This window comes from Chenopodium album, chromosome 20 (assembly GCF_948465745.1).
Source record: "Chenopodium album chromosome 20, dcCheAlbu1.1, whole genome shotgun sequence".
NCBI classification, from domain to species: domain Eukaryota; kingdom Viridiplantae; phylum Streptophyta; class Magnoliopsida; order Caryophyllales; family Amaranthaceae; genus Chenopodium; species Chenopodium album.
In genome coordinates this window covers 9,868,837-10,013,015 of record NC_137853.1, presented here as the reverse complement: position 1 = coordinate 10,013,015, position 144,179 = coordinate 9,868,837, and the positions used below count along the sequence as shown (strand labels likewise).

General features: G+C 33.3%; 7 protein-coding genes, 1 long non-coding RNA gene and 1 pseudogene across 10 annotated transcripts; 3 read left to right on the top strand and 6 right to left on the bottom strand.

Annotated features, from left to right (window-relative positions):
* The first annotated feature begins 2,653 nt into the window (after window positions 1–2,653).
* Window positions 2,654–9,139, top strand: LOC145596567 (polyadenylate-binding protein 2-like). Its single transcript, XM_081652747.1, has 6 exons — window positions 2,654–2,967; window positions 3,070–3,172; window positions 4,875–4,945; window positions 7,611–7,802; window positions 7,898–8,028; window positions 8,786–9,139. The coding sequence occupies exons 1-6, from the start codon at window positions 2,827–2,829 to the stop codon at window positions 8,829–8,831; spliced, it is 684 nt and encodes a 227-aa protein (XP_081508873.1). The 5' UTR covers window positions 2,654–2,826; the 3' UTR covers window positions 8,832–9,139.
* Window positions 9,140–9,307: 168 nt separating this feature from the next.
* Window positions 9,308–15,000, bottom strand: LOC145596566 (metacaspase-1-like). The gene is made up of 5 exons (XM_081652746.1): window positions 14,443–15,000; window positions 13,011–13,341; window positions 12,471–12,591; window positions 12,126–12,329; window positions 9,308–9,558 (listed from the first exon to the last, which is right to left on the bottom strand). Exons 1-5 carry the CDS (start codon window positions 14,813–14,815, stop codon window positions 9,499–9,501), a joined length of 1,089 nt encoding a protein of 362 aa, XP_081508872.1. The 5' UTR covers window positions 14,816–15,000; the 3' UTR covers window positions 9,308–9,498.
* Window positions 15,001–17,849: 2,849 nt separating this feature from the next.
* On the bottom strand, window positions 17,850–22,919 carry LOC145597563 (ABC transporter G family member 14-like). Its single transcript, XM_081653755.1, has 5 exons — window positions 22,693–22,919; window positions 21,744–22,515; window positions 20,924–21,106; window positions 20,020–20,207; window positions 17,850–18,757 (listed from the first exon to the last, which is right to left on the bottom strand). Exons 1-5 carry the CDS (start codon window positions 22,804–22,806, stop codon window positions 18,098–18,100), a joined length of 1,917 nt encoding a protein of 638 aa, XP_081509881.1. The 5' UTR covers window positions 22,807–22,919; the 3' UTR covers window positions 17,850–18,097.
* A 54,979-nt stretch (window positions 22,920–77,898) lies between these two features.
* LOC145597595 (outer envelope pore protein 16, chloroplastic-like) lies at window positions 77,899–81,425 on the top strand. The gene is made up of 6 exons (XM_081653794.1): window positions 77,899–78,130; window positions 78,233–78,284; window positions 79,266–79,297; window positions 79,656–79,689; window positions 79,794–79,861; window positions 81,129–81,425. The coding sequence occupies exons 1-6, from the start codon at window positions 78,035–78,037 to the stop codon at window positions 81,267–81,269; spliced, it is 423 nt and encodes a 140-aa protein (XP_081509920.1). The 5' UTR covers window positions 77,899–78,034; the 3' UTR covers window positions 81,270–81,425.
* A 796-nt stretch (window positions 81,426–82,221) lies between these two features.
* On the top strand, window positions 82,222–83,958 carry LOC145599346 (uncharacterized). The gene is made up of 2 exons (XR_014103736.1): window positions 82,222–82,363; window positions 83,604–83,958. It is a non-coding gene; the product is annotated as an uncharacterized LOC145599346 (long non-coding RNA).
* Window positions 83,959–102,420: 18,462 nt separating this feature from the next.
* Window positions 102,421–104,817, bottom strand: LOC145596495 (uncharacterized). Its single transcript, XM_081652667.1, has 4 exons — window positions 104,727–104,817; window positions 103,681–103,752; window positions 103,117–103,596; window positions 102,421–102,699 (listed from the first exon to the last, which is right to left on the bottom strand). The coding sequence occupies exons 2-4, from the start codon at window positions 103,735–103,737 to the stop codon at window positions 102,433–102,435; spliced, it is 804 nt and encodes a 267-aa protein (XP_081508793.1). The 5' UTR covers window positions 103,738–103,752; window positions 104,727–104,817; the 3' UTR covers window positions 102,421–102,432.
* A 1,336-nt stretch (window positions 104,818–106,153) lies between these two features.
* On the bottom strand, window positions 106,154–109,428 carry LOC145596769 (protein FAR1-RELATED SEQUENCE 6-like). Its single transcript, XM_081652971.1, has 3 exons — window positions 108,110–109,428; window positions 106,351–107,539; window positions 106,154–106,264 (listed from the first exon to the last, which is right to left on the bottom strand). The coding sequence occupies exons 1-3, from the start codon at window positions 109,426–109,428 to the stop codon at window positions 106,154–106,156; spliced, it is 2,619 nt and encodes an 872-aa protein (XP_081509097.1).
* Window positions 109,429–110,585: 1,157 nt separating this feature from the next.
* On the bottom strand, window positions 110,586–135,899 carry LOC145597985 (cleavage and polyadenylation specificity factor subunit 3-II-like; annotated as a pseudogene). The gene is made up of 14 exons (XR_014103469.1): window positions 135,768–135,899; window positions 135,209–135,275; window positions 134,931–135,108; window positions 134,119–134,191; window positions 133,215–133,332; window positions 131,023–131,096; window positions 129,688–129,824; window positions 126,903–126,966; window positions 124,351–124,416; window positions 123,442–123,511; window positions 121,996–122,100; window positions 120,279–120,419; window positions 119,254–119,353; window positions 110,586–111,821 (listed from the first exon to the last, which is right to left on the bottom strand). The product of XR_014103469.1 is annotated as a cleavage and polyadenylation specificity factor subunit 3-II-like (transcript).
* A 1,848-nt stretch (window positions 135,900–137,747) lies between these two features.
* Window positions 137,748–140,203, bottom strand: LOC145597960 (uncharacterized protein C24B11.05-like). 2 transcript variants are annotated; one of them, XM_081654240.1, is made up of 8 exons: window positions 140,128–140,203; window positions 139,857–139,930; window positions 139,665–139,730; window positions 139,491–139,588; window positions 139,239–139,364; window positions 138,928–139,134; window positions 138,730–138,795; window positions 137,748–138,195 (listed from the first exon to the last, which is right to left on the bottom strand). In XM_081654240.1, the coding sequence occupies exons 2-8, from the start codon at window positions 139,906–139,908 to the stop codon at window positions 138,040–138,042; spliced, it is 771 nt and encodes a 256-aa protein (XP_081510366.1). In that variant the 5' UTR covers window positions 139,909–139,930; window positions 140,128–140,203; the 3' UTR covers window positions 137,748–138,039. The 2 variants fall into 2 exon arrangements, with proteins under 2 accessions (XP_081510366.1, XP_081510365.1); XM_081654239.1 differs by having other exon boundaries at window positions 139,857–140,187.
* Between the last annotated feature and the right edge of the window lie 3,976 nt (window positions 140,204–144,179).

The following is a 144,179-nucleotide window of genomic DNA, read 5'->3' as shown; positions in this document are numbered from 1 at the left end:
AAGTACTACTCATTTTTTGTAAAAATTGTTGAAAAGCAGGGTGATTAATGAAGGTTGGATCTAAATCTTCAAAATTTCCTAAATTTTGTGCATAATTAGGAAGGTTAGGATCCATTTACAAGAGAATATATAATAACTTGAGAAGTAATTATAAATGTCGAAATTCTGTAGAAAAAATGTGTTTTTTTTACTGGATAAAAATTACTGAAAATTGAGATCTATTTATCGAGTAAAAATAAATGTAGTCGTTTCTGTTTTTTTTTTTTTTTAATTTAGATGAATCAGTCCAAATTGGCATGCAAAATTATTAACGGTAAGAAATAAGAGTTGTCAACCTTGGGGACTAACAGGGACACGTGGCTGCAAATAAGTGGTCGCTCTGACGGTCCCTGTCAGGTGAGCCATGCAACGGCTCCTTTTTACTCATTCAAGTTTTGTTATTCTTTTTTTTAATTAAACATGGAGGGCCCACTTCACTGTAGCATTTCACATTAGCCATAGCTATGGGCATTTGCCATTTTTCTCATGGTCATATATTTAATTGCCCATGAGTGTAGAGCTCCAATTCTCATTTTTTTCCCCTTAATTCTCCTCATGGGCAAAAATATGCCCATGAGTGAGAGTGCTCTTAGCACAAGTTTGGACTTTTCAGGTTTATAGATAGATTTGTTGTAATAAGCACCTATAATTGGAAATCATCACAAATTAGATGGTGCACACTAGTGCATAGTATTCAAAACAACAATCAATGTTTATTGGGGTCAAATTATACGAAGTATGTTTTTTTTTTTTTTTTTTTTTATTTATAATATGTTCTTTTGCTCTTCATGAACGAAAAGAGCATATCTCAATATGAAAAGAATATAACTCATCACTAAGAAAAGAACCAAAATTGATTAAAAAAATGAACCGGGCCGGACTTAAGTATACAAACTGGTGCCTAGAACAGCAAAATAGTATTGGGCTTCTTCGGCTTTTTTGGGCCGAGCTTAAGTATAGGTCTAAAAGTACATGTTTTGCTCCAATCGTTCTTCGTGCTCTTTTTCTTCAATCACTCCTTCCATGCCACCTTCGTTTGATCCTTAATTGTCATTTCTTGTAAAATTTTTATTAGTTAAATTAAAGATCCATTATATACGCCTTCAATTATATACAAGCCACCCCTTTGTTCTTTTTCTCTTTTCTCTCTCCACTCTCTTCAAGGGTTTTAGTTTTCTTAGCCATTTAGGCTGAAAACAGTTTAATTTCTTTAGAAATTAGACTATTTTCAACCCTTTTTCTTTAATTCAATTTAGTTCTTTGTTTTGTTTTACGTTTTGGTTTGTTTGTTTTTTTTTTTCTCTCCATTTGTGAGAGTCTATCCCAATTTTCTAGGTTTTTCTCAATTTTCTGGGATTTTGATTCTCATCCATGGATGGGAATTTTATTTTCAGGGTTCGTATAATAATTGGGAAGGTGATTTGGATTCCTATGGGTCTGGGATTTGTCATCAACTGGTCGATCAAAACATCAACGCAGATTGCGGAGGTCTCAACTTGGAAAGATGCAAAGACATTGAAAATCATTGCTCGCGTCAAGCTTGAAGCGGTGGAGTACGATCTATACCAAATATGCAAATTAGTTATGATTTTGATTGTAAAAGTTATGATATTTTTTCTAAATCCATGGTTTACAGATCTTTATTATTGTAGATATATACCGTATGGCTATGACTTAATGATATAATTACTTTTCGTTCAAAAATAAATAAAATAAAATACACCTTCAATTATCTATGGCCTCTTTTTACTCTATAATTATCCATGGCGAGTCTAAATCTTACTTCTACAATTTTTTTGACTAAAGCCCTAATGGCCACAACCTAGTCATTGGTAAATTTAAGTTCTAAAGCGGTTAAATACAAATTATTAAAAATAATTCGATATTTGCTCGGCCTTCAATAATTAAAACGACATTTTGATTAGTTAGTGATAGGCCAACAATTAGTCAACGTTCGGGGTGTTGGGTGCACCAAGCTATATTTTACGGTGTTGAGGCTAATGTTGCCTTTAATTATTTCACGGAGTATCAAAAGAATTTTATGAAAATTAAATAATAACTATTTATTTGATAACTTTGCTTTCAATACATCATTAATTATGTGGTCAAAGTTATTACATAATATATAGTGTTATAATTCTTTTGAAAAAGTAAGAAACTGGATATACATAAAATAGAATGATAAATTATTAAGCACCGAAACTTCAAATAAGAATAATAACTAGTGTGTCACCCCGGGCGTTGCCCTGGGATGTTACTTTGAGTAATTTTTTTTTTTTTTTTTTGTTATTTATTTTATTTTATTATCATTATTTTTTTATAATAAAGTGTTTGAAGTATTACTAATTTTAAATGTAATATTGAAGAGAATATAAAGTATAATATGTGTCTCTTTGTTTTTGAGTTTGGATGCAATTTTGTATTCTGCATTTAAATACATTTATGTGGAAAAATAGAACATAAATTATTGGTAATTAAGATGGTAAGGCATGTGGTGTTCACTCAAGAAGGTGACACATTGAATAGTCGTGGTGAATCATACCCTACGCTCCTAATTCAGAACTAATATCGCTAAGACATATGTGATGTGGTATATCGTAATCGGTTTTTGCCGATCTTAACCTACTACAAACCCCCCAACTCGATCGTTGAGACCCTCCATTAGTTGTAAACTTGTAATACAAATATACAATACCCTCGAAATATCTAACAACACACACAGATAGTTGAACCTCAAGAGACTTGTCTGACCTCACACAAAAATCTCAAACTCAGAGGAGAGAGAAAATGGAACAACCAGAGCTTCAGTCACCTGAGAACGACGATTATGGCGAAGAAGAAGATGTCGCTGTTTACGATGGCGAGTTTCCCGATGCTGATGTTTCTGACACCGCTGAAATCGATGCTGCTGAAGATCCTAAATCCCAGGTTTTCTTTTTAATTTCAATTTTTTTCCTATTAATTCCCTTTTTTTCTGCTGATTTTTTGCCCTAATTTGTTGTTGTTTTTTGAATTGAATTAATTGAATAGAATCTTGAAGATATGAAGAAGAGGCTTGAAGAACTTGAAGATGAAGCTGGTGCGCTTCGTGAAATGCAGGCCAAGGTTGAGCAGGAGATGGGAGTTTCTCAAGGTGATTGTTTTTTGGAGTGATTAATTTCTAATTTATTGTGGTTTTGCTTTCTTTTATTTTGTAATTTATTTGATTAATTTGGTTATAATTTAGGGTTTTTGCTGATTTTTTGCTTATTGGATTTATTAGCAATTAATATTAGGTGTTACTCTTTAGTATTGTTTTGTTGGGAAAATGATGTTTATTTTTCATTAAAACATAACCTAATTCAAAGGTACTTTTTATTGTTTGGGCATGCAGTTAAGGTACTTTTTATTGTTTGGGCATGCAGTTTATGTACAGTTTATTGAGAATATTTTTATTATGATTGAATTTATTTACTGATCGTGTATTCGTTTGAGCGAGGAATTTGAATTCAATTTAAGATTATGTTTGGTTCACAAAATAACAACTTGAACTGAATTTGTTTTCTAGGGAATTAGGGTCTTAACTTCATTTTCCGCTGTTTTGGTTCCGTGCTATAAAAGGTGGAGGGAAAAGGAAAAAGGGATGTGGAGGAAGCTAAGGGAAAGGGAGGAAAAATGTTGCATTCTTTCTTGAATAAGGGAAATTCTTTCTATCATTGAGAAAAACTGATTTCAACATATGACTTATTTTTTACTTCTTTACTAAACAAACTGAGGATAGTGGGAAAAGTTAATTTTCTCTATTAGGATCAGCCTGAAATTTCAGAGCTGAACATCCGTGGTTAACTAATACCCTCCAAAAGCCTGGTAACCACGAGATTGATGTGACATAAGTATTGCATCTAGTTACTTGCGGAGGATTTGATAAATACTTTGTATGTATTATTTATAGTTTTATGTCCCCTCTTGGCCTTTACCTTATCTGGACAATCTATATAAACCACTTCTAGAGCTATAATTTGTATTTCCTCCATCCCTTTCCGATTGCCCCATATTCCTCTTTGGGGTGCCCCTTTGAGATTGCTTAATGCCATATGATTTTCCTCCCACAAACTCAATAGTCCCCAGACTTCCCACTAACCCATGCACAATTTTTCCTTGCCTAAGACTTAATAAAACGACTTAATAAAGCTGTTAATTAAATAATTAAAAAGACTTAATAAAACAAATTTGTTCTATCAGAATCTAAAAGAAATGGAGTATTACATTATTAATTTCTGTGATAAAGCTGTTAGCTATCGCAAATATCTTGGGTATTTATGGACAGAACTGATCGTAATACTCCCTTCTTTATCCCAAGCAACAATACTATCCTAACAGTACTTACTATGGTTGATAAATTTGGTGTGGTTTTGGTGGGACTGGGAAAGGGGAAGATAAATTTGCATTTACTACCCTAACAAGTTGGCGGGTTTGTTGGCTGTGTGTAATCTTTGAATTTTCTTTGGAATATGGTGTAATGCTTGAACCTCACAATCTTATTTACATGCTAAATAATTTCTTCCATTGTCTGCTAAATTTTATAGCTCCTCAACCCTAAATCTACCATTTAATACCCCCTAATTACCCCCTAATTATTGCAAGTTTTGGAATTGAATTTGAGTTGCTTTAAGAAGCTCTTTTTTGGCATTTGTAAGATCAAATCCTCTAATACAAAGCTTTTGTAATACTTGAAAAGCAATCTATGATTTCTATTTTCTTCTATATTGACATGTTGGTGATCGTTTTTTTTTTCAATGAAATTGGTGAATGTTTTGAATCTTGTTTATTAATTAACTTTATTTTTCTATATGAAGAATCTACCAGTGCTAACCCGACTCAAGCTGAAAAGGAGGAGGTTGATGCCCGTTCAATATATGTTGGCAATGTGAGGCAATTTCTATCTTTTTGGTATCCTTAACGCTCATGCTATTGAAGATTATTTAAATTAAAAAATGTTGCTGTGTGCATGCCTTGGATAATTTTTCAATTAACTGTGTGAATTTTGTTGCATGTTTATCAAAAAATCTTTCTAGTTAAATGTTATCACAAGTATGTAGTTCTCATTGTACATAATTGCATTTAATGATAGATTGCGCTTAATCTCTCTAAGGCCATTGGGTTCTTTGAGATATGCATTCAATAGATTGCTGCTGGGATTATCTCTCCGTCACTTAAGCATCACTACATTTTTACATTTTCATTTTTTGACTCCTCCATTTGCAAATGATAGTCACATAATTGTTTAAGGATATTTAGAATATTGTTACATTTTGTAGGATAAAAATAGATTCTGGCTGGATTTCCTAACATATTTTCACGTCAGCTCTTTGATAGAAGCCCTAGAAGGTTAGGAAGAAATTTTAGGCATGAATATTTTGGTGAAATGGTAGTGGACTCTTTATTTAAGGATTGGGACAATGTGACAATGATTTAAAACATGACGTTGATAAATGATGTATGAGTGATATCCTATGATACTATGACTTGTGAGTATTATTGGTTACCATTGATGTGAAGGAGTTTGTTTTGTAAATGGGACTACTTTCCCTGTCATTTGGTTTTGAGGTTGGATACCTTGTACTGTATGGTAAGGACCATGGATTGTGTGATGGATTTTATGTGAGTCATTTATGGTTTTGGGAAATATTTTAATGTTCTTTTGTTAGCGATACATTCTGATAATCCTTCCAAATTTGGCTTTGTTGTCCAATCTTACACAGTATGTGAGACATTGCATCATTGAGGAACAGCTTATTGCTTCTTACTATTAAATTTGGTGTCTTCTCCCTTCTATCTTCCTGAAGATGTTATTTTTAATGGTTGACGTTAAAGTGCTGTTGTGGCTCTGCTGCTCTGCAGCTTTGAAGTCACTTTTTGTAACCATTAGCTCTTAAGGTAATGACCAATCATGGGGCGGATTTGGAAGAATATCTTGTTTCCATCTACAGTTTTTGCAAATTCGGTCTACTTTAGTTGTGGCATAAGTTACGATTGGTTGTGGGATGGTGGATACAACAAATGTTGTGTACTTGTTGCTGGAACTAATCCTATCTATAGAATTTGCCGGTTTGCATGTTTGATTTGGTACAGTTTGGATTGGGTAGTGTTTGAAAAGGCTAAGGTGATGAGGGTGCTGTATGTAACCTATTCACAAAACACAATTGTGAGGCGCGTTTCGTAAAATGAAAGATTCTATATGTAAAAATTGGTTGCAAAAAGTGGACTCTGATAAAATGAACGCAGCAACTGTGCTTTGCGGACATTCACTGAAAACTGTAGTAATGCCATCAACTTTTGAGGCGTGCTTTTGAACATATATTGAGTAGGATATTTGGGGTGGAAACTGTAATCTGAGTGGGTTCATGTACAGTGCTTTCTTTTCTAATAAGTAGTAACCATTTGATGCATGTGTATAGTTGTCTATAATGTGTTTGTGTTCTATCTCTGAAAACAAGTTTAAGGACTGTGATTCCAAAGGATATTATTTGTGGCAAAGCACAGAAGAGATTCAGCTTCATAAATGGAGGTCAAGTCACTTTAAAGTCATTGATGATAAAGATAATGGATAATCTGTACATAGTGCATGCAGCAAGCCAGCAACTGAAGTGGATTTGATAGGATTCAGGCTCAGTGTAGACCTGGCAATTTTGACCAATACCCTGTCCAAATTACCTGCCTTAAATTAGATCCAAAATTTTAAACTTGATAACCCAACATGGACATGATCCAAACTTTGTTCTTACCTAATAAAATTGATTCAGTGTTTGAATTTGCTGTATTTGACTAATCATATCAACTATTGGCAGTACACTGGAATGTGAACCGAATGGCTAATCACAAGAATTTGGCTGAATTGAGACTTGAGTGAGTTGACAACCCGAACAGCCGAACCAAAACTGATAAAAAAAATGACTGGATGTCATCTCTTTGAGTGAGAAAAAGATGAAAAGGTTTTTTCGTTTCTCGTGCTTTGCCGTGGATAATTGTTATTGGATTGTCCAACTACATTGTCTACATGCTAAAGTATGGGTAAACCAAAACATCTCTCCATAGAATTTTTCTTTTTTTTTAAAAAAAGAAAGAAAAAAAAAAAAAAGCTAAAAGCTTAGGTTTCTATGTTTCATATTTCAATATTTGACCATGTTGTAGGCATATAGCTTCTTGAACTAATTGCTTCTATAGCATTTTAACTGTCAGAAACTAAACCAATATATAAGCTGATCTTACTCCATCCTAGTTCTTATAAGGAGGCTCATTTAAGCATTGTTTTATGCAGTGGTTGCAGACTGCTCTTTCATAAAGAGTGGTTAGTTTAGTTAAACAATAAAAAGAGTTGAATGGCAGTTAGATAAGACATTCAGCTGCTTCAAGAAACTTTACTGTCTAAATTAACAAACTAATTTGGGAAAGTGAGTTATTCAATTGAAGTAGATAAGTTCATAATAGAAGTCCGCAATAGATATGAATCTTGTGGTTTGGTTTTTGTAATATTGATTTGTATTTCTGAATGCTTGAGGAATTTACTCTTACCTTTGTTCATTTGTGTTTAGGTTGACTATGCATGTACACCAGAGGAGGTTCAGCAGCATTTTCAATCATGCGGAACAGTGAACAGAGTGACCATTTTGACTGACAGATTTGGTCAACCTAAGGGATTTGCTTATGTAGAGTTCGTGGAAATGGAAGCTGTTCAGCATGCTGTCTTGCTGAATGAAACTGAATTGCATGGCCGTCAATTGAAGGTATCAATTGTTATATACTTATATGCTCACCATATCATTTTAGTTCTATTTGCAAATGCTGTATTGTAAAAAAACTACTTGCAATTTATGAATAGGTATCTGCTAAGAGGACAAACGTTCCTGGGATGAAACAGTTTCGAGGAAGGCGACCGAGTCCTTATGGAGGCAGAGCAAGGAGGCCATTCATGCCGGGAGCACCTGTTTTTCCTGCATATGGAGGATATGGGTAGGCTATCTTCTGTACTAGTAGTATACATGGATATTTTGTAAATATAAAAATCACCCTCCTTTTTTGGAGGCAATTGATATCTCTTATTTCTACAATCCATGACATGTTTTCCATACTAATTGACCAGATTAGCAAAATTTAAGAGATCTCAAAAGATAAATAAAGAACTTCAACTGTTCATTAGGGTATACCTTAAGAACCTAGAAGCTAAATAGAGAGATATTAAATGTTTAGAAAATGCCAGAGTTAAATGAGGTTTCAGTAGTTGAACAAATCCAATTTCATAAATTCAAGTGGGACTTAGGCTTTGTTCTCTCGAGCTTATTTTTGCTGAACATATGCTTGACTTGGCTTATTTTTTGCTGAACTTACTTAATTTTACTGTAACTTCTACAAATAAATTGAGAACAGATCCTTTAGCGCTTGTTTTCATCTATTTATCATACCCATCTTTGGTCAGCAATTTGTGAAGTTAACCCATGTGTTGCAATTGCTTATCCAATTTGTTGCAATTTGGAAATGTGAAATTTGTAAGCTTTTTTGGAAAGCTATCAGTTCAAGATTTGCCGTAGACTTTTAGTTGAACCTTTCTAAGTGTTATTAGATGCAGCATTTTATAGATTGAATGCAGTCGTTATGTTCCTTTTTTGGTGGGTTTATTTATTTATTTTTTTTCCTTACTGCTGATTTGGTTTTTTCCCCAACTAATTATTAGTTCACACTTCATTAATTTCATTACTTTTTCATTTTGTAGAAGGGCTCCTAGACTCAGGCCTCCAATGCGGTACAGGCCATATTGATAGTCAGGTGGATATTATTTGAAGTTGGAAACAAATTTATTTCATGATTTCAGAATACAAAATTTTACAGCAATCAAAGTGTCACAAACGAAGTCCTTGTAGTCATTATAAATGAAGTGATTGTAAACTATCTTGTATTTTAAGTTTTGGTTGTTAGATTGTGCTTCGATTGCCATATCCAAATTTCGTTAAATGACGCTCATGTAGTTAATCAAGGAAACCACATCAACTGTTGTTTTTAGTGATCCTGAAGGTGTATTGGCACTAGCAGGAAGTGAGAAAACCATTAAAACTGATTTTCGTGTAAACATCCCTGTTTTTTTGTTTTTTGTTTTTTGTTTTTTTTTTTTTAAATTTTATTTATTTATTTATTTTTTACTATCCCTCATTTCATAACTTGCTTCTGCTTGTAGGAGGTTGACATATCTGTCCCAAAAGCACAGAACACTTGGATCATCTTTCCTCTAACAAATACATAAGCTAATTGAGCCATTGCTGGTTATCCATTAATAATTCCAAATTTCCAATGCATTGTACATCCATTAATAATTCCACATTTCCAATGCATTGCGGAAAAAAAATTGGCTACAAATATTTTACAGCATAACATATTACAACAACATCACAGGCTATGCTTAGAAACAATGGTACAAACACTTTATACTTATCATAGTGAAAATGGCTTCCTGTATACATCAAATCCTTCATTCGACGACAACTGTGGTTCCTGCAAGAAAGTAAAAAAGATTAATACTAGAAAATCTAATCTAAAATAACACAATTCACGTAACATAGGAATAAGGACAGTACGTCGAAGAAGTTGATAGAACAAATTACTATATTAAGCAATCAACTCTAGATCCAACACAAGTCACATCAATGCAAATAACCCAGGTATGATAATCAAGTGCAGATTAATAAAAGAATCTAGAGGCCCTAATATATATGAGTACCAAAGTTCACCCATATTTTAAAGCTCTGGATTGAATTGATGATGATAGACGGCATAAACTGGATCTTCTAGAATTTGCATGAATGATATAGCCAAAGAGCTTTCTTGATTGTATCGTCAACATTGATATTATTATTTTTTTCAATGAGACAGTGATAAATATTACAGCTACAATGTGGCGACTCTAAAACTCATGAAATATGCATGCTCACCTTCAATGATTGCAGAATACAGATAACAGACCTAAGATTAACACTTGAGATAAACTCAAGAAACAGCATATACGAAGAGGGATTTTTGCCTAAAGAGTTTACTCGAGCAATTTTTGGAATTGAATAGGCTGCATTAAGAAATCCTTAGTGTTGCACTGTTGCTGAGGGCATTTGAAAGAACTAACAATACTATGTGATTTGCAATAAAAAGGACAAGATGAAAAATGCTAGATTGATCTGTAGTTTTAATGCCTTCAATTGCAAAAATAAGACTGAGATCAACAACAATCACATGAAACTGATTCTAAGGGAGAATCAAGGCAACAAGGCTTAGAAAACTACCAAGTGCCAAAGGAACAAAAAGGTGATGACTATGAATGGTTGGTGTCATCATGAATGAAAAGAGGAAAACAAGGAAAAAGGGGATGGAGGAAAAACTTCAGAAAGATAGAACTTTGGTTCCATGGCGTATTGGGATTACATCACGTCAATCCAAAGTTATACATGGAAAACCAATAAGAGCATTTTCTCATCGAATTGTAAAGTTGGAGACATGAATTCTGAATTCAGTCATAAAAATTGGTTCTTGTACTAACATGGTCTATTTAGTTTTATTTATTTATTTTTATGGTTCAAAAATTTCTACAGTGACTCAAATATACAAGTACTATTTTAAAGTATATAAGCTTTGAGCTTGCAGAAGTTTCTCTCAGTGATAAACAAAAATTGTTTATTACTGAGAGAAACTTGTCTTTTCTGTATAAGCTTTGATGGTTAGAGTAAAGATCATTATTTCTGACATTGGAGACTAGGAGTATACTATTTTTTTTTTTTTGGCAGTCACACCAATGGATGCATGCAACTTACTTTTTGGAAAACCACGATTTTTCAACAAGAACTACATAAAAGGGCATGAGAATACCTACCCTTTGCAACACAAGTAAAATTAGATCGCTCTTAAGCCAATGGATCCTAGTAGGCTGAATCTATAAGGCACAAAGATAAGAACAAACAGTTTGTTCTTGCATACTGAAATGTGAAAAAAGAGAGCAAGAAAAGGAGCAAATATGTGGGAACAAGAATTTGAAGTGGTAAATGCGATCATCATGTGTAATTTGACTGTTATTGTGACACAGCAACATGGTTCCATGTTCCTGCTTGACAACAACAATAGACATGTGATGAAACAATTGAGTGAAGGGTTGTAATTTTGCAGGAGATTTATGAGTGATTTTCGGCTCAAATCTGTGGCACAATCTGATTCCAAGAAGGGGAGGATGAATATGATGCGGTCACATTGAGCATATAATTGTACATGAAGACTAAGTATATCTCTTGAACTGTTACATTTTGTGGCTAGCTAAGCTAATGAACCGTAGTTTTACTTCGGCTTCATATGAGCCTATATTGGCAGTAATACATGTTCATAGATAAGAGGAAGGTTGGGAGGTAATATTGGATTGATTTGAAGTCCAACACCAGACTATACACGTTTGTGCAGAATTTTTTAGGATCTTGTTTTTCTGACTTTCTTCGCTTATATACGATAGTTTGAGAGAAAATCAGATCTTAAAAGGTGTTTTTTTTTTTTTTTTTTTTTTTTTTTTTTTTTTTTTTGAAAAAGAATTAGTTCTAATTTAAGTTTATTTCCTTAATGTTCTTAGGATTCCTACAGTCCTATTAGTATATTGACAAGAAGTTCACTAAAACATAATAAAATTTCTATAGGAAGCATGTTTGGCTTTCTTCTTAAGTTTCATGAGTGGGCTAATTTAACAATTTTTGCATTAGTGAAGGTATTTGTAAGTTCTGTTTCTAGAATTATAGATCACGGTAAGTATAACCTTAACCCAACCTGAATTGAAGGTGAGTGCAGCCTAAATATTAGAGGAAAATGAATTACTCTTGTCAGAAAAGTCCTAATTGGAAAATCTATTGTTTCTGAACACATTATGCTAGCAACCAAAAGGTAGTAGTATGGGGAAGCAACACAGAGAAATACTACCATAGTAAGTGAATAATAGTTTGCAAATCCTGAAACATCAGGATTTTGTTTTTTTGTTTTTTTTTTTTTTTTTTTTGGGTTGTTGTTGTTTGTTTGTATGTTTATCTTGTAAAGAAAACTAGTACCTGTCTCAATCCAGCACCACTTCCTCCAGTCAAAAGCATGGTAAGGAGAGATGTAACGACACCACCTCCAGAAGAAGTATCAGTATTGCGGATGGCAGCCCGCATAGCATTAAGCATGCTCCCATAGGTACTTGCATGTCCTCTCTCAATTGCCTGAATGAAACAGTAAGTCATAGCTCCAGTTGAAGTCACCTTTGATAATGCCTGCATACAGCACACCCAAAATTTAATAATTCCAGTCAGAAACGTTACTTTCTCACCTCCTATATGCGGTATTATAACATTAGAAACTTTGAAACAGATTAAAGTATGTGAAGACAGGAAGACATGATCAATGCTTCTTACCGAAGTATCAGCAGATGTTTGATCATCGTCACAGCCACTGAAGGAGTAAACCTCTCCACCACTAGTACCTTTCCATCTACCTGACCTAGGGCGATGGTCCTCCCATACATACTGCCCACTCCTGCCATAATTAACCTGTTAGATCAACTGCTTATACTACAATTTGCATTGGTTTTCGTTTGATGTCATAACTCATAAGGCCCCATTACCTCATATTTACCACATTGTTCGATATTTTCTTAAGAACACCACCTGTTATGTTACAGTTTATGATCTACAACCTTTTGTACTGGATAATACGAAGTACTATGTACCCCTTGCTTTAAAATATCCAATCTCTTAATATCCAGTTAATCAGGGCATAATAATTAGTATTATAATTGGTAAGAATACGAGGGTTTATTTATATGCAGCCTTGGCAAATTACTGTAATGCTTTATTGCTTTTCAAGTTGCGGGTGGATTCTCTGAAAATCGAAACAAATAGATGGTAAAACTGTAAAAATGACTTGCAAGTGGTTAACATAGCAGAAAGACTAACCCATTCATCCTGCAAAGAAATGGCAGGTCCAACATGGTGCCACTATGGCAAGCATCAATAATAGCATGGAGCTTAGCACCGGGAGGAAGAGGCTTAACAATTGTGTCATTAATTTCATCATCTACGATCATCCCTTTGGTTACAAAGTCCATGGGACAGAGGGTCTCGTCGTAGCCATCCACTTCATCTCCATTGTAGTTCCGCTGTTGTGAACCATGCCCAGAAAAGTGAAATACTAGTGAGTCACCTGCACGACATCCTGCTACAAGCCAAGCCATTGCCATTCTGATATTTTGTTTGGTAGGAATTCTGTACGGATCCCTCTCTTCTTCTGCAAAGTAGCTTTCAAAAGGGGAATTAGATTGTATGTTAGCAGCCTTAGCTTTCAAAAATATCGATTTCTCATTGGGTAAATTGTCTGATTTTTTAGCCTACTGCCTCTTAATCATGGAGAAATAAGGTGGTGGTAAATTGTGATTAAAAGTAATCAAAACGAAAAAGGTTACAGCAGGTACCAAGAATCCTAACTATCAAGATGCATTCCTTATCCTTTGCTAATAGATACATATGCCTATTCTCGACTCCACAAGAGATTCTAGGAGAAATGAATCGTAATACTACCTTTGTTTCATATCATGTGAAATAGAGGCCTTGACATGAACTCCTAGACAAAATTTGTTTGTGATTGTTAAAATGTTAAATGGAACGACATACACAGAGATGCATCAGCATCATGCATGTGACGAGGAGAGAAATAGAGAGAAATGACAACTTTAAAAAAAACATTTGTTGCACATAATGTTGTATAGAAGGTGTTTTTAATATATGTTGCACATAACATGAAATAGAGGTAGTATTTACTTTAATGAGTGTACAAATCTAACGCCTTGATCTTAAAAAATTCTGAAATAACAAGTTAATGCCCTAAATGTTCAGATAAGTTCTGAAACCGGCAAATCAGGTTAAAAAAAAAAAAAAAAAAAAAAAAAAAAAAAAAAAAAAAACCTTTGTTTTTCAATCTGTTATAATCATATTCTAAAGATAGTTAATTGTGTCCATTGTTGAAAGATCTTGACTAGGCAAACCCAATTTAATAATATCCTACGCTTTGATCAACTCACATTTCTAACACCTTACTAAATAAGGAAGAAACTTTTGATTTTATTTCACCAAAAATCAGTTTTTGATTTGTTCCTTGAAAATTCTCAATTACAATAGCTACTCCACAATCAATCAAATCCGAATAATCAATGATCAAGTAAAAATACCCAAATGAAAGATCATACCCCAAATTAAAAACCCACAAAAATAGCATTAAATCTACCATAATTAAACGAAAAAAACCAACAATATACAAAAATACCAAAAACAGAAAATACCCAAAACAAAATTGCAATAAGAGAAGAATAAATTGAGGGAAAAAGAGTGATACCAGTAAGCATAAGAATCTCAGTTTCTGGGAATTTAAACCGATTCATAAGCAAAAACTTCATACATTTAGCATCATTAATACAACCCTTTAGCTCATATCTTGAATTCCTATATGTAATCCCAATGATCACCGCCTTCTTCCGCCCGGCAATAGACGGCGCCGTAATAGCTCCGTGGTAGGCTGGAGGTGGCACAACAGGGGCACGGTGCGGCGGAGGATAGTAGGAATGAGGCGGAGGTGGGCCGGGTGGGAGCGAGCGAGGATCATGGTGGATGCGAGTGATTGCGTGGCAAATGGCGCATCGGATTGAATTAGCGCCAGGGGGGAGTTGGAGGGGTGTCTTGCAATTTGAGCAGTCTACTAATAAAGGCATGTTTTGTGGTGTTTGTTATTATTAGTTGATGGAATAATAACGTCGTTGGGGCTTGTATGTGGTCAGACTCTCTCGATTTTTTTTTTTTTTAACAATACGACCACGGGGGTTGGTGGGGGGATGGTGTTGGGAATTGTGGAGGGGAGGATGGAGAAGAATAAGAAGAAGGTGGTGGAGAGAGTCAACGGGAAGGAGGGTGGAAGGAAAGGAGGGAACAAAGTTTTGTAAGGTACGCATCTTATAGTTGATTTGGTTGGAATGTTATGATGTTTTGTTTTTTTGTAATATAGTGTATTTGGATTCTTTTGGGTGGGTGGGTGGGTGGGTGGATGGGTCAAATATGTTAAATAGGAGTATAATATGTGACTATGTGTGATCTAGTCAACGTTTAAAAAAAAGAAGAAGCAATGCTTGGATACTCGGTTTGTGACTTTGTGTTCTTTCCTTTTTGGACCTGGTCTGATTTACTGAACTAAGGGGTTGTTTGGCAATCGGCGGTTGGCTGTTGGTTGTTGGCTTGTTTGCTTGACTTGTTTGACTAGCTGGAAGTATTAGTTGTATGGGGTTGGCTTTTTAAGTTATTGTGTAAGTCGGCTGTTTACAAAAGTGTTTGGTAAAATTATTAATGGTTGTTAGCTGTTTATTAGTGATAAAGTGGGCTAACAAACCAAAAGCCAATCCAAAAAGCTACCCTTATTAGCTTTTGGCAGAAAAGCTAGCTTAAAAGCCAACAAAAAAGCCAACTATCAAACATATTTTTTGGCTGTTTGACCTAACTAAAAAGTCAAAAGCCAAAAGCTAAGCAAAAAGCCAATTGCCAAACACCCCCTAAATATTTTATGAGAGGAGGAAATTAGGAACTGAACTGAATTTAAGCTGAAGAGAACATGCTCTTTGTGTCTTTAAATGTTTTAATGCTTCATTCGTTTTTGATTATTTGACATGTTTGGACTTTAACGTTGTTAGAGTATGTCTTGAATCAACTAGCTCCTTTCGAATGATTATCACGAGAGTCTTGCTGCTATTTGGTAAGTCGGGGTCCAGGTCGGGACAACAAGCCTTAAGGGGCTTGGGAGTGCAACGTGGCCATAGGTTTATGGGGAATGTTCAGAAACTTATGGTATCTATTATTTCATTTTTTATAGTTGACACACTTTGACTTTTGAAATATTCACAAACAACACTTGAACTAACTTTTGTGATTTATAGCTACGATAAAATATAGTCATGTGAGATCTAGTTTGAATTGTATCAATGTAAATTTTGTTAATATCTATTTTATTTAATTTTACAATGATAAACGAAATGTCTAAAAACAACGGAGGTAGTATATAGGCTATGTTTTTTTTTTTTTTAGGACCCAACTTTGGCCTATTTGCAAGAGCACTACATAACTCTCTTAGGGTTTAACCTAGCCACTATCATGCAATCTTTACTTTCCTCTAGATCAATAAAGCACTCCCCTCATTTGTTCGTGGAAGTACTTAAGTTATTGTTAGTGAACCACATAATGTGTTTTTCTTTGTTAATTTCTTCAATCTTTGTTGCATCTATTATTAACAAACACTAATTTAGAGATTTTGAAAGTAAATAAGTTTATAAGCCAAAGGCATTAGTTAATAGGAAACAAATCAAAGAGAGAAGGCTTTAAAATGGTCAAACTAGTCGTTATACTATTCCCCACAACCGAAAGCTTGACCATTAATCAAGATAAGAGGTGGTGAAATCTAATTTTATGTCTTTTATGGATGACATTTTAAAAATGTTTTCAAGGAATGGTAAAATCATAAAGTAATGTTTTAAGGGTTGGTAAAACACTAAAACCGTAAAATGTAATTAATCCATAAAATTATGACAATTGGTATAAATAAAGGTAATAAAAGGCTGTCTCTTGGTTGGGCCTACTTATCTTTGATATTAGTCCAGCCCAGCTAAAACTAATTTCGTTGAGTGGAAGACTGAAATAGTAGTGAAACTTAGTACAGGTTATAAGAAGCCAAGAAGGTCTTGGTTGGGCCTACTTATATAAATATATTCGAAATGTTTATCTTGTAATTCATGATATTGTTGGAGGGAGTTCGTTATTACTTAAACATATACAAAGTTTTTAGTACTTCGTTTGTTTAACACCTAAAAATTTGTTGGTATGTTTCATCGTTTCATGCATGTAACTATGTAAGTAATGCAGGATTATATACAATTGTTACAAAGACTTTTCAGTATGGCAAAATGAGCACAATTTAGTTGACATAAGAGATTATTATACACCTACTGGCTGCTGCACGCACATTATAAGAATCAGCGCAATTTAGATAGTTTAAGTATATACAAGAAAAGAGATGAGTAAGACTCTTGCCCATATTGTTCCATAGCTTTTGAATCTATCGCATCCAACTAGGCGGAGGGCCGGGGGGCTGATTGGGGTTGCGTTCCCGCCCCCCAACCAAAAAAAAAAAAATGTCATAAATGAATGAAGTAGTGGGATTTTATTGGTTTGGGATTTGATTCTCTATATATAATATCTCAAATAACATTCCACTCTTTTAAATTAATTAAATACGAATAGAACTTTCATGTAACTTTTATCTCTTCCACACATTTTTTTTTTGGCTCCATAATACAGTAAATTGCACCATTTATTAATTTCACAATTCCGCACACACATGCATATATTAAAACTAACAAAAAACAAATTATGAAGATTAAAATTTAAATGTAGCATATTCTAATACTTAATGGTTCGATCTATTTTTCTTCTTGAACCTAACATGCATGTTGAAAAAAAAAAGAGAAACATGTGTACTTAAAGGGCGTTGAGAATTTAAAGATGATTAGAATTACATGGTTGGAAAAAAGTTGAAGGTAAATTAATTGGTAATTAGACTATATTGAAAAAAAGTCGAAGGTAAATTAATTGGTAATTAGGCTATATTGAAAAAAAAGTTGAAGGTAAATTAATTGGTAATTAGACTAATATAGTGCATCAAAACAATTGCTAGGTAAAAATGCTTATAGTAGTCCATAGTACTTTAGTACGTATAAATGATCATAAGTAGTACCATTTCATTTCTATAGGAGTACTTACCGCCAAAATTATGATTTTCCTGTCTAAATTACAATTATTCTTCAAGTGAAAGAAAAATGCACGGAGTAAACCCTTGAAGTTGTCTAAGTAATAAAGCACTACTCCATTCATATAAATCTCATAGTTTGATCCTCGGGTGTATAATAGACATGTCCCCAAAAAGACATATATATACTTTCTTGCCACTACATAAAAGTTCACCTCATGCGTACTCGTTGTAATGCTAAGTAAGCAACTATTCTATAGCCCACCAACATTAGTCCCAAGACACAAACATCCATCCACAAATGATTGAGGCCCATTGATTTTACAGCAGGAACATCAATAACTTTGCACCATTCCCATTTTCCCATCTTCATGCAAGGGTATGTATCATCTTCTTGGTATTGTACACCAAGGAGCAACTTGTAACAATAGTAGCTATAACTCAAGTACTTAAGCCACACAATAAAAGGAGGGATTTGTTGAACATAGTAGCCTCCGGCGATTAGGAACACTAGGGTTGTGACCGAAGCCAAGGTGGTTGCCGGTTTGATGTCCATTAGTATTGCACCTATTGCAAGACCAAGGCTTTGAGCCACCAAAACATTGTAAAGGACAACAATGAGAGAAAGAACAAAGATGATAGGGTTTGGCTTTAGTCCACCCATCCAATATATTATGAAGACAAAGGCGGTTGGTAGGGCTAACTCCAAGGGTAAGTCTCCTATTGTTCTTGCTAGAAAGTATGAGGAGAGCTTATACATTCCTGATGTGCGTTCCTTGATTAGCATCCTTCGTTCTTGTGGAAATGTGAAAACCGCATTGTATAAGGGGTAAAAACCCCAAAATACGGAAAAGAAGAAAATCAATGCAACCTACACAATATTGATAAGATATAATAGTCAGATAATCATATAAACTTAAATAAATATATGGTTCATCAACGAACAATTAAAATGGTGGTGCTCATAAGTTTATGTGTGCTTAACGCTAAGCTAGTGCATTTCATGCGTTATTCACACATAGGTTTAAGAACACCATAATCGATACTCTTAAACAAGGTACACCTGGTTGTATGAGATAATTCGTTGAGAAAGGTAAATCAGAAGCACCTTATCAAAGTATAAATGATTTACCACTTTATATCTTAAACAACTTTCACTTCTAAGCTTACATAAAGTAACTTTATTGTGCTTTTTTCATATAAAAAAATTAACCTTTCAATTCCCACTACAAGTACATAAACTACATGACTTTTAGTACTGAGTAGTAAAAGATGAAAAATCTAAATCACATGCAATTAGTGGTGGAGGTTAAATCAAATCTATCAATAAGCCTAAAGTGACAAATAAATTGATGTAGAATAAAGTAAAGAAATAACAAAAATAAAATCTTTAATAGTTAATATGGAGGTACAAGAATCAATATAAAGATTACATAATCTAATACTAAAAGGGAAATTCATTAATTTTGATTATTGCTTTAACTTATTATTATCTCCAATCTTAAAGTAAGATGCTGTGTTTGTTTTAACAATAAAATTCACTAATTTTTATTATTACTTTATCTAATTTCGTACTCGTAAAGTCGTATTAAGTAAGGCATAATTAGTAGCTAGATTATCTTAAAAAGTAAATTTAATAAAATTATTATCTTATAACTTTGCTGATAAGCTTCTTTATTAGAACACAATAGTTAAAGCTGTAAATTAGTTAGACCACTAAGTTTTCTTTGTCCTATAGTAGTATAATTCCATAACAATATTAGTTTGTGGTATGTACCTAAGGGCTAAGTCCTAAGATGTAGATGAAAGAAGTCTTTAATATCTAAAAAGAAATTGGTGGATATCGGACCCTAAGTCTATTATCTAGATTAAAGTCAGTAAGAGAGCTAGTCGACTGCTCTAACTTTTTTTTTTGGTGTTTAGAGAACCTCAAGGGCGAGTAATAAGAATTGATCTCATGCAGGATTCCCTGAAACCAGAAGGGAAGCTCTAACCACCTGAGCTATCCCTCATTGCTCTAACTTCTTATACCAATTGAGTATCGAACATACTCGTGATGGTGATGTGTAATCTCTACAAACATGATATGATACAAAAATTTACAAAAATGGAATTGAAAGAAAGGTAGCTTACTCTATCTTCAATGTGGGATTCTGGGGTGTGCCACCAAAGGAGCCCACCAAGGGTGGCAACACTTAAGACCTGGAAGATTCTGAGCCTATTAAATGCTTCAAATCTCCTTTCTTTCATCCCTCTCTGTAGCAATACTTTGAATTGGTGCCACCAGCTTGTGCACCATTGTTCACCTTTTGTGTCTTTCCCTAATTATCATAATAATTTGTGATTAGATAACACATAATTACAAATAATGCCTAATCAAAATGATAGGACATTATTATTACTATAGTACTATAATTAATGTTATTATTCATATTTACTCTTTCATAATAAAAAATTTGTAAAAAAGTTAATTACAAATGTGCTATTAAATAAATAATACTGACCTCTTTCGTTCTGTTCTTTCTTTATATATTTATTGTTTTTTTTTTTTTTTTTTTTTTTTAGTTTTGTACGTGCTTATATGTTCTACCTACTTTAATTATATTTTTGCCATATCTCATTTACCATCTTAACCCCCTTCCACAAGAATTGCACCTTTCCACACATATTCTTTATATTATATTAACCTTTTTCTTAATTAAGGTGACTATAATGAGATTGTTTTTCATTCATGCCATGTAATTTAATTATATTTACTAGTTCTAACTTTCAGCTTTATAAGTATGTTAATAACAGGTTGTTACAGTATTACTTATTTGTGTCAGAAACATATATGTGTCCAAGTGTCAGTAGTCTTTCAATTAAATATTTTATAAACTAATAAATAAACACGGTCTACGACACAAGTACTTAAATGTAACTAAAAAAACATAGGGGAGTGGCTTAGGTAATATACTTCTTAATCATTATTATAATTATGCATGCCCATTATTAACTAATGTTTTAAAGGAATAAAGTAAGTAAAAAAGTTATATACTTGTTGTGTTAGATGCATCTTTCTTCCAACCGTAATTAGCCGTTTCCAAATTGCAAAGTTCAGTCTTCAATCTTGTTGATATATTCTTTTCATAAGCAGAAATTAGAGCTTCCCTCACTTGTTTCTTTTCTTGCTCCATATTTTCACCTGTCTCCATTGCATGCTTCGACTCCGGCCCAATTCCTAAAAAAAATAAAAAAATTATATTACAATTAATAAAGAAGAAAAGAAGATTAACTTTTAACACAACTTGTTAATAGTGTAATTAGCACTTTTTATTTGATTTCTAGTACAATTATGACATGTCAAGCATTACTTAGACAATCTTGGTTGAAGTATAAAGTGAAGCAAGTAAAGGTGAAAAGGAAGTTTTAGACTTAGTCACCTTGAACTTAATCATGTTGCTTGTCTATACATGTTTAATTATATATAACTAATTAAGGTTAATTAATGAGAGATTATCATGATATATGTTAGCACATTATAAACCTTAGCACCAAACAATGGGTGGGGTCACCATTATATTATTTGAAGGTAAGTGGGCTAGTCCTAATTCTTTCTTCCACTTCCACATTTATAAGTAAAGTTACAATGATGATAAATCATGATCACTTCCACCACTTTGAGGATAGTATAGTAGGCCATAAAGCTTACCCCAATCATAATACAAGTACTATTATAATTATTGATCCTCCCTTTTATCTAATATATCTACTTTAATTGTTAAGATTAGTTGAGTGTAAATATTATCTTAAAATATAATTTGTAACTAAATTAACTTAAGTTAAGTTAAAATGTACAAAAGTTTATGTTGGCTTACCACTAGCGAGGTCGAGGAGAAGATCGGCAGGGTTAATTGTCAAGGAGGTGGAAAATCCGACAGAATTGAAATATTCTAGAGCAGAGGAGGCAGACCCGTAGTAGATAGGTCTGCCCTCGGATAGAAGTACCACCTTGTGGAACATGTGGTATAGACGACTAGATGGTTGGTGGATAGTGGTGATTACAGTCCGTCCCCCCTCAGCTAGACCCTTAAGGGTGATCATGATTCTTAAGGCTGTGGTTGAATCAAGGCCCGAAGTAGGTTCATCTAATAACATTAGGCTTGGGTTAATCAACATCTCCTGGCCTATGCTAACCCTCTTTTTCTCTCCTCCAGAGATACCCCTCACCAATGGGCCTCCAATCATACTATTTCTTACCCGGCCCAGGCCCAACTCTGCTACCACGCGTTCCACCTGGCTCACTTTGACTTCGTGGGCCAGGGCGCTTGGTAGCCTTAAAAGAGCTGTAAACAATAAGGTTTCAAATACTGTGAGGTGAGGATATAGCACATCATCTTGAGCAACAAAGCCTGTACGTCTCTTTATTGTACCGGAGAAAGGTTGGCCGTTGTAGGTGATTTTACCGCTTAGTAACTTGCCACCAATCCTTCCGCCGAGGGCGCTTAGTAGGGTGGTTTTACCGCTACCGGAAGGCCCTAGCATGGCTAGGATCTCTCCCGGACATACCACGCCACTAACACCATTAAGGATGGTCTTTTCCTTGCATTTTTTACCTTGCAACTTTACCTTGTACACCACTTCTTCAAACTAAAAAAATGAAAAAAAAGGCAAAAAAAAGTAGGCTTAGTAGAAACGTTTAGTAGAAGTAATGAACACAACAAAGACATGCTAAACATACATACACAAACTATATCTATTTTTCATACGTAAGAAATTAAGAGAGACTGTTTCCAGTTGACCCGAAAGAAGGATAGAATGAAAAACCTTTAAAGCGATGGGGAAAACGGGTTCCAACATCGTGGGAAGATCTTGGAGAGTTGTATTATTGTTATTACAGCCGTTATTCTCCGGCTTTGGTGCTATGCAATTGAAGGGCATAAGTGGTTTCTTAGGATGATTTGTGTAATAAGTTGTTATTTAATTTGGAGATTATTAGTGGAGGGAATAAGAGAAAAAGGAGAGAAAGAAAGAGTTTGAGAAGGTGTTTGTTAAAAAACAAATTGGTGTTGGATGTCCAAAGTGAGGAGAGGGACAAATGTAAGTATATATAGTGAGAAAATGAGAAAGGAGGCGCCAAAGAGGATTGCTTTGTTTATTAGTTTGTTGTATTAGAGTTTATTGCTAAAGAGAGTGTCACCTAAGTTATGTTTATTCTAGTCTTGCTTATGGGTTCTAATTGGGTCCTTACGAGTCATGACAACCTTTTCGTATAATACTGTTTAAAGTAGCAACAGGTTGTTTGGATCGGGTTTGGCTCAAGTTAGTTTTCTTAACAAATTAGCTAAGGTAAAAGTCATTTACTTCAATGCCAACTAAGGAAGAACTTTATCAATTTAGTGTTCCCTCCATATTTTATTACTTGTTTTATTTCTTCAATGCCAGCTAATGTTAGGACTTCTCTAATTTAATACAATCTTAAGTCAAATAAGATTGTTCTTTTTTAATAATTATTAATTAATATATGTCGAACTGTGATAGTTTTCGGTCATGGTCATAATCGGACTTTAAATTTTGGATACAATTAAGGACTGAATCGAATAATTAGATCTGATAATGAGATACGTGGGTCACTTCTAGTTGTACTACAAAACCCATTAGTTATAGTTAGTGATGACATTGATCTCATTCCAATGTTAACTTTTGATTTTAATTAAGTCACCCTAGGACCCTTTGCTTTTGCTTAATAGGTGCAAAAAAAAAAAAATATTCTTATTCATCAACATTTATTCAAATAATCTTCTATATCGAATTTTCGGCCCCAAGAACAACACTTCTTTCTTTTTAGCCGAAAGGTTAATATTAGGCTAAAACATGTAACAATGTAAACATTTTATTCCACATGATTATTAGAATCCACTAGATTTTTTTATCTTAATCAATTAATAGTGATAAGTTTATCTCTTTGTATTTTGTTATCTTTCCTTGATCAATCACTCTACCACCTTTTGCCTCTAATTCTTTGTCTCAAAATATTCTTTTGTTTGTTCACTCTTCCATTATATTCTTAAGTCAATGTCAAAAATTTCAGCCTCGTGTTTCAAAGCTAGGTTATTGTTAAAGCTAAACCAATTCGTGTGAATGGTGTGATGTATAAGAGCATACAATGAATATCCATTGTAGTACTACTTGCTAGATATTGATTTTTATGTAGATAATATATATAGTTGGAATGCTATTTTCAAAAGAATTCATGTGAAGTTATTAGATTCTTTATTCATGGCTATATTTCGGATTCGAGTCAAGATTTGTGATTAAGGGGAGTTATGGACCATGAGAGTTGAAAAAGTTAGAAGCAAGGTGTGAACCATTGATCAAGCGAACATTTGGAATCATTAAGACCTTGTTCTTTTCAACTTAAAAAAATCAATTTTATATAGTAAGCTGTCTCGTATTTTTTTAAATGTGCGATTAATTCCAATTTTGATGATTAAGTTGAATAATAACTATATAAATCAGCAAAATATTGATATAAAATATAAGGGACATAATAATGAATTAGTAAAAATCAATTTGTTTGAGGATAACAAGACCTTACTTAAGATTGTTTGGTATCAAGCTAAGCTCCATATGAAGGCTCAAAAATCTCAAGAAAAACCTAATGATCGATGGTACACACCTATGTTTGGGAGTGAACATACACTTATACTGTTATACATATTTGGGTGAGACCACATCATTTTAGCGTAGTGGTCCATATTAATTATCTACGTGTTTTATGATAAGTTACGTCGAATAATGAGTACGTATGTTTATTATTCATTCATTGAGAGGTAACTTACTACAGGTTTGACGAGGATTTCTCGGCCTCTAATAACTTGAATGTTCAATGACTAATAATTCTTGTTGTTCTTAAGTTATGCTTAAATGGCCTGATATCATCTTAATACCAACAAAAAAGGTGTATTGGTGTCAACAAAACTTATTGCGTTTGTTGGTACTAATAAAGATATATTTGGCTACTAAATGATAAAATTTAAGTACAATTTCACTGCTAGAATTCCCTAGGTCTCACATGTAACTAAGTACGACTAGATATTATTTGGTCATATGGTGCAAGGTTCAAAAGAATAAGTATTGAAAATGCTTAAGATATTTTGAAAGCTGTTTAAACTTGTACTTATTATTAGAATGCACAGAAGATGCATGCATAATATCAGTACTCAGTAATTTGCGTGGAATGTGCTTAATATGAATGCAACTTGATTAGTTGTACTTTGTGATAAAACATCATGGTGGCTGTACCTTAATATGGTTTGTAGGAGTCACTTATAATGTATATGGTATTGGTGTGGGTTCGAGATAACATTAAGAACCTTTGTAATCACATCCGTCGAGCACATCACTATGTAAATTATGTGTTTATTTAATCCAATTTTTATATTACATATTGTTAAATTTCGAAACAATATGAAATGGGCCTGGGCAACCCGAACAAGGAGGAGGAGAGTTGGGTCCACAAACAAGGGTTTGGAGCTTCCATACTAAAACCAATTGGCAATAGTAGGAGGTACTCCTCTACCTTATAAAGTGAAACCATCTCTCCTCTTTCTCCAATGTGGGACACTCATAAGTGGGTTACAATGGATTTCAACACATACGAGTTTAATTTATAGAAAGTCACACTATTACAAATTTATTAGGAGTAAATGATGCAAACATATAACTATTGGCTTGGCGGTATCAACTTTTGAAATCACCAGCTCCGATCCCAAGTAAACCTTACCGACGAGAATAAAAAATCATTTCTACAAAGTCATCAAGTATCTACTCTTAAATGCAAAGGAGATATCTTTAAAAAGAATATAAACTCCATTCATTGAAATTCTAATTTGAAATTGGATTTCATAATCTCATACACTTCTTCACTATATATTCTCCTCCCCCTAGTTTAGAATCTTGCCCACCTTCTTAATTAAGCATTTAAGCCAATTCAAGTATTAATTCGACCGACCATGAGTTGGAAGAAATTTACATGTTAAGGAAAATCATCTATAGAAAAAATAATTTATTTAATTTAATTTAATTTTGAAATAGGTGGCTATATGAATAGAGAATAAAGAGTAGAGACGCTTTTAAGATTAAGTGTTGTATATATTTTTATAATTTGGCAAAATGATTCCTATTTTGCAAGTGGCGTTTTCATTAAGCTTTACATATACACCTCCCCACCAAGTTTTGTCCATATGGAATCCATAGATTTTACTATAATTTCATTTCACTTTTTTTTTTTTTTTTCTAGAGTTAACATACTAAAGTAATTAAATTAGTCAATGGGGAAGGTATATTTGGCCCTAGTTTCATTTTTATAATTAATCTCATATACCCACACGTACATAGAATTAGCATCTTAGTTAAAAATAATATATTTAGTACTCTCTCTTCTTAAAATTATTAAATTTTAGTCACAAAACTCACAATATACCTTATACTTTAAATAGACAACTCTCATATTCTCTAATTCATTCAGTTTAATTTTAATACTTTTGTTAAACAATTTTTTATTTAGTTAGTCTCATATTCCCTAATTCATTCAGTTGGTCTCATATTGATGAAGTCCTAAAGGACTAAAACCACGTCAATCATAAACCAACTCGATCTTGAAAATCAACCAACTAGAATGCTCACATTTGACATGGCTCATTGATAGTGTATTAGCCATGTCAACCTAGAAGAGATGTTGAACTTTCATTGATCGGGACAAAAAATTATGAAAACTTCGGCTAAATTAAGAAATTGAAATTTCATTCATATATACATCCCTAATTAGAAACAAATTAGGTCTAAAATTATTAATCCAAACAGAAAATTGTAACCCAATACAACATAAACCATATTAGGTCACACGAATCAAACGATCTATGATAATTAATCTCGAACGAAAAGGGTACATTAATTTAACTTATCAAAGAAAAAAATGTAATTGATTGAATATAAAAGAAAGCAAAAGTAAGTCTAATACCTTTTTGTCATCATAAGAACGCCAAAATGATTCTTGTATAGTCGAGCACTAGAGGAATTTAACTAAAAATGTGAGTGGTTTCTTTCTAATCCTACTAGTAAACTTTCAACATTCGTATCTTCGAAATTCGATATCATTGCTAAATGCTTGATTATTGCCTTTGCCCGCCCTTTCTTTTCTTTTTTTTCTAAGCTTTTATCATAACCCTTTTCATAGAGTGCATGTTTTCGTAATTAATTACTAGTACGTATGATATGTATTTGTTTATTTAGTTAATAATGCAAAGAAATATAACTTAGGTAGATGTTCATGTAGTATATATCCTTTCTTAGAAATTGCTACTCGAAAATTGTTTATGCGAAATAATATGATTTAGGTAGATGTTTCTTTCATATAGCATCAATTCTTAAATGTCTCTCATACGAAGTATATAATTGAAAGTAACGTAAGTAACTTCATTCCTCTATTTTGTGTGAAGTGGCTTTTTTAGTTTCTGCAACTTCTTGTGCTCTCGAAGAATTTTAATTTAATCTCCATAACTAAGAACGTAAATATATTTTTGTGTACAATCTACTACATAGACTAGGGTGCTACTCCATGATATTCACTTAGGAGTGAAAAGCAAACTTTTGTAGGTCTAGCGGCTGCCTCGATGCTTTGTCCCTCAGCCTCCTCTCTTCTCCTCTCTTTTTAGATTTTTAAAATTCCAAAAGGACAAAAATGATGGTTGATGGAAGCTATGTCTTTGATTCCAAATATATTATAAGAAAGAAATTAAAAGGCAAAAAATAATCTACTTGGTTTTGAATTTTGAAATTTTTATACTTCAAAAATCAACCATTTTTCGTTGCTCTACAACTAATGATACATGAACAGTGAGTGCACGCAAGTTGTATGAATAAACTTCAATTGATCATTATTATGATCCATTATTAATATGGATCTTTGTTGTTCTTTAACACATAGTTAGTTGATCACTTTTGGTAAAATAATTTGACTTGAATTCGGTGAGGTTTTTTTTTTTTTTTTTTTTTTTTTTTTGAAATGTAATAAACACCTTATTCAAACTAACTACAATGGTATAGGTAGTTGGTATTACTGAAGATATGAAGAGAGAAAGTATTAGAAAATGATGTCAAAAGTACAAAAAAAAAAATAAAAGAAAAATGATGACAACTCATCAAAAAGAGGGAATGTTGTCAAAAGGTACATTATTTAAATAGAAATAAGCATGTAGTTTTGAACCCCTAAATAAGAAAGTAGACATAATGTAGATAAGGGACGGAGGGAGTAATATAATGTACAATTTTGAGTGGTGCGTGAACAATAAATTGTAGTAAAACACACGTGACACTTGTGTGTAACACTGGCCAATGGCGGTGTATCAAGTCATAAGTAGAAACATCGCTTATGGTAAGGTATGTCACGAGGTTTCTTCAAAAAAAAAAAAAAGGTATGTCACGAGCTAGCAATTTTTGACATGACCTGATAACCGGACCTAACTCAAAGTTACTGAGAGAAACCTGACCTAACTCAAAGTTACTAAGAGAAACCTGACCTAGGCCAAACAACCCGGACACAGCCTGATTTGACCTATTTATCATATTTTGTAATGATATCATGTTTTTGCAATATTTGAATTAGTTTTTTTTAGCACAACACAAAAATCTAACCCGAACCAGATTCTTTGACCCAAATTGGTAGGTTTATGGCTTGGCTTATTGCTTTACTTGTACACTACAATTGGTAGGTCCTGACGTCTGTGTTGATTTGACAGGGTTTAATCCTTTGACACAATCTAGGCTATTTGACTTTGTTCCTGTACGAGCTGGGTTGTGGCTGGTGCAGCTCATCAAAAGCGAGTCAAATATGAATCTAGTTGTCGAGCAATCAGATTCCTTCCCTTCTCCTTTTCTTCACTTGGGGAAGTAGACAAGGAGGTTGTTGCGTTGCTGAAGCGGGTCCAGAAGTTCTCAACGACTCAAGACATTGGAGCTCGTGCTGCTGTTGATAATTTTTTTACTATGATAGGCTTTTCTGTAGCTAGAGGAGTGGGGGCCCATATTGTATCTCGGCTTCCCACTAATTTTTCTATAGGTTGTATTTCTTTATCTGTTTTTGAGATATAATAATAATAATAATAATAATAATAATAATAATAATAATAATAATAATAATAATAATAATAATAATAATAATAATAATTACACTTAACTAAACAACCCAAATTGAATTGCAAATAAATCCAAAAGAACATGGCCTTAGTATATATTATTCTAATCATATAACTAATATATAAAGCTAAACTTTTAGCCAGGCCACGAGACAACGATACTTGGCGTTCCAACTTTTCGTCAAGTGTCGCGCCATGTTGGATAGATTTGGATAGACTTCGTACGATAAAAAAGTTAGTTTAGAATCTGTTTTCAATCATATTTGCATAGAATTTTGGAATAAAATTGTTAATTAGGGCTTGTTTGGTATCACTTTTGGTTTTCTGTTTCCTGTTTTTTTGAAAACTAAAACCAAAAACAGGAAACAAGAAAAAGGTGTTTTCACTTTTCTGTTGTCAGTTTTCAAAATTATCATGATTTTAATAAGTCTAAATATTTTTTGATTCATTATGTGACATATATAATATACTTTTAAAAAACAAAAAACCAAAAAACAGAAAAACACAACGATGCCAAACGAACCCTTAGAGTTTTAATTTCGATAAAATACCAAATAATATAATTTTAACTAGGCCATGAAACAACACCACTTGATAGTTTTATTTAGGTAGACTTCGTAGGATAAAAAAGTTAGTTTAGAATTCTATTTTCAATCAAATTTGGATAGAATTTTAGGATAAAATTGGTATTTTAGAGTTTTATTTATTTTCGATCAAATACCAATATTTCATATGCACCCATTGAATTGTAATTTTATTTTAAAAAAAATAGATATAACTCTCAGTAATTATCATATAAATTTATTTTTTATATCATAATATTTTTTGGAGTGAAGGAAGTCAAAACATACAATATCCATTTATAATATAATCTAATCGATTAAAATACTTCACAATCGGGTAGGGTCATGATCGAGGGTTAGATAGTGTCGTTGGGTCTACTACCCCTAATCAAATTAAATATTTATAACCTAAACTACCCTAATACGAGTATAGGGGTAAGTAAAGGGTCGAACCCAAAAGGACTAAGTGTATCAATCTATGCTAATTAGACTACTAGGAAAGCTTGTGAGATAGAGAGAGATTAAATTAAACACAACCTAGAACAAATAACTAAAACTAGGGAAAGTGGAATCCAATTACATCAATGCATTCAATAACATCATACAATTAGATGAAAATGACCTTGATTAGGAACGATTAACACATTTAACTCACTCTCGCACAATTAAGCATGTTAATTATCCTACTAAACTAATTTAACTCTCGTGCAACTAGCCTAGCAAAGGTATGGAAGAATTTAGGGCTCTCAACCAACTCACTCTCGCGCAATTGATTGAAAATACAATTAAGAACATAGAATCAATTAGCTAGAAAGATTCTAATCCATAAAAGCATCATCCATACACAAAAATCAAGAAAAAATTTCATACTAATCACAATCAATCATTAAATTAATTAACATAACCTTCATCCATTTCCCTAGAGCAAAACCTAAGCTAACATGATGAACAAAAATATGGAAAACTAGGTAAAATAATAATAAAAGCAAGAATCAAACAACTAAACTAATTAATCTACTCAAAATAACAAATAAATAAGCAAAAACAATAATAAATGAAAAGCAATAAAGGTGAGAGAAAGTTAGGAAGACTCATTGAATAAATGAGAAGAAAAATCCACAAAATGCTTCTTCAAAATCCCAAAAACTACATGAAAAATCCAAGCTTTCTCTCTCTAAACTACTCCTAAACTAGAGAGAGATAATCCTAATCTAACCCTAAGAGAGAGAAAATAAAAGAACTAAACTACTCTAATCTAGGGTAAAATTAAATGATGATTCAAAGTTAGAAGAGAATAACCCCAAAGGGGGGTATTTATATACAAGTCCTAAAAATAAATAAAAGAAAAATAAATAGAAATAAAACTAAATAAAACAACTAAAATAACAAAACTACTAAAAAAATAAAAATAAAAAAGGAAAGGAAAACAAAAAATCCCCAATTCCCCCAAACACGAACCATCAGCCCCCCTCCATTTCGTGGCTGCCCTCTTCATCATCCAACATCACGCATCATCAATTATCATCTTCACAACCGTTCATCAACATCAACATCAACATCATCATCATCATCTAGCATCAAATCGTGGCCATCCAAATTTCATTAAAATCACGTGAAAAGCTCGTGATTGACCCACATTTGTGTGCCCGCGAAGATGTCGCGGAGAGGTCGCGCAAATGCTACTGTATCATTCTGTTTTTTGGAGTCCAATTGTGTGCGCCTTCTGACAGGGCTGCGCGGCCGCGGAGGTCTGGGAAGCTTGGGGAAAGCAATTGTTGTGAATTTGTGCGTTAATGGTGGTTAAATTTCTGCTGCTGTTGGTGTTGGTTGCGGTGGAGAAGCAGGGGAAGGGTGTTGCTGTGAGTTGCGTGGTTGATTGGAGTTGCGGGTGTTTGCAGTTTGCTGCTGTTGTTGTTGGTGTTGGTGGTTGGATGGTGCAATTGTTGCGGTTTGGAGTCGGTTTGTGTGGAGGAGATGGTGGCAGAGGTGGTGGTTGCAGGTGGTTTGCGTGGGGTGAATTTGAGTGTTGAGGTGCTGCTATTGTTTTGGTGTTTGGAGTTCGTGGTGGCTGTTGGTGTTGTTGGGGCTGAGATTGGTGGTGGTTGTGGGGAGTTGTGTGAGTCTGGATGTGGGAATGTGTGGTTTGTTGCTGTTGGTTTTAATGGTAAGTGGTAGAGTGCGTGGGTGAGTGGAGGTTGGAGTAGGGCAGTGTGGTGTAGGATAGGGAAATGGGGTGGTGTAGGTTAGAGTGGCAGCAACAGGTTAGTTAGGGGCAGCGGCTTGACTTAATTCTCGGACCTTGAACTCGATCAACCAAGGACCCGAAAACACCTACTACCAAAAACAACACGAGGGGATTATCAAAAGATAAAATAAAATAAAATAAAATAAGAAAAATAAAGTAAAATAAAATAAGATAAATAAAGTAAAATAAAATAAAATAAAATGCTAAAACTAAAGAAATAATAAAATTAAATGAAATAAAATAAAATAAAATAAAATAAACTAGAAACTAAAAGAAAATAAATAAAATGAGAGAAGAGGGAAATTATTAACTAAAACTACAAAAATAAACTAAAAACTAATAAAAAGGGAAAAAATACACAAAATAAAGATAAAAGACGAGAATAATAAAATAATAGAAATAAAGGATAAAAGGGTGAAATTATTGGAAAATAAGCCGGAATACGACTCAATAAACACCCTAAAAGTGACATAAAAGTCACTTATCAGGTCACAAGTCATTTTGACTCGGGTCAGTTCAAGTTACAGCTCAATAGATGTTCAACTCTAGCCTAAAGTTTTGGGTTAGGGTCAATTCAACATGCTTAGATCAATTTTTTTATTAAAATTTTTTTTTGCTAATTTTGAGAAGTTTCTAATATTTCATGCTTACTTTGCTATTTACTTTTTATGTATTTAATCGAATGTTTTCACCAATATTATTATTGGTCGTTAAATTCCTACTACATAGTTTAAATAGTCACAAAAGTACATCAATTCCTAATTTATTTTGTATCAGTGATAAATTTTAAAGTTTGACATATAGATTAAAAAATTATCTTTAAATTAAGTAAAACAACTCGAGCATCACACGGGGCACAAAAATGGTATTAATATAAGGATTATTTTTTTTAAATTGTAATAAAAAATATATGCATTGAATTGAAATTGAAACGAGATAAACTGAACTAAAAAGAACTAAATTGCAAAGATGGATATTTATTTACGGATTTTTTTCCTTTATATAAAATAAAAAAATGCAAAGTTATCATTTAAGTGATATATAACGCTATTGCTGTATGGTTTGCCGGAAGGAGACTACACGTAATTTTCCTGTCGCACATTAATTTATGGAAAATTTTCATTTTTTCTACTGGAAACACGAAATTGGTTTTTACTACTTTCTCTTTTACAAAGTTTTATTTTATTACCATAAAAATGCAAAAATTTGATCTTATCACATTTAACAGATTTCATCCAAAAATCCGCTGCATGGGCCCACTATGTATACATTTCATTAATCTATTGCATAAAAAAAGAAAAAAAAATCTATTGGGTTTAGTGTTTATTTGGTATTTATTTTTCTTTTTGTATTTTTTTATCCAATATATTAGTTACACGTGGTGAACCCGATTTTTGAATTTTATTGTGGTGGAAAAATAAAACATTTAAAAGTGTGGGTGGTAAAATACAATTTCATGTATTTTTTTTTTTATGGTAAAAATCAAATTTTCCATAATTTATACTCGTACAATTTTTTTACCATTATAGTTTTTTTTTTTTTGAAATTATTTATTTTTTCTTAAATGATTTGCTTTTGTGTTTACATTTTATTTTTCTAATGTATCTTACTATCTTAGATACTATAAAAAACATTCACTACATAATATGTAAATTTTAAGAGAAATTTGTGAAAAAAGACCTTTTAAGAGGTCAACTTTTTGTTAAAGGACCTTTTAAGTAAAAAGTTGTGAAAAATGACATTTTAATACAACAAAATAAAGCAGAGATAACAGTGCAAAACCTTTGCCTAATATAAAAAAAGTGTTGCCTTGTAGCTAAGGCAACACATATGATGCGTAATATATGCCCCCGTTGTCTATTCATAAGGCAACACATTTTTATTCAAAGGCAACAATTTTAAAAGCCAAGGTAAAATGATACATAAGACAACACTTTTACAAAGACAACAAATAAAAAATGTTGTCATCTAAGGAGACAATTCAAAAATGTTTCTAAATGTTGTCACTCCCAAGCATTTAATAGTTGGTAGGGCTCGAACTTGTGAGCTCAAAGTCACAAGGTGAGTTTTCCACCAATTCCACCAAACTTGCTTATATATATACATATATATATACACTCGCCATAAAAGCAACATGTTAAGTTATGTTGTCTTTTTAATAGCCATAAATGGCAACATAGATATTAATGTTACATTTTCAAACAATAGTTTTAATTTGTTATTGTTATCTTTTCATGCAATAATTATTATGTTTGTTGGCTTAGACAAGAAAAAGGTAACACTTTAAGCGACAGTTGCCTTATATAGTTTAGAGCAACACTTTTTTTCCGTTACTTTAGTTCAAGGTAACAAATAAATATTGTTGCGTTAGATTATTAAGAGTAACATTTTTGTAAGTGTTTCAATCTTTAGTGTTGCCTATTCTCATTTTTTTTTTTGGTAGTATTTTAAGTTGTATTTTGTTTTTAGGGAGTACTTGGGTGAGTTTTGTGGGTGGTCTACGCCGGAGCTCCGGTGTTGACTTTCACGTGTCAGTCACGAAATATTTTGGATCATCTTGGGTCTAAATTAAGCTCAAAATTGGGAAAGAGAGTAAGACCTTGTTTTGTGTGTCTAGAAATATTTTGATTTGTATTAAACTTTATAATTAGTATTTCAAAATTCATATATCATATTAACTCTACTTTTATTAAATTTGCAATTTGGAGGAAATAATTGCATAGCATAGTAAATTTTTTCTTAATGTAAAGGAAAGGAAAAATTATTATTGATGAACTCAACTTTAGTCGAAATAATCCCTACTTTAGGGGTATTAAATTTTATTAGGCCTTACAGCTTAACAAACCTGTTACATACAGCAGCAGGTCAATTACCACATGTCAACAGCCTATTCGCGTAAAAAGGTTGTTAAAAAAACTAATTTAAAAACCAAGCCAACTACCACCGACAACCAACCCCTTCCCATTACCGATAGCAGGTCAATTACCATCCCACCACCGGCAGCCAACCCCTTCCCATCGACCTTACCCTGTCCCAAACCCCCTTCTCGAAAAAGCCCCCTTCTTAAACCCCACCTCGAAAATTGTCTACCTCAATCCTTATCAATTCCCCCACCCCGAAACATCCCCCTCCCTAAATCCCACCTGAAACAATCACTCTCCTTATCTCCACCCTGAAAACAACTCCCCATCCTTAACCCCCACCGTGAAACATCCTTCCTCCCTTTCCCTAGCCGTGAAACCAGTGCCCTCTCCCTTTCATGATTTTCCTCTTTTTTAGTGTAAGGGGGAAGATAAGGGAGGTCGGTGATGGTGGAAGGGAATAGTTGTTTCGGTGGTTTAGGAAAGGCAAGGATAAAATTATAAAGATGGTTTAGAAAGGTTGTGATGAGCCGAGCCAAGGATAGCTCAAGATTGGCTCGTTAAGATCTTGTGTCAAACCAAGCTTATACGTACTGAGCTTTGGTCAAGCCGAGTATTGAACAATCTCGGCTCGTTAACATCCCTAGTTATGAGCAATAATACTTATCTTGATTGTCTTTCATGTCAAAATTATATTACAATAATAAATTTAATTTGTATGCATGAAGATAAGTAGGGCTAAAATTTACCATTATACTACCTCCGTTACATATTATTTGCAACGATTTGACATAAAGTAGAGAGGGAAAATGTCTAATCGTTGCAAATAATATGTAACGGAAGTAGTATTTACTTAAACTTGGATACCACAAATAGCCAAAATGAATTTTTCATGTTTCATATCCAAAATAGGAATTATCCCATTATTTAGAAAATGGAAATATTTCTATAATCTCAAAGCTTCTATAGAACACTATACTTGGCATTAGAGATGTACCAAACATTAAATTTCCACTTAGGTTGTTACTCAACTAGGCTGACGAAACGTGGCAATTATAAAAGTCAAAAGACATCTTTTTTTTTTTTTTTTTTTTTTTGACAATATGTAAATAAGTAGTTGAATGGTAAGTTTTGTCTCCGTATATTAACTCACCCCTTTCACCCACTAATATATTGGTTATGTAATCAACAAAATTATATATGCAAAAAAGAATTAATTTCTATTTAGCTATTGATTATCTTATCATTGATTAGCACTCTCCTTATTATAATGGAGTTTTTACCTAAATATATAACATATATATATGTGTTTGTTTGAGAGCTTTTCATTTCTTTTGTCTTTAACAAGTCTTTATAGCATGATATCGAAACAAGGAAAAGATCATATCCAAACGTATTATATACTTCCTCCATTCTATAATACTCGCAAATCGTAATATACCTTTTCAACACACATTATAAGAAAGAGATTTGAAGGTACGTAATAAGAAAATAAAAAAAGCGTGTAATAAAAAAAGTGTGTTGTGTTTGGTGAATTATTTTGATAAGTTTTCTCTTTTACACCCTGAAATATGAGAATAGGTCCATATATATATATATATATATATATAAGTTTTGATAAGTTTTCTCTTTTATACCCTGTAATATAAGTTTTGATAAGTTTTCTCTTTTATATATATATAGGGGAGGGATCCGGTGAGAATAGGTCCATATGTGAGAATTCATACTTATATGAGAATTGATTTAAAATTTAGAACATGTGAGAAAAAATTTAGAACATGTGAGTTAAAATTTAGAACATGTGACTCAAGTTAAAATTTTGAACATATGAGTAATAATGTAGAACATTTGTGTGAGTAATATGTTTAGAACATCTGATTTAAGAATTAGAACAAGTGATTAAAAATTTATAAAATTGCTTTATGAAATTTTAAACATATGAGTAAAATTTAGAACATCTGATTTAAGATTATGAACATGTGAATAAAAATTTTGAACAAATTGATATAGAATATAGAAAGTGTGAGTAAAGAATTTAGAAAATAATAGAACATACGCTTTGAAATCTGGAACATATAATTAAAAATCATAGAACACACGTTTTAAAATTTAGAACATATAAGTTAAAATTTTAGAACAAGTTATTTAAAATTTATGACATCAAACTTAACTAATTTATGGTTTAGAACATGTGAATACTAAATTAGAACATTTGATTTAATTTAGAACACCTAAGGAAAAATTTAGAACATACGAGTAAAAATTTAGAACATAAAGAGTGTTCTCACATATGAAAAATTCTCACATAAGAAAAATTCTCACGAGAGCCTTCCCCTATATATATATATATATATATATATATATACATACATACATACATACATACATACATACATACATACATACATATATATATATATAAACTAATCTATGTATTGATATATTAAAAAACATTTCTAAGAACGATTCTATGCAATGTGGGCACCCTCCTATTATGCAAAGGCTTTCATTCGTTCAACCTTCCAATTTAAAAAATAAACAATGTTATTACAAGTGATAGATTATGTAAATAATCTTTTGAAGCTCTAATACCATATGAGAATATTTCCCGTAAATTTATCATTGATAAACATCAATAAATATACAAAATTATTCTAGGTTAGACTAGAGCTTTACTAGGAAAATAAAAACTACTCCCTCTATTTTTTTTATATGCATCAGTTTGACCGGCATATTTGCCGAGACGCTACTTTGACCATAAATATTTTTAATTGTGTATTAGTAAAAATTGTAACAAAATTATATTATGAAACTAGACATTACGACGAATCTAATGATATATAATATAATAACATTTATTACGACGAATCTAATGATATATAATATAATAACATTTATTTAGTTTTTAGAGGTGAAAAAATTAAGTCAACCATGGTATGTGAATAGTGCAATTGTCAAAGTGATGCATATAAAAAAAACGGAGGAAGTAAATAATATACAAAAGATTATTTTCATAATCTATTAACAAGGTATTAAACTAAACATACAACTTTGAAATGTAAGATGAGAACATAACCACCTTTTCAATTAAACATCAATGTTTAATGATTCAAATTAAAAGATATTAAAGTTTAATTTTAATATTGTAAAAGATTTAAGTAAATGATCAAACTTCCAACGTAATGATTTAGGCTACGATTGATTATTACTCGGATTCGGGTTACAAACTCATCGCTAGAATTTTGTTTCTCACAAAATTATGAAGCAACGACAGATCCACTAAAAAACTGTATGAGACAACGAATCGAGAATGTTGTGCCGAATCATATATTTATGTATTTGGATTCTTAGCCCTTTCCCGATTAATTCTTGCTTGATATGTTAAATTCATTACCATTAATTGTCAATTATAGATGATGTATTTTTTAATTTTTTTTTTTTTTTTTTTTTTTTTTTTTTTTTTTGACACATGGTGTATTACTTTAATTAACGAAACATAGTGTTCTTTAGGAGTTCTTTCAAAAAAAAAAAATGTATTATAATTTTGTAATCCGTAGTATTATAACTTGTATGGATCAGTTTGACGGCGACGATCGAATAATTCACGATTATACGCGACCTTCGACCTTCTCATGTTAGTTGACATGAGAAGTTAATTAAATAAGGAATTAAATTTAATATAATGATAATAATCACTTAGGAATTTAATTTAGGCCGTTAGATGGTATTCGATTCCCTATCATAAAATGTATTGAAAAATTAACGTACGTGTGAGTTTTGTCAAAGTATTCTGTATTGAAAAATTAACGTACGTGTGAAGTTTGTCAAAGTATTCTCCTATTGACTATAAGGAGCCCAAGTGAATATGGATTCAAATATTCTTGTAGAAAAGTTCTCTAATTCGGCAATAGCTACATAGTCACAAATACTATTAGGAAAATATAAGAGCGTTTTGTAAGACATCATTTCATATAGCGATCAGTAGGAGAGGTACATATATAGCGTTATGATAGCTTTTCTCGCATGTCAAAAATGGTAGCGTTTAGAATAGTGCGAGTAACGTTTATATATCCCTATTGATCTGATTAAATTAGAAATAATAATCCCAACATTTACGGATTTTGTTTCAATAATCCTAATTTTGGTGGCCGCTGATTTTCTTCAATCCCAAATAGCAATTACCTGTTGAATGGATTTTTTTTTTAAGTGACACGTGTCACTAGTTAATTGGTTAAGAAAAATTTTAAAAAAAAACTAAATTTTTTTTTAAAAACCACCCAGCCAAAACCCCAACCACCCTAAGAAATCCGACAACCCGCCTAACCCAGCCACCTCCCTCACCAACCGTCATCCCTCCCCCACCACTGGAGTCACCGCTCTGGCCGCTTCCCTCTAAACCATCTTCCCCCCTCCCCTAAACCCCCACGCAACCACCAAAACACCCCTCCCCACTTCGTAAACTTCCAACTGCCATTCCCCTTACCCCGAAATCCTAGCAGCTAGTGTTTTCGACGATGTGGAAGTGGCTGTTGGGGGTTTTTGGGAGTGGGAGAGGGGGTTTGAGGGAGTTTCGAATGGTTGGAGGGTTTCAAAGGGAGTTTCGGTTGAGGAGGCGGAAAACCAATTTGGAAAAGGAAGGGATTGAGGGTGGAGGTGGGCCGCAACACCGGCACAGGAAGATGGGGAGGGGGGGAAGCGACGCAGCATTAGGGCAAGGGAGGGGTAAGTGTGGCTGGCCGGCGGCAAGTGGTAGTGATGGGGGGGTTACAGTGACAGGTAAGAGGATAAAGGTTTTTCTTATTTTTAATTTTTTTTTTAATTTTTTAAATTTTTTTAAAACCAACTACAGCTTGACACGTGGCACATAACCTGTTATGAGAGGTCATTGACTTTTGTTGGTTGGTTTGGGATTGAAGAAAATCAACAGTCCCTAAAGTTCGGATTATTCCAAAATAATCCAAAGTTGGTATTATTGAAACAAAATCTGTGAAAGTTGAGATTATTGTTTATATATAATTTTTCCTTAAATTTATGTTTGTTTTTTTAAGTTACATTATAATATTTCAATCACTATTTTTACCAAACATTCGTATTATTAACCGCTACATTCACAAATAGTAACCTATACCTATACTAATTGACTTATTTGCTACTCGACTACATACTAAAAGCTATCCGCTAACGCTAATATAATTTCATATATAAATAAAAATTTGTCTTTTTGTATAATTCTAATTGTTTCTCAATGGAATTAGAAATCTATTAAGGGTCTTTTCTCTTCGGCTTAAATTCAGTTCAGTTCAGTTCAGTTCAGTTTAGTTTAGTTCAGTTATGTTCAGTTCAAAATTTCCTCCTCTCATAAAATATTCAGTCCAGTTCAGTTCAATACAGTAAATTAGAACAGGCCCTAACTATTACTAAATCAAAACATTGTTACCTCCATCAATCTTCAAATTATCCTACGTGTCGTTCTCACATTAAAAAAATTTCCTCCAATTTTATGTGTAATATCATCAATCATCAATGATTTTATTTTTATGTTTAATCTACACTTTTAACTCCAATGCATAAATGTCTATACATCCGGTTTACACTAATATTAGTGTACATCGAGCAGTATAGGGGTAACTTTAAGCCAATTTAGGATAACTTTTTGCTTTTTTGGGTAACTTTGAACATAATATGTTTTTTTTTTTTTTTTTATAAATTGAACAAGAAAAGTTTTATAAGGGTGATAAAATTACTTTCAATCACTAATAATTGAATTTTAGTCATTTAAAATGTGATTCTTTACCAATAAAACGTAGATTATTTTTATTTGTATTGGGTTACTTTTATACATATTAGGGTAACTTTTATTCATTTTAGGGGTAACTTTTGATTACTTTAAGAGATATTTAAAATGGATGTACAATAATTATTGTACACCCGATTTTTTTAAAAGTTTATGAAATTCAATAAACCAAATTCTCTCCTAAATTATAGTTACACACTTACACATACCTAATTTGTTTGATGTTTGACCGTGGTTTTACTATTTTTTTTTTAACATTCTTTACATGTAAAATATTTTCTGATCTAATTCTAATCTTCTATATACAATGTAATGTAACTAACATAAATTACCAGAAAGATTAATTCTAATCAGTGCATCGCACAAGAATAACTTATTTTTTCCCGCTTAAATGCAAGGATGATGTCATCTTCTACTTTTTTTTTTCTTTTTTTTTGTTTTTTTGGGATGGGGGGGGGGGGGGCTACCATACTTAAAAATTTTTGAAATTTGAATATTAGAAGCTTCTACATTTCAACTAAAACCTATCAATTTATCCTAAAAAAAATTGAACTAATTGTAAATATAACACTACTTAATAGACTCCTAAATTAAAATATGTATTAGGCGACGTTGTACTGATATTATATCATAATTTTTATGAATATCTAAAATATTACAATCACAAATATTTTTTGTACGATGTACAAATTATAAATATTGATTTTATATAAACCATACATCGCACGGAACCTAGTATAATAATAAGGGCCTGTTCTCTTACGTTGAAATTCATTCCAACGTAAGTTCAGTTCAGTCCAGTCCAGTCCAGTCCAGTTTAGCTCCTAATTTCCTTCTTTTATAAAATATTCATTTCAGTTCAGCTGAGTTCAGTTCAGTTCAGTTCAGCTGAGTTCAGTCCATGAGAACAGGCCCTAAATGAGGAGTATTATAAAAAATAAAAAAGTTTTTATTTTGATTGAAAGGGCAGTGGAAATGAAATTAAAGTAAACTCTCTAGAAATATTTAGTCCAAGTCTTTTGTAAAAGGCTTTTTTAGAAAAATAAAAATAAAAATAAGAGATTCCGCCCTAACAAAATGACAGTGACCATACCTGAAAACTGATAAAATAATTAAAGAAAGGGTGGGGAAGGCCCACGTGGTGGCAAAGCCAACTAAGAATAATTTAGTGAATATTTTTTTGGCCCTTTGGGTTGTTGAAAGATGATATGCCCAGTGGAAAAGCTCATGTGAACGACAATAACTACTACCTGAAATTATAAAAGAAAGATATCCTACATAAAGGTGAAAACAAACTCACAAGCACACCTATAATATACAACTTCTCATACCGGTGACGGATACCTTAAGTAGTTAAAGCTTTTCTCCCAATAATAGGTGATTCTGTGATCGATTCTCATCACTCACCCCTTGTGGCTCTCTAAATACAAGAAAAAAAAATAATATACAACTTCTTAGTTATTTTCGTGCACACTTAAAACTAATTTGTTGATACTTTAAAAATAAGCAAAATTGATGATAAATTGAATAGCGAAAAACCAAGTGTATGTACATGAGATTAAGATAGAGGTCTAGTAAAGTCTCCTAAACCTGCACTAATTAAATTTTAATAAGATTAGGTTGAAAGCTAAATGAGAGGAATTCAAAACTCTCCCAACGAGTGTTGTTACTCCTTAACTCGCTGATACAAGTGCAAGGAAGTATGGTGGCATCCAAGGTGTACTAATAATTAACTCAAATTAGATCAAATTCTAGAAAGAAAAAAGACTCTCCTGATAACTATTATTACATTTTAACGGTATAAAATTAAATCGAACTAACTCTTTTACTATTGACCTAATCAATTGATCCAACTATGGGGGAATGTGGTGGTGACTAAGGTGCAATAATAATCCAATCAAAGCACTTAAATCTTGAAAATTGAAATTCATTCTATTCCACCTTCAACAAACAATTTTTTTCATTTATAAAGATGATCTCTGAAGGTAGTGTACTAGTGTGGTTGTCGAAAATGAAAGAAAAAAAAGATTATGTTTTTGTATCTTAAGTCCTTTTCAGCTTTTTAATTTTTGTCCACAACTTGCGTAGACTTAGTGCAATAAAAAGAGTCTTACTTGATGTCAGTATGACTTGTTATAATTGATTAAACCCAATTTAGTACTAACCATGTTCCTTTGTTTTCCTTAAAAAGTAAGTCATTCATGCTTAGTACTATTGTACTATGTACATATGGAAGAAATTGAAAGAAAAGATTGACCTAATTAAGAAATTAATATGGTATTAATTATTTATATGTTAATGTTCAAGTTTGAGTGTTTAATAGATAGTGGTCTATGTTGTTGGAAATAAAGTAGTGTTAAGAATATCAATTAACTATCTACTTTATGGTTAATAACAATTATCAACTCTATGAGAATTATAAACAACTAAACAAGTAAACCAAGAATGAAGAAGAAAAGTAAAAGTGACACAAGAAAATTATCATGAATCCAAGTTCTTCCCAAAAGAAAACTCATCAAGTTGCACAGAATGATATAAGAAAGTTATCATGGGAACACAGTACAAGTTTCAAAAGAGATCTTCCTAATAAGTTGTACAAAGTGACACAAGAAAACTATCGTGGAAACCAAGTTCTAAAAGAAAACTCGTCAACTTGCACACGCATGGAGTAACATAGGATATAGATGCATGATGAATTAGGAACATTAAATTTAACATAACGCTCCGTCAAATTGTGTATTAATAATCTCTCCAAAAACCCTAGTAAATTGTGTTTGAGTATACCTAAGCTAAGGTGAATCTACCATTACAAATTAAAATGATGGTCAAGGGTATAGATAATATCACCCATCAACATTAGAAGAGATCAGATAGAGCATGTCAAATTGTCAATATCTCAGATTTTTCAATTTTGTGATTATTCTACCTTACACACAAGGCCAAGTAAATCGTTAAATCTTGACTTATTGGTTAAAGTAAGATACAAACATAAAAGACCTTCTATTACTTAGTTCGAGCACAAAGTATTCACTTGGACTCTTGGCTCTTTCACACTTTTGCCATGCATGATTGATTTAATGACGTTCATCCTAATACTATATAGTCATGAGCTAAGTGCGTGGAGTAGCCTGTCAAATTTTATAGTTTGTGATCCTTAATTAGCTTGTGCTTAAAAGTAGTATCAACAGCATAAGGGCATAACTTGTCCTTGGTACAAAGATAAATTATTCATTGGACTAAAAAGCATGATCATATCAGAACAGAGTTTGACCACATATAAGTCCGATACAATTTCATCTTTAAACTAATTGGCAATAAGTACCAAGCAATAGTAAATTATCAAAATCTCAATTATTGGTGATTGTTAGTCTTTTTCTTTAATGTGAGACGCTCGATTTCAATTCACATACTTTGTATAAGTTATTCCTGTCGATGATATATATGTTAAAATTTATCTATGTGATGACTTAGCTTGTTTGGCATTTGATGTGTGATGATGTAATTTAGGGTCTTTTCTGATTTATTGAACTGAACTGAACTGAATTAATATTTTATGAGAGGAGGAAATTGGGAACTGAACTGAACTTAAGCTGAAGAGAACAGGCCCTTAGACTATACAAAAAGGAACACCAATAATTTAAGAACAAGAAATAGCAATTTAGCTTCTATATACAAAATTCGTTTATCAAATGGCAAAATTGTAACTAAATTAACAATTTTGCCTAATTATCATGACATATTTGTAAATAAATCAATTATTGTGGGATCATTTTCAACTCATTATGGCATGTTTGTAAATAAATCAATTATTGTGGAGTCCATTTTTTTTATTAAAAAGTTGTTGATTTATTTACAATTTTGCCATTTGATAAACATATTTTGTTTATCAAGGAGATAAACTTGTAGTTTCTCTTTTTTGATTTCATTTATTTTCATTTAATTTTTTTGTTATAATTTCTCAAAAATTATTTTTTCTGTTGGATTGAAATCTTCAAAAATTATATTTGCATTTTAGATATTAAAAGACTAATTATGCCTATATTATAATGTGAAAAAATAAACGAATCATATTGTTTTATCATTAAATATTATTGTAGTCATATTTCAAATGACCACTATAAAAACATTAAAACAAATAAAGTCGGTGCAAAAAAGATAAGTAAACAAATTTTGGAATGGAATAATAATCAAGACAAGCACTAGAAGAGAGGGATCCAACTCAACTTCAATTCACATGCAATTGACAAAGCAAAGAAGACTAGGGATTTTGACAAAGGAGTATATGTCGATGAGAATCTAATGGTTAAGCTCATTAGAGCCCTCTTTCAAAGATGCTATAAATTAGTTAGAATTTCCTAATCTTTAATTGCAAAGTCAAAGTTAGCATCAAAGTACCACAGAACGTCTAAGAAGCCGGCAAAATGATATACAAGTATACGAAGTATGTTTTAAGGAAAGGTACACAGAATTCTCTCAACATGACATACATGATCAGCAAGTACCTTGTCTATACCCGAACCCTCATGGGTTTTTTGGTTTAACTCGATCTTTGGAACTAGATGCTTGGAAGCAGGGTTAAGATGTAGGAATCTCTACCTTCAAGTACTTTCAGTTGGTTGGATTCGAACCTTCGACCTCTAAGATTTAAGGTAAATCTTTTACCAAATGAGCCAACTGACATAAATTATAAATTCACTGAGTCATTTTAGGTGCATACTGATAATTAAATTTTTTTGTAGCATCAAAAGCAAAGTAAAAGGGTAATCTATATCTATACTATCTATTAGAAGGCAATTCTAAATTTGTGTATGTGCCACATGTATTCTTTCTTACACCAATACTATGTCACATCATCATTCAACGACCTTTAACATCATGCCACATCATCATTCGATGTTATAAATTAAAAACGCATATAAAGAGTTTCGAACCTAAAACCTCATTAAATGAAAATAACATGTATTACCACCATCTTAGCTAAAAATAAATCAATGTCTTATAAATACAAGTGTTAGAATGTAGAATAAAAACAAGATAAATCCAAAGTAAGTTATTTTTGTCATTGTATTCTACTTTACCCACAATATAAATGTTAACAAGTCTTTTAAAGCATCTAATATAAAAATGAAATAATTGAAAGTATCACCCGAATTGAAGTGAAGCCCGGTTCACATACTAGTATTATATCATGTTAAAATAAACTAAAATAGGGAGAACGGATATGTGTAGCAGGGTTTAAAATGAAACAGAAAAGGGATAAAAGTTGGGTAATGTGGGGAGAGAGTGAGGAAGAGAGGGAAAGATGAAGAGGAATGGAGAGAGAAAATTGTCGGAATAGAGAGAAAAGGATCGCATATGTTTAAACATTTTTTTTGTTGGGTAAGATGAATAAGGCCCCGTTCTTTAGAGCTGCTCTGTTCTGCTCTGCTCTGCTTTGCTCTGCTGAAATCTGCTCTGCTTTGCTATGCTGAAATCTGCTCTGCTCTGCTTCAATCTGCTCTGCTCTGTCTTGCTCTGCTCTGCTTAAAATTAATACTTAATATTGAATTATTATAATAATAATGTATATTTAATGATAATAATAAATAATTAATACTTAATGATAATAATAATCAATATTTAATAATAATAATAAATAAATAATATTTAATAATAATAATCAATATTTAATAATAATAATATATAATTTATATTTAATAATAATAATTAATATTTAATATTATTAAAAATTAATATTTAATAATAATAATAATTAATATTTAATAATAATAATTATTAATATTTAATAATAATAATATTAATAATAATAATAATTAATATTTAATAATAATAATATTATTAATAATAATAATATAATTAATATTGAATAATATTAATAATAATATTAATAATAATAATATAATTAATATTTAATAATATTAATATTATTAATAATAATATTAATAATAATAATATAATTAATATTTAATAATATTAATATTATTAATAATAATTAATATTTAATAATAAAATTTAATGATTATAATAGTAGTAGTGGTGGTGGTGGTAATAATAATAATGAAATCTGCTCTGCTCTGCTTTGCTCTGCTATGCTCTACTTCAATCTGCTCTACTCTGCTCTGTTTTGATGAAATCTGCTCTGCTTTGCTCTGCTCTGCTGAAATCTGTTCTGCTCTGCCCAGAAGCTCAAAAAAACAGGGTCTAACTCTATTGGACTAGCACGCCTCATATGATGTTAATTAAGCTGGCCTAACTATGTAAGTCAACGCTTGAGAGTAGAAGGGGAGAAAAGAGGTTTCCCTTACCAGCAATTGTACCTAATTGATTAGGCTTGTAATATGAGTTTCTCACCATAGAGCTTGGCTGAGAAAATTCAAATAAATTTATTTATGTGCCATTTATAATCCATTATGCATGTAACATGTAAGCATTTGATACCGTTAGAAAGTTATTGGTGCTATAAAACTACATGACCAGGGAACTGCGAACAGGTCCTCAACAAAACAAACTGCTGAAATTCAATTGAAGCCATCAAGAAGATGGAGAAAGAAAGTTAACGCTGCCACTTGCCAAATAGTCAGCCAAATAAGGAGTTACTACTTCAAATCTTTACTACTGTGCCTGTATTAAGGTTTTTAGATCCACTATAAACAAAGCCCATCATAGCAACAAAAGCTAGAAATTATAGGGGGCCATATTGAACTGAGTTAACAAAGACCAAAATGTTTACAGTTTACCCAATGTCCCAATTTAGGGTATGTTCACATTACTGATCTGAGCTGAAATAAATTGAACTGATTGGAGCTGAACTGAACTAAATTGAATTGAACTGAACTGAATTGAATAGAGCTGAAATGAATATTTTATGAGAGAAGGAAATTAGAAACCGAACTGAACTGATTGAGCTGAACTGAATTAAACTAAACTGAAATTAAGCTGAAGTTAACAGGCCCTTTATACAAAATTTTGCCAACACCCCTGCACTACTTACACCCCCTATCCTTCCTAATGATGTCATTCTATATTTTTTCGGTTTCGCATCACATATAAAATGTTCATTTTTAATATATAAATGTTCAATTTTGTACCATTAAATGTTCAATCTTATTAATACGACCTGCTATAGTCAAATTATTATACTGTACAGAGTTAACAAAGACCAAAATGTTTACGGTTTACCCAATTTAATAGAAAAACAAAATAAATAATGTATATTATTATTATTAGTGCATAGTTGCATATGCTTAATAATGTCTCTCTCTTCTATTCATATTCCTTAATTGTCTATTAGCCTGCCCATTATTACATGCATGATAGTTTTTTAATGGCTATAATAAAATATTAGCCACCTGTAGACACCTAAAAATGTCTCCCCAAAACCAAACCCGATGATGAACAACCTTTCACCGTCGTTATTGGTCGGGTTGAGTATTTAATCTTTGGAGTGCTTAAATCCATGTTCTATCCAATATATTTCATAAACCAATCCAATTTCTAGTTTATTTCCCTAAACCATAACCTATTTTCCACTTTTCGTATCCACGTCACAAAACCAACTGAACTGATTTTATGGCTATATAATTTTGATCCAATTATTATTTGGTTGGATAGGCCTTTCAATAAGCTTTCCAACCATATATCATAAGTCTAATCCGATTTAAAACAAAGAAGATATGAGGCAAACACTAAACTCGGCCCAAAACCGACACCCTTCTATTAAAACAGTCATATCTTAAAATATAAAAATTATTTTGACCTGATTCTAATTGGGTTGGAAAGTAGATTTGATAAGCTTTCCAATGATATATTATATACCTTATTCCAAGTTACGAATCAAAAGTTATGATGATTTTTAAAACGGGTAAAAAACTGGAATCACCGCGCACAGTGCAAAAGCACCGTGTCACGGGAGTGTGCCCCGTCTGACGGTGCCTGGCACCGTGTCACGGTATTGAACATCTTGTCACAGTGCTATTTTCCATGTAATTTTTGTGTTTTCCCATACCGTGCCACGGTGGACACTACCGTGTCACGGTAAGTGTGCCATGTCACGGAATTTTCTCGTGTCGTTTTTGCGTAAATCCTTCACGCGTTTTCACTCCCCGTACCCTAAATAATTCCCGCGTCACACAGTTGTCCACCGTGTCACGGGAATTTGCCCCGTCTGACGGTGCCAGGCACCGTGTCACGGTGCCCTCTGCCGTGTCGCGGTGCAATTTTTTTAGGGTTTCGTGTGTTCCCTACTCATTTTCCCTATAAATAACCCCCCTCATCTCTACAGTTCGGGGCACCAACAATCATTCTCTCACCTTACACCAAAAATCATTCTCTTCTTGCTCTTTAACCTAATTTCTAGCCTTCTTATTCTTCCATAATATTTCCCCTTAGCACTCCAAGGAGTCCATACTTAACCCAAGGTTCCGTCCTTAAACCAAGGCGTGAAGGGTACAAATAATTGAGGGTTTGGACCAAATCAACTCTACTTTTATTTAATTTAATTTCCATTTGATTTATATTTTTTTATTGAAGTTACTAACAATTTATTCATGATGTAGCAATTTAAAGGAATGCGCGGAATGTGAGTAATTAATTTAATTACTTATTTTATTTTATATTGCTAATATCATGATTAGGGTTATTATTATTTGATTTAACTAACGCTATTATTGTTGAATTGCTTCCAATATTAATGTTTGTTCTATTATTATTTATGATCACCATATTACAAGTTAAAGGGAATATGTAATTGAAAATCACGCCTAATAAGATAATTTGGACAATCGGTTTAGGTTCCTTTAATCTTGTTATTTAATCAAGTGATCACGATATTTTAAAATAATATGTTGCATTAATATTCAACTAATTTAGCATAATAATAGTTTGGAGCAAATTGAATCTTTGTTTGCATGCCTTTGAGATCGCAGGAATACTTTTCACAATTAGAATCGAGTAGAGGCCAATATGGGCGAATGTGACTCCATGACTTACTTCATACCATCATCCCCGATCCTCCTTTCGTGGTTCCGAACCATATGGAGTTAGTAATCTCATGGATTATGAATGCAGTGTAACCTTCACGGGTCAATCGTTGTTGCCTTCGTTGTCCCTTTTTCGTGGTTGCCTTAAATGATCCGTGAACAGTTTACAAGTTCCTTAAAAAAACTTGTTGGCGGCTCCCTACTTTTCTTTGTCCCTAATCGTTGTCTCTAATCGTAATGTCAATTCCCACTTCCTATGAGTGCCAAGCATATTCACAACATGCTAACGTAGGCGCGCTTCGAACGACGCCTACACCACCACAAAAACGAAATCTACACCCTTGATTATCACTATGTAAATTAGGACCGTTGATTAAAGCTGACCATAAAAGTACCCCAAAAAAAAAATTAATTAATTATGAATTGTATAATTATCCTATCCAACTATATATCAGTGTAGTTCGTATAAAACTATCCAATTTATAAAATCGAATTCCTTTTTCAAGTCAGTTGGCAGTTTCCATTGATTGTAATTGGTTATTATTTAATCTTATCCATGATAATTTTTCCTATATACCTATTTAATGGAGATTTAGGTTGAAAGTTGAATACATGGAAGATAGATGGAATTGTATCAATGGGAGCGACGGTTATTTTTTCAGTCATTTATTTTTTCATTTTAAATAAAGTATTAAGTCAAATATATGAATGGACAAGATTAATCATTTATATTTAAACGGTTGAAATTGAAAATAGTTACAATGGCTACATTAAATGTAGCCATTGAATAATCTTCCTTATACATGACTCACTCTTGACTCATGATCTACATAACTAAATTAGTGCGATCTATTTTGCTCCAATAAAATGTGACCCTATTTTAATCCGACCTGTTATTGACCTTTAAGCTTTGACTCTACTTGTCCAATAACTAGGTTATTTTAACATTCTTCTATAATTTTGGTGATTTATCGTTAATGTAACTGTCGTTGACCTACTAATAATGATAACATCCTCTATTTCAAAACAAAAATCTTAAGTAGATTGATTGGTAAAAATTTTGGTGGCTATCTCTAAAGACACGTACGTATGAAAATGGCCAAGCCACATGCACTTTATGTCTTGCAAATCTCATGCAAAATAATTACAATTGTGGTTATTTATAAACAAGTCAAGAAATTAGAGACCAAAATAATTGTCATATATATATGCTTAACAACAAAAGGTGGTTTCTTTGCATAACAACAAAATCCAAGTAATGAACCACTGGTGATGGTTATACTTACAAGAGACAAGAAAATTTTAGATCGAAAAAAAGTTATCACGCGTGCTCTTTTTTTTTTTATTTTTTTGTTATGGTATATTTCAATTTTCTTAGATCTTCATATATAATCATAAGGTATGATGAAAATATATTTCTCTTAAGCAATCATCAAGCCTATCATATATTTTCCACTAATATATTTAACCTAAGAGTTGGATTATTTGCTGTCTTAACCCTACCATTTATATCTTTTCATTTGTCAAATAGACTTTCCTTTTTTGACATCTAAATGTTGTTTCATTTTTTCCTAATTGAGCCATTTGATTTAGTTGAACAGAATATCTTGTGTGGACCTGATCTACAATAAAATTATTTAGACTTAAGGTTTTTACACATGTAACTGGCATTATGTTCAACATAGTGATCCCTAATTTTAATATAGTAACTTTATTTTTAACATAGTAACTTTTTTTAAACTTGTGTGATCTTTAATGTTATTATGAGCTTAAATTACGACATTATGTTGAATAGTGACCTAATTTTAACATAATGATCTTTATTATTGATATTGACCATTATTTTAAAAATTTCATCAAAAAATTTAACCTCTTACACTTTTTATAATGTCACACTAACTTTATTTCAACACAATAACCTTTATTTTAATATAGTGACCTTTTTTTTATAATAAAACAATTATATTGTATCTAATGTTAGTGGTCCACAATAAATTAGTGTGAACCAGGTCCATTTAAGAATTTGTATAGTTGAATTGATTTTATATACTTCGTATGGCATCTAAAATTATCATGAGTGTTTTGGATATGAAACAATAATCACCGAATTAAAGTGAATTTCTTGATCAATAAGAAAGATCTTAGGCTTGATTAATGCTTAACTTGCACACAAAGATAATAAAAACAGAGCTTGAGGGTTTTCAAGAACACCTACTTCGATGCTTAAGTTATTATAGGGGAAATGGGATGTAATCTTTCTTGAGCTTTGTGGGTAAATAGCTGATTTGGGCGTACCTATAATAAGTTGGATCGGGTTTCAAAGACTTTTACTCCATCCGTCTCATAATAAATGAAATGAGTTGTACCCACTTAATTCCCCAGATAAACAAAATTTGTTTATATGGGGATATAATCGTCTTTTCAAGTACAAGTGGAGGGGTACATGTGTCTTTTTATGTACCAGTCGAGGGGTACATGTGTAATTTTCTTACCAAACAGTAAAAGCAAGTTGCAAACAGTGATTGAACAGCTCACCAAAAGTACTGAATTAATGACCACGGTTTTTCAATATATTAACAAAAATGTCATCAGATTAACAAAAAATCGTTTATCTGACAGATAAACTTGTATTTGCCCAAATGAAACATTGGACTTCTTTTCATATGTCTTCATCTCTTGCTTCTACACATATACTCGTATATTTGTATGAGCCAATAGTTGTAGAGCCTAATCTTCTCATAATTTCTATAGAATGAACTTATTCTTCTAATATTTCTCTTTCAGATCAGAGCGGCAATAATAGTTTCATTGCTTATCCTTGTCAATTCATGATTGTATGTAGCATTAGATGTTAAATTACTCCAAAGTCTCTCCTATCTCATCATTTTTGTAATCCTGAATGTACATGCTTTGCAATCTGATCTTGTAATTGGTACTTGTCTTGGAGTTCTCCTTTTCACATCTTTAGCTTCTTCATCAACGATTTCAATTATTTTTGTTCTCTTCTCATCAACGTTAATACACATAGTTCTTCTCTATTATATTTCCTCCGTTCTATTAATATTGCAACAAGGAGGACATTACGCATCTCCAGTGGCAGAGCTTGGGGGGCTGGCGTGGGCCATGGCGTCTCCCATGACTTTGTATATGTATTAAAAGTAGCAAAATATTTCACATGCGAAGTTGTAGTAGAGTTGGTCTACTTTTGTTGCAATATTCAATTTCTCACTCATCTTAAGTTCGAGTCTTATACGCTGCATTTTTTTTACAAGTTTTACTTTAGTACACTTACCACCTGCAAACTTGTATTAATAAGAGTACAGTATTTAGTTTGGGGTCATTGGGCATTTGTCTCTCTATGTCCAAAATGTACTCACTTAACTCATTTTTTTTTTTTTCACTTCTAATACTTGTATATATAAATAATAATTGGGTCACGGCTCACGGTCATTTAACTTATATTGTATTAGAATTGAAATTATTGTATTTTATATTATTAAATTTTATACGAAGTATGATTAAGAATTATATATCATTTTTGTGTATGTATATGAGTACATACATGAGAGTGAGGGATAGCTCAAGTGGTTAGAGCTTCCCTCCCGGTTTTAGGAGATTTTGGGATCGATTCTCACCCCCGTCCGTGTGGCTCTCTAAACACCCCCCCGATATGAGTACATACATAATATTTGGCCCCCCTAACAAAAAAATTATGGCTCCGCCACTGCGCATCTCAAAGCACATTTTATATGCTATCTATAATTGTGTAAGAGTAAAAATTATAAAAAGTTGATATTGTGAAAGTATTTTATGAGACGAATCCAACAAGATCACACATGACTATATTTTGCTTAACGTATAAATCATATTATATGGTCAAACAAGAGTGATGAATAGTGCAAAAAGTCCATTGTTGCAATATTAATAGAACGGAGGAAGTATCAAACTAGCTATTAATTTAATATTAGTAGTAAAATTAGAAAAACTAGCTATTAATTTAATAGCATTAAAGTTATAATCTTTCTCTAATCTAGCTTAACTTTGATAATTCTAACATTGTTAACATTTCATGATCAACCATCGTCAACTAATTAACATCCTCACCACCACACCACCATATATACCCTCACCATCACTTTTACCTTCACCATAACCCCCACTAATGGAAACACCCAACCACCACCTTGTCACACCTCCCCTTTCCCCTAAACACCCAGCCGCCCTTCCGTCCCCTTCCCATCTCTCCCCCACCCCTAAAATTACCTGTTGCCCTTCCTAATCTCCTTGAACAACCGAGCTGTACTTCTTCCCCCCCCCCCCCAACCACCACCTTGTCACACCTCCCCTTTCCCCTAAACACCCAGCCGCCCTTCCGTCCCCTTCCCATCTCTCTCCCACCCCTAAAATTACCTGTTGCCCTTCCTAATCTCCTTGAACAACCGAGCTGTACTTCTTCCCCCCCCCCCCCCCCCGGGCCTCCTCTAGCTTGAAATGCATTTGCCCTTCCCTTTCCCCCCAAACAATCCATTCGGATTTCCCCCACCCTTGAAACCTTCGCCCTCCCTACAAAACCCTCATCCACCCCTTTTGTATCCCCTACCAAAGGAGCGAGGTGAAAAAGGAGAGAAGGAATGGAATAAGGTTTTGGTGGGAAGGGGTCATTGAGGGTTTCAGGGGTAGGAGGAGGGGCAGTTGAGGGTTTTTCGAGGAGGGGGAGGTAGGGGTGTCCATTATTCGGATAAAAGCCAAAATTCAATCCAATCCAAACCAAATTATAAATTCGGATCGGATCCAAACTTTAAATCGGATTGGATTGAATTTTTTTGAAAATTCGGATTTTTGGATCGTATTGGATTAACCTTGTTCAGATCCAAAAAACCGAAATAATCGAATTATGAAAGCATTATTTTACAAAATAAATATTGTTAATATTAATCATGGTAAACTATGTTCATGATTATAATAATATAAATCATGTAAACTTATGTTTTCAATACTTGTATAAATCATGTACCACTATACTTTCAAGAATTGAAATTTTATTAATGCAATTTTATTTTTATAATTGCATTAGACCTAAAAAATTATATTAGCAACGTATTTTAATTTGGATTTTCGGATTGGATCCAAATAACCGAATTATAATTCGAATTGGATCGGATTGGATTTGGTAAGTAATTCGGATCGGATTGGATTTGAAAATTAAAAACCGAAATTTATTTCGGATCGGATTGGATATGGGCTAAATCCAAACCGAAAACCAAATGGACATCCCTAGAGGGAGGGACTTCTAAGGTTTCGAGCGATGCAGCTGGGTGGTTTGAGAGGAAAGAAGATGCATCATTTGGGGGAGGAGTGCGGAAAACTAGCAGGTTTTTAATGGGAAAGGGTGTCTTTGTGTTTTTTGTACGGTGGTGGGGCTGAGGAAAAGGGTGGTGAAGGTGGATGGTGGTGGTGGTAGTGGTGTGGTATTAAGGGTATGTTAGTTTAATCGTGGTCAATTCATTTTAGGTTGATAGTCTGATAATTACTAAAATATTGCCATATTAGGAAAAACTTATAATTTAAATTATATTTAAGAGATTTTTGAAAAAGATTTGCTACCATTGAGAACACGCAAAATATATGGCTACCAATGAGAAAACCCCTAAAAAAATGGGTAGTTAAAAGTAAAATAAAACATAATATAAAAAATTCAGCTAACAAAGTAATTTTTTAATAGCTATCCATTTAGCTTTATATTTTATTTAATACAGTAATGTATTATTTCTTTCGTTTTCTAAGTTCTACTCACATTCCATCTTCATCCACTTTCCTTAATTCTACTCACTTTTACTTTATTCCTTTTATGGCTATCTTTTATACTTGTATATTTTTTTTATTATCTACAACCCACCAATAATTTACCAATTAAGCTAACAACATATATTTTGTATTAGGTAAAATGTCAAATAAGATTGGCTTATAGTAGCTTTAATTACGTATAGATAAGGTATTGTGTAGAACAGACTCATGTGAGTCCGGTCATACAAACTGAAAAAAATAAAAAGTAAAAAATTTGTCAGAAATAAGATATTAATAGTCCGAAATTAGATTATAAATATTAGATAGTAGGTTATAAATGTCAGAAATTAGATAATAATGGTCACATATTAAATTATACTTGTCATGTATTAGATTATAATTGTCAAATTATAGGTTTTAATTAATTGTCAGAATTTAGATTATAATGGTTAGATATTAGATTATATATATCCGAAATTATATTATAATGGTCAGAAATTGGGTTATATATATATATCAGATATTAACTAATATATATCGGATATTAAACAATATTGAAAATGTTGAACGGTCAATATCAGATATTAAACCAGAACCTTCAAGTTGGAAATTAGCTGCAAGTCCCCCGCACCAGAGGAGTGAGAAACAATAGAGAGAAAGCAAAAATGGCAGAATTCCAACAATGTCAAGAAGACGAGTCTACAATGTCAACATTAATTTAGTGTATCGCAATTTATTTGATTTCATATTAAACATTAGCAACGAAAAAACAAATTAGCAACGAATGTCAACAAGAAGACGAGGAAAACAAGTCGTGCTAATTAATAATTTCAAGGTTTGATCTGCTTTTCTCGATTTTGTGTCGCAATTTATTTGATTTTAGTGTCGTTTTAGGGGGAAGAGGGAGGGTGATGGCAGTGGGTATGTCGGAGATGGCGGCATCGTCGTCGGTAGGGGTGGCAATATCATCCAAATCCGATGGATAACCATCCACCCGATCCAAATATATGGATGAAAACCCGAACTTAAGCGGATGATGGATGGGTTGGGTGGCGGATCGGGTTGGATACGGATAATACATCCAACCCATCACCTGATCCATCACCCGACCCATCCATCCACCCGTTAAATTTATATATAAAAAAATAAAAATAAATATATTTTTTAATAAATTAATGTCTATTGTAGTGTTAGGAATTGACATTTGTTTTTAATTTAGTAAAAAGGAACGAGTATTTGAAGGATGTATAAAAGTTTTAATTAATTGATCATTTTTTTTTCAAATCTCAATTTTAATTATTAAAGTGCAAAGTTGTATTTATATATATATTTCACCCGAATTATCACCCGATCCACCCGATTCATCCATAGATGACGGATGGATCGGATGTGGATGAAGGAAAATTAGGTGATGGATGGGTCTGGTGATGGATGGGATTTTGGCGGATGGAGCATCACCCGACCCACCTCCGATCCATTGCCATCCCTAGTCGTCGGCGTGGAGGAGGGGGTGACTGATTCTGGGTTGTGCGTGTGGCGCAAGGGTTGCGGTTTGTGATAAGGGGTGCGTTATAAACTGGACTCACGTGAAACGCAGGGGCGGAATCAGGGGGTGGCTGGGGTAGGCCATGGCCACCCCCTCGATAATGTTGAAAGTTTAATTTTGCATATGTTGTCAAACAAATATTCACAGCTAAGTTGGCTTAATATGAGATTTTTAAGGGATTTCTCAAGTGAGATTAGGAGTTCGACTCTAGCTACTCTATTGTTTTTTCTTCCAGTTTTTAGCATTTACATAGGGGCCGTTTGGTTAGGGGTATTCAGGAAAGGGAATGGGAATCAATCACCCTGATTCCCTTTGTTGTTGTTTGTTAAGCACTTTCTTTCATTCTCTTTACCCCCTTCATTCCCCCAAATCCCTCTAACTTCATTCCCCACCCCCTAGGTATTTCCATTCCCATTCCCTACCCACCTTCACACCACCACATCACCACCTTCACACCTACCAACACCACTGGAAACCAGCCCACCTTACCACCGCAGACACTACACTGACCACCGCCGCCCCTCCCCGACCACCGCTGCCCCTCCCCCGACCCTCGCCGCCCTCCCCTCGCCCGCAAAACATCCCACGACCCCCGCAAAACCCCTCCCTATCCCCGTAAAACCGCCGCCCAGCCCTCCTACCACCCTCGCCGACCCTTCCCAGACCCTCGCCACCTATCCCCTTCCCCGCAAAAGCATTCCTCCGCCACTTCCTAAACCCCTCGTCGATCTAGGGTTTTTTCGATTAGGGTTTTTTCGGGGCTGTGGAAGGTTTTGCGAGGGGCGGGGATGGCCGGAGAAGGGAGGCGAAGGGTGAGGGAGGTGCGGCGACTGGTTTGGTGGTGGTTCGGTGGTGGGAACGTTGGAGAATGAATGTTACTGGTGGTGGTGTGGTGGTGGGATCGGTGGTCTCATTCCCTTTTTTTAAAACTTACAACACCCCAAATTTTAGGTATTTTCATTCCATTCCTTCTCTTTCCCTTTGTTCATTCCATTCCGATTACCCCGTGCGAACCAAACAGCCCCTTAATACTATTTGTTTTTCATAAAAATATACAGACTAGCTAACTTTCCAATGAAAAAAATACACGAAGTATCATTTTGAGATATATATTTTTATGTTTATAAACAAATTAGATCTTGGTCACCCTAATGTAGAATTTCTGGTTCCGCCACTGGTGAAACGGACTCACGCAAAACCTTCTCTTATGTATAATTTTTTATTTTTTTTTTGGTGTTCGACCCGCTTCACCCTTTGGGCTAATCAAAATTCGAGTATCAGTTTTGGGTGGTTAGGCTACAGTTTCCTCCCAATTGTTGTTGTGGGGGATCGAACCAGGTCCACCCCTACCATGTGTATTCTCAATCACCACTACACAAACATCTAATTGGTTAATCACGTAGACAATGTTCATACGGAAATTTCAATCTTTCAAAATTTAATTAATAATCACATCCGTCGTACGACGAGGACACAATTGTCACATTTAATACAATCTAAACTATTTCATTCTAAGAAAATATATATGCATAATTACAATATGTACAACATGCATGGTGTGACTGCTCTTCACTAAATTGGCACTCATTGCGCCTCAATAACCAATGTCATCATCACAAATTTTTAAAGAACAAAATCGGCACAATGTCTTAATTGATTAGGATATATTGTTTTCTAACTTCAAGTGGGAGTTCAACTAAATCATAAAAGAATCAAGGCCAAGCCCACATGCGCAGATTTGTGGGTTCTACTATGTCTCCACACTAAAATCTTTATGAAGGTGTTTGGTTTACAAGTTGAAATTGATTTGAAATCGAGAATGAAAACAAGGTACTTGTAGTATGAGTTTGGAGCTTGATTCATAATATCATTATCTTGGTTATGTCGACTTTGAATATTTTTCTATTCATAAACTATTGTGTCAGTCCGGACTAATCGAATATTTAGTCAGTCCATCGGGTTTTTGATATCCTCTATTGGCTGAATGATATCCTCTATTGGCTATATAATATCATGGTTGGATTATATCCTCTATTGGCTATATGATATCATTTATAATTGTGTCTATGATATCCTTTATTGAGTGGATGATATCCTCTATTGGCTATATGATATCAAGGATGGATGATATAATTTATTGGCTATATGATATCATGAACGGATGATATAATTTATTAGCTATATGATATCATTGATAATTGTATTTATGATATCCTTTATGGTTGGATGATATTCACAATTGGCTATATGATATCATTTATAATTGTGTTTATAATATCATCTATAGGCTGAACGATATCTTCTATTGGCTTTATGTTGATATCCTCCAACAAATTGTAGTATCATCTATCCTGTAATAAATTGTACCGTTGTACGTATCATCTATTAAATAATACATACATATCCTACAACAAGTTGTATATATCCTTTATCAAATATTACATATCATATATCAAATACTACATATCATATATGTTTGACGCACAGATTATTTGGTGCGGCTTGTCATACCCAATACCTTCTCTTTTCTATTAATTGATGATACTTAGCTTAAAGATTTGGCTTATGAGCGACCTCATCTTTCCTCTTGGTTTCTAAACTCATACTCTTTAGGTTTGATTGTTTGGGGCTTGAAATTAGCTTAGAGATGAATATATACATGTATATACATAGGGGAGGGATCCGGTGATAATAGGCCCATATGTGAGAATTTGTATTTATATGAGAACTGATCTTAAATTTAGAACATGTGAGTACAAATTTAGAACATAAGAGTAAAAATTTAGAACATGTGACTCAAATTAAAATTTAGAACATATGAGTAATAATTTAGAACATCAGGGTGAGTAATATGTTTAGAACATCAGTGACTAAATATTTAGTAAATTTGATTTATGAAATATTAAACATGAGTAAAATTTAGATCATCTGATTTAAGATTATGAACATGTGAATAAAAATTTAGAATAAATTGATATAGAATATAGAACATGTGAGTAAAAAATTTAGAATATACGAGTAAAAAATAGAACATACGCTTTAAAATCTGAAAAATATAATTAAAAATCTTAGAATACACGTTTTAAAATTATGAACATACAAGTTAAAATTTTGGAACATGTTTTTTAAAATTTATAATATCAAACTTAACTAATTTATGGTTTAGAACATGTGAGTACTAAATTAGAACATTTGATTTAATTTAGAACACCTAAGGAAAAGTTTAGAACATCAGATTTAAAATTTAGAACATAAGAGTTAAAATTTAGAACATAAAGAGTGTTCTCACATAAGAAAAATTCTCACATAAGATAAATTCTCACGAGAGCCTCCCCCTATATATATATATATATATATATATATATATATATATATATATATATATATATATATATATATATATGTATATGTGAACACTAAGGGTTTTAGCCATTTGAAACTCGTACAGTATATGTATGTATATATATGTGTATGAATCAAAGGCCCTAAACTGTATACTTATATACATTTAACCATTCTATAAGGGTACCTCTGATCCCAATCGCTACTTAACACTTACTTGTGCATTATGTTCCCTTAAAGTCTCATGTGAATGTTTTCACCAAGCAAGGCTTGATTTATGAGAAAACTTGCATCTCACAAACATGTTGAGGTAGTGGGATCAAACCCCGACCCCTAGAGGTTCACCACCACCCCCTTCTCAAAGTCCCTATCTCGCTAACTCGGGTCGAGCAGACTTGTAAGAGGTTCTGGCCGGTAGGGTTATTCCCCTAACCAACCGAAAAAAAAAATTTAAAAAAAATAATAATTTATATTTGTGGTTTCTCTCTACATAAATTGAAAGAGGTAAAATTAGTATCATAAACTAACTACGATTATAGAGTTGGTCATAAATCTTCTTGCTTTAATTTGACCACTAAAAATATTTGTATAGTATTACATTATTAAATCACTACGCTTTTGTGTCTATGTTATACGTATAATATATACATGTATAATTCTTGTAAAGTTTATATCAACAATTCAGCATAAACTATATATGTATATGTATATACATATATATACATATGTATATACATATGTATACATATGTATATATATGTATACATATGTTTACATATGTATACATATGTATACATATGTATATATATATATATATATATATATATATATATATATATATATATATATATATATATATACATATATATATATATATATATATATACATATGTATATATATATATATATATTCAAACATCAATTTTAAATAAAATATATTTATAAAATTAAAAGTATAAATTTTGTATTGACAATCATAGAATTATGATGATTAAAATAGTATGAAGAAATTATTAAGCATATACCCACACTATTTAATTTGTATGCAAATCAAAGTTGTACCACAAACACTCAAGGCTCAAGGCTCAAGCCCACCAGACTTCTTGTCATAATATGGGAGCATGCATGGGCGCATGGGGCCATGCATGCAAAGCACCAATCAAAGACTACAATAAGCGTGCTAATTAACAGGTTACAATAGGAAATCAAATGGACTAACCAACCTTTTTATTTTCCCATCTAAAATAGAGTTGTAAACAAATTGAGTCAAGTCGAATTAAGCTTAAAAAGATTGAATAGCTAGGATTAATTTGAGATAGTTCAATTCAACTTATTTTTTATAAGAAAAAAATATCATTAATTTATGTCAGATTTGAACCGTGGATATATCGATCTCATGTGACGCCTCCTCTTTAAATCAATTCAAACTTATTTTTTTATAAGAAAAAATATAATTTTTTTTTTATAGTACGTAGACTACAGTAGCACAGTACATAAACTAAAAAATGTCGTTGACTAGAGACACTACGCAAACCAGCATGCATATATATTCTACACGTTATATGCTTTACACATAAGAGTCTTGCAATTTGTTAAGAAACGTAACATAAAACATGTTTGCCTTTTTTGCAACTAAACCAATTTAGGCGATATACTCAAGCTGTGAGTCATTCCATCTGTTTAATTCTGTCAATTTCTCGTGTAACACATGGACGACATGGGCATGGATACTATATTCATATGGCCTAGAAGCCTCTACAACAGTAAAACACGAAATTATTCGAAGTTTCAACCATCAATTTATCGTAGCTAAGCTTTTAATTTAAGTCAATGTTAAAATTATTGTGAAATTTTGAATAGGTCTAATTGAACTTTTACCAACAATCTTAGCAATTGTGGAGTATAATGTTTCATTTGATGACTAGTGCACTGTTTGTTCTAGGTAACATATACATGTATTGATGTATTACTGTTTGTTCTAGGTAACATATACATGTTTGATGTACGTTGTATAATCGACGAAGCTTGGTTATAGATTTGAGAGCAAGTTTAACAATCGATGGAGGTAATTAATCTTGTTATTATTGTACATACCTCAATGTGATTCATGAATCCTTTTGTTTTGGGGTTGCGACAAGTGTATGTATAAAACTAAGATGATAGCTTGACTTGGGACAAGATCAAATTGAGGGACACATCGATCGATTGTGTAGGAGTTAGTGACTTACAGGGTAAACTAATGGTTGGAATCGTGGGTGAATATGTGTTATACATTAATAAATAAGATAAGTATTTTAGAATTATTACTCCTATTGTCATATGGTTTAGGATTGAACCTCGTTCGATTTTAAGAATTATTATCCATCCTTTTGATAATAATGCATGTATTCCAAGCACGTAAGTTCGTATCTACTTGACAATTTTAGTGTCAAACTAAAGAAATTGCTCCTAATAAAGAAAGAAATTGAATTCATTTCATCAATCGTATATCTTTCATGACAAAACATAACATCTAGACTTGCACTTTCAATTCTTTGATCATCAAACTAAAGAAATTGCTCTTAATAAAGAAATAGATTTCATTTCATCAATTGACATAACATCTAGACTTGCACTTTCAATTATTTCATCACCTCAAAAAAAAAAAAAAAAAAAAAAAAAAAAAAAAAATAAATAAATATTTGTGTGATCTATCATCTGTCACACTCTACATCATGGTGTCCACCTCATTATATATCTTTAACTATACATAAATATTTAATCAATCTTAGCACAAAACTTTTAAGCAAGATCTTCACATTATATTATTTTTGGCCCATATCAATATCATCACCCAATTGTATGTTTTTAGTTTGCTACCCAATCAATGAGTGATATAACACACTTCAATGCAATCATACCTCACTACATACAACATTTCGTCACTTGAATTGCTCATCTTTGCAATAACCAAAGATTTAAGTAAGTGATGCAAGTACATAAATTATATTGTTGGTGATAACTTATTCTTATCTATCATTTTGTTTATTTACATTATTATAGCACTCCAATAACTTTTGTGCTCCCCACTTTTTTTGTTATCTCTTTCATTTCAACTTGGAAGTTTCTTCCTTGCAAAATTGACAATTGAAACTTAACCTATTATCACCTCTAGCAAATTATCTTATCCCCTCTAGAAGGCATGCATGGTATGTCGACTGATGTAACACCTTTGAGTGTAGGCCCGGTGTAAAGGAATTAAATGAATCAAAACATTTCAGTTTGGTTGTATTTACGTATGGCTCATTAAGTATGGGGCTAAGGCCTGGCTAAAGTTAAATCGTATTGGTGCATTTTTATTTGTGGTCATTAATTATAAAAATTAATCAAAATTATTCACTATTATATAAGTTTTGGGGCGTTAATAATATGTTCCATTCATGTATACCTTTAACTAAATCATTTAAAATAAACTTATTCAAATTTTTTTATTAATTACAATGATATCATTGATTTGATAAAATTTTCACTATTACCCTTTTTTTTATTAATTCTTCCCTTAGCTTTGGTTGTCACCTTAACTAAACTATTTTCCTTTAATAATTGGACCTTTATATTCATTAACTTTTAATTCTTATATGTATATAATTAACATCTTATTAGGGTAGCACAAAATTAAAACATATCTATTAGCACAATAGTTCTTTCCAAGTTGCAACAATTTTAACTCTCTTTTTGATACATTCAACCAAGTAATAATTTGTACTAGTTGCAACAGTAATTACAATGATGCTTGTGAATTATAACTAACTCATTATTAGAAGTGGAAGCATTGGTATTGAACAAAACATGCATTATTATTTCGTGTTAATAATCATTAGTTTGGCCAATAAACACTTATCCATTTCATTCTTAGCCCCCACTCCCTTCTCAAATCCAAAATACAAAAACACTATAGCTTAACTGTTGTTGCTACCCCCATACATAGTAACTTACATGAAAATATAGGCTCATCTTTGGTGCCTAATTGCCTATGTTGAAAAGATTGCTAAATAATTGGTGAATTATTAGGTAACGCCTACTAGTTTCCTCATTATATCTAGAATTTGTTCCATTTGTTGACAGAATAATGTAAAAAATTTATTTATTTTCACCAATTTTACGTTTTTTTTTTTTTTGACAAAATAAGCTAATAAATAAACAAACCAAACCAAAAAAAGACCAAATTAAAAGGATCAATAAAGAAAATGTCGGCGATGAGCTCCCATAGCCAGTCAATGAGCAGGAGAAACCCAACTACGCGAGACTTTATTACAAATACGACAAGTAGACACAAAGGTTTTAATACAACTGGAGTATAAGTTGGCTCAATGGTAAGATGCAAATGTGATATCGGTTGACCTATTCCTCGATGAAGGAAGAGGCTCGAATACCCTTTAAACCTGTTTTAATTAATCTTGCTTGGTAGGTAACTCATCTTGTGACTTTGACCTGTGTAGTTGAGATGACTGGTTTTTGAGAGGTGTTGGTTCAATAGGTTTTTTTTTTTTCCTTTTTCTTTTTTACCAACTAAAAAAATAAAGATATTAGAACAATCAAGAAAAAACAGTTTACTTTCTAAATTAATTTCGATTACAGGTACACTCTTTATAATTTTAGAATCTAATTGGATTGTATTGCGAGCCTAGTGGCACAACCATAATATAGATCAATATTATGACAAAGAGGAGATAAAACATTACAATACTTTCGAAACTTTGGATCCAATACATGAATTTAACAAGGTGACTCTAATTAATTAGATATAAAAATTCTATGGTCGACTACGGACGACTATGGTCGACTACAATAAGAGATTAAATCTCAGCCATTTATTTGTTAACTGATTAATTCTAGGCGTTCAAGTCATCAAGTCTAGTCATCAAGTCATTACACAGTTATCATGTCTAGTAATCAAGTCATTACACAGTCATCAAGTCTAGTCATCAAGTCATTACACAGTCATCAAGTCTAGTCATCAAGTTATTCACAGTCATCAAGTCTAGTCATCAAGTCATTAATTAACTCTAGTTTGGTTAAATTAATTTGTTGAAAAACTTTTTTTTTTTTTCTTTTATACAATTAAATAAAAATATCTTATATTCATCTTCAACCTATATTATCTAAAACCTTCATGTTCAACCTACAAAATTCATTCTTCTGGTTTAAAAATTAATTAAATTCTTATATTTTGTTTAATTTCATAATTAAATTGATCATCATAAAATCAAAATTTTGGCTTCATATAATCGTTTTTCCCTTTATTTATGGAGTACAAAATCAATGGAAAACTTCGTTCACAATCTCTTATTGTAGTCTCTCCACCCCCACCCTTTTCAAGTTAAAGTAATTTATTTAACGATTCGAATAATAATTGTTTCAGTATTAGTCAAAATTATATTGTGCTTGAATTTGATATAGTTTCAAGATTCATCCGCAATTGTTTTTTCATTATTTTTTTTTTTTGAATAACAATCCGCCATTGTTAAATGTTAAAGTTGAATAAAGGTTGAAGATGAGTATAGGTTGAAGATGAATAATATTGTTTTATTTTTTAAAATAAATAAAATTGTTTAAATAAAAAAAAAAAAAAAAAAAAAATTGAACAGGACGTTAAGACTTCAGAGGCATGATTTTAGGTAAATTTACTTTCTTTCTTTTATTTTTTTTGAAACAGTGATTTTTTGGAATTTTTTTTTACAAGATATATGTATCCTTTTTTATCTCAAGTTTGAAAAAACTAATTAGTCAAAAAAAGATACTGTACAGTTATTTACCCCAAAAAAATTGTTTTTTTTTTTTTTTTTTTTTTTTTTTTTTTTTTTTTTGCAAATAAAAATTGAAACTTACGTTGTGTTGGTTTCAAAAAATATAGTTTCCTTTTTTTTTTTTTTTTTTTTGAGGGGAAAAAAAATAGTTTCCTTGAATTATGGTAAATTTTGTCCTAAATTTATCCTTAATTATCTTTGCCGAAAATAATTATTAAAATAATACATTGTTGAAAGGATATTCAATGGCTATACAAAAATTGTGGCCACTATATTACTTTTTGATCTAGACCAAAGGAGATCTTATTTATTCATTTGTTTGACCATGATATATATTTTTTTTTTTATCCAAAGCAAAATAATTTTTTTTTGTGTGTGTATTTGCAAAATTAATCTTAATGAAAACCACTTTTAGCATTAGATTATTAAATAATAATAATAATAATAATAATAATAATAATAATAATAATAAAATCTCTATTGACGTACTGTTTTACCATCATTCAAAACCTCACATGTGGTTTTGATGGGAAATTGGCAATAAATTTCCATACACATAATATATAATGTTCGGAGTTCAAATTAGTTATATAATCAATTAGCATAAATAAATTCATGGTAGCTTAGCATTAAATCAAAAGGCAAAAAATAGAATAAGATGCGGAGAAGGCGATGTTAAATGGAATTTAGGCAGATAGAATTTTAATTTATACTATTATTATCATATTACTCTATTGTTTTCCTCACCTTACTTCTAAATTATACGAAGTATCTCCCATACAATACAAATCACGGTTAATATATAAATCATTTCACATTTTGGGTATACCTACGTTACATTTGGGCATATGTAAAACAAATTAAAGTAGATCAATTATATCTTAAAAAATGAGTACAAACGTATAAGGTTAGTTCAGATACCGTTTTTAGTACTTTTGAGTTTTGACTAGATTAAGACCCTATTCACTTCAGCTAAATTCAGTGCAGTTCAATTAGTTTTATTAGTTCAGTTTAGTTCAGTTCAGCTCCTAATCTCCTTGTCTTATAAAATATTCATATCAGCTTTATTCAGTTCAGTTCAGTTCAGCTCCTAATTTCCTTCTCTTATAAAATATTCATTTCAGCTTTATTTAGTTCAGTTCAGTTCAGCTCTTAATTTCCTTCTCTCATAAAATATTCATTTCAGCTCTATTCATTTCAATTCAATTCAGTTCAGTTCAGCTCTAATCAGTTCAGTTTAGTTTAGTTCAGTTCATCAGCTCATTTCAGTAAATGTGAACAGACCCTAAATGTCACTTTGTCTAACCAAAGTCTCATTAGCTAAATTTAGAGATATACAAAAAACATATACTCAAGTACGTAGTAAGCAACAATGAACCCAACTAGCTAGGCGTTCCCAAACGACTACTAGTTAGTCGTAAAATATAACGTTAAAAAGTATAATGATAGCTCAGATGCCGTTTTTAGTACTTTTGAGTTTTGACTAGATTAAGGCCCTGTTCACTTCAGCTTAATTTCAGTTCAGTTTAATTCAACTCCAATCAGTTCAGTTTTGTTCAGTTCAGTTCAGTTCAGCTCATAATTTCCTTCTCTCATAAAATATTCATTTCAGCTCTATCCAGTTCAGTTCAGTTAAGCTTTGCTCCAATGAGTTCAGTTCAGATCAACTCCTAATTTTCTTCTCTCATGAAATATTCATTTTAGCTCTATTCAATTTAGTTCAGTTCAAAACAGCTCCAATCAGTTCAGTTCAGTTTAGCTCAGTTCAGTAAATGTGAACAGACCCTAAATATCACTTTGCCTAACCAAAGTCTCATTAGCTTAATTTAGAGATACACAAAAACATATACTCATGTACGTAGTACGCAACAATGAACACAACTAGCTAGGCGTTCCCAAACGACTACTAGTTAGTCCCAAAATATAACGTTAAAAAGTATAATGATAGTTCAGATGCCGTTTTTAGTACTTTTGAGTTTTGACTAGATTAAGGCCCTGTTCACTTCAGCTTAATTTCAGTTCAGTTTAATTCAGCTCCAATCAGTTCAGTTTTGTTCAGTTCAGTTCAGCTCATAATTTCCTTCTCTCATAAAATGTTCATTTCAGCTCTATCCAGTTCAGTTCAGTTCAGCTCAGCTCCAATGAGTTCAGTTCAGATCAGCTCCTAATTTTCTTCTCTCATGAAATATTCATTTTAGCTCTATTCAATTTAGTTCAGTTCAATTCAGCTCCAATCAGTTCAGTTCAGTTTAGCTCGGTTCAGTAAATGTGAACAGACCCTAAATATCACTTTGTCTAACCAAAGTCTCATTAGCTTAATTTAGAGATACACAAAAACATATACTCATGTACGTAGTACGCAACAATGAACACAACTAGCTAGGCGTACCTAAACGACTACTAGCTAGTTAGTCCCAAAATATAACGTTAAAGATCCATATGTCTTTAATTGCAGGATAATTATCGAAATTCATACACACAAGAATGCTAGCAATTTTGTTTAGTCCTATATTATTTGCAACGGGTTGATATTGCGTAGAACAAAACTCACACCCCATTGATCATGTATAAATTTCGCTTTTAGATACCCCTTATTTTATTTTGGGCGTGCCCAAAAATTGAATTAACATTAAAGACATTATAAACCTTATTGTTTGGTTAAAAGTTCCAAGTAATGATTGAGAATTCTCATTGTGTTAAGGTAGGTTATGATCTTAAACACAAATGTTTTAAAAAAACCGAGTGCATACGTACATAAACTTTTGATAGCTTATGAGTAACTTTTAATGATTTATATGTTCTTTTTTATCTTACCAATTTTGCTGATGGGTAATTTTTCGTTTTCATGTGTTATTTTTTTTATCTTACCAATTTTGCTTAATAACTTAATGGTAAATAAAATATCCACTTTTTTTTTTTACACATCTTATCTCAACTTTCACTCACATATTTGAAAATTAAAAATAGGGACCTACATTCCACTTACTACTTCATTTTATTTTTATATGAATAGAAAATGAAAACATTAAAAAAAATAAAAAATAAAAAAAACCGGTTGAAGAATTGCCTAATTTGATTAATTATAATAACTTTTAGATATTCTTTATTGGGATTTCATTATATATATATATATATATATATATATATATATATATATATATATATATATATATATATATATGTAAGATTGCCTAATTGATTGTAATATATAATCTTTAAATATTTTTTACACTTAGTTGGGACTGCCTAATTTGATTGTAACGACTTTCAAATATTCTTTATTGGGACTCTATAATACTTAATTGGGATTGCCTAATTTTATTATAATTAATAACCTTTAAATATTCTTTATTGAGATAATTGAGACTATATAATACTTGATTGTGACCGTTTAATTTGATTATAATAACCTATAAATATTATTTATTAGAACTTTATAATACTTAACTAGCATAGTGCCCGTGCATTGCACGGTTTATAAATCAAATCATTATTCTTTTTGACAAAAGCTTGATTGATCCCGTAGGGGAAAAAAACCTAAGATAATTCAATTAGTAATAAAGGGCTTATTTTTTCTTACAATTAATTATTAAAATTTTGTTCAGTTGCAATAATGGTTGATACGTAAATAAATTAAAGAAGATGTGATTTGAATAGTATTTTATGTCATTTGCAATTCTTTTCTTTTATTCCCTATTATTTTTTATAATGTTATTTATCATAATTGAAAAGTAAATTAATTATTTTTCCTCACATAACTATATAAGAGAAATAGAGGAAAACGTCGAGCTACTTGTCATACCATCCGCGCATAACTATAGACGAACTATAGAAGAAATACTCAAATTTACTTGTCATACCATATGTTCAATATCTATACAATCTAAAACTTGTTTTACCCGTCACATTCACTAAATATACAAACTCGGTACAATTATAGTCTTATATCTTATTTACCGCTATATTTTACAATTATCTAAGCTAAGCATTGTGTCAAAAACTAATACATCATATTCATATAACTAATCAACAACTGATGATTGAATATACAACACAAATATATAGATATGGTTATTGAATTGATAAATTTAATATGATTAAAAAATATTTATTGAAATTATAAGAATAAAATACATAGTGCATGTTCACTTCAGCTTAGTTTCAGTTCAGTTCATTTCAGTTCAGCTCCAATCAATTCAGTTCAGTTAAGTTTGGTTCAGCTCCAATCATTTCAATTCAGCTCCTAATTTCCTTCTCTCATAAAATATTCATTTCAGCTCAGTTCAATTCAGTTCAGCTCCAATCATCGGTTTAGTAAATGTGAATAGACCCATAATTTATCAACTAATCAATCATGTATGCAATGCATTTCTTTACGGACATATATTCTTATACTGTAACTATGAATGTTATAAAACTCATAAAATTACATATTAAATTATTTAAATTTTGAATATGAGCATTACATGAGTAAGACAATATGAAAATTTAAAGACGAAAATTATTTTGAAACTATTAAGGTGTACCTTTCCATTAACTAAAATTGACTCAAGTGAGCTAATTTATTTGGATTGGAATGTTTAGGTAGGTAGGACTATATAGCATCACAAGTCATACTTTTATTCTCCATGATTTTTTAAGAGGGGTGAGCTCAAATATTATAGTGCATGCCATAATCAATAACAATATATTAACATGTATAAGGTCCTGTTCACTTCACCTTAAAAAAAATAATATTCAGTAAAAATAATTTCAGTTATGTAAAATTAATTTCAGTTCAGTACAAATGATTTCAGTTCAGTAAAAATCAGTAAACTTAAAGAAGAAATATAATAGAAAATCAGTAAAAATAATTTTAGTTCAGTAAAAATAATTTTAGTTCGGTAAAAATAATTTAAGTTTTGCAAAAATAATTTCAGTTTAGTAAAATTAATTTCAGTTCAGCGAAAATAAGGTGAAGTGAACGGGGCTTAAATGATATAACCTTAAAATGAAAATTGTAAAGACTTATATAACAATGACTATTATTTATATTAACCTAACGTAATATATAGATGATAATACAAAAAATATTGTATATTATTTTATTATTTGAATTTTATGATTTGATTTTACATGTTAACAATATTTTATTTTTGCCGTATTTTTGTACGAAATATGTGACAATATTATGTTTGACTAATTTATTATGTAAATCATTATTTATATAGATGCTTGTATCATGTTATCATAATATTTATTGACTTTACAAATAAAATATGACATTGCATTTTACTAATTAGTAATTAAGGAAGTATATATATACACGATATGCTATTCAAAAAAAAAAAAAAAAATACACGATATCACGATGTTACCATAATATTACTAATAGTATTAAGGATGTAAACTTTTAACAGAATTAAGAAATATGTAACTATAAGAAGTGACATAGTAGTTTACTAATTAAGGAAGCATATTTATGCACGGATGCTATGCTTCCAAAATTTTACTAACAAAATTATACTCTGACCATTTACCATTATTATCACTGTGCTAGACTTTACTAATTAAATGTGATATTACATTTTTTTTTCCATAATATTTTATGTAGTCATTTAGAATAACATACTTATAATATTCTTGTTTTTATATGGAAGCATAAACGTTAAAAAAAAATAAAAAAAATAAATATAAGATAGCGAATTACATTTGTCAGGCTCACATTGAGGCGCTTCTCTTTTAGTATAATATATAGATATATAGATAGATAGATTGTAACGCCTAATTTGGTTGTAATAACTTTCAAATATTCTTGATTGAGACTACATTACACTTATTGGGACTGCCTAATTTGATTGTAATAACCATGACTTTTATATTTCATTGGGACTCTATAATACTAAATAAAGACTACCTAATTTGATTGTAATAACCTTTAAATATCTTGATTGAGATTACATAATACTTATTGGAACTACCTAATTTGGGACTACACTGTAATTGTTTGGGACATCCTAAATTCTCAATTACTTTTTTGTTATTATGTATACACTTAACATAATACTCAGCTCTATACAAATAAACTTGATGAGTATTCAATCATTAACTTTTATAGGTGGATATTAATTATGTAAATTAAAAGAAAAAAAGTAATAGCCCAAAAAAGAGAAAAGAAAAAAAAAGGGCTTTTGGAGGATGGGTAATTGGATTCTTACCACTGGGCTATCTAATCACACGTTTAAGGATCTTTTTTTTTTTATTTTTTTTTTAATTACAGGATGATAAGGTTTTGTTAACAAAGCAAATCAATCGAATTTAGGAAAAGATTAGGGTTCGTTTGGCATCGTTGTGGTTTTCTGTTTTTTGGTTTTTTGTTTTTTAAAAGTATATTATATATGCCACATAATGAATCAAAAAATATTTAGATTTATTAAAATCATGATAATTTTGAAAACTGACAATAAAAAAGTGGAAACACCTTTTTCTTTTTTCTTGTTTTTGGTTTTTAGTTTTCAAAAAAACAGAAAACTAAAAACTTAAAATGATGTCAAACAAGCCCTTAGTTATTTATTTTGTTATATATTTCCTTCTTTAGATAACTCTCCCCTTTAATTTTAATTAAATAAAAATATCTTTTTTGAATAATTAGTTTTTTCAAACTTTTTTTTTTTGAAACAGGTTTTTTCAAACTTGAGATAAAAATGGATACATATATCTTCTTAAAAATATTCCCAAAAATCACCCTCTATATTTCAAAAAAAAATAAGAAAGAAAGTAAATTTACCTAAATCATGCCTCTGAAACGTCCTGCTCAGTTTTTTTTTTTTTTTTTTTTTTACTTTAGTATTTTTTTTTTAAAAAAATAAAACAATATTATTCATCTTCAACCTTTATTCAACTTTAACATTTAACAATGGCAGATTACTATTCAAAAAAATAAAATAATGAAAAAACAATTGCGGGTGAATCTTGAATTATATCAAACTCAAGCACAATATAATTTTGACTAATACTGGAACAATTATTATTCGAATCGTTAAATAAATTACTTTAACTTGAAAAGGGTGGGGGTGAAGATACTACAATAAGAGATTATGAACGAAGTTTTCCATTGATTTTGTACTCCATGTATAAAGGGAAAAACGATTGTATGAAGCCAAAATTTTGATTAATATGATGATCAATTTAATTTTGAAATTAAACAAAATATAAGAATTTAAATAATTTTTGAACCAGAAGAATGAATGTTCTAGGTTGAACATAAAGGTTTTAGATTATATAGGTTGAAGATGAATATAAGATATTTTTATTTAATTGTATAAAAGAAGCAAAAAAAAAAAAAAAAAAAAGTTTTTGAATAAATTAATTTAACCAATCTAGAGTTAATTAATGAGTTGATGACTAGACTTGATGACTGTTTAATGACTTGATGACTAGATTTGATGACTGTGTAATGACTTGATGACTAGACTTGATGACTGTGTAATGACTTGATTACTAGATATGATGACTGTCTAATGACTTGATGACTAGACTTGATGACTTGAACGTCTAGGATTAGTCAATTAACAAATAAACGGTTGAGATTTAATCTCTTATTAAAGTCGACCATAGTCGTCCGTAGTCGACTGTAGTTGACGACTACGGTAGAAGCTTCGAATTAGATAATACCAATTTGTTTCAATAGTACATGTAGTACTCTTTTTGTGTAGAATTAGTGATAATTACACTAGGAAAAAAAAAAAAGCTTCGTAAATTATTTACATGTGAGACAACAAATCAAAACGAGGTAATCAATAGTTCTTTTTTTTTTTTAGTGTTTAGAGAGCCACAAGGGCGGATAATGAGAATCAATTCCAAGATTTCTTGAAACCGTGAGAGAAGCTCTAAGCCTCTAACTACTTAAGCTATCCCTCACTCTCTCTGATCAATAGTAATAGAACTTTATGTTTCTTTCCCCTCGAGTCTCAATCTTAAGCTAGCTTAGGAATGAATTATTGGAAGACTAAAAAGTAAATGAAAAAAATTATAGCAAATGATCAAGGCTAGTAATTTTTGGACATGTTAGGCGTAATAGCCTTAGTGCTCATGACTATTAGTCTTCGACAAAGAATTGATCAATGAGTGCATATAAGATGGTTTCAATTCTATCTAAAAGACACCATAAAATGGGGCATGCAATATTTTTGTCCTCAAGATGATGCAACTTGAGACAATTAAAAATTTATTATATTAATTTATTTATTTTATTATTATTATTATATTTATCCTGAACACGAACCACAAAAATTGTCTAAAGTACCCCAATAATTATACATATAAAATAACAATAAATTAATAAATACACTCCAATGGAAGAACTGAAAAATAAGCAAAAGGAAGGTATTATATTGGAGTTCATGTTCTGGACACCAACCATGCATTCATTCTACCCTCTCCTATTCTATTATGTAATATACACAGACATAATTTATCAAAAATTTATTTACATGATTTTTTTTCAAAAGTTTATTTTGGAAGTAATTAATTAAGTATATAAACCTAGGGGATTAGTTTTATACTTTCTCCATTCTGTTTTACTTACCCGCTTTGACTTTTGCACTATTCATCACCCCTCCTTTGACCGTCTTTTGTGAATTGTAAGGACAAACATATTCATGTGATATCTTTTTAAATTCGTCTCAATAAGTACTATCATAATATATAACTTTTATAATTTTTACTTATTGAGGATTAAACTTATTGATCGTTAAAGTTTTGCGTTAGCAAGCGTAATAAAAGAAACAGTTAAGTAAAAAAGAACAGAGGAAACAAATAAATCGAGGAGTGAAGACTTTAAAATGGTCAAACTAGCCGTTATATGGGCCCACATCCGGAAACTCGACTAGTTGACTGGATCAAGTTTTGAGGTGGTGAAATCTAATTTTATTTAATGTTTGGGTGGTATTTTAATAAAGATATTTTTTTTAAGGATTGTATTTAACTAAAGATTTAAAGGGATGATAAAAGTAAAAAGTAGTGTATAGAGGAGTAGTAAAAATGAAAAATGGTATTTTAAGCGGTGGTAAAATGCAATTTATGTTATATGTAACTACTTGTACCACCAAGATAGTATTTGACACATTGAAATATATTTTTACACTATTAGAAGTACATTCTAGGAGCATTTATTTAAAAACGGAGGGAGCTGAGTAGTTGAAAACTCCCTCGTTTCATATTAAATACCTAAACGGCTCAGTCTAACTTAGCTTTTACAATTCACATATGTTACTTTGACCTCCATTGGTGTTGTATACATAAAAATAAGCAGAGTTATATGTACATGTGTTAGGATTATGTCAACTTATAGTTTTTTAATACTAACTTTTATAATTTAACTTTTTAAAGATAAATATATTATTGATCAACATATTGCAATGACAATGTATATACTTGTATTTAATTGGGGTATTTATTTTGAAACCGAGTGATTTATTGCCAATTTTTTTTAAAAAAAAAGTAAAAAATGATAATAATTAATTTTTAAGGTCTTATTTGGTATCGTTTTTTCTTTTCTTTTTTAAAATCATAAAACTAAAAACAGGAAACAAGTAAAAGTTATTTTCACTTTTTTGTTATTAGTTTTATTAATTTGACTAACTTTTATTCATGCTAAGACATATATCATATGATTTTGAAAAATAAAAAGCCAAAAACAAAAAACCATAACAATACCAAATGAATTAAGGTTACTATCTTACCTTGCAAAGAGTGGCAAACTTTACCTTTTCTTCTCAAAATTCATCACACCTCAAAGAGTTATTGGGCCTAGGCGTTTGTAACACTCTATGTCTATTTGTATGGTCTTCTTGGATGGGTTTGGGTTGTACAAAGATAATTCGTACTCCATTTTGAGCTTAATTTGCCTTCTCAGAAAAGAAAGTTGCATTTTATCCTAGGCCCTCTATATTTATTGTTCGTGGCCTTCGTGCTGATGAAATTTTTAGATATTCTTATCGAGCGAGTCGATCACGAGTTGAGTCGAAAATCTTTACATGTGCTCAACTCGTGCTCGCTAAAGTTTTGAGCAAATAAAACCTGCTCGACTCGTGCTCGTTAAAGTTTTGAGTCGAGTCGGGTAACTCATAATCTGCTCGTTAAAATTTTGGTCCTTTTATTATTATCTTTTTTTTTAATGATATAAATTAAGGCTTAATAAGTGTCAAATTTCTTTAAAAATAGTAACTTTGTTTGCAAATTCTATATTAATAATATAGGATCGAGTTGCTCACGAGCTTATCGAGTCGAGTTAGAGCTTGCTCAACTCGTGCTCGTTAACATCTCGACTTGAGTTTTGACCGAGCGTTGACCGAGTCGAGTATGAGCTGCTCGCGAGCTGCTCAACTCAATTAGCACCCCTATCTTTAATCTATTGTAAGACCCTGTTCATTTCACCTTAAAAGAATAATATTAAGTAAAAATAATTTCAGTTCAGTTTAATTAATTTCAGTTAAGTATAAATAAGTTCAGTTTAGTAAAATTCAATTTTCTTAAAGAAGAATTATAATAAAAAATAAGTAAAAATAATTTCAGTTAAGCAAAAATAATTTCAATTTAGTAAAACTAATTTAAGTTCAGTAAAAATAATATAAGTTCAGCAAATATAAATTTGTTTCAGTAAAAATAATTTCAGTTCAGCAAAATTAAGGTGAAGTGAACGGGGCCTAACTCCGTACTATTACTAAAATAAAAGCCGCTAATATCATTATTGTTCACATGACACTATGAGAGATTCCTCAATTTTTTTTTCTATTTACATAAATAAAAAAAAAATAAAAAATAAATAAAAAAAAAAACCAGGGTTGTACGGGGTTAAAACTATCTCTATGCAAGCATACCCGATAATTCAAAGCCTAATAGGCTACTAAACTCTAACTAATCTGAATTCAAGCAGCTAGGTCAAACCCTATTTAGGGGAAAAACTCTCATAACAAGCTTTGTGTACCAAATCCTCGAACCCTAGACCTTGGTTAAGCTAGAATATCTCTTTTACCAAATGATTTAAGCACTTGTTAGTTATGAAATTAAAGTTTTGATTGAGTTTCCTATAGTGACCTTTTATTCTTCTTAATAATAAATAATTACAAATATTAATGGTCAAAATTGTGCATTGACATGTGTGTCAGTTAAAATATTGCGATTATTATGAAATAAAGAGAGGTAAACAATTATTAAAAAAAAACTAGATTAGTCTCGTGCGATGCACGATTGAAACAAATAATATTTTTTTTTTAACATTTGTTTATTTTTCATGCCAAAATTTTAAAAAAAATCCCGAAATAAATAATGCATCAAATATTAAAAATAAAATTTAGAGTTCATATAAAAATTGAGTAATAAAAGGGCTACGTGAGGAAGGAAAATTAAATTATTATTAGATGGATAAACTATTTTCGAAATTTGACCCTAATAATAAAATAGCTAATCAGAATTTTAATTAAATCAAATAAAATATCATGATGACATCATTTATAGTTTTGGAGGGAAATTTTTTAATGACAACCTGACATGTGTCTAGTTTTAAGAAAGGATGATGTAAGCGGTTGCTACTTTAGTATTAGTTATAGATAGATTGTCAAACGACCAGTGTTAGCAAATGTGTCATGTCGTGCTCATATTGTACTCAAATATAATCTGGGTATAAATATTTTAGCAATAATTCTTGATACTAATCCTTTTTTAGGTTTATAGTATATCACATTATCGTATCGTGTCAGCTTTTGTTAGCTCTAAAAGCGACCATTGCGATATTCACATCAAACCAAACCAAACCAAAATCAAATATCTTATTTTGAATGATAACAAATTGTATGTATGTAACCCCAAAAAACAGGGTAACCCTACTGACAAAAGATAGGTGTAATTTGACCTTTTCTTAAGAAGAAATCATCCATTTCCATCACACATTTCAATCTTTCCACCCATTTTTAACACTCACATTCTTCACTCTCCCCACTTCCCAACCTTCCTCTTTTCCCGCAATTCTCTCACTCCCACGCACATTTTAGAGAGAGAAAACCCCACTTAGAGAGAGAAACCCATCATTCCATAGCTATGCCGAGAAGCAGCTTTGCCAAGGTTGACGTTGTTATCGACACTGGTAACCCTTTGTTGGACCGCACTGTTGATGGCTTCTTGAAGATTGGCACTGTAAATTTTTTTTTTTTTTGGTTAATTTCATCTTTAATTGATTACCCTTTTGTTGATTTTTGAAATTTTTGACATTTTTTTTCTGGGGTTTTTGATTTTCAGGTTGCTGCTACTAGAGCTGTTGCTGAAGATGCTTACAACATTGCTAAGAAAGGTTGTCACTCATTTTGTTGTTTTTTTTAAAGGATTTTTGATGATTGTGGTGAATTTTGATTTTTGGCAGTTTGTGGGTATTGAGGCATATGCAATTTTGTAGTACCTCGGTTCGGGTTTAGTTGTCGCATTACTAGTTCAAATTATATTGTCAATGTGTATCTATTCCGGAATGATCCTTCCTTTGTACTAATAGTCTGCAATCGTATGATTAATGTGCAATGCTTATAGATATAACCTTTATTTGTAATCACATGGTAACATTAATTAATGAATGAATTTGCTAATTAACCACATTGCCAAGATTGGTTTGTACTCTTTTGTTGTATGGATTTTATCTTTTTTGGGTAGTTGTGGTAATAATGACAGTTTGTGTATTAATGGGTTGTGAGAAATAGTTGTCACATTGTTCAAATTATACCTTCAAATATCAACAACTATGAATTCAAAATCGAGGGTGTTATCATATAAAGTTATTTGATGATTCTGCACTCCCAATTGTGTAACATGCTTGGTAATGTTAAATTAATAAGTGTGATATAATCGCACTGCTGAGAGTGCTTCTTACTTCTATTGTGTTTTGTTATTTGCAATTTCTCACCTTTGCTGCTTTGAACAGTTTTTGATATTTTTGATGGTGATGATAATTTTGAAAGTTTGTGTTTCATTTATGAATGATTCTCGCTTTTGCTGCTGTGAAATTTGAGTTTATCTTAAATTTTTACTTAGGAGATTATTGTAATCATGATAGTTTGTGTGTTAATGGGTATTGATAAATATGTACTGCTCTGTATTTTGGTTTGGATTTAATTGCATGTTACTCATCATGCATTGAAATATGACTATTAATTTGGGACCGGGGATGATATTTGTTTTAAAGTCACCTCCCTCTGTATTGATAATCTGCAATTTTGTGATGATTATGCAAAGATTTGTAAAACACTTGGTCACGTGCTAAACAAACACTCTTATTTTTTGGCAGGAAGTCTTTCAAGCAAGGATCTTGAACATTCAGTAAGCTCAGTGTTCTTTTTTAGTTGCTTGAATACTATAACCCTTGGTTTTGCATCTCTATTGACATATTTTGAGCAAGATTTCCAAAAATATTATACTAAAAAGGAAAACTATAGCTAAAAAATCTGGTTAGCAATATATTTAAATGTAGATTATTTGGCAGTTTTGGAGGGATTGAGATCTCTGTAATTCACGAAGTGCATGTTGTTATAGCTGGTCTTGGATAATGCATGCCAAAAGATCTGATAATTTTGCAGTGTAACCATCGTTATTTTGGATGTTGTGAATCAAAGTTAATCACCCATTTTTAATATCCTAAAAATTTATCCTAAAATTTAACCAACTTGAATTTTTGCAGCTGAAAAAGATGTGCAAAGAAGGAGCATACTGGGGTAAGTGCTAGATTTAGTTCTACAGTACAAATATTGTAGTAATGATGATAATTAAGTGTTGGAATCTTTGCTAACTTGACTGTTGTTATTGTTATACTCGGCAGGAACCGTAGCTGGTGTTTATACTGGGGTGGAGTACGGACTAAGAAGGGCTCGTGGAACAAATGATTGGGTAATTTTTTCCTCCAACCAACTACTAAGTTAATTATAATCAGTGTACTTTACTGAATTTGATGGAGACAACAATCTGTAATATAATGCAGCAAATAGATATCAATTTGTCTTTTCAGAATAAATTGCAGCATATTGTTTTACATTGTGTCATAGCTCACAGAGTGGATTTTTCTATTGATCTCGCATAATACATATTAGGCACAACATAGACCTAAGAGACCCTGATAGTGCATGTATCCAGGATAGTTGAAAAATGAAACTTCTTGTTATTCCATCCCTGCGTACAGTGGTAAGGTAACTTTTTGTACCTTCTAGAACATTTCTCACTATAAAAAATCATGTGTTCTAACCTAGGAAGGTTTATTGGGTATCATTACATTTAACTTTAATTGTAGATTGGGTTCTTAAAACCTCTAGCCAAGGTTTGTAAATTTTAAGTAATACTTGTATCAACATTGTGCATTGGGCTTGTAAGGCGAGGAGCTAGGTTGCTGTTATGTAATTTATGTATTGCACCAGAGGATAACAGTTTTGGAGAGATTCCCAGCTCCTCTTTTGTGTTCTCTTGTTCTGAGTTTGAAGTTATGGAAGATTTCAATCTCTTTGTTGACTTCATTAATGTGAGGTTTGTACATTGTCTTGTTTTCTCAACTCACCATGTCACCTCATGTGCTTATCAGTATTAATTGATTCTCTTTGCCAACCTTCTCTTTATTAGATCATGGTTATGTATGTATGTCAAATGCTTATCTGTATTAATTGATACACTTCACCATCCTTCTCTTTATTTGTTCGTGGTTACATATGTTTGTCAAAGAATGCCAATATAGATACAAAATTTACTTTTTTCTTCTTTTGGGGAGTTTGAGGGGGAGGGAGAGTACCATACTTCCTGATAACCACATTATTAGCATCCTAGAGAGAGTGTGATACTTCTAAATTTCAACAGGTCTACATCCTCTCTCAGACGAAAAGCTTACAAACCATAATTAGTAGTTGTCCCCCCAACTTCTCCCTAGTGAATTAAATCGTATACCAGTTTGTTGGGTATGTATTTTGTTAAATTTGGAAGGTAGGGTTGTCATCATTCTTTTTAGTGTTTGTGCTATAAGCATTGACATGGATTAAGACTACTTATTGCTATGATCTTATATCTTTCATATTGATAACTGTGTTACTTTTCTCTTTGGATTGAAGTACGTTGTATGTTACTTTTGGATTTCTAACGAGTGTATTCTTGTTTTTGTTGTTGTACACATACTCAGAAAAACGCAATGCTTGCTGGTGCTTTGACTGGAGCTTTGGCATCTGCTGTGACCAACGGTAACAAAGACAAAATCGTGACAGATGCTCTTACAGGAGGTGCAGTCGCCACTGCTGCAGAGTTTATCAACTATCTCACTTGATGAATCAAGCTACCCATATCTGTTCTGTACAGAGGGAAGGAAACATCGTGCTTCTATTCTTCCTTAGTTTTGAGGTTTTTTTTTTGAATAATTGAACATTAGAACCAGCACGAATGGAGTTTGTCAATAAAATCACCTTTTATTTTTCATATTCAATGTGAAGCCTCATAATGAATGCTGGACCATTAAGTATTACTATCGACTATCGAATATTAGAGATTCAAAGGATGGAGGGAATATTCGAATACTAGTCTTCTGCTAATTTTTCGAAAATTTTCCTGGTTAGATCACGGGGCAATCCTCTCCTCTAATGATCTATGAGGGCTATAGCGATGTATATTTACAGAGTATAATCCATGAAAGCCTAATCCTAAAGTACAGGAAATTGCATGAAACCACCTCCTCTGATGCATCGGGAGATTGATTTTGCCCAATCGGGTGCAATTATATTAGAAACTCAGAGAAATTGTAGAATCAATTGGTTGCCCCCCGATCAGATGCATAACGAACTAGTGATTACTAATACAACTCATTTGCAATAGATCATAAATTCATAACCCTCATTAAAAAGCCCTTCACATCTACTCTCCAGCCAAATTAAATGCCAAATTAGTTGAAACGTTGGAGATTTAATAATTTTTTAGAAAAGAAAGAAGAGAAAAAAAATACTCTCTTGTTGGCATCTCTCATAAAAGTTATGATCATGTTTCTTCATAAGACTATATACCTATAGGGCTAAAGAGACCCCTAAAAACCATTACAAAAAACATTAGTAACTAGATTAAACTTGCTAGTCATGGAGCAAATACAAATTGATATCCTATATCAACCAAAAACGTTGATATAGGGGCTGTATCGTCAACTCACTCATTAAAGTAAGGGTACTTCTGGAAAAGAGACATATACCCGTCATGGAGCCTCCGTTTTCGAAGGAAAAGGACGTTAACAGAAGTTAACTGTGTTACCTTTTCGTTAGAGTCAATTTCTCTCTCCTAGATATTGCAGTTGGGGTCTTCTCTAATTGATGGTGGACTGCGATAATTACTTCAAACGACGGTGCGATCTCGGCTCTGGCCTCGGTTCCCGGCGTGGAGGTAAGCTCTTAGCCGATTCATTTCATTTGGTCGTTCTTAATATCTTCGCATATTTATCCAGAGAAATACCCAAATCGATTGACAATTAATCGAAATCATCACATCATACTCGATGTATTAATCGATTCACCAATTGGGCGGACTATTTTCAGGGGGTTTAATTCGATTCACTAATTAGATTCACTAATTCACAAATTTAATCGGATCGCAAATTGCTTGGTTTTATGCATAAGATATCAATTGGGTGTGGCTGTCTGTAAGCAAAGGAAATGTCAATCGATTTCTGCCTGTAGTTGTATATAATTCTGTTGTAATTCGTTGTCATGTGTAATGGTCAAATTGACAATCAATCTTCGTGTTGGAATGGTGTACCAATGCCCTCTTCGATTGTTACACATACCTAGTTAGTAATCCTAAATGTGTTATTACAATGACCGTTATAATTATTGTTTGCTCGTATCTGTCATTATTACGTTATACTTTAAACAATTCGATCGTCCATGTCTGCACATATATTCTTGTTTACAAAGCCCCGTATAATGATTATTGCTGTTTGCTGTAAATTATTGCTGTGGTCAATAGTGATTACTATTAATGACTGCACATTTACATAAATTTCAATTGGTTCCTGCCTGTAGTTGTAAATTATTGTTTTTTTGTGAACTTTAGTTGAAGTTTCATGCTGAATTTGTATCAGAGTGTACATCAAGGCCATATATATCAGTTGCAGCTCCTCATTCAGAGAATATGACTTGCGTTAACTCAGAGTTTGGAATGGTCATATTTCTCATTGCTGCCTGACTGATTTGGTGATTATTTGCTTATTGCAAATTAGTTGAATGGCTACCTCTACTTGTGTCCATAGGGTGTCATGTATTACTGATGGTATATATATAAGTTTGTTAGGTAGTTAACATTGCTAAATGTTAAGTGTTAATCTGTAATTTTTTAAAAAGAAACTTAAAATGTGTTAATGTGATGTTCATTTAATCAAATATGGGGGTGATTCATGCTGAAGTGGAATAATTATTTACAATAATTATATAAGTTTGTTAGTTAGTTAACATTGCTAAATGTTAACTGGTAATCTGTAATTTTTTAAAAAGAAAATTAAAATGTGTTAATGTGATGTTCATTTAATCAAATATGGGTGTGATTCATGCTGAAGTGGAATAATTATTTACAATATGACTCTAGAATTGCTATCTTTGATCTTAAGAACAACATATGTTGGCTGCAGGTTGAAATGATGAAGTTTGGGGTGTTGGCTAATTGGCAGATAGGGATCTCTATGGCGGATATCCTGTCTCAGCTTAGGAAACAAATGGGTGCACCTCACAAACGAAAACCTGTTCAACCTTCACAAGGATCCTGTTTCAAGCAAGCTGACCATGTGGAGTCTGAAGGTACTTAATAGGATTATATACTATGTTTTCAGTTAACTGATTCGTGCTTCATGTGGTGTTATTTGAAAGAAAAAGATTAGTCTTATTGTTTAGTACATGTTTACAAAGGGACTTAGATTGTTTATAGATTGAGTAAAATCGTCGATGTTATATGTTTGCTTTGTTGGTTTAAATACATTTGATGTCCAATTTAGATTATGGGAACACATAGGTAGAATGCATTAAGGACGGTAGCAATTGTGCATTCAAAAGATTAGCACACATGTGTAAATAATCCTAATATCTGGTTAAGACAGGTAGTACAATCTACCTTACGTAATGGCCCTATTGGCCCAATTTCAATGGTCCAGATTTTTGGTAATGCTACTTTCTGTGGGCTTGTGGATATTTGGTGGGATATTTGGTGATCATTATTACCGGAGCAAATATGGGCCTAATGGACTGACTACAAAGACTATATGAAATATATAGCATCTACGGGAATCCATATCGTCGTGTTTGTTTCATACTATAAAATTTTAATTATGCGTATTCTACGGTGTTATTTTTAAATACTTTATTTAAATAACTAATTTTTTTTCTACATTTCATAAACTGTGGTCGTTAATTTAGATCTAACAAAGTTTGAAATTTGGTTGTGTACATATACTAAGCAACAGTCTTATGGATTGAATACCAATTACATATGTGTCATGTAATTCTCTTTAATATAAAAAAATATGTGCGTTTTTTGAGATGTAATAGTACGTTGTTGTGTAATAGATTAAAATTTGAAACCTCATTACATGTGGAGCACATATGGGCCTAATGGACTGACTTTCAATTACTCAATTCATTGCATTGACTAAACAGTTCGCAAATGCATGGTTTGTGTACACACTAGCTATGCAATGGCCCAAGAATATTAATGGCCCACATTATCGCCCAAGATCATTTTTTGGGTTTCTGTCTGGGCCTTATGGATTGTGTTTGAGATCTGCAATTGATAGAAATTTGATATAAGAATGTACATGGTAGCTAGTAATACTAATGCAATGTCAATCAGATTTTTAGGATATTACATCACATATTTGATAAGACCACATTACATCAAATTTGCTAACACATGATATGCTAAATTAAAATGATAAATATGACAAAGACTTAATAAACATTCTTAATACTAATATTTATAGTAGTTTATCAAAAGCCCAAGAGTATTCTTGAGGATAACTACTCAACAAGCTCATAGAGAAGTGATTGCAAAAGGAGATGATGGCAAACCCCCCCTCGTAGTCATTTATAGAATTTCCGTACACAGCATACGGCTTCAAAGGCCCGCAAATGAGTCGTGCCATATGAATTGAAACTCTTGTTTCTGTTAACAAAACAACATGAGGCATATGCAACTCGATTGCAGATTTGATTAATGGAAGAAATGTGTCCCTCCCCATGTCACGACAATTCCAAACCATGTATCTTAAGCCTTTAATGCAGCTGCCACTCCATATCCCTAAATTGGTATTCGCCTTGACCATTATCTTCATATCAACATTTCTTCCATCTAAGACATTGGATGTATTTGTAGTACAGTTTAACATAACTTTTGAAACAAACAATGGGTATGTCACATTAAATAACTTGAAATCATTTCTGTAACTAGGGATGTTTAGGCAATGCTCCCCATCAGACAAGTAGCAATGTTCAACATCACTAGGTATATCTGATGGAGGATCGGCAAATTGCATAACAGCCTTGGGTATAACGTGTTCGTAACCAAATCCCTCCTTGCCACCATGGGTTGAAATAAACCACTTAACATAATATTTTAAGCCTTTCGGCATCAATGCCAGGTCTGATAAGTCTGGCAAGGAGGCAGGACAGACCTTGTTGCTTGGATTTATGAGCACTAAGTCACCCTCCAATTTTTTGATTCCACACACTATTTTGGTAGCAGTGCTGGACTTAATTGGATGAATCTGAACCGTGCCATCGGCAGAGACCACCGGGTTCTTTATCACCCCAAGGACACCCTTGCGAAGCCTTATACCGGTTGGAAAGTCCGGAGTACAAGGTTTAGCTATTTTTAAACCCCGTGTTTTTCTGATGTGAGCACATGGTAGTAGATGCACATCTTTTGGTAGTTTTTTTGATGAGGATGGCTTTATTTTGTGTACTGGACATGCAAAACATTGCTTCGCCATAGTGTGAACTTGATTGTTTTGTAGAGTTGTGAGCCTCATCTATGATACATGCTCTCATCTTTATACTTTGGTTGAAGGGCGGGAAATATTTTGTTTGGCGGGGTAGCAGCTCATTTCCCTCCACTACATGTAAATTTTGTTAATGAATAAGACAAATTACATCCCACCAAAACTCATAGATGGGGTTCTATGTCAGCAACTTGTTTGTTCATATACTAGGGCACCCTATATATGTACTAGGGCACCCTATATATATACTAGGGCACCCTATATATATTAGGTGTTGGTGTTATGTAATTTCTAATTTAAAGAGAAGGATAAAATAATATAATTATGTAGTAGTTTAATCTTATAAAAACTATATTAGTTTAATCTTTCTTCAATTACGCAACGTCGTTACGGGATGTTTTATGCTCAATAAATTGTTTGTCCGTAATTTTAAACACCCCAGCCTAACAAACAAAATAGGTCTTTATTTTGCTTTAACTTGTTATACTAATTGATAACTGTTTTTAACCATTAGCATTATTTAAATGAATATAAATATATTTAGTGAGCGTACCTAATTGTTAATTTTATTTTGATTTCCACGGCTAAAACTGATTTAAGTTCACTATGAAATGACATAATTATCATGCTTCAAAATATATCCCCAAATAAGTTTTTTTTAATATTATGCGTATATATGCCTCAATATAGAGACTAATCCAACCTAATTGTCAATGTTTGGGACCGTACTCTAAGCATAACGATTGTCACAAACTAATTCAGACATTTAATGTTCTTTCTTATTTTGTTTTTTAATGTTTCACAAAATTATCATTTAATGAAATTACAACAACATAACGCCCACAATAAGTGATTAAATAACTGCTCAAATAATAAGAGCCCATACCATAACACAAGTCCAAACATTTCAAACAACACAACAAAGTTTAAACATCAAACATGAATAAGCAACTACAGTGGTTGTCACAACCATAATTCACATATAGTTTAAACATAATTAAGCAAGCATAATAGTTAAAAATAAGTTTGGTCGGCTAACAACAAGTCAACAAAAGTCATAACAAATGATTTGTGCATAGAGGGATATGGCGCATTCCCTCTAGCCAATTGCTACATCCCTCACAGTCCAGCAGATTCAGCACCATCCCTCATCGTGGATAGACGGATCCCAAGCTAGACCCGAATTTTCAAGCCATGACCCCATATAGTCGTAACCATCATCATCCGAGTAATCCTCATCTCCTAGAGGTGAAGGTGGCTTAATGAGTGGACCCGGCTGAAATTACACATGTTTACAAAATATCAAAATAAAATTTAATCACAGTCCTAATATTTGCCAACATTTTTCTAAGGTCATATAACACATGATATTTTTGTACTTAAGTCGAAGTACTTGCTAATTAATATCAAAATAAAGAATTTTGGTATTTTACACCTAATTTTGGTATTTTACACCTAATATTGGTATTTTACTAATGAAAAAAAAAATTAATGTACCCCTATTCTTTTAATTTGCGATAACTTTAATTTATAACAATTTGATTACCATTTCCAAGTCCATGCAATAAGTACTTTGATTAATCCATAGAAATTAAATACGCAAAGCAATCAATCACAGTATGATAACAATTACTTTGATAAATCCATAGAAATTAATTATGGAAAGCAATCACTCACATTATGATAAATAAACAATCACATTATTCTTGTCATAGAAATTAAATAGGCAAAGCAAACATGTACTTTGATATAGCATAATCTGTTGCCACACACGATGATAAATTAACAATCACATTATGCTTGTCGGACATAACGATGGCCAAAGTCATGACACTCTGATTTGAAAAATTTGTTGCATTAGACCATTACCTCAATTTTCACAGACAATATATGTCCGGTTAAAGCTGTTGAACGGCGATTGAAGTAGGGCTCCATGAGCTTCGTCCAGAGCAATACCACACCTCCGACTGCCCCATGTCCGCTGGACTCAATTTGGTATGGGCCTGGTAGGAATTTTGTGAGTTCCCAGAGCTGGAGATGCTTAGGACGTGCTTCAGTGATGATCACCAGAACAGGTAAGTAGCTCGCAAATAGCACGCGGAAGTTGTCGACAAATGATGGTCTCAGCACGTCTGTAGCATTCCAAATGATGACAAATTCACCTTCTTTGAACACATAATCCGAAGGAGAATCTGGCAATTCACCACTCAATGATATTCTATGGTAATGAATCCCCTTGTTTTGGGTGACCCCAGAGAACACATCGATTTTCATCGATGTCATTCTTGCCTCTATCTTCATCACATGCAATGCATTTGACTTAGCTCCAATAAAGATATGCCTCTCACGAAGAGGAAAGGCAAAGGTAAGGGTGGACTCCGCATCAAAGGTTGGTACAAGACCAAATATGGGTACTATATCCTTTGGAACCACCTCATTTTCATCGAACTCATGGTGCTTGAAGAACCACTCCACAAAAGTTGCTACTCCTTTATGTTGGATATACCCCTTTATGTCAGACATAAGAGGTAGGAAAGCTGGCCTGATCTCACCTCCTGGAAGGCGCATCACTCGCTGCACAGTGCTATTTGCGAACCTTTCGACATCATTCATCATCAGCTCCTTGCGGATATCTTGTGGACTTATGTGTTTGCCCTCAGTGGCGGCATTGTCGTGTTTGAAGTACGTAATTTCATTGAAATTAAGCTCGGGGCTTTTTGTAGGAATGTAAGGGTCGAAGTACATGATTGGTTCACCAGGATGCAAGAGAACGGTGTCCCGTATCCTTCTACGGTGGTTACTAGCCACCTTCAGCACCTCATAAGGATGAGCTCCGTACTCCATGGTTGGGATTGAGTGTTGAGCTTAATTGATGGCTGTTACAAAGGAGTAATTTGTGAAGTGTGGTGTATGAGGGTGTATAAAGAGTGCACAGCGTATGGTCAATCAACTGACAATAGCTGTACAATTGTTTGTAAAGGTTTGTTGCTAATGCAAAGAGTAGTATTGGCGGGGTCTTACATTCAAAAATCGAATTTGGAGCTTAATTTTTTAAGGATGACTCATTTATGTAATTTTGGTAAGCTATCATGTTAAGGTGTTTAATTTTAATAATTGGTACTAAAACATCTATAACATATGTTAAGGTGATTACATTTAATAGTTGGTACTAAAACTTCTTTTAACTAATGTAACTTGCACAATTTGTCCTGCTCTTCATGTTAACTTGAACAATTATTCAATCCCGAATGTCACCATTTCTGTCGAGTTTTTGGGGAATCGAAACCATCTCTTGGTATTATTAATCGATCACAATAACGAGTATCTGAAATTAAATGTATTCCTCGCAATTCGTATTTAAATTGACGTTTAGCTCAAATACGTACTACTAACATAAATAATTAGAATTATAATTAAATTATTAATGATTTGATGTTGAACTACTACAATTCGAGTGTAGGCGGTATGAGTGTCAACGTATTAGTAGATCAAAAGCAATGTATTCGAAATCGGAGCATCGGATCGTAACCAAATGACCTAATTCTGAATTCGGATTAGTCGGATGGGATCAGAGAGATAACTTTGATTGATCGGAATGTAAAAACGAAGACCGAATTGTATTTCTGGTTGGCTCGGATTTGGACTTAATTCAGTCGGTACCAGGACGGTCAGGCGGACACCCCTAGTAAGCCAATTTCACGAGTTTTCCGAAGACGTGACGCTGTAAGTACCACAAAACCCTATTATCTAAACTAGAGACTATAGAGAGACAACCGGAGGAACCCTCAGTGTATAGATGGGAATAATGACTCTTTAAGGGCTTACGCACTTCAACAACTGAGGTTGATTTGGTTGATTAACTCACTTGATTTAACAGGGTGACGTTTCGAGTTTCTGGGGATTCAAAACAATTTATTGGTTTTATCAATGGATAATTTATAACGAGTATATGTAATTAAATGTAATCCTCGCAATTCGAAATCGGAGCATCGGATCGTAACCAAATGACCTAATTCTGAATTCGGATTAGTCGGATGGGATCAGAGAGATAACTTTGATTGATCGGAATGTAAAAACGAAGACCGAATTGTATTTCTAGGTGGGTCGGATTTGGACTTAATTCAGCCGGTACCAGGACGGTCAGGCGGACACCCCTAGTAAGCCAATTTCACGAGTTTTCCGAAGACGTGACGCTGTAAGTACCACAAAACCCTATTATCTAAACTAGAGACTATAGAGAGACAACCGGAGGAACCCTCAGTGTATAGAAGGGAATAATGACTCTTTAAGGGCTTATGCACTTCAACAACTGAGGTTGATTTGGTTGATTAATTGACTTGATTTAACAGGGTGACGTTTCGAGTTTCTGGGGATTCAAAACCATGTCTTGGTTTTATCAATGGATAATTTATAACGAGTATCTGTAATTAAATGCAGTCCTCGCAATTCGTATTCTAAATCGGAGCATCGGATCGTAACCAAATGACCTAATTCTGAATTTGGATTCGTCGGATTGGATCAAAGAGAGAACTTTGATTGATCAGATAATTAGATTTTACATACATAATTACATTACATATTTAATTAGATTTTACTTTAAATTATTACTGAGTTGACGTTGAACTACAAGTATTCGAGTTCAAGCTTTATTTATGTAATTGTATTAGTAGCTCAAAAGTAATGTCTCATAAATTGGAGCTTCGAATCGGACCCAAATAACCTAATTCAGAATCTGGATTACTCATATTGGATCAAAGAGTGGAATTCGGTTCGGGACGGATTGTCAAAAATGAAAACCAAACTGTATTCCTGGTTCGATCGGATTTGGACTTAATCCAGCCGTAACCAGGACGGACAGTCGGACACATCTAGTGACCCTATTTCACGAGTTTTCCAAGGACGTGAAACTTTAATTATCGCATAACCCAATTTCCTAAATCGGGAACTACACAACGACACCTTGAGGGCTCGACGAAGTGATGGTGATTTAGTCGATTAATTATCTTTAAAAAGGTTAAATTTCGAGTTTATGGAGATTCAAAATCATATCTCGGTCTTATTCTCGATTAATTAATTTGATTTAAATTCACATTAAGATCAGATACGTACTACTAAAATAAATTAGTACAATTTTTTTCAGTTTATTTATAAATTGATGTTGAACAACGTATTTTACTCAATGGTTTAAAGACTAGTTTTTTTAGTGAAAATTTATTTTTGTAATAGTATTAGTAGCTCAAAAATAATGTATTATTAGTCGGATCTTAACGTAATTCTGAATTCACATGTTATTTTGTTCGGTTCCGATGCGTAAATTTTCTCCTTCCTAATGTGTACCGAGTACTACTAGACGCGTAAAAGTCACTTTGCCCAATAAAAAAAAAAATCCACATTTTGCCTAATCAAGCGATAATTAATGTAAATACTTGTTCTCTTCTAAACATATGCACACCTTAACTCTTAGTATTTATAACATAAACTAAATAACCTAAATAAACATATGCACACCTTAACATATGCACACATTAACTCTTAGTTTTTATACCCACCAAAAATTTTAAACCGATTTCCCTAACCACATTTATTTTACATTCTAAAAATCAAGGTTGATAAATGACAAAAACTAGCATTCATATGAGGCAAAATCTTCAACTCAAAAGTCACAATCAGCCTTACTGTATGACCAGTCATGTACTATGAACTCGAAATCAGGTTCTAGCAGGCAAGAAGCCAAAATTTCGAAAAAGATGGTTTCATTACCCATTGTATTGACCAGATTTTGAAGTTCAAAGTACCTGCTACAAGATTTTGTCATTGATTTCGAGTACATCCGGGAAAGAAGACCCTTTTCACCGAGTCTAGTAGGTACTACAACCAATGACCTTTCAACAAAATGTATACTCTGACGGCAGAAAGGTAGGGTTACTTGCAGAAATTGTTGAAGGTTATTCCAGTTCCTTAATATAAGGAACATGCGCGTGGTGCAGTAGTGTCAGACACAACACAACAACAACATTTTCTATGCGCACGTTTCTAAACCCTCTAAAAATATGCAATATACAGATCGTCAACTCTCTAGATGGATGTATTTGATCTATATATGAACGTTACAAGGGTGTCAAAGTACGGGATCAGACTAACACTTATACAGTCTTCTTATCTTGTTATATAAAACAAGTAATTAGATTTCATTTGCCGTGCTGATCGTTGTGATAAATAAAGTGAACTCAGTAATTTGAAAATATGTAAAACATCCAACTGTATAATTCAATTTGATAATATAAGAAACTTTAATTTATTATAATTAGGCAATTGGATCAATTAAATTTAATTACATGACGCTATTATCACGATCGATATATCAAATCAATAAGGATGAAGAAAACGGAAGAAAACATATGAATAAATTATAAACATAAAATAAACTAAATAAACATGTTAAAAGATCAGTGACCCATACAAATTCAGGTGAAATAATTGAAGCTTTTATTTAACGATGATATTGTTATAATTATAAAAAGTGTGGATACAAATCCAATTATTATTTTTTATTAGATTTTAAGGCAATCTTCAGAGAAGCAAACCTCATCACGTCAAGTAGATTTTTGTAGAGGTTCAATAAGACTAAATCGTTCTACCATTGACGCTAAAAATATCCTCACATAAAAAGACTTATTCCCACCATAATATATCTGTAGCACTTCGCCTTCACAGATTTGGTTATCGTTGACAAACACTTCCCAACCGAAACCGAAAGTCATACAAACTCTGGTTTGGTTTGTGACTTTTGCCATTTCAACAGCACATATCCGACTATTGCTCCCACGAAGGACGTCCACAGAGCCAGGTATACTGGTTAGCATAGATGTCCAACTTTCAGGTAGCTCCTGTACCAAATATTACATAACATAAAAGACAATTGTATAACTAAAAAGAAAAATATTAAATTAAATCCGTAAAAACCCGTTCCATACCAGCTCTTTTCGACATTCATCTTGAAACGACACCATATGGGACGGCAAATTATTATACAAGCTCATAATTTTGAAATTCAAACACATGTATTCAAAAAATAAAAACAACTCCACTAATTTAAAGGTAAGCAAGCAATTAATTGTCTTTGCATGAAACTTATCAACTCCAACTCTTATTAGAGTTACAAAGGTGTAGATGTTGACCGTAGTTAAAGAAATCAATTAGTGTGGCTCTTAAAGTCATATATGTTATTAAAAAGGTGACATTGACTATTAATTACAACTATTATATTCTGTTGACTTTATACGAGTACACACATGTATATTATGGTCGAGTGTCCAAAATCACTCAATAATCGTTTTATATTAAAATCAGTTTTAGTTGAAAATGTGATTCATAAAGTAAAATTTCAGTTTTGGGAACCCATTTATTATCTTTCCATTTGATTTATTGTACCACTTAAATTGATGTATTTATTTGTAAACAACAAAACAGATTTATTGGAATCCATCAAAGTTGATTTATAAGGCTTAACCTCAGAATTCTCTGAAAATTTATTACTAGAAATTTTGTTCCGATATAAGTTTTATTTGATGAAATTATGTGTAATCAATTTTTAATTGATAACTGGGTACTCGTTGACACAATTTAAAATAAAGACTACTTTAACTTTGACACTTGATAATATATTTTTAATAAAACCTCTCATTGTAAAACATAAACGGAATTGCTTTACTAAATGCATTAAATCGCATGCTTGCCAATTTTATTTAGTTAGTGGTATTTAATAATAAAAATAATACTTTGTGTGTTATTTGTTACATAGAGAGTAGAGAATATAATGAACTCATATCTTTTATTTGTTACAATTCTTTAATTTAATTTTATATCATGACAAACCTTGTGTGATATTAACTTATATTGTCATTGTTTGCGGATTAAATATTTTATGGTATCAAGTTTTTACCCAAAGCCCGCAAATGATCACCTCTACCTAGAAGGCCTCTTAGACAATAACAATTTATAATGAGAAGTTGAAATTGAGGGAAAAATTAATAAAGTTCTTTAACGAATCCATTACAAATAAATAGAAACGTAATTGCGTTAATAAATCCTTTAGATCGCATAATTGTTATTTGAGTAAATTAATTGATTACTTAAATGGATGCATTTCCAAAAGGTAAGTCTTAAAGGACGAAGGCATCATAATTTAGGTTACAACTCACTATAAGTGTACAAGCCACATAGGTCCCTTCACCAGCCAGAATCATGTCATAAGCATGTCAAAAAATAAAAGATTACAATAGCTGGATTTGCTCTATAAAATTGTGGGGTAGTCATCACCTGTCAAACACAAACATCGTTAACAATACCATGGCACTTGATATTGTTAACGGTCCACCCTCTAGGATTGAAAGACAACGTGTCACGCGACTTAATATCAGTGACCTTATCCAGCCTGATTTAATACCAGCCCCAGCCGTGGATCCAAACACCCCCTCTGTAGCTGATGCGTTGGTGAAGGAAGTTATTGAGGACTTAGACCTCAATGAGACAGTACCCAGTGAAGTTGGTGGTGGTGTGTTGTTTTCTATCATTGTAAGAAGCTACAACCATGGTGATCTTGGGAAGATGTATCTTATTGGAAGCCATGAAACCTTTGAGGAAATCTACAAGGACTACTCCTCACTTATTGATGTCTCACCAGTTCAAATCATGTTGTACCATGGCAATACATACGTTCCATCTACTGCATACCCAGCTCAAGTTGGAGTTGAATCTGGAAGTGTAATTTACGTCGAAGGAAAGGTGATTTTATTTATTTGGTTAATCGTACTAAACATAATCGTAATAAATAGCTATATTGTTACTCACACCTTTTTTTTGTTTAAAATGATTTGTAGGCTGGAGTGGTCAACACCAACACTAGGACCAAAAGATTCTACCTAAAGAACAGCGGACACCGAAAGAAGATTAAGCTTAGGGTTCAAGGCAAGTTGGACACCCCTCTATGTCGCCTTTTCCATGTTTGGGGAGTCAAGTATGGCGTTGATCCGTCTAAATTAGCGTTCTACCATGAGGATGTGTCGCTAGCCCCTCTTAGCACAATAAGGGAGGCTGGCATCCTAAACGGAGACAAGGTGGTTGTTGTTCCAAACATGCAAGTATTACATGGTTAATTGTGATTTGGTTACAAACATGTAGTAATCACTAATATCCCTATAACTTCCAACTATGGATTTATTTTGTTAATGTGGGTTATCATTTATGTTTTTCGGCAGTAGCTAGCACTAAGTTGTGGGGAACCTTTTGGTGTAATACGTGATGTGGCCCTTTAGGTGAAATTTGTCAAACAATGGTTGTAATGTTATGTTCTTACATTTTAATTGAGCTAACTAGCATTGTTGATTTTGATCGTGTTGTCTTATATGATATATATTGCTACTAGCATTGTTGATTTTGATCGTGTGGTCTTAAATGCCCTACACGATATTACACATTATCTAATTAATAACGAGTATGTATTAAAGTATTTATGAGATTAAAGGAGTCCTCATTAAAAAAATGCTAATATATAAGTTTATTTATTAAAAATCGAAATCGTTGATTTAGTAATCTGGAGACTTGATTTAATAAATAAAATATAATCGTCTAACTCAAATAATGAAAATCAATCACGAGATTATATGAAAGCATACACCAAACGTATTCTAACAATCATCAAATGATATAGTAATAGTAGGATTTGACTTCACCTTACATTTATTTCGTATTGAGCATTATCCCTATTGTCCTTCACCTTACAGAGATTTCTTATTGAGTATTATCCCTATTGTCCTATTAATTATCCATAGGCTAGATAAGCTGGTAGTGGTTGTACTCACGATTGAGTCTTGGGTGAAATTGTGGATGGTGACAACCTCCATGCATTAATAACTCCATGCATTAATAACTTGTCATACTTCGAATTGTGTCAATGATTGGAGCTATTAATAACTTTGCCTTCACCAATATATCCAAATAATCAATTGCTAATTAGTTATGCTTGTAAGTATAATAAATATGTCTACATAAAGTGGGGTTACAACATTCCTTCAATCATTGAGTGTGCATACCAAGCATTAAATGAAGGGTTAGGGTTTCGAAGGGTATGGGTTTTTGCAATCAACTGAATTTTTGAATATTTAATGGTTGACAAATTTTTTTAATTTTCTTTAGTGAGTAACTTGTTCTCCTAATTTGTAATTTCATAATATCTAATGTGTTTTAAAGTGTTAACCCAATAATACATCAATAACATTATAAAAGCTTCAAAATTATTATTCCTTAATTGAAAGGACATAACTTTAACATATTAACATAAATAGTGATAATTGGGTGAATTTACTTTATGCAATTTAAATTTCTCACCATCTTCAATTTTAGTATTATTCAAAAGTAATTAAAACAATAATGTGAAAATATGATAAATACAAATTATGCATACAACCATCTACTTTTTAGGTGTAGGTCTGCGTAGGTTATGGAGAGTTGACATCCACTTTTAGGGGAGGACAAATTAGAAAATCTTGACATAAGAGGATAGGACGCATGGATTCACATATATTAAGGTAATCACTAATGTGGATAACTGAATATACTGCGTGTATCTGATCCAATACTTGTAGTGCATCAGTTTTCGACTCACAAGCAATATTGACTATAATTTAGAGGTGTAATAGTGACTCTAGTAATCGATCCTTAGCAATCCTGTTGGCTCTTTTTTACTCTTCCCTATATTATCCCTTGTTATACGTAAACCAAATAAACTAATATTTTGATGTGATGTGAACCAAATTGTAACACATGAAGGTTGAAAAAAGGGTAAGGTGATCAAATCTTTATAAAGATATATTTAATAAATATAAAGGTTGGGAAATAATTAGATCTGAGGTTGAGATAATGAACTTCAACGTGTGTGTGAAATAGATATACAAACTTGTTGTTGTTAATTTAGCCATCTTAATCATTACAAAGTGTCGACTTTAAAAGACAAAGTCCTAATGTTTGGTCGAAATTGAAAGACAAATGTACTAGTCTTAATTAAAACACCTAAGTATTCCTATTTTAACCCAAATTACCCAAATTACCCATAAAACTAAAACCAAACACATGAACCATAAATATTAACAACGTTTTCAAAAATTAAAATATAACAACGTCCCCCCCAACTCAAACAAGCACCACCGTACAATTACCTAAACTAAGCTGCCCTACGAAACACTCTATTAGAAACAAGAAAATTCAGAAACATGTCCAATCCACCATGGTGCCCCATATCCCATAACCAGTAGCAGACCTATTTAACCAAAAAAAAAAATTGTCCATTAGTCTAAATCAGCCTTATTGTAAGATCAGTCATTCTCTGGGGACTCAACATCAGATTATGTTGCAGGCTACTTGACAAAAAATTTTGATAACAAGGTTTTATACACCGTTGTTTTGATCACAGTTTGGTTTATAAAGGTTCTGCATCAAGATTCTGTCATTGATATTGAGTTTATCCATGAAAGAAGACAACCTAGTTCCAAGTCTACTGTAGGTAGAGTTCCAACTAATCCTCCATATCAAATTACATTTCGACAGCGCAAATTAAAGGTATGGTGCTTGGTAAGAGGTGGTAATGGACAATGCAGCTCCTTAAAATAAGGACCATGCGCGAGTTGTTGCAGTAGAACCCCAAAAATTTTGATTATCAGTTTATCAAGATATTCCCAAAAATACAAACTAAATATATGAGCTCTACACATAACATAATCTTACCTTTTGCCCAACCCCTTTTGTTCATACTTCATATATTGTCATTTTACAAACTTGTAATTATATATGTGCTCCCGTGGATTTTAAATAACCTGTTTGAGGGTTTGCAAGACATTAGTAATCAGCTAAAAAGTCCTTATTATTTACAAATTACCGAACTACCGTAATTATTGTTTCACTACACTCGAGTCAATGTGACAGTTCGAATTAATCTATTTATAAGGGTTCTAATACATTATAGGGTCTTAATCCATATAATAAATTTACTATAATTGGAATTTTCGTATAATATCTTACCGTTAGAAAATTAATGATATGTGTTGCTGACAAGTGTACTGATTAAAATCCAATTTTTTTTTACTCTTGTCCGTAGTTCAATATAATTCACAAATTCAGATCCAATCAAATCCAAATCACATTCTCGGGTTAATATAAAGCAATATGATTTTAAATACGTATTTGATAGTAACAATGGTATTGAGATGCCCTGGGTTGTAAAAGTTATGAATCTTGATCCGAGGATTGAATGAGTTCATCGGAGGCAGCACTCTTGTACCAAACCAGTCATTTGCCAAACAAGACCAAAATATTCAGTAATATGTACCTAAAAAACAATGAACATGTAATAAAAAAAAATATGAACACGTAAATAAAAATGAACATTAAGTAATAATAACATGAACACTTAGTATTATGTACCGAAAATTGAAGATGTTTAAAAAAAATTTATCATTTAGTGTATTAAAAATGGACTTGTTTATTATATAATTATAAAATTGATGGACAATTCACATTCTCGGGTCAATATAAAGCAATATGATTTTAAATACGTTTTTGATTCAAACAATGGTATTGAGATGCCCTGGGTTGTAAAAGTTATTATTCATGATCCGAGGATTGAATGCGTTCATCGGAGGCAGCACTCTTGTTCCAAAGATTGAAAGAGATAATTATTCCTGATCCGCGGACTGAAAGAGTTCATTCGAGGACAGAAAGAGTTTATCACTCTTGATGCGAGGATTGAAAGAGTTTATCAATGTTGATCTGAAGATTGAAACAGTTTGCTCTTCATCCGAGGACAGAATCAGCGTATCACTCGTGATCGGAGGATAGAAAGAGTTTGCTCTTGGTCCGATGATAGGCAAAGTGAGTACTCGTGATCCGTGGATAGAAAGAGTTTACTATTGATCCGAGGATAAAGGCATTACTCGTGATCCGGGTATAGAAAGAGTTTAGTCTTGATCCCAGTATAGACAGAGTTAGTACTCGTGATCCGAGGATATGAAGAGTCCAACTCTTCATCGGCGGTTAGAAAGAGTTCATCACTCCTCATACAGGGATCGAAAGAGTTTTTCAATCTTGGATAAAATAAAAAATAAAAATTGAAAATTTGTTCTTCGTCGTCCATCTATCTTCATCAATTTTTTTTCCTAGTTCTTCCAAATAACCACGATTTTTTGTTAAATGTACCTTCATTTCAATCGCGCATCAATGGAGACCGAAAAATAGGCCAGATTTATAGCCATTGCGCAAACTGTGGGTGGGTTTAATTGTACAAAGTCTAGCATTGGATTCGAAAATAGCGATTTAAGGTATAAGAAATCCAAAAATTTTAGATTTTGAGGTAATATATGTTCGTCATGAAAATATGAGAAGAAACCGTCACTTATTATTTGTCAGAAATTTGTCACAAATTTGATTGATCCAAAAAATCGAACATCGAATTATAAACACTGTTTGTGATTATGGTATTGACCCAAGTTTGAATATGACATAACCGTAATTGAATTTTAATAATTGTACACAGATAATGACCAAACGTAACATTAGATTTTTCAATTACTATAACAGAATTTAATTTGATGGAAATTTATAATACGATAAACCTATACATTGATTCGAACTAATCAATAAACCAAATTTATGGAATAAATATATTTTAAGTTTAGAAACTTACCGCATTTTAATATTGGAGATTATTTATTCTAATTATGATCTTTTCCTAAATTGCTAACTTTTTAAATGTTGAATAGATTAAATATTTGCAATCAGTAATTCTACATTAGGATATTTTCCTAATTTATTGTTATATTTAATTAGAATTTTTGAATTGATAAAAATTATAATTAGGTAAAATCATTTCGAACTTAAAATAAGAATTTCAGAAAATAAATAATTGAATATTGGAAAGTAAGAAAAAAAAATCAATACCCTTAATGAACTTTTGAACAAGCTAAAACAATAAATCTTAAATCAGCCAATGTAAATTGAGTATAGTGATGGTCATTGTGAGACTGACCATACTAGAGTGTTTAAAATAACTTTCTAATTTATACATTTGGATCAATGTTTGGGATTACAAGATGTTCTAAGATATTTCTTTCAAACATAAAAAATTAGCAAAAGCTAGAACTTGGATTGCATACTACATACACAATATATTTTGAAAGAACAAGAATTTTTCATCCTTTCTGTACAATATCAATCAATACTAATTTCCTTCAAGAAGAAATCATAATCGAGACTTGAAGTCTTTAACGGGTTTAAATAATTGTTATATAACTAAGTTTGTGACATTCTTGAGGCATGATGTCCAACACATGAGATTGTAATTTGTCTACATTATTGTTAGGAATACCATAATTTACTTACTTAGTCACAATTGAATTGTGATATTTACAAAAAAGCAAAACATGATATTGCTATATAAATGCAAAACATGATATTGCTATATAAATGCAAAACATGATATTGCTATATAATTAGTGATATAATAATAGTTGCTACCTAGTTATGAAATTATTTATATTATAGTAGTTGCTACCTTCCGTATATATATTTTATTTTATTTTATTTGAGTAAATGGAGTATTTTAGTTTTAAAAAAGAAGCATTGTATTTAAATGTGAAACAAGATCAATAAATCCAAAAAATCAAACCAACAAACTGAATATAGTTATGGTGTCATTTGAACACGTCCAAGACTTACAAACCCTAGTGTGATGCTATCTCACCGACTATATAAGTTATCTCTTGTTCTCAATATTTTGTCCTGCAGCCAATTCTTTTGTTAACTATCACGAATATGAAAACTTCCAACACTATGCAAACTCGCTCTCTTCCAAAACCACCAAACGGTAAAGGGTCAACCACTTTGAAAGTCAGAAAATCTAACAAAAAAAAATCCCAAACATCACCAATGCTTACCTTCACTCTTAGGAAGAATGCCTTTGACTCAATTCACCGTGAATTTTCTGACCAACAAAATAGCCACTGGTCCAAAGGGCAGTCCAGCAAGCCCAAAGCTGATGTTATCATTGATGTCGATGGCATACCTACTGCAGCAGACTTCGAGAACAAAGAGCAAGCGAAAGGTGTTGCAATCAGCCTCGACGATGGACCCAAACAAAAGCCCTTCACTATAGGGTCTGTGTTCTACGTTGTTGTTTCTAGCAACACAACAGATGATCTAGGAGTGATGTATGCTGTTAAGGGCAACCAGAGCTTCAAGGACATCTACAAGGACTATGCTGAAAAGGTTGATTGTCGGGTCAAGGACATGGTGTTGACAAATATGAGAACAGGAGGTGTGATCTCGCCTGGTTCTATAGCAAAGTATGTTGGGCTCAGGCATGGTGACATGCTTGTTGCAAATCACATGGTATAGTACATTCTGAAATTTCCTACTCAACTCGTTGATTAGTATTTAATTCAAACCATAAACGCCCTAACACTTATCAACGTGTTTGCAGAATCCAGAAGCTAACATGAACGCTGGGATCAAGGTTTTTTACATAGCACCAATGAATGACAAGCCGAACAAGGTCAAGGTAGATGGTCGCCTCGACACATATCTTTCTAACCTTTATCATTTCTGGGGTTGTACCTTTAATGTTAACCCGAAAACAATCATGTTAATTAATCAAAGCCGGGTTTTAAATCCAAATGAGACCATTGAGTCCGCTAAAATACGAAACAACGGGGTTGTTTATGCCCTTCCTAAGGCCCGTTTCCATAGGAACCCTCGTATTTCCAACTGAGAATTGACTCTGGTTCAAGGAAGCACATGGAGTGGGGTCAAATTAGTCATGGGTGTGTGAATTTGTTTGTTGTTAATGTATGTCTGATGATTAATATTGCGTGTTGTCTTTTATTTTAGCAATGAAGGCGTTTCTGCCACTTTAAGTGTTTTCAAGGAAGTAGACTATGTGAATTGGACGAGGGGATGTAGGTGGCTAGGACTAGGCTTTGTCACAAATTATGTTTTAGTTATTGAAATGTAGATTTAAAGGCAACTCTGCCAATTTAAGTTTGTTGATTATGGGCCTTGTTCTAGCATCATGTAATTAATATTGTGCAATATGTCAGTTTATTAATTTTTATACGTGCCACAATAAACATAGAACACAACATGAGCTTGATTAAAACAGTACCATCTACTAAGAAGTATAAGTAGATTTAATAATTACCATGAACAAAATAAGAAGAGCTAATGTGCAAACAAAATGGGACTCGATTGTGTCACTGATATTAGTCGTAGGAAATCGCATTAGCTTAAAAAGTAGCACTAATAGTAGAATTAAAGTATCCAAAATACACAGGAGCCAAAATAAACAGCTACGATAGTTCAATTTGAGCCATTTAGACATATGGGTGCAGCTACCAAAATGAGAGATTATCTTGTGGACTTGTGAATATCAGGTGAACTTAAGGCTGAATTGGACGGGTTCCATACCTTCTAATTCAACTAGAACCTTTTCACCAGCTACAACTCCTTCCCCCGCAACCATTTCTGGAACTCCTTTCCGGATGAAGCAAGTCAGAATTTGGTTGTGTTTGTTGAACGTAAATCGCATTGATGCATCCCATTTCCTTGTGACGTAGAGTTCACTGACATAGAGTGCTACAGGTGTCGGGTCTTGAAGGTCTTGGAAATGTTCACGAGCAAAGCTTGCAGGAATAAACTGTACAACATTCAAGTCAGTAATTAGTTTGTTACAAGGTGTTGAGGAGTATACTGATGACATGCATTGGACCCACCTAAGCAATACCTAAATTAATCTCTACAAGTAAAAAACTATGAGGTTGCAGAAGAATCAAGGCATTATACAGCATACTTAACATGTGAGGTTTATTAATTAATTTTACTATTTGTAAATTATGAGATTTGATAAGGCAGAGACAAATGACTTAAAATAGTACTAGATATTCATTGATAAACAAGAAATTGTTATACCACATTCAAGTAATAACGAGCAAATCAGGAAACATAAATGTGAATACAAATACAAGAAACTAACTACTAGTAACCATCATCAGACCAGAAAACTTTAAAAATAACAATGTTGGATTGAATGCATTCACAAAGCTAAAAAACTTACTATCTTAGGTTTGTCAAAGTATCCTTTTGTGAATGTGAAGGTGAAGGAAGGTGGCTTGAATATAACATCCATTGGCACGAACTCAGTGGAGTCAACGTCACTTATTGAACCGTCATTCTCAATTAGAACTCGAGGGTCACGAACGGTAATTTCAGTGTCGGAACGCCAAATCCTAACTCGGTATTGCATTGTGTCAGGATCCTCTAGCAGCAACTGAACTCTGTCGAACAAGCGCAACTTGTTCGAGGTCACAAAATCACTCCACCCTTTTGCTAAAAAACTGTCAACCTTCATCGGACCCACAAAGTCATGCCATAGCCGAACGGGGTACTCTTTGTTCTCAGTACCCCTGTGCAGGTATAATGCTCCTCTTGCACGAATTTTGGTAGCGACTTTCTTATCATGTTTCTTAGATCCTGTTCGCGCCTCATTCTTATTCAATTGTTCTTGCAATTCCTTGTTCATTCGTCTAGGAATAGGCTGATAAAAGTGTGCCAATATTTAAAGTTGCCATTTTGCAAGAAAAATAACCATATTCACATTGCATAGGAAAAGAATACTCACCACACGTCTAAACATTCGATCAGATTCGATTGTGAATTCAAAACGCCTAGCAGACATTGTTAGCCTATGGCACTTCCATTGAGTAAGAACAAAATAAAAAATAAGATCAAAATTGATATGGATTAGATGATTATTAATGATTACTAATGCACATGTACTATTAGCCAATAAAATGGACAGAAATGATTAATAATGATTATCGAGGTATTAATATTCTAGTATGTGCTTACTGTTTGATGTGTGTGGTCTTAGCAAATCTAGATACTAATGCAATGGTAATGAAACTCAAGAAATAGACAAATGGTGCATACAGCCAAAATAATGTACAACTCAATGAATCAGAGTGTACAGAGAACAAAAACAATCTAAAAGCAGGAACACAATCACAACTTGGACTTTTATAATCAGGCAACAACAAGAATAATGTGTTAATCTATTTACTGACATATAATTGGTTTAAAGAGTACACTTCCAATTGAGGAAAACTTTGGTCCCCAAAGTTCTATATTTGCTACACCACACACATCATACGATTAGTAGTAATACGATTAGATCTAAAACCATAAATCCCCATTTCTAATACGATTATAACATGGATTAGTACTACCCCCATTTCTAATAATGTGTAAATCTATTAACTACCCCCAAACGAGCTCCCCCAAACCGTGAAACCAAAGACCCCTTTTTCGAAATCAAGTCACAAAGACACACCAAGCATATTTTAAATAATGACTTGAACAGAGCAATTAGTACTACCCCCCAAATTAGCATAAACAAGTAAATATATTTCATCAAAATATATGGACAACGGGAAAACAACTAATTTTTGTTCTAAATTTGACTAATGAAAAGTCGAATGACATATATGAGTGTTTTAAAATATGCATGTCTTTTCGGAGCAAACATATGCATAGCTCTATCACCATTAACTATCAAAGCAAAATAATTATCAAAATTATTTTGAAATTTAAAATCTAAAACCATAACAATACATGATAAGGAGAACCATAAATGAATCTTAAGAGCATAAGGTAAGATGGACATACCTGATCGGAGCACAAAATGACAGAGGTTGAGGTCGGTCCATCGTCCGTCAATGGGAATTCGAGAAGGTAATGTTCTAGATGAATGAGTATATTTGGGTGAGATAGGGTTGAAAATGAATTTAATGGGGGTTAATTGGGAAGAGTTATTGACTTTTAGTTTCTAAATTTAAATTCAACAATTTAATTCAACAGTTATGTCTCCCTTGAACGTTTCTATAAGAACTTGTGAATATATCGGTTTATCATAATTATAATTATGTTATGTCTAGTAATAATCTAGTTTAGTAAGAAATGAGTGTATTACTTAAACGTTTATGTAAAGGTAAGTTCCGGCTAAATGGTGACACATGATGTATCAATAAAATATCTGATATTTAAATATATCATTACAATAAATAATATTAAAATGTAATTGTGTATAATTAAATTAAAAACGCACGAGTATTTACCCCGTGAGTTATTCTGGTGATAAATTCACCGTAATTATCTTGTTTTTTCAACATTCAAAATAAACAGGCAATTTATAAGTGGTTTACACATCAGTAAATCATAAATGTTAATGCAAAAGCGATTTATATATGTAAATGCAAATGCGATTTATATATGTTAATGCAAATGCGATTTATATATGTGAATGATAATTAATAAATTATTTACTAATTTATACATACTGCTTTGATTAATTGTTGTACAAATAAAATTTTATACAGAAGTTATGTCTTTTCAAAATGACGGGGAAGAAATAGGTCATAAATTCTTAGTAATTAAAAAAAATCGATTATATAGGGTGTAGTTTGGGTATTTAGGCCCAAATATCGGCTTGCAATCACAGCCCATGTATTGCTAGCCCAATAGTACATCACAAGAACGTAACTTACAAAAATTTGCTTTGACCGTCTAATCTTTGTAGCCCAGGCTCAACTGACAATGTTTGTAAGTCCAATTAGAATTATAAAACAAGTAATCTGCCATAAGAACCTCCAAAAATTATGCATGTCATTACAACATATCAACATCTCATGACAACTTCATTTTTCTGAATCAGATTCAGGAGTTGGACCTTTTCGAAAATGTGTTCCTTCTACTAGAATTGATCTCATTCATGCTGAAATAACAAGTTACCCAAACCATATCCTGAATCAATGTAAGCGCAAGTAAAAATACCATTTAAGAATGAACCATATCCAAATAGAATTATAGATTTCAAATCCTCAACATTACAGCCATACTAATAAGTGTTCTTCAACTTACAACGGGAAGACTAAATATGCATTCAAATCAGGCACCAAGGACGTTAGAAAGTGTCATAAACCCAGTATGAGACAGCTTAATTGTAATTACATTCAGTAGTGACACGAGTTAGGAAATAAAACTCCAAAATAGTAATGGGAACACAGTTCATACACACATCAGACCAGAGTACACCATCAGAATTCATAGGAATTCTCAGATTCCTCGCCCGAATCGGTCAGCAGATCAGGGTCGATGCAGTCCTCATACAATGCACTCAGCGGTCGAGTTGTCCTTTTCCTTTTGCCCTAGTATAATCACAAAAAATCAATTAGAAAAGTTTAAAAATCAATTTAGTAAATACTAAAGGTAAGTGTAGATCGTTCGGTCTGACCCGCTGCTGTGATTTCTTTGCAGCTGCACTTGGTTTCTGGATGTTGTATCCTTTTTCGGCTGAACTCTTATACCTAGTAGTCTTAGGTCTGCCCCTAGGCTTCTTGCGGTGGATTGGATCCTTAACGTTTGCAACTTTGGGGAAGTCATTTGCAACTGAATAAGGGGTATGGAGCTGTGTAGGGGTGCTGTTTGAACCGACTTCAGAAGGGGGCACTTCATTTGCAGGCATTATCGGTAGTGCTGCTTGTTTGGCCATGAATTTTTTCCGGCTCTCTTTAACGTTTATACGGAGCTCTTTCAAGCTAGAAATAACCATATCGACCGTATCAATATCGTCAACAGCAGACGCCTCATCACATATTCCTTGAAATTCCCTCATCATTCTACGATAGTGTTGGACCTGAGGTGTATCACCGGGATCATGGTAGGCAACTTTTACTCTAGTGTGTTTGCGAGGGACATCCTTCCTCCACCTGTCAAGGATGTATTTTTTGGGTATATCCAAGAGCAAATTATCCTCGAATACCCGTATTGCGTGTTTGCACAAGATTCCAAAAGTCTCAAATTTCCGACAATCACAAGAAACATCTTTTGTTATCAGATCAAACACAACTCGTACCCAAATTCTCCTATCTGTTATAACATCCTCACTCTTGCCTTCCGGTATTATCCATACCCTGTCCTCAAGAACGTACTCCGTCTTATCATTTTCAAGTTCACGCCTTACCTTGGGATAGCAATACCCCATTCTGGCACATTCTTTTTGGACTTCCTGGAATTTAGTGTCGGTGTAGATTTTCTGAAACAACTTCTCCACTCTAAACCCACTAACTAGCCTCCGGACATATTTACCACACCTTGCATCAGCAGCCACTTCAGCTTGCACACGCTTCTTCATTGCCCTTGTGTATTTCTCCGGGAATTCGTGAAGCTTTGTCTGTCTATCTACGAAGCCATCAAAGAAACTATTAATACTTTCGACACGCTGTGTGGTCTTCATTCCAGCCCAAAAATGCTCCTTCATAAAGGCGGGAACCCACATGTGTCTTTCATCAAAAAGATCACATAGCCAATCATTGTCCTCCAATGAGTACTTTTTAATGAGTGCATTCCACCTGTACTCAAACTCCTCTACTGTAAAGCTCTCATACACTACAGTCTTCAATGGGCTCTTAAACTCAGCATAGCTTTATCCAAGTCAAGACAACATCACATGACACCATCAAAACAAAATTAGACAGACAACTACCCACAAAGTATACATAACACAGCTTGTGACCATTTCCACTTGTAATTGCAAACATCCCACATAAAATTATATCTTGGATCAAGTCACACAACATTAGAACAATGTAACCTCACACCAAAAGTACAATTCAAATATGACAACATCTACTCAACTAGGTCCCCTTGTACATAAACATTTGATACTGACAGTGAGCTTATGGTCATTCTGTTTTTATGTGGATCAACTTTTTTCATTAGTTTTTTTTAGTGTAATTTCTAAATGGACATATTTTAATTGGGCAGGGGGGTAAACAATACAAGATAACAATCTCATGACAGGACGGTTAGTGCATAATCATATAACTAATTAAAATGACATGATTACAACATTACCAAATATATGTCATTCTCTAATTTATAGTTTCTTAACCTGTCCACCTTCAGACGCAAGTAAAATAAAAAATATAAAACCACCACAGAGCAGGTAATGTAGCAGAATGCTAATTGGAGTTAGAATTTAGTCCCCTTACTGTTTGCATTTGCCCAACTTCTCCGGTATCTTCCGCATTATGTGCCAGATGCACCACCTGTGACGAGTCGAGGGCATCAGCTGAGCGATGGGCTTTCTCATTGCAGCAGCTTGATCGGTCAAGATAGCACCAGGAGCTATGTTTCCCATACAAGACAGCCATTGCTCAAAAACCCAAAAATATGTTTCAGTTGTTTCATGAGATACAAGAGCACACCCCAAAAGTATTGATTGTCCATGGTGATTTACCCCTACTAAATTTGCAAAGGGCAACTCATATTCATTAGTTAAGTATGTTGCATCAAAGCATACAACATCACCAAATTCCTGATATGCCACCCGGCTACGAGCATCCACCCATAAGACATCCTTAAGACGACCGTCTTGGTCTAACCGATGTGCATGAAAGAACTTCTGGTTGTCTGCTTGCATTCGATCAAAGTAAGACATCATTGCTACAGCATCACCTCCTTCCATTTTCAATCTCCGTTCCTTAGAAACCTCATGTTGAAGGTCTTTCACACTAGGGAGATCATCATCACCACCTGCCTCAGCAGCCATGCAACCATGGATTTGTGTCACGGGGACACCTTCGTAAAAATCCATAAGCTTCTTCTTCACACTAGAAGTGTAATTTTTCATGCGATATTCCTTCACCAATTTGGACCCACTTGGGTCTAGTTTGTGTACATGATTAAGTTCCACAGTCCTTAAAACCCATTCACCATCACAATTGACACTTGCATATATTTTAGCCATGCATTGACACTTCTTTGAGGTCCTTTTGCAACGACTTAACTCATTCTCACAAATCTCACCATTACTTGTGGCCACCGTACCGGAAATATCCATAGCTTTAGCCCTTTTCTTCGCCTCCCATCTAGCCCTCATATCAGGGTAGCCCCAACACTCACAGCGCCATGTTACAGCCCTCCTCTCCTTTAGCCCCCCCTTTTGCTTCGAGAATGAGCCTGCTTGTCTACATACTCCAAAGCCATGCTGTTCCGCATATTCTTTGTAGTACAATTCAACATCCTCCCATCTCTTGAACACCATCCCAACTCTAGGTGGCTCAACTGTGGAATACACAGATACCTTATTTGTGGACACAATGGTCTCCACCGTCTCAAAAGTCTTGATGGGAGAAGTCAAGGTAATGGCATCTTTGCTAGAATTAGAAACTTGAACATAAGGAGATAAGCAATTTAAGGACATCCCATCTTGATCGGGAGATTGTGGAGGAGTTTCATTAACTACAATCAGATCCAACGTCTCATCACAGAAACTTAAATCCTTCATGTTACTTTCCTCTTCATCCATGGTAAAGGGGATTAACACGAGCACATATACACTGCAATAGAGATTAACATTCAACCAAGAAATGAAACCAATCACATCACATATAAACCAATTACTATTATCTCATTACACCCAACACTAGCATTAGTGAACATCAAAAAGGTCTGCATGTAATTGAAATAACCAATACAGGTTAGAATTTAAAATAGTAAATAAAAAATTCTCCAGTTCCAAACTTCCCAATCACACGCTGTCTCCATTAGCACATACAATTACCAATTTCCGAATAAACTACAAAGATCCATTACACCTATATATATAGATAAAGTACCAATAACAACGATCAACCACACAACGCCAAAACTCAGTAACTCCCTATACATTAGAAGTAAATAAAATAATGTAAGTCACATTCGACAAAAACTGTTCTGCTACTGAAATCTGGAAGCATAGTTAACCAAAATGACCGAAAATCCGAGAAATTCAAAACGTGCGATTCAACAACAAAAAATTCATTAAGTTAACTCAAAATTACCTCACCAAAAACAAATAATTCTCATACAATTATGCAATTCGCATATAATTGCGAATATTTCCCAGTAAAATAAATTGATTAACATTCTCAATAATTCCCAGTAAAGTAAATGAATTAATTAAGGATAGAACAGTTCATCTATAATTTCGTACCTTGAAATTTCGGATCCACTGATCTACTCTTCCATGTCGAAATTGGAACTATCTCTATCCTTCAATCCATGATTACGGCGTTGCGATTCGAAAGAAAATGGAATTTTTATTTCGAGCTGAGTTTCAGTTGGACGAAGATTACGACGAGGAAAACCTGTTATTCTCTCACCCCATCCATCTTGGATCTCAACAAAGAAGGGGTAATGGCGTTAAACTCACCGTCAACATTGCACCGTTACAAGTTTATATTAAAAAAATTGAAGCTACGGAGTCCACATCAGCTCTTTACAAAAGCACATGTGACATTCAGCAAAAGTTCCAAATAATTACAACATTGCCATTATATCAACAGATTTTCGTTGATATACGATATCAATGGGGTGTGGCTCCTAGTCATGCCAATGCGTGTATTAAAGTTTAGCCAATCCTTAGGCAGTTTCGAATGTAAAAACATTCAAGTCGCTAAATTTCAAATCAAACAAGCTGGGCAAATCATCGCATTTGAACATTACAAACTCGGCCAATATATAAATTGGACTAGTTATGTCGAAAAATCTCAAATTCTCAACTCTACTGTAGTAAATTCTGTATGCCTGACTAAATAAACACACATTGTCACGTCAAGTCATGTTAACTCAGCTACTAGCTTTAAGCTTCTTACTAAAACAATTGGTCTACAAGTTGAGCATGACAAATTGACAAGCATGAGTGCCAGAGACTTGCTGTGACCATGATTATATCGACAACCTTAAAACAGCAACACATCAGCCTCTGTTAAGATACAAGTTACTAAAATTATAAAAACAGATATTCTCATAGTAGAATCGAAAAATTTGCAATTTATTCCCCACGGAAATCAAATTACACTTCAGAAAGTATGCAGCACCTGATGCACGGAGTTCTTATCCAGACTGTTTTGTAAATTGAAGGCTCAGCTGCTCAGCCTGCTCACCCACCCCGGCTTCTTAACCCGCTGCAAATTATGATTTCAGAGTTAATTAACCCTGGCCAAAACTTCTTCCAATCTTCAGGTGATCTTTCGAAGTCAAACTCAAATAGAAAGATATGTTGGGGCCAAGAAAAATGATAATGATTTGACTTCTGGAATAAAGACATAGAGCATTTCTCTTTGGAACTCCGGTATTCATGTGAATACTACAGATAAGTCAATAAGATGCTCCACATTTAACTTGCAAATCATGGCCCCCAAAACCCAAGAGAGGAATGGACTGAACAAGCAAGCAGAATCTAGACATATATTCTGAATGTAATTTCAGTCCCAAATCAACAGCAGATCATGTTTCTGCGCTCCCAGACCAATCATCCTGGTGAACAACATTTGCTTTCTGATTATTTTCGATAATTAGAAGTCCTTCAGAAACCCTCGCATCACATATCTGCAGCTTTGATGTAGTTTTATCTTCACCACCTAACTCAGATTCACCTTCCGAAGCACTGTTTTTGAAACTGAAGTTTGGACATAAAGTACTGTTGATAAATGAAGCAGAGGCATCAGCTTTGACATAGTGAGTTGATGAAATGCTCAATGTATCATTATTTGCGGGATAATAACAAGGTATTCCGAGTTCAGCTTGTATTCTTTCACTTAGCTTTGCCATTTTAGGCTTCTCACCATGAACAAGGATCACATGCTTTGGTGACAGAAACTTCATAAGATCCATTATTCCTTTACTGTCCGTGTGAGCACTATTTGCCAATTGATGAATCTATAATTGCATAAAAAATTTATCAGAAAAGAATTCTTCTTTCTAATGAGAAGGGAAGTAAGAAAGTAACAGCTAAGTAACAGTTAAACAAGAGAATGCAATACAGAAGAGGAGGGCATAATAAATTCCAAACAAAGACGGTTATTGTTAGACTGGGGCATTGCAAGGTAATAGATGAGCTCAAGAAATGTAATTGCAATGCAGAAAAAACATTGCAATTTGCAAGAAGTTCAAGGAAGTAAATTGACCGTTCATAGTAAACAAGTTCAAGATAGTACAATATCCAAGCCAAGTAGCTTCGCATACCAACAATGAAAGCGACCACTGAGGACTAGAGCATTGATTTATGCTTCATATACTTTGCTAGAGATCAGCTCAGGCCTCCTATATTGGTCACATACGCAAGGAAGAAGCAGGGCAAGGGGAGTGGAATCAGTTAGCAATGCAAGGGTAGAAGAGTCTTTAATGAAATAATTCTGTTAAGAAAGTTTGTTATGGATTGAGGGGAATCTTTAGGCAAGTGTTGAGCTGGCTTAGTCTATTTAAGGGGCTAAATTGTTGTTAAGTGTGATTAATACTGGGAGAGCTCCTTTCCTCTCAAATGAAAGGTGTATTGAATGTGTTTTGCTAAACATCAATACATACTATCCTTCCTCTTCTCTTATTTACTCTGTTCTTCTCTTAGATTTCTTACAGTACTATCTAATTCATAGCAAAGTGGTATCAGAGCAACACGATCCTACCTGTGCAATTATGGCTCGTTTGACTCATGCGCAGCGTTTGGATTTGCTTGAGCAAGAAATTGCTGGTGTGCCTTCTCAGGTTGCTCATGAAGTTAGCTCTGCGTTAGCAGCGTTTCGGGCTGATGTCGCAGCTCAAATCGCAGCAGTTCAGGAGAAGTCGCGTTCTGAGCCTCGTTCTGCCGCGGCAAATGGATCACCATTCCAGTGGGACAATCCATTTGCTGGAGCGCCACCACATTTGGCGGTTGGAGGTGGTGGTGATCAAGGAGGTCAATCTAATTGGAGGTTGCGGAAGTTGGATTTACCCCTGTTTGATGGAACCAACCCGGATGGTTGGATTCTCAGGGCGGAGCGGTTTTTTCATTTCTACTGACTCACCGCTGATGACCAGCTGGAGGCGGCAATCGTCGCATTGGAGGGCGACGCCTTGCCCTGGTATCAGTGGGAGCATAGGCGACACCCTCTCCTGTCGTGGGAGGCGCTGAAGAAGGTGATACTTTGCCGTTTTCGAACCACCGCCACCGGCACCCTTCACGAGCAGTGGCTCGCTCATCACCAGATTGGAACGGTGGCGGATTATCGACAGAGATTTATTGAACTCCTTGCTCCGATTGAGGGTGTTCCAGAAGAAATTGCGAAGGGTCAATACATCAATGGGTTGAAGGACGAAATTAAGGTGGAGGTCCAGATCCTTGACCCGATTTCCTTGGATCATGCTATGGAGTTATCTGGGCGGATTGAAGAGAAGTTACGTTTGGGCCCAAGGCCCTCTGTTGGACAGCTGCCAACTTGGAGAACCCCTGTTCCCTCAACCCGATCCGTTCCATCTACCCATATCCAACCTTACCAGACCCCAAACACGACCCCAGCTCACTCAAACTCTACCTCATCTCACCCAATCACCAACCGTTACAACCATAAACCCACCTGAGAGATAAGGCGGTTATCGGAGTCCGAGCTTCAGCACAAGCGAGAGCAGGGGCTATGCTTTCGTTGCGATGAAAAATGGAACCTCAACCACCGCTGTCAGCGACGCGGGTTGAGTGTTCTCCTCACCGTCGACGATGGCGATGATTTTGAGGAGACGGATGAGATTGAGACAGGGGAGTTGGCGAGTGGGGATCCTCAGCCGTCTCTAGAACCCGCACCATCCCCTTCCATAGACACGATCCCTGGTGTTTCTTTTAGCTCGGTGATGGGGCTAACCAACCCAAAAACCATGCGCATGGCCGGAATGGTGAACGGTCAGGCCGTGGTGGTGATGATCGACCCTGGTGCTACGCATAATTTCATCTCCACCCTCGCCGTTCAGAAGTTGGGAATTTCCCCATCGGATTCAAAGAGTTTTGCTGTTACTTTGGGCACCGGAGAGGCGGTACAAGGGGAGGGCGTGTGCAAGGCGGTGTTGTTGGAAGTTCAAGGCCTCTCAATTGTCGAAGACTTCCTCCTTCTTCCCTTGGGAAGTTCTGATTTGATTTTGGGTCTCCAATGGCTCGAAAAATTGGGTACTATCGAACCAATTGGAAGACTCAATTGATGAAGTTTCAGTTGGGTGATCAATCGGTCACACTTCAAGGGGATCAGTCCCTTGGTCGTTCTGGGATATCTCTCAAGGCTATGATGAAGACATTGCAGAAAGAGGGGTATGGTTTTCTGGTGGAATTGAACCACTTGGTGGGAGAGTTACCAGGGGATGCACCATCTGAGGTGGCGCCTCTGTTCTTACAGCAGGTCCTTCATAACTTCAGTGACGTGTTTGCAATGCCTGAAGATCTCCCACCCCGACGCTCAATTGAGCACTCAATCATCTTGAAGGAGGGCACGAACCCCATTAGTGTCCGACCTTATAGGTACTCGCAAAGTCAGAAAGATGAGATAGAGCGTTTGGTACAAGATATGCTCACGGCAGGTATCATTCAACCCTCTTCTAGCCCTTATTCTAGCCCCGTGTTGTTGGTGAAAAAACGAGATGGGTCGTGGCGTTTCTGTGTTGATTATAGAGCCCTAAACAAGTGCACTGTTCCTGATAAATTCCCAATTCCCATTATTGATGAACTTTTGGATGAATTGTATGGTGCTTGTGTTTTTTCTAAATTGGACCTCAAATCGGGGTACCATCAGATTCGGGTCCGCGAAGAGGATGTGATTAAAACCGCATTTCGTACCCACGAAGGTCATTACGAATTTCTAGTAATGCCTTTCGGGCTAACGAATGCCCCTGCCACTTTTCAGTCGTTGATGAATGCGGTTTTCAAGCCTTTCCTTCGCAAGTTTGTGTTGGTGTTCTTTGATGATGTGTTGGTTTATAGAAAGTCTAGAGAGGAGCATGTGAGGCACTTGGAGGAAGTATTACGGGTGCTGCATTCTCACAAATTATATGCCAATCACAAGAAGTGTGATTTTGGGCAGGAGCGTGTAGCTTATTTAGGCCACATTATCTCTGGCCGTGGTGTGGAAGTTGATCAGAGTAAAATTCAGGCTATGTTGGAGTGGCCTCGCCCACGAAATTTGAAGGAACTTCGGGGTTTTTTGGGGTTGACCGGGTACTATCGAAAATTCATCCAAAATTACGCTCACATTGCCCACCCCTTAACTGAGCAGCTTAAGAAAGACAATTACGGTTGGAGTGAGGCTGCTACTCAATCCTTTCCGACTCTTAAGAATGCCATGACAAAGGCTCCTATCCTTGCTTTACCCGACTTCTCTCAGACTTTTATTCTGGAAACCGATGCTTGTGGTCAAGGTGTTGGTGCGGTTTTACTTCAATGCGGGCATCCCATTGCCTATTTCAGTAAGTTATTGGGGCCTCGGGCTTGGTCCAAGCCTATATACGAAAAGGAGTTAATGGCAATTGTGTTAGCAGTTGAGAAGTGGCGTCACTACTTATTGGGTAGGCATTTCATTGTGCGCACCGATCAAAAAAGTTTGAAATTTCTGTTGGAGCAACGGGAGGTGGGTCAAGCCTACCAAAAGTGGGTGGGTAAGCTTTTGGGCTATACTTTTGATATTCACTATAAACCCGGTTCAAGCAACGTGGTGGCTGATGCCTTGTCTCGGGAATTGCTTCCCCACATTACTTGTGCTACGATGACTTCTTCTTGTGGGGTGCCGTGGGCTACATTCCAAGCTCATATTAAGAAGGACCCTTTGATTTGTAAGTTGACAGATAACATCAGGCAGGGACTTAAGGTCCCTAAATGGTTTGCCTTAGATAATGATGTCCTTAAGTATAAGGGTCGGGTTGTTATCCCAAAACACTCGGCTCTAACTTCAGCATTGCTTAGGGAGTACCATGACTCGCCTATTAGGGGACAATCAGGGGATTTTCGAACTTATCAAAGGCTTGCTGCTGAATGGTATTGGTTGGGGATGCGAAAGGATGTTACTCGTTATGTTCAAGCTTGTCTTGTTTGTCAGCAAAATAAGACTTCTTCTCTTACTCCCATGGGTCTTTTGCAGCCCCTGCCCATTCAGGAGAGAGTATGGGAGGACATTTCATTAGATTTCATTGAAGGGCTTCCGAAATCTGCTGGTTGGGACACAATCTTGGTGGTGGTGGACAGGCTTTCGAAGTATGGTCACTTTATACTCCTTAGGCACCCGTTCTCTGCTTCTATGGTGGCCCAAGTTTTCATTAAGGAAGTAGTAAGGTTGCATGGGATTCCTTCTACTATAGTGTCCGATAGAGATAAGGTATTTTTGAGTGTCTTTTGGAACGAGCTTTTCAAGTTACAAGGGACACAATTGGCAAGAAGCACTGCGTATCATCCTCAATCTGACGGGCAAACTGAGGTGCTCAATAAGGGTGTGGAATCTTACCTCCGTTGTTTTATAAATGGAAAGCCACGTTCTTGGTCTGCTTGGATTCCTTGGGCCGAGTATTGCTATAATACTTCTTTTCATACGGCCACCAATTTCACCCCCTTCAAGGTACTCTATGGTCGGGATCCACCACACCTTATTCGTTATTCTAAGGGTGGGACTTCAGTTGCCTCGGTGGAGGAGCAATTATTGGAGCGTGATGCGGTTCTAGATGAACTGCAGTTTCACTTGGTCAGGGCACAAGAGTTCATGAGTTACTATGAGAACAAAGGGAGAAGAGATGGACATTTTGAGGTAGGAGACCTGGTGTTTCTAAAGCTGCAACCTTATCGTCAGCAATCCGTGGGACAGAGGTCCAATCAGAAGTTGTCTCCCAGGTTTTATGGCCCCTATCATGTGGTTAAGAGAGTTGGTGAGGTTGCCTATCAGTTGCTGCTACCTGAAGGGTCGAAGATACACCCTGTTTTTCATTGCTCGCAGCTCAAGAAATCAGTTGGGCAGGGCCACACACCCTCTCCTTTGCTTTCTCAGTTAACTGCTGACATGGTCCTTGAGGTGCAACCTGAATTCGTCCTTGGGATTAGGAACAGCCAGCAAGGTGCTCTCACCTTGGTGGAGGTACTCATTAAGTGGCAGCATCTCTCAGCCTCAGAAGCGACTTGGGAACCCTTTGATGATATTGTAGCTCGATTTCCGGAGTTCCACCTTGAGGACAAGGTGAAACTTGTTGGGGGAGGTATTGCTAGAGATCAGCTCAGGCCTCCTTTCACATACGCAAGGAAGAAGCAGGGCAAGGGGAGTGGAATCAGTTAGCAATGCAAGGGTAGAAGAGTCTTTAATGAAATAATTCTGTTAAGAAAGTTTGTTATGGATTGAGGGGAATCTTTAGGCAAGTGTTGAGCTGGCTTAGTCTATTTAAGGGGGGAATAATCTGTTGTAAGGATCATGCTAAATTGTTGTTAAGTGTGATTAATACTGGGAGAGCTCCTTTCCTCTCAAATGAAAGGTGTATTGAATGCGTTTTGCTAAACATCAATACATACTATCCTTCCTCTTCTCTTATTTACTCTGTTCTTCTCTTAGATTTCTTACAGTACTATCTAATTCATAGCATACTTCTCCATCCCACATAAGTTATGACAGTTATCATGGTACATAGTTTTAGATGATACAAGTAACTTGTAATTTGCTTAGCAATAGTTATTTTATTGGAAAAGTAGATAGTATAGTACTATTACATGGGTCTTTTTTATCCCTGCTCTCCTCAAAATTGTGCATCCCATTATTCCTCTCCCCCCTCCCCAGCCACATTGCGATAAAAAAGAATGGAAGAAGTATTAATCAATCACATATATGTTGAGTAATTTCCTAGAAAGCCTTTCCCTGAAGATATTAATTTGAAAGCCTTTTTGCATATTAAGAAATACTCTGTATACTGCAGCATTTATGGGTCACAGAAAAAGTCGATCTCCATTTACTCTCCTGAGCATAGTACTTAAAGTACGCTTGAGGGGTTATAAGGTGCAAGCTTGAAGGATCGAGGCCTCAAGGAACTTAAGCTGCTTGAACCATTGAGGTATCTCACTATCTTTATTCTATATTTAAATAAAAAATGTTATGGGGTTATGAGGCATTAGAGAAAATTTTTATTCAACAAACTTAATAGGATTTTTTTTTTTTTAGTTATACATTTTAAATTAAAAGGGAAATTCTACCGAACGGCAATAAGGCCTGCTTTGTTATATGGTACAAAATGTTAGGCTGTAAAGCATTGCCACATGCATAAGATGAATGTGGCGGAGATGCGTATGTTGCGATGGATGTGTGTTCATACAAGAAAGGATAGGTGAAGAAATGAGATAATAAGGAAGAAAGTAGGGGTTACATCGATTAAGTACCAGATGAGGGAGAATCGCTAAAGATGATCTGGCCATGTAAGGAGACCAAGTGACGTGTCGTCGCTCCGGTAAGGAGACTTTAAGAATTGCAAATTGTTGGGATCGCGAGAGGTAGGGAAGACCTAAGAAAACTTGAAAGAGGGTGATTGAGAGTGACATGAGTGCTTTGGGGATTGAGGAAAACATGGTGTTGGATAGGGCGGTATGGAGGGAGAAAATTCACGTCAACAACGTGTCGTGATATTATATACTTTCTAAATTTATTTTCGTTTTTTATTTTAATTTTAGCCTACCAATTTTTTATGAACTGTATTGTTTTCTTTTGCTAAAGTTTTCTCAAACCTTTTTGTTTTAACCACTCTTTTAAAACTTTCTTGAATTAAATTCTTGATTCTCTATTAAACTACCTTAATTTTTTTCTTAAATGCTCTTTCGTTTACTTACCTTTTTTCAAACTCTTTTAAATGATGGTTTTGTTATGTCCGTTTCTTTATATTGTATGATTCCTTATGACGATTCATGTTAGCCGACCCCAAATCATTTTAGGACTAAGGCTTTGTTGTTGTTGTTATCATTGCAAGAAATTTTTTGTAATTCATACCATTGACTGTTTGTAGCTTTAACTAATCCAACTGTGTAACTCACTGTGCCTAGACATGCCCAGTCTTTTGCAGCCTAAACCCTTGACTCTAGGAGTGCTATTTTCTCAATGTGCATAAATTAAATAATGCATCTAAATCTGTAATATGGAATAAATTTGAACAATAAAAGAACAATTATGAATATATCGGTATTTGGCTTAAATCATTGCAATTTAAATGGTGTTGAAGTTATTAAGACAAATTATGAAAACTTGGTGAGACACGATGAAGCTGAAAAAAAAGACCCAAATTACTCCACAATCACCATTATTGAATGAGAAGAAACAAAAAGTAGACTTGAAATTGTAAGAAAAAGTTGTGCAATAACCTCACACCGAACGTCAATCTGAGTTTTGGAGTCCAAATAGATTTTTGTAGGTATCTTAGACATCAAGACTTTATGCCCTATGGTTCCTGATACACACTTCCTGAATCAAATCCAGAAAAAAACTGTCATTATAGTTCAACAAAAGTGTATAGCATATAAGCATATTAATAAAAATGCTAAGGCTCCAAAAAAATATCCAACGTAGTTTTTAATCCATCTTGTCTATTTAAAGTCACTTCAGTTCACGCAAATTCCCACTGCCATATTGAAAAATTTGAGGGAATCAACCGACTAACCTATTATTCTTTCAGCAGAAAGTGCAATATCTATACTAGTTCTAAAAAGAGTAAAAATGTAAACTTATACACCTAGAAAATTAAGAAAGTAGATAGGAAAAAACTACAATATCTGAATATCCCTAACACCAAAAAAAAAAAAAAAAAAAAAAAAAAAAGAGACAGCTAACATACTTTCCAATTAACATAAGAACTATAAGAAACTTAGCTTTCGTCTGTGCTTTATTACTATATTATCCACGTTGATCCTTCCAATGCTAATGTCCATACGAAAGGTTTAATCTTAAGAGGGATATTAACTCTTAAGATGAAATTTACCACAACCCAATTGCTTGTGTCTACTAATCATCCTAGAAGTAGGAAAAAGCAGAGGAGTGAGAGTGTGAGACAGAATGTTTCTGGTCTTAGATGAACAATTTGTGCTGAGCTCGTCTCGATTTCCGACTCAGCCTAGGAAATTTTATATAAGGGAATCATAAAAGAGACGATATAAGGGAAAGTAGAAGCAGAGGAGCAAAACATGGAAAATGCAAGCACAAATCAAGTCCTTCAAGGCTTCAATCACCAGGAATCAGCTTAAGGTAGCTCAGACATGGTAAAAAAGGATTATATACATAGATTAGCACAACATAGAGACACCCACACAAGCATGGCATAGTTTCACATGAAGTATCTCATACGTATTAACACATTATACCCAACAAATATAGAAATGAAGAGAGATAGTACCCGGGCAAAGTAACAAGGTTATTTTCTGAAGTTGCCCACTCCTTGAAAACATCAAGTGAAAATCACTATTTAACATCCCCGGTGTTGCAAAGAGAACACAAGGACCAGGAGCATGTATCAGAGAACGATCAAAACTGGATACTGCAAAAAAAAAAAAAAAAAAAAAAAAAAAAAAAAAAAATCATTTCCTGAGTAATAACATGAAAGAGATTTTGTTTGACAGTGACAAATTTTACTATTGATTATTGATCATGTTAAATTAAAGTTCACGACTATTCTAACTTAAAAAATGCGAGCAAACACTACTTTATGTTAATTTGAATCTTTGATCGGAATATCTAATGTCATACTTGTGCCAAGGCAAAACAGCAAAGATAAGGAACCTGATACATAGCTTTACAGTGAAATTCTTTATGCTGCTATGCGCAAAAAGTAAAGGTCAGGCAGAGAGTTAGTGCACAGAACAAAGATGCTTAATCAAGTGAAACTAATTGACTGGCATACATCAGATTGTGGAAATGGGTAAAATTAAAGATAATCCCTCCTAACTTTCTCTTCACAGAATGTCATACGGACACAATTCTTGAAGTGACATTCATATGAATGGATTTCAAGGAGTAATAGAAATTAGTGGAGGTCAGACGAAATTTTGGGTTTTGGGCGCCTATTTAATTAATTCATATTACGTTGGCAGTTTAATATATTCTTGAAAGAAGCTCATTTTACAGAATTTAATGTTGTATCCTAGCATTTGTTTCCAAATTTTATGGCAGTGTCCCAATTTCCCAAATTTGAGTTACAACTTAAAATCATTTGGAAACAAAGATAAGTTTCCTTACATCCAGCCCATGTCTAGGTAACATATAAAATAGCACAAACACTTTACCTGATTGCAAGTAACAATGCTTAAGCAACAAAGAAAGTGGGCATGATTGCCTGCAAAGAACAAAGACACATTGGTCTGCTTTTGGGATTAAATTAGAAATTCAGCACAAATCACTAGAACCAAACTGCTTGACAGATTGACAGGAAAAATGAGAAGACCATATACTAAGAAATGTTGAAGAAGATATAAAGACCATCAAGAAGCTAGACATGAAAACTTGTCCAGTAGAATATGCATCAATGATAGGAAATTATACACGCTGAATGCATCACAAGTTTGAGATCGTCGAAGAAAAGACAGAAACAGATGCAACTACAGAAAGCACATTGACATATGGTTTAAATTTATTATGCTTGCTTCTATGGAGCCTTAATAGAGAAATCAACCATTGATATACCTACAGAAATTTAACAATGGAATAAGAATGTAGTCTGCTTATTGTCGGAGCAAATTCTCCTTTACAAATTTTGGGGAATTTCATAATTGATGGAATAATTACGCTGAAAAACTTGTAAGACCTAAACTCTAAACAGTCTGCATACATCCTGTGGGAGTCTCTTTACACAAGGCCCTTTACTAAAATAAAGAGTCTCACTTCCTACTAAGTAGCAAATAACAAGGAAAAAAAAAAAGACATTTAATTCATACAAACAGCTTGTGTTAATGTTAGGAAAGCCAATAGCATCAAAAATAAATATAAAAATCACAAGCATGTAAAAGAGTAGAGCTGCATTAACAATTAGCAAACACTAAAAAGTTGTTAAGGTTATTAATTATTTCAAACTTTCTGCAGATATTTTACTATGATTTTAAACATTTCAATGATCATACCATGTTTGAAATCAAATACATTGCGTGCAGTGGATGCCTCTTTCATCTTTTGACTAGTCCAGCTGGTAAGCATCTTGGAATATGTATTGGCTTGGATTGTCAAACCTGAAAAAATAGAGCAAAATCAAAGGTTCTGCTGATATCATAAAGAGATTAAGAGGAGTTGAGAACAGATTTATGACTTAAACGAGATAAACATATTGCAGGTCCACAAATTTTGGTCAATTTGAGTTAACTTTCCAAACTTTGGAATGCCTCGGGTCCCTCATTTTGGATGGAAACCTCTAAAAGCTACTGAAACCTCTAAATTTCTGACTGAAATAGCTAACGAGCATTAAAATAAATGAAAATCAATGCACTGCACTCTCTCTCTTCCCTTAATTAAGCAAGATAACATTTTAAAGCACAAATGCCTCCTATATAAATACCAAGAGTTTATTTCGATCAACTAATGGTTTCCCTAACAGGCAATCATACATATGGATGGCAGAGTCTAGGAACCCCAGCCCTAGTCGACCCCGCCCCATTTTTTAGGGTCAAATTTCTATGACTTGTTGTACTTGGGTCGAATTTATATCCAAATGTTAAAAACCGGTTTGGGTCTGGGTAGGATATTCTCATACCCAGACCTAGTCCAGATCCGACCCATGGACCGTATCCAAAATTTTAGACAACAATATAATATAATAAAATAAAAATTTGTTTTATATCCTAGGCTTCCACTTATGTATTAAAATGGTTATTTGTGTTCATGTTTGTTGGTTGATCTTTCTTATGTGTTAAACCAATTGAAACTTGATTTTAGTCATATTGTAATAGATTTATCTAGTATCAAGATATGATGGATTATGTAATAAATGTGATAGTAATGATGATCAAGTTAGTGCCTAAAAATCTGGGATGGAAAGCAAAAAAAGTAATAATTGCTCGACTCATTTCATACCATAGACCCATTGGATTGAATATAGCTTGCACTGTTGTTTAGCATTGATTGTAGGTACATGGTATAACTTCACCCTCAAATAGGATGTATGCCTCAAGAGGCTCAAAGAGTAATAAATTTCACGCAAAGAATTTTTTTTATGAAAATTTTGTGACAATGGTGTTTTAGAAGAATAAGAGATTTTCTAATCAGATAGGTGGATTGATGATTTCGACCAAAGCTGTCGATGTTTCTTTAGCTACACTCCTATCCCTTTACTGAGAATGGATCATTGACCCAACCTGCTTCAGTCATGCATGCTGTATAAGGAGTTACGGACACTTTGTCCTCTATAATACTGTAACTTTCACTTTCTTTTCTTTAGGATAAAAATCCACACCAGTATTGATAACCTTTCTAACATAATATTGCAACAACACCCAAAAAAATCGTGTAATCTAGTGAGCTACAGTTCTAGGCATCTTGAATACAAATTTGAGTGTGAATGTAAGTAAGAAACAAACCTCCAGAAAGGTATACAGGGACCTTCAAATTCATCCGCTCCCAGTAATCTTCCAACAATATACAGAGTTCCTGCATTAAAAATTTCAATTCTCAGCATAATATAACAAACATCTCAAGATTCTCAAGTATAACTATAACTAAAGATGGAGATCCATTTATTTTTTTAAAAAGGCATGTCATCTATTGGATTTGATAAATGGCTGAGATGCCTGAGCAATGCTATCCACATTGTCAAGTGGACCTGTCTTAAATAAGCCAAGGATATAGATCTGCTTCCCAAAATGAATGAAAACCAGACACAATAGCGACTTAGTGTTTCCTGACTTCCTGTTCCCCCTGACAGTAAAAAGAACTGCTTATACATAAGAACAAAAGGTTTGTTTGATTAACATCTTCCCTAAATATTAAGAGTTTAAATTCCCTTGTTATTTTCCTTGAGTGATGATTAAAAAAGAATTACACTGATTTTGATGCATTTAAGGAAATGCAACATACACCTTTCCAACATCAATAATAGTAAAAACATTTTTTTTTTAAAAAAAAAAAAAATTACCAACACATTGAATGAAGAATATGCTGAGGCTCAGAGAACATATCATTTCCAGTATACTCCAAATTAGATGGTGACATATGCTAGGTGTAATGGCATTTTGGATCTAGTCTTTAGCCAATAAAATAAAAGGCCACAATGATACTTATTTTCATCTAAGCTAAAATCTTTTTAATCTAAAAGAATTGATTTTAAAATTTTGAAATTTACAAAGTAGTCAATGCAGGAGTATCACTAAAATGGCACCTCGACCTCAAAATAAATGACCTAATAAAAAAACTTATTTTTATTCCACTTTAAGAAATCAGAAGCTAAAGGCGTAGAAATGGCTAATGATGTCATAAAGTAGTCACAATACCTGAGTCCTCCCAACAGCAAATGTTGGGATGAGAACTTTTCCCCCTTTATCAACACATTTATGTACCTGCAACAATGGAAAGCAGATCTCAGCAGACAGTCAAATATGTCATATTTCTCCATTGAATGTGAATTACCAAACCACAGGACATATGGATACAAATAATAAATTTAAGCAGCTTAATGTCAAGTCAGAACACTTCCCACCAACAGAAAACATCTTTAAAGATTCTAAGTGATCAAAAGAAGGGAGCAATAAAAATGGCTCTTTCTAACAAGTTTTATGGAACTTAAGAAGTCTTAGACTTTGCAAATGAATAGAAAGTAGCCAGCCTATAATGACATACAACCGATCTAAAATTATATACTCCATCTTTAATGGAGAAGATTACATACTTCTATTGTTATTTCAAAACTTGTTATAGGAGCTAAAATAATCCTAGGTTGGATGGGGAGGGTTAGATAAACATGAAGCCACTTAAAACCTTCCCTCCTCATAGTTTCCATTCTTTCCAACTTTCCTTCTTTTAGAAAATGTGGGATATCGTTGAGGCTAATGTGTGTATTAATGTCAAAAGTTGATTTACAAGAAGAAATACACTGCATGATATCATTTTCTTTATATTTAAGCAACCATGCCTAGAAACAATTAAATACTTAAGACAGAGTAGCCTTTGTGCCACAATTTACAAACTTGGAAGATAAATCCTAAGTCCAAAGAAAAAATCACTTCCTCCAACCTAGATCTCAAAATGATCAAACAGCTTTATTAAGGAAAGGGATCTGGACATTAATCTTGTAGATTGTAGTTGTCGTTGAGGTATTACACTCCGTGTCTCCATGAAAAAGAAGAAAAGAAATACTAGCCGGTTTGCTCTATAATTCAATCTTGAAAAAGCTTGATGGAAATCCATTAGATAGTGGCTTTTTTTCATGATAGTCAGTTAATTTAATTATGGAGGACTATAGCTAAAGCGTGATCCTTTGTTCGATTGCTAGTAGGAAAACAAACCCTTTTGAGCACTCAAGAGGCCTTTGCCATGGTGACTTCGTGTCCCGATATTTGTTTAAAGCCCCTAACTCACGTAAAAGAAGAAAAAGTTGGAATTTTCTAGGTAAGTAGGAAAAAAGTTCCAGAATTCTTATTTCCCATCTCTTGTTATTGATGATTTACTTATCTTTGAAAGAGTAGATGTAGACAGTGCCTTCACCATTAAAGAGTTGTCAATCTCTTTCATGAAATTTCAACCATATAAGGGAAAAATTTTGTTCAATGAAATCTCTTAAGGATGACTGTGCTATGTTCAAAAGCGCCCACAACCTTTTCAAAGAAGTTAGAATTGCACCTTGGTATGCCTATCTCCCAAAAAGGATCCACAAGAACTAAAGCTCAATTTGTTGTAGCCAAAGTTACCTCCTAGCAGCTTTGGAAACTAAGTTCCTACCCAAAGCAGGTAGCTTGGGCCTAATTAATTTAACAATTTCCATCACCCCACCCAACTATATGCAAAAATCCTTTTCACAAAATGCAACTCTAAAGGAACTTGATAAAATTAGCAACAACTTTCCATGGGGGCGGGGAAGTAAGAAGATTCCTCTTGTTTTAAGGGAGCAAACTTTCATACCAAACCATAAAGGAGGCAGATATCCACGACCAAGGCTTATATGCCTAGGTTTGGATAAAAGCTATCAAGGGTAAACAATCTAGGGCAAAAATGCATTATCTCCAAGCATGTTCATCATGTCACATAATTTCTTCTATGGATCTACAATTTGGAATATTTGGGTAAGGACTGGGATTTGCTTTCTGCTAACAACACTAGGAATCTTATCCTTCAATGATTCTGCAACAGGGGCAATGACATACTACTATCTCCCTTTGTTGACAAACCCCGCCCCTATTTGAGGGATATAAAGGGCTTTGGCCTGATGGAACTCCGACATGCTCTAATTAAGACCTTGCACCATTTCTCAGAACCCCAATGAAGTAATAAATTTGGAAAAAGATTTCTGCTCTGATGTCCCACTCACTTTAAAGGTTTGTATTGAATAAGTAGGTAAATTGTATATTTGTTCACAAGGTAAGAAATAAAGTAAGAAGAGATTATGGGATTGAGTTAACTATAAAGGTGCCATCGCTTTAACTTTGGCATAGAGTTGGTTGCACAATCGCATGATTGCAAGGAGGCTTGTGAAGAACTAAATAAGGACAATTAAATCAAAGATCCTGTGTCATAGGGTATTGTACATCTTCTCTTATCTCACACAGTAAATTATACTTGTTTTCCCAATATCATGCTATAAATGATTCCCCACAGCTGTGTATTCCAAAATATTTAGCATTTCATCTTGGAATATCAAATCAGAACAAATGGGTTCCCATTAAAATCAATAATTTCTCCTCACCAGGGACATGCTACTGTACACAGTTGGCCCCGTTGCTTGTTGTTTTGAGAGTCACAATGAAACATTTGAGTCTCTAAATTCCTAGTTGTGGCCCATATCATTGCCTTCAGACATAACCATATTTGAGAATAGAGCAAATGTACTTACAGCTTTGAGAAATTCTCTTTCATGAGCAAATTTAGAACCACGGATTGTTGTGGCATAAGTTGACCTGTGACAAAAAAATAAATAAATAAATAAATAAAAAATAAAAATAATAATAATATTATTATGTCTCCTCCCTCAAACTAAACTACTTTTATGAGATTTCACAGCAAGAGAAATCTTTGTGCAATAACAAAGAAACAGAAACAAATGCATAAGACTAAAGGAAGAGGAAGAGATTAAGCAAATAAGAGGAAGCAAAAGATCTAGAGACAAGCAAACAACCACATGAATTAGGACTACCAATAGTCAAACTGAAAACCTAAAAAGCTGGAATTTATGGTCAAATCTGACCATAGTTTGGGAGTTGAGGTGGGGAGATGGTGGAAGCAGATAAAGTTAGTGAGAGTGAGTAGTTGGAATAGGTGTTAATTTAAAATTTTATTTACTCAAGCAGACAAGTGAATTAGAGCCTTAGAGGGTTTCCAATTTCTTCTCTAACCTATCCTCTTTTGTTTTCCTTTCCCTTTCACCTCTCTCCATCAAATGGCCTTTAATTGTATCACTCCCTAGTCTTATGAACTGACTTTTCTAAAAAAAGCAAATAGAACTTATTTATGCTACAATGGGAGATTATTTAGGCCTTTCAATATAAAACTAACTTACTTGTACTAAGCTAGAAAGAAACTTAAACTTTAGGAAATTTTGACTTTTACTACCAATAAAAAGCACAACTTTGATTATACTACCTATCTTTATCTATTTTTCCATACAAAATCACAAAATAAATAAATAAATAAATAGATTTTGCTACCCACTAACATTTTCAATCAAAGAAACCATTAGTGGGGCCCACTCTCCAATTATAAAATTTGTCTTCTCGATTTACGTGCCGAAAATCTTCCATTAAGGGTTGATAAGTGGTTTATTTGACCACTTATTGTTTTAATTTAAATCCGGTTTTGCATTCATTTCCCCTCTTTCTAACCCGTTTTTGAATGAAAATGTTTTATCTCGGCCTTGCCCCCTCTTGGTTCGTGTTTGTCCATGTTTTGGAGGTTTATTGACTCAATTTGGCAAGCATTCGATGCATGGATTGTGTTCAAGACAAGGAATTAGAGAAAGGAGAGTTTGCTCCCTCTCCAGTAGCGGGCGCTCCAAACTTTCTGTAAACTTTCTGCCAAGTGGACCCTGTGAGGAGCGGGCGTGCACCTATGAGGAGCTAGCGGCACTCCTCTCCAACCTCGGAGAGGGCTTGCAGGGCGCTCCTGGCTGTGGAGCGAGCGCTCCTCATTGTAGAGCGGGCACTCCTCGCTGGGAATCCATTTTCTTTTGAAGGATTTCCCTATGTGTTTTGGGGATTATAAATACTTCCCCTTTAGTTTATATGTAACCTAGACAGATATAACCTAAGTTTTAGAAACTCCTCTTAGTTTGAAACAATAATTTAGTTTAGTTTTCATCAAATTAATCATTGTAATAGTTGGTTTCAAGATTCATCCTCAAGATTTGGCACTTTGTATTCAACATTTTCAAGCTTCAATTAGTAATTTCCTTCTACTTTTCTCCATTCAATTTCTGATTTTATTTGTTCTTGCATGTTATTTGAATCTTTTTAGTTCTTGATAATTTGTTATTGGATGATAGTTATTTCAATTGTTAATCACTTTTCCCCAATTATTGAAGAAGTTAGAACCCTAATACTTGAGTGCATGTTGATAAACATGAGTTGTGAGTAGTCTTCTTGCTAGGGGTTGGATGAAGCTCAACCTTTTGGGTTAATTATGCAAATGTGGGAGAAGCATTGATGTTTGTATTGCAATTAAATTGATTAAATAAGATTGATTGTTAGTTCTTCATGATAGGATTAGCTACCCTTGACTTAGGAGCTTGATAGCATGATATGCTTAGTTTGACATGGGAATGTAAATTGAGTATGTCATTACTTATTGCAATTTGATTATGTATCATCTATTGCTAGACTAATGAGGAATCTAAGTTTAGTAGTTTGAGTTGTTTTCTAATTACATGAGGTCGATTTTACATATAGTCATTGCTATACCTTGTCTATTTTACTCCCCGTTTGCCTAATTACCTTGGTTGAGTGGATCCCATTCCCTAGTGTCTTTTATCCATCGATTTAGAATCATAGTTTGTTTGTCTACTTGACGAACCCCAATTGACCATAGACTTTGAATTAGTTTAAGTGTTAAGATCCTTAGCAACCATATCCCGTTTCTTGTGGACCGAACTCTTACTTATCATTATGCTTGGTTTGTAGGGTGTTTGTTGATAAATGTGTTTGATTGAGTGTGGAATGTGCGATCGTTCTAACGGCCATTAAGGGTCCAAATTGAGCTTGAAATTGGCAAAGAAATAAATAAATAATGTAAATGTCTTGTTTTGCGTGACACGTAAATCGTGTCAAGAAATGTATCGATTTGTGTGTCACTCTTTCTTTTGCCACAAAAAATGCTCACGTAAGGTTTTAGTGGTCATTTTAGCCCTTAAGGATCCTAACTGAGCTTGAAGTTGGCAAAAAAAAAAATAATGTATATGTCCCATTTTGCGTGTTTAATAATTTAGTCGATAACGAAAGGTAGTGGTTCACTATTTTTTCTTTATGAGGGATAGATAGTCATTAAGACGCATTACGTAATCAGAAATATATCATGGAATTCAACCTTGTCCTTTTTTCAATTCTCAACAGTTCAAAAAAAGTCAGATTTCATACAAAAACTTTAATATAAAAAAGACAGTAAATGCAACAGATTTAGAAGATTCTCACTCGGTTATGACAAGATCCAACTGCAAACGATCAATTTGAGCAGCACCGAGAAGTCTATCAGGCGTCATATTATAGTCCCCTGTGTAGACAATCGCATTATCTCCCACCCTTGCATAAAACATTGCAGCACCAATAACCTAGGAATTCTATTATATGTCAGTTTTTGGAGAGCAAAAAGAGGGGGTCTAAGCTCAAAGTAATAATTCGAATGAAGGCAAGTAAATCAAGGCAACAATTGAAAATTCAAAGTAAAGACACTTTATTTCAGTAGCAGTACAGTCAGGAGCACCCGGATTTGATAAATACAAATTGTGCAAAAATTTGATTTTGGGTTTTGAAGACACAGAATACATAAGCAGAAGAGTATTTTTAAACTAGTTGAAAGAGCCGACACCAGAAAAATGCATTAGTGCACCAGAGTTCTCATAAATAGTGAAATTTGATATAATCAAGTCGTGATGCATGGTGTGACAATCAACAAGTCTGTTATAGACAGTATAACTCTCTTCAGATTTCAGAAGGCAATTACAGGCACAAGAATGAGAAGACATCATAGAGGCAATGAGCACAAACTAAAGTTTCAACTGAACTATAGAAAACCCAATGTCCAAGCCACAGCTAAGATGAAGGGTTCTTTTCCTTCTTAATCCTGCGTCTTCTTTGAGTCTTTCATTGAACCCCTCCTCTACATCAAGCAGCTAAACAAATTTTCCAATCATCTATCACATCAAAAGGGCTTTACACCATATAATCATATCAAAAGAGCTTTAGACCATAATAATAGAAAGCAAAAACAAAAGCCTTTTTTTAATGATCATAAACAAATTAATGCTGGTATCACCCAAAAGCTTTTACAGATCTATTTGACCAACAGATTGCTGTGTAAAACCTTATCTCATCGTGTCTTAAACAAAAGTTTCTTCTCCAAGTGGACATACATGGCTTGAATTACCTATAAACAGGAACTAACACTACAACAATGGTTTTAGTTTAAATTAATATTATGAAACTTGAATCATTGAGTAATAACATACAGGCATGAGGCCATATGTCTGTCTTGACAAATAGGTAATATTTACTTCACTTTCTTTCAGGACTTACTTTTTTTATATCACATTAGACCACACTAAAAATAATCATATTAGACCTTAAAAGTTAAAACATCATGTTCCCTCCCTCCATCTCTAAACATAGCACATACAGGGTAAAATGTAAATATCATCACCTAATTTACGCTGAGCAAAACATAACCTAAACATATGAACAAAAGATTAACCATACTATATTTATTACTCCATAATTTCAAACAGGCAAAAGGATAGATTAAATTCTCACATGACCAGCATAGTAGGCACGAATTTCAAGATCTTTATCAACCCAGATAGTTTGCTTCAAGTCCACTGCTATAACTGCAAAGATATAGCAGAAGTTATACTTGTTAAACTTGCTTACTTTCTATCATTTGGAACTTATAGATGGTGAAACATAACCCAAATATTCAACATATGTAATTAATCCCTCTAAGCAACAAGATTCAATAACATAAAGTACAAGATCATGGCAGTAATTTGCCACTAACCTGCATAGCTCTGAATTGTATTTGCACATGTAGAGCTTGCTTGGAAGATGGAATTTTAACTTATGGGAACAATAAAATTGAATTAAGGTGTTGTCAATAGGTCAAGGCGATGGTAATAAAAACAATAAGGTGGCATCATGAAACCACATCTTTTAGTAACTTTCCAGTTGCTTTTGTTTCATTTTGTCATTCTCAAAGCATAAATTATCTTAATGATCCAAATGAAACCAAAAAGTACCAATGCAAATCCATAAATTAGAATCCTTGCAAAGGAATAATATGACAATGACCATTACCCTACTAAAATTTTAGCTTTCAGAAAAAATCTATAAGTTGCCATAAATGAAGAAGCACATAAGAAGATGGACACTGTCTCGAGCAAACAAAGACTCTGTTCTTAGATTGTTTATAAAAGTAACAACCGTGTCTCTTATTATAGCCCACAAGAAAACATTTGTCAGACTTAACATTTGTAAGACTTTGATGCAAGGTTATCAGACATAAGTCTCTTGACATAAACTTCGCAACCCCAAATCTTTAGAAAAGACAGCAAAGACTTTGTTCTCAGATTGGTTGCAGAAGTAATACCCTTTTGACCTTTATGGATAGCCCACAAATAGATATTTGTCAAACTTTGGTGCAAATTTGTGAAATATCAGTGTCTTGACATACACTTGCAACCTTAAACCTTTAGAAAAGATAACTTAAGAGGTTTCCATGTCCATAATTCGTGTAAGTCTTTTCAACAACTTTTAACAGAACACGATTCACCAAGAGTGAACATCATTGACCAAAACATATTCAATAGAGTTTTATTCCTCTACACTCCATTCCATTGAGGCATTCCATAGTGTGTCAGTTTTGATAAGATATCATATTCTATCACATGATCATCGAATTCATGGCTTAAATATTCAACTCCGCAATCATAATATTCTAGCCAAGTTGATCCTCTACTTCATTCTATAATTCTTTGAGCTTGTCAAACTAGATTAATGTGACATTAGGTAGACATAGCCACATCTACTAAACACGTGATAAAATAGTAGAAACAACCTCTAGCAATGGAGCTCATAAGGCCATACACGTCTCTATTTATTATGCCTAGTAGCTCACTTGTTTTTTCTCCTAGCTTGGAGAAAAATAGCTTTGTCATTTTGCCAAACAAACAAGATTCACAATTATAAATTGGCATCAAGTCAAAATATTCCAGAACGTCATCTTACATGTATTTTATGTTTATATGACATAATTAACAATGTCACAGATATGTGATATCCAACCAATATTCTTAAATCTTATAATATTACTCTTGAATTTCACCGTGGTCTATACGAGCTTTGCAAGATGGCATTAATACCAAATGCCAATTATACTTGCTTTGCAGGATGGCATTAAATAACTAGCTAGTATATAACATTAGCAAAAAAATACCAAAAGGGCTAGGAATATTGATTTTGATATCTCATTTTTGTGGCATTATCAATTAGGCCACACAAACATAAAATTATGTAGGATGGCATTAATTGCAAACCTTGTTTGTGTGGCTGAATGATAAAGCAAACTTTCTTCAAGCTAGGAGAAAGAGCCACATTTGACTGATTTTCCTACCATCTTATATATTTATGCATAAATATGATGATGCAATCGGAATTCAATGACACAAACTGAGCCACAGTGAATAAGAAACTATAAAGCTTGAAAACAAAAAAAGGGTAAAGAACAACATCAACATAATTTATAGTTGCTTCAGAACCATATGAAAGCTAAGGACCACAAAAAACTACAGCTTAATACAAGCTTTATACCACCATTTCTAGCAATCTAACTTGAGGTCCCAGAAAGTTTTTTTTAAGAAAAAAAGAGGTCCCAAGAGGTGAAAAGTGCAAAAGGCAGTACCCATATGTATGCTAAACTCTATAATGTTGTCAATAGTGACTTTAAGTACCTTTCTCCATACAGGACTTGACATGATCTGGAGTAAATTGCCCTTCATCAGCCTCTTGATCAACCATACGTTTACAACTTTCCTCCAACATTTGAGGAGCCAATGCTTTTGTCGGATGCTGCGAGGCAAGCATTTGCATAGAGAACACATTATTAATGAATAATAGAGGGAAAGAATGGGAGACATAGGATGAAATAAAACCCCATAAGAGCAAAAGGACAAGAGGTAGGAAAAGGGAAAAAAATATCTACATACAAACAGTCATATATATTTCATTTTGCATAGCTCTTGAGGTTGGGATTTTATATTAACCGATGAGGTTCCAAAATTTTTAAAATTTGAAGTGAACGAAATGCAGCTGCCTATTGCCAACAAACTATCCTTCTTGCAATTAGCAATAAAAGCATGTCATAGAAAGCTCATCAAGCACAAACTAGTCCATATACGCTGGTGTTTATTGTTGGCATGTAAATGACAATTTGAAATAGTACAAATTGGCACCAAAACTCTAGGGTAGTACAAACAGGCCATGCTAATTGCCAGATTTTCCTAAGAAGATAATACATATGTAGAAATAGTCACCAAAACATCAGGAGAATTTTACTTCGAATCTCAGTAAAGACATGTTGCAAGAACCATATTTTTTGTGGAGATCTTTCCACTAATTGTGATAGTTGAGTGTTAAGAAGGCTTCTCAAAATAATCCCACTTGGATTATTGTCCTTATCCTATAAGACAAAGAACTTACACAACTCATGAAATAATTATCAATTGGATAAAGGGGAATGAGAGAGACTATGTAAACAAAACCCGACAAGAGGGTAATTTAAATTGGTAGGATAATCTCAAGAACACAACCAGTAGAATGTAATTTCGTACAACAGTTTCATTGCTCTAGGCATACCGTCATATAAATAGGTCCTGAAAACCCACAAACTTCAGTGAAGTAAGGAAGTGCTCCAATATGATCCGAATGACTACAAAACCCATTCAACAAAATGTCAAGCAACACAATATATACAATTTGAAGCAATGATCCATACATGTAGCAATAATACAGCAAACACAATTTGAAACAATAATCCATACATGTAACAACAATAATCCTAATATCCAAATTCATAGATTAATATCATTTTCAATGACAATAAAAAGTCCAAACATTTATCAATTTATACATTCATATCCATCTAAATACTACATTAAAGGGTCACTTCTTCCTATATGCCAAAGCCATCCTACTATACTCTTATTTTTCACGCAGAAGTTTCAAACACGGCCATTTAATACAATTGTTGCATAATGTTTGTGTAAAATAAAGTGCCCCAATGTCACACTACCAATACCCCCTTTGTTTAAATAAACGAAACGTTTTGACTTTATTTATACATAAGAATAAATATAGTCATGTGAGTACTTGTTGGAATTGTGTCAGTGAATAATTTATTAATATTCAATTGTTATAATTTTTACTTATTGGTAATTAAAAATATTTTCGGGCAAAGTTTTGAATTGGCATACGTGCAAAAGGGAAACGTTTCGCATATTTAAACACAGAGGGAGTATATCACATTTGAGATTGTGTAGTATCCAACATGGTAATTACTAAGGTGAAATGAAAAGTCGGAGTAACATAGACAAAACCCACTTTTAACACCATAAACAACAACAAAATAATCACATAAATAATCAATCAGTTAAAGATAAAGAACATACGCATGAGTAATAATAACACAGGAGAGGATATCATCAAAATGACCCGACTTGGAGAGAAGTGAGAAATCAGGGTAACGTTGAAGGTCACGATAACCCATATGCATTCCACAATCAAACATGATTTTTTTGCCATTGATATTGACTATAACACAGCTTTTCCCAACTTCTTGCCCAGCACCTAATTAGAGATTAACAACAACCATTAATATTAATTGATTGCTTAAACTAGTATAATGGCAAAGATTAAATCATATAGTGTGATGGAAGAATGAGAATACCAAGTATAAGACAGTCGATTGCCATAGTTCTTCACAGTATGAAGGCGATTAAGAAGGGGCAGCACTGCTGAAGGTTAAATCAATTATCAGTTGCAGCAAAAACAACACTAACAGATGATGTGACTATTGAAAAAAACTATAACAATAAAAGTTACAAATTCAATTTATTCGCCGGAATTCAAACAAATTCAAACCTACTATCACCGGAATTCTCGAAAATTTACTAGACGAATAACAGGAGTAATTATATGGATTTAGCAACGAAATTTGACTCAATTATTAGGCATAAAAAATCACATAAAATTTCTTCCAGCTTGAGAATATCAACGTATGCACATTTAAAAATTGTAGCAACAAACTCGCTCGTTATAATATTGAGTAATTATAATATATAACGAATAGTTCAATAGTCCACCTTAGAAGAACCCTAAATCGACTAAACTGACGATTAAATGAACGAAAAATTCAGAGTACCCGAAATTGACTATACTCATAATTAACGATCAACACTAATGAAATTGATGCTCAATGATTAAGAGAAGAAGAAGAAAAATCTTACCTCAGGATGTGCTTCAATGGAGGAATCACAGCTTACAAGACGATTCAATGGAGGAGTGAGAGTGAGAGGTGGTGCAGCGGGAAGCTCAAAGTCTCAAACGTGAAAAACTCCAAAGAGGGATACAGAAAATCAGGGGCATGTACATGTAGAGTATAAATTAGGGGTATTTTCCTCATTTTAACCAATAAATAGGGGTAGTTTTGTGATTTTATTTGATATTAAGGGTAGTATTGTTATTTGATCTATTGTTAAAACCAAAAAACAAAAAAAGCATCTCTGTATTTGATTTACGAATTCCGAAAGGACTAGCAAATTACAATGAATAATAGCACAGGTCAATTGCAAAAGTGCCAAAAACTAATTTGACTCAAAAACTCGTCTTGAACTAAGTCGAATCTAAATTGACTTAACTTGAGAAATCTTATATCCAAACCAAACCTATTTAACCAATCTGAAGTTTGCTAATGAACACTTACATAGTTACATACTAGAGTAGATAGTGTATGTGGGAAAATATGTCTACACCCTACCTTTAAGATGAGTCATTATAGTACTCCCCTCATCTCTTAATGATACTCCTATTTTCCTTAAAAGATGTCTCAAAATAATGTGTCTGTTTTTATTTCATTCCATTAATAGATTGTATTTTTGGACCATAATACCCTCATTTTTCACTTTTATTCCCCAACCTCTCTCTCTTCTTTTTTATTGAAAAATCAAAAATGCAATAAAGTACATCCATCAATAAAGTTGACAATGACAGACGACAAAATATTGGTACTATAGGGTAGTCTAAAAAATAGTCAAATAATTTGAATCAAAATATTTTGTTGATAAATTAGGTATGAAATAAATTTTCATTGTTTAGTTTTCGCTCCGGGCCCAAAAATGTCTAAGACAACACTACCCATGTTCATAACTTCATACCAAACACACCCTAAATAAGAAAATTACCATTACATCCCCAAACGTATGTACATGGTCCTTGATTATTCCTTGTTTATCTAAGTAAATAGATGATAAACTGAATATTCTCCTGTCAAACTGTGAACCATGATTTCTAACTAGTACATTCATGTTTGTCATTTCAAACTTAACCAGAAAAAATCATCCTTTGGCATTGCTTCTACTAGTATAATATATTTACTCTGCGCCAAAAAAACAGAATCATAAAGTTGCCGGTCCATGCTACTTTAGGTAGAGATGGGTTGTGTTTCCACAATATTTGAGTCCAGCCTAACCTGGTTGTGGAAGGAGTCGAAGCTAGGGGTGCACGAATGCACGATAGCATGTACATGTCCCTCAATCGCATTAAGGAAGTTATGTTCTTTATATATAGCTAATGTAGGCTAAAGGAATAGCTTGGAAAGAAGCTCATCCTTTTTCCCTGTACTTTTATCACATATTAGTCGTATAACGTACTGTAGTAAACTAGTAATTGCAGATTTCAACTGCAGTGCACTACAGGCCACAGCATTATGCGCTTGCTGATGTTGCTAGCTAGGTCGTGTCAGGTTCCCACATTCCTGGTTATGTTTGTGTTTTGATGGATACTCATAGTAATATAGAAAACAAATCTAGGATTAGTGGCTTATAGTGCTATCTTTGGTTAGTGCTTTCTGATATACTCTAAACAAGTTAGTGCATGAATGATTGTTTTAACAAAATTACAAAAGTATGTGGTCCTTTTTTGTTTGCAATAATCGTCATACATATTTTATATTTTAATTTCTAGCCACAATAATTTGCTCAGGTTATATTTACTAGCTCGGGTTAAGAGCAAGATTAATCCTCAGAGTTACTGAAAGTCTCAAATGCAAGGGGTGGCGCTCACACTTCGGATTGGCGAGTGCTCTCAAATTATTCTCTGTGCTATAAAGTTGTGTATGTAATTCAGGTCCCAAAGCTCGCTATAGATGTCCAAAGGTTCATAGCAATTATTTCCGCTCAATTAGTTCAGTTCATCAGAAAAAAGGTCCATACATAAAAATCATGCTGCTAGATTAGCAGAAGAAACTGCAATTATGCTGCATAACTTGACATTTATTATTCTTGGCAAGCTTATACAAGCAATTGCAGTGGATCGATAAGTTAATAATTTGCATATACTAGATCATAAATTACATCAGAAGAGTTCTAAACTTCACCCTTCTTTCTGTCACCCCTGATAAAGCCTTTTACAGTAATCAACAGCTTTACCATTGGGACGTGTTTGCTCTTCTTTTTTTGTTGGGGGGTGGAGGATGGAGGACTTGGATGGTTGGGTGGTTTATTATGCTCGAACAACGGTCTCTGCAGCTGCTGCCTGAAGGACTTGCTCATGGTGCTCCTTTGCCTCAGCTTCCCATATTTCAGGAAGTGCTTCTTTCATGTTGTGGATACTCCTTAATGCATAATCAGCCCCCGGAACAAGTTCTGACCTCCCCACCTACATAATAAAATTCCATCTTTTAGTTGATTCTTATATCATAAGATTCACTAAAACAAAGTTTTATGTTTAACAACTTCAAAAAATTCACATCACAACTAAAACCAAAGAAAAGTCCAATTCAAGGCTAACAAATCCAAGTTATAATCAACAACTAACAATACGTTCAGACAAGTTCAGTGTAGGGCTAATAAGCCATTTAGAAGTAAGTAAAATTCCAGCCTGATAAGTCAAGGAGTATTTGCGCTAAAAGGATACTCATAATGCACCAGTACCAACTTTCTGCTACTTGTAGACAGTTATGGGTAAATTTTAGCCTTACATACATGTGTTTAGTGCTATCTGATTAGATTTCTGTAAAATAGTATAGTCATTGTATATTTGTATTACACTCTTCTATCATCCCCTCTCACTGTCTCACATGCGAACAAACAACATAAGTATTTCGTATTTATTAGTAAAGCAAACAAAGATACTGATAAAGAATTTGCCCTTTATATCATCTTGTAGATTATTAAAGTAAAAAATGCTTACAACAACAGTGTGAAGTCCAGCTGCTTTTCCACTAGCAATATTTCTTACACTGTCATCGAAGAAAATCTGAAGGAATCGAAGAATCAATAATAATCATGTTAGCAGTGTAATTTGAACTGACAGATATTCATGAAATATTTTGATTAATCCAATTACAGACTACAGGATCAAGTAAGGCAATCATTTAAGGATTCTTACTGTTCTTTTAGGATCTAAGTTCGCGATACTAATAGCAGCTTCAATAGCTTCAACAGATGGTTTACACAAAATATGTGACTTAGAGATTGGTTCATTATTGTCTTGGTGATTAAGGGTCTCAAAGCATATTATACCCTCGAAACAATCTCCTAAACCGAGCTTATTGAGCACACGAGCTGTGTGTGCCTTATCAGAGTTAGTGAATACCTGCAGCACACCATAAAAATCAATCAAATACGGAGTACTTAGAACGCTCATACAACAAGCTAACCATACTATATCTATCAACTTAAGACAGTTAGTGTACATACAATTTTACGTTGGGGAGTCGAGAGCAGAAGGTTTCTCAGCACAGGATCAGGCTTCAGAGTTTCATAAGGCAAGTTTCCATGAACAAACTCATGAAATTCGTCGTTGTCAAATTCATACCCAAGTGCCTGAAATCATATCATTAACATCTTATTCAAGTTCAGGGGCTCCTAACAGGGATATGTAACATGTAAGAATGTAATTAAGGTCTCAAATTCGAGCCTCGGAAGTTGAGCTGTGGGACAGTTTAATACCTTAAGACCTGCCATAGTGGTACCATATTCCCTATACAACTCTAGACACATCCTTGGCACCTCAGTTTCATCCATATGCAAGAATTTTAGCATGTAATCTGTCACAAAATATCCATATTATTGCAGGATTATATAATAGTTAATAATTATAATACCTTTAATTTGGTAACATACCTTCTATATTCTTTCTGCAAGCTAAGTTGACCCCTGAACTCAATGGGTACAAAGTATCATCCAAATCTAAACATTATGTAAAACATAATTATATTAGCACAAAAATTATCAAGTCCTAGAGATTTATTAGAATAATTCATTAACTTAATTCAATAGTAAAAATAATTTTAATATCTAGTTTTTGCAACTTACCAAAAAGTAGGCAATCATACTTAGCTCCATTGTAGCTCACAACAGCATCCATTTTCTTTAATTTAGCAATAAATCTACCACATATATATATATATATAAAAAAAAAAAAAAAAAAAAAAAAAGATGTAATTTATCACTTTGTCTTAAAAAGTTCTTCCTGTTTTAACTTCTTTTATCTTGTGACAATTCCCGTCCAAACAATCAAAACTTTAAAAGACGAAACAAATATTAAAAATAAACTAATTAAAGCAAGAGCATTTATAGCAATTACCTTAATGTTAATCAAGCAAGAAAAGTTTAAAAGAATACACAAATTAAGAGTAGAGAGGAAATGGTATTTATAAGAATTTGAAGGAGGGAATCTCTTGGTTAGCACATAAAACTACAAATAAATAGGATTGGGAGTGGAGGGGTTAGGAAGAATGACATCTGATGTATGATTCCTCTATTTTATTTAACACCCATACAAATTATTTCTGTTGTCACCTTAATTTGCTTTTTAGTTAACTGTCCTTTTCTTTTACCCAAAGTGGTGCTCATTTTAACTATTTTTTATTGTATTTTTCGGTCATCTTTATTAGTGGAGGAGCTTTGCCTAGTTAATAACACTGATCGATAAGTGAAAATCGGTTTTTCTTGGTGTAGAAAGAATCACAAAGGGCGTTTGATGTAGGCGTTTTTCATGCTTTATGTGGATCCACATATATACTCATGCATGATATGCAAAATTTTCTTTGGTATGATATATTATTAATGTTTGTCGAATCATTGTCGATTAATTATCTTAATTAGTTGTATGTGTTTTAGCTCTCGATGTACTATCATTATTATTTGCCGTAATAATATTAACTCCAACAGAATTCAATCTCCTCTTTTGTTTACAATCCATGTCATGAATTCGATCTCATAAGGCCTCAAGATAATCATCTATTTAAACATCTAGAAAACATAATGGTGTAACGCATCATACACACAATGACATAATACATTAATACCTCTTCATTTTTTAAATCATATTATTTGATGATTATCATTCATATAATTGCGTCTCATGGATGACAATAATTTCATCATGAAATTAATGATTAAATCAATAATTAATTTCAACAGCATGATTCTTCAAAAAAAATTAAAAATAAATAAATCAACTGCATGTAACTCATCCGATCCTCATCTATACTTAGTATTTAAAAACACAAACCAAAATTGACACATGTCATCATTCTTTTTCACCTTTCTTTATTCATTCTCCCTCCTTATGTTTTCAAAGAAATTCTCTCTTCATCTCCCCCTTTATTTCTCAATAACTTTAATATTTTGTAATCTTTATTTTAATTCAATAACAAATTAAATTTCCTAAACCTTCTCCTCTTCTCATTATTCCATCTATCAATTCAATTTATTCACATTCATAATTCATTTCTTTAATTTGACCCCTTATCTTCCCCCTCTTCTTATATAAATACAAATTTTCAATAAAGATTTTTTCACACTCATTAAGTTTCAAAAACTAAAAAATTAGAGAAACATCTCTCAAAATTCTATGTGAAATTTCTACAACAATGAGGATGATGATTGAAAAGGGAAATATTGAGGTGGCAAGAATACTATGGAAATTCCATGGGATGACATTGTTTGCGTGTCATGGGGCTTTAATTTTGAAGATATTAAGCGCAATATAAGAGACATATATTGGTAAAGACTAAAGAAGAATATCATGCCTTCACATTTGATGTAAAAATTGTAAAATTATAATAAGTGTTTGGTATTTATAAAGTAGTTTTTTATACAAATTGTTGATTAATATATCATGCGATAGAGATATGATTTTACGATTTTAAGCCATTTTTTCTACAACTATTAGTCTATTACCACTATTTCATACAATATTATAATATGTCAAAAGACGATAAAATAATTCATTCAAATAATTTGTAAAGGGTTTTTTTTTTTTTGGTGACAAGATAATTTGTAAGGTTTCAAATAAATTTATAACTTAAGCATAACCCGTGCGTAGAACGGGTCCAAAAGCTAGTTTAAATAAAGAAAGACTTGGATAGAATTGTCAAACTTTCTTCTTTTTTTTTTTTTTTTTTTTTTTTTTTTTTTTTTTTTTTTTTTTGTGAAAGAAGAATTGTCAAACTTTCAATTCTGTGCAAACTGGCTAGCTAACTAATTAGTTATTTGTTTAATTAATTTACGTAATTAAAAGTTAATCAAAGTTTAGTGTAGAAAATTGGCGTTGGTTTCTCATTAGTCATCATTAACACGTAATTAGCTTGTTGAAAGAATGGAAGTCTTTTTCTAATACGTTATTTACTCTAGTCACAAATCTAATATTATATCATGTCATATCACTAATATAAATAGCTAGTCTCGCACCCAGGCCACGAGACATCGACACTTGGCACTCTAATTTTTCGTCAAGTGTCGAGCCACTTAGGGGACAAATGTTAAATTTCGAAACAATATGAAATGGGCCTGGCAACCCGAACAAGGAGGAGGAGAATTTGGTCCACAAACAAGGCTTTGGAGCTTCCATACTAAAACCAATTGGCAATAGTAGGAGTTACTCCTCTACTTTATAAAGTGGAACCGCCTCTTCTCTTTCTCCAATGTGGGACACTCACAAGTGATACACATTGGGTTCCAACACTCCCCCTCACTTGTGAGTGTCCTTATAATTAGAGCACACCAGAAGGTACAATATAAATCCTCTTTGGGAATGAACATCCAATAGAGGCCCCTTAACTAGTGGCTTGACAAATACCCAGTTATAAACGGCCCAATAATCCTGGGCTCTGATACCATGTTAAATTTCGAAACAATATGAAATGAGCCTGGGCAACCCGAACAAGGAGGAGGAGAATTTGGTCCACAAACAAGGCTTTAGAGCTTCCATACTAAAACCAATTGGCAATAGTAGGAGTTACTCCTCTACTTTATAAAGTGGAACCGCCTCTCCTCTTTCTCCAATGTGGGACACTCACAAGTGATACACATTGGGTTCCAACAACAAATAGGTATTATTCTGACACATAGTATTCTAAGTGCGAATCTTGGATAGATTTTTTAGGATAATAAAGTTGTATAGTGTTTTATTAACGATATACTTCTAATATTTCATACATACAAAATTAAATATAACTTTTTAATAAATATCTTATAACTCATTACTATTTCTATCATAAAATTCGTTTTAAAATGAGATCCATTTATAATATATTTTAATAAAAAAATAAAAAATCAGTAATAATAAGTATTAACCAGAAAAAATAATTTTAGTTTGGTAAAATTACCAAGTTAATAATAACATAGATATCTATTTACAAATAAAACTACAAAAAGTACACTATTATATATATAAATAACCAATATGTCTTGTTGAAAATTTTTTTTTACCAATATATGATATTTTATGTCAAGATAATTTACATAATTAAAAGGGGTTATATGTTCGTATTTATCATTCAAGCTAAAAAGTTTAAGACGGCACAAAACTAGTATATATTTAAAGGGGAGTTTTATCCGTGTTTGAGAGAACCACGTTAGATTAAGGGGTTGTTCACATTTACTGAACTAAGCTGAACTGAACTGATTGGAGCTAAACTGAACTGAACTGAACTGATTAGAGCTAAACTGAACTGAATTGAGCTGAAATGAATATTTTATGTGAGAAAGAAATTAAGAGCTGAACTAAACTGAACTGAACTGATTGGAGCTGAACTGAACTGATTGGAGCTGAACTGAACTGAACTGAAATTAAGTAAATGTGAACATGCCCTAAGGGTTTGTTCACATTTACTGAACTGAGCTGAACTGAACTGAACTGATTGGAGCTGAATTGAACTGAACTTAACTGATTGGAGCTAAACTGAACTGAACTGATTGGAGCTGAACTGAACTAAACTAAACTCAAATGAATATTTTATGTGAGAAGGAAATTAAGAGCTGAACTGAACTGCACTGAACTGAAATTAAGTAAATGTGAACATGCCCTAAATTTTCTTAACGCGCCATATAGGATTATAAGTAACGAATAACGAATATAGGAATTTTATCATAATATATAACGAATAAGAAGTTATAACTAAATACATATAGTTTACACTACAAAAGGTTCATAATCTTCGTTCACATTAAATTAAAGTATATTAATCATTTGTCAATTCCTTTATTTTTGCCACATATGAGAGATGTATGGTCAATTAAATATTTTTTTTTTATTTCTACGGCATTAATGTTGTAAATTTAAAAATTTCTTAATTTACTTGTTTTTATATTTTCAATTTTGTTGCAGTTTAAGTGATTTACGTTGTATTC

What these genes read in the sequence shown, in the direction of transcription:
- LOC145596567 (XM_081652747.1), top strand. Translation starts at nt 2,827, where the DNA reads ATGGAACAACCAGAGCTTCAGTCACCTGAGAACGACGATTATGGCGAA. An exon ending in CTGAAGATCCTAAATCCCAG is followed by an intron (nt 2,968 to 3,069) that starts GTTTTCTTTTTA and finishes TTAATTGAATAG; the next exon opens with AATCTTGAAGATATGAAGAA. An exon ending in CCTGCATATGGAGGATATGG is followed by an intron (nt 8,029 to 8,785) that starts GTAGGCTATCTT and finishes TTCATTTTGTAG; the next exon opens with AAGGGCTCCTAGACTCAGGC.
- LOC145596566 (XM_081652746.1), bottom strand. Translation starts at nt 14,815, where the DNA reads ATGCCTTTATTAGTAGACTGCTCAAATTGCAAGACACCCCTCCAACTC. An exon ending in AAACATCTGCTGATACTTCG is followed by an intron (nt 12,330 to 12,470) that starts GTAAGAAGCATT and finishes TGCTGTATGCAG; the next exon opens with GCATTATCAAAGGTGACTTC. An exon ending in GTGGTGCTGGATTGAGACAG is followed by an intron (nt 9,559 to 12,125) that starts GTACTAGTTTTC and finishes ACTTTCTTGCAG; the next exon opens with GAACCACAGTTGTCGTCGAA.
- LOC145597563 (XM_081653755.1), bottom strand. Translation starts at nt 22,806, where the DNA reads ATGCCCTTCAATTGCATAGCACCAAAGCCGGAGAATAACGGCTGTAAT. An exon ending in TTTTCCCCATCGCTTTAAAG is followed by an intron (nt 22,516 to 22,692) that starts GTTTTTCATTCT and finishes TCATTTTTTTAG; the next exon opens with TTTGAAGAAGTGGTGTACAA. An exon ending in TCTCCTCGACCTCGCTAGTG is followed by an intron (nt 21,107 to 21,743) that starts GTAAGCCAACAT and finishes TATTTTTTTTAG; the next exon opens with GAATTGGGCCGGAGTCGAAG.
- LOC145597595 (XM_081653794.1), top strand. Translation starts at nt 78,035, where the DNA reads ATGCCGAGAAGCAGCTTTGCCAAGGTTGACGTTGTTATCGACACTGGT. An exon ending in CAAAGAAGGAGCATACTGGG is followed by an intron (nt 79,690 to 79,793) that starts GTAAGTGCTAGA and finishes TATACTCGGCAG; the next exon opens with GAACCGTAGCTGGTGTTTAT. An exon ending in CTCGTGGAACAAATGATTGG is followed by an intron (nt 79,862 to 81,128) that starts GTAATTTTTTCC and finishes ACACATACTCAG; the next exon opens with AAAAACGCAATGCTTGCTGG.
- LOC145596495 (XM_081652667.1), bottom strand. Translation starts at nt 103,737, where the DNA reads ATGTCTGCTAGGCGTTTTGAATTCACAATCGAATCTGATCGAATGTTT. An exon ending in ATCGAATGTTTAGACGTGTG is followed by an intron (nt 103,597 to 103,680) that starts GTGAGTATTCTT and finishes CACTTTTATCAG; the next exon opens with CCTATTCCTAGACGAATGAA. An exon ending in ACTTTGACAAACCTAAGATA is followed by an intron (nt 102,700 to 103,116) that starts GTAAGTTTTTTA and finishes AATGTTGTACAG; the next exon opens with TTTATTCCTGCAAGCTTTGC.
- LOC145596769 (XM_081652971.1), bottom strand. Translation starts at nt 109,428, where the DNA reads ATGGATGAAGAGGAAAGTAACATGAAGGATTTAAGTTTCTGTGATGAG. An exon ending in AAGTTGGGCAAATGCAAACA is followed by an intron (nt 107,540 to 108,109) that starts GTAAGGGGACTA and finishes ACTTGGATAAAG; the next exon opens with CTATGCTGAGTTTAAGAGCC. An exon ending in CAAAGAAATCACAGCAGCGG is followed by an intron (nt 106,265 to 106,350) that starts GTCAGACCGAAC and finishes TGATTATACTAG; the next exon opens with GGCAAAAGGAAAAGGACAAC.
- LOC145597960 (XM_081654240.1), bottom strand. Translation starts at nt 139,908, where the DNA reads ATGGATGCTGTTGTGAGCTACAATGGAGCTAAGTATGATTGCCTACTT. An exon ending in GTATGATTGCCTACTTTTTG is followed by an intron (nt 139,731 to 139,856) that starts GTAAGTTGCAAA and finishes CATAATGTTTAG; the next exon opens with ATTTGGATGATACTTTGTAC. An exon ending in CTGGACTTCACACTGTTGTT is followed by an intron (nt 138,196 to 138,729) that starts GTAAGCATTTTT and finishes TTTATTATGTAG; the next exon opens with GTGGGGAGGTCAGAACTTGT.